Below are 144,179 nucleotides of genomic sequence, written 5' to 3'. Positions count from 1 at the left end.
TAGAGGCTGGCAAAAAATGTTTTGACTTTTTGTTTTCTTGGGTGGTAGGGGGTTCGTGACCACTGGGGGAGTACGGGGAGGTCATCCCCGATTCCATCCGGTGGTCATCTGGTCAGTTTGGGTATCTTTTTGAGGCTTGGTCCTGAAAATAAATGGACCAAGTAAAGTCGGCCAAATGCTCGTCAGGGCCGGCCTTTTTTCCATTATCGGCCAAGGGCGCCCATGTGTTAACCACTCCCCCATCCCGCCTTCGGTACACTGCCAACACGCTCCCTTAAACTTTGGCTGGCCTTGCGATGGACTGTGGTTGAAGGCGGCTAAAATCGGCTTTCGATTATGCCGATTTGGCCGCACCTGAGAGAAGGGCGCCCATCTCCCGATTTGTGTCGGAAGATGGGCGCCCTTCTCTTTCGAAAATAAGCAGGATAATAACATAGGGGTCCTTTTACTAAGCCGTGTAAGTGTCTGTGCGTGCCCAACACATGCCAAAATGGAGTTACCGCATGGCTACCGCGTGGCTCTTGTGGCAATTTCATTTTTGCCACACGTCCGATATGCACGGCCAAAAAATAATTTTTATTTTCTGCCACGCGTATCCAATGTGTGCCAAGTGGCATTTGGCACACGTAGGTCATTACCGCCCGGTTACAGCGTGAGACTTTACCACTAGGTCAATGGCTGGTGGTATGGTCTCAGACCCAAAATGGATGCATGGCAATTTTCATTTTGCCGCACGTCCATTTTCGGCAAAAAGTTTAAAAAGGCCTTTTTTATGGGTGCGCTGAAAAAGGATTCTGCGCGCCCCCAAAACCCGCGCCTACACTACTGCAGGCCAATTTTTCAGCGCACCTTAGTAAAAGGACCCCATAGTAAAAGATGGCAGATAAACACCTGAATGGTCCATCCAGTCTGTCCAACAGTCACACTCATTATCATTCATAATTAAACCAACAATGAATATGGTATAATAGCTATGACAGCTAGACATGAGAAGGAGGAAATTTATGACCTGTGGGGGCCCTTTCTGCAGTAAAACGATCTGAGTAATGCCCCAAGATGAGAGAATATAGATTTGGGGAGAGTTAATGAGAGTCAGAATGGGAGAGGGGATTGTGACATGGAAAAGGGATAATAAGGTGATATCTCTAATGATATTGGCCATGAAAACGTTAGGATCATGCGCTTAGCAGATTGGGGTGGGTGTGCATTCTTGTTTGGTTGTTGTTCGTGTTCAGTTAAGTGATTCACTATGCAAGTTCTGGATACAGCACTGAGTAAATTAAATCATGGGGCAGTATGCTTGATCACGTGAAGCATGAGCGGGAGATTTAGAAGAGATGTGGCATAAGGAGGGGTGCTTTAGACAGGGTGGACCTATGTATTGATGCCAATCGTGAAGAAGTCATTACTACTGGCATGCACAATGGAGATCAAACCAATGACATTTTTGCATGTAAAAAAATAAAAAGTAAAGTTTACAAAAAAAGAAATGAGCAGAACAGTGAAACGTCAGATACTAAAGCTGTAGTGGAGAGAGCTTGCTCAATGTAAAGAAATGCAGTAAACAGGCTTGGTCAAGCTTGTAATCCTATATTAAAATCATGGATTGACTTCAATTGAAGTCTCAACAGAACACTTCCAAGCCATTATAAATATATGGCCTTTTCGTGGTAAACTTGTAACCCACATTAACAGCACCATTCATTACTGGAATAAAGTGGTTACAAAAGCCTACCACAGAATAAGACCCTGTGAAGACGGGACTTAGACAATAGAAGAACAGTATCATTTTATGAAAGGAGATGTTGTATGGGGATAGGAATAGAAAAGTCATAAAATGAATCTTAGCTTCTAAGTGGATACTTGGGTAGCCAGAAGAGACCACGCCAAAAAAAAGTTTGTTATTCAAACCACTGGGTTTTTCTTACATGTCTGGTAATAAAGAGAAAAGTGCATGTGAAAATGATCTCAAAATATGTTTCTTTATGAACTCTGGGTACCTAGCATGTGCATTTTCACATCTACTTTAAAGCTCTGCAGTGGCGTGGCTCCAACTAATTATAATGTCCAGTGTCTACCATCTAATAGGGTTGTGCATTCATTTGAAACTATGTAGGAAATGTCAATGACATATCCCATGTAATTTCATGTCACTGGGAAGTATAAGCTCAAGAGCCCCGTCTCGCAGGGACAAGTTTAACTTTGGGATGAACTTCTCACTCTGATAGTCTTTGGGCCAGAAATGGGATGAGGGAAGGAAGGAGATGGAGGAAAGGGGGGTGGGGAAATAAAGAGGAAGGGGTCTCGGACCTCGGGGGATTGGTCAATTCATAGCTAAACATCCTTTCCCACCGAGACCCCCATCAGAGATTGCTGAGCATCTCAGAAAGGGGTAGGGTATTTTTTGTGCTTCTCAGAGGTGGCTTCCACATCCACCCTCCCTATGAATGGTTGGCTGCTGGTGGCCGGATTGTTGCATGGGGGTTTTCCCCTGGAGTCTGAGGTGTCTGGTATGTTGTAGCAGGCGGACACACAAACAACAGACTTCAGCTCATTGGGTGATGAGCTTACTTGTAGCTCTAAGAGCTGGTGGGACGGAGGGTCAGATGACCCAGTATAGGAAGGCATGGAGGCCCATGCCACTAATGTTGCCCTAGCTGTCATGGTGGGGCGGTAGAGATAAGATATGTTTTTTCCAATGTTTATGATGTGTTAAAAGTTGGGCTTAAGAACTTTTATGGTTAAATTGTTTACTTAATAAACAAGCTGCGGCCTATGTGTTTACTACCAATCAGTTGTGTGAGTCTACTGCATGGCAATGGGAATACAATGGAGGGGGGCATGGTGGGCTTCATGGGAATAGGGAAATAGTCCCAGCTCCAAAAGTTAATGAAAAGCAAACAGAAAAATATATGGGGTTGATATTCAGCTGGCGACGATCAACATTTTGCTGACTGCCGCTAGCAGTAAAACCAAAAATTTAATGCCAGGCTATGTCTGGGCATTGGCAATGAATTTCTGGGTCTGCGGAGCCAGCTAACACATAGCCAGTTAAATGTCTACTATGGGGCACCACATGAAAATAGGACTGACTTTCATGTCGTCCTATTTTTGTGGTTAACCTGGCTGTTTAAGTGTTGAATATTGGTACTTAACCACCCAAGTGCCGATTCCGCCCCCCAGAATGCCCACAAAATAGCCATTTTTCAGTTCACCTCTAGCCAGTCATTTTTAGCGTGATGGTTTGAGAAAGCATATGTATACTATTAGGAACGGTGCACGCTCTTCATGAGGTGCGCGCTTTTTCCAAAAGAGCATACGGACTTCACAACATTATTCCTGTAACGACAAAATGAAAAAAAAAATCCAAAGAAAACAAACATTCTCAGAAACGATATGGGAAACAACAAGATAATTTTCAGGCTTCACCCCTATCATTAAGTCTCCGCCACCCTAGTTGCAAAGGACTCAAATGCAAATCAGTTCATGGATCCAGCTTCTCATATATAAGTACACAACCCTGGAATGCACTCCCAAAAACCGTGAAAACTACGCAAGACCACCTCAAATTCCGGAAATCACTAAAGACTTACCTGTTCGAAAAGGCATATCCTAAGGACCCGACTTAATTACCTGAATCCAGCAACTCAAAGAAACCCAAATTTGTTTGAACTTAATGAACTTTATATAACTTCCCTCTCTCTGTTTCCCTAATGTGTCTGTACATATCTATTTCATTTAAAATAACATCACTCTATATTTGTTTCTTCACCGGAGGAGGCTTTCTCCCCCACAGCGCTATGTAAGCCACATTGAGCCTGCAAATAGGTGGGGAAATGCGGGATACAAATGTAACAAATAAATAAATAAATCTTCTAATAGGTTCATGTTCTACTAATTCCATTAAGGGAGGGAAGTTATCAAGGTAGTATAAAAGGCAAGCTTTTATGGCACCTTGATTTACCACTGGAGGCTCCAATCTGTGGTTTCTTTGTACCGCAGGTTGCTGACTCCCATGGTAAAGGACTAATTCTGCCTAGTGAATCACCTCTCATGCAGCATTATAGTACATCAGCCCAGGAACGTCAGGACACCAAGATGCAATCCGATGTTGCCAAGCTGCATCTATCAGGGCCTACAGTGCTTCACCCACTACCCTTTGATCACAATCTGCAGGACCACTGTACACCTGTCCCTCCTGCACATCAGTTCCCCCCCCCCACACACACACACACACATCTCCAGTCCCCCAGCATATAAGCGCCCCCCATGCAAACCATGTCCACACAACAGCCCCCCAATATCCAGCCCCTTCACAAGCAATCACCCCCCACAACATCCCCCCTAATTCCAGCACCTCCCATCTGACCCTGACTGGGCAGTACCTGAGGGTCTAGTGGTTCCCGTGGGCAGGAGCAATCCCCAGTCACTCCTGTTCTTGCCGGCATCTTCCTTCAAATCTTGCAGGACTACCACTAGAGATCATTTTTCCCATTGGCTGGGGATATTTTACTCCCTTTATAGAGCTGTAATATGACTTGCGATATGCACCTGATGTTCAACGCAAGTCATGTTATAGCATTTACATACTAATGAGCTGCTTTACATGCATTTGCTATATACCACAGGATAACATATAGTATAGTACATTCTTGATTATCCAACCTTTGCTAATCCGACCATCTAGCATATACACCCCCCCCCCCCCCCCGGTGACATCATCGTGTTGCCATTAAGAAATACGCAGGTTCTCTTCCTGTTTTCTGGCTCCACATGCTGCAAGGCAGTCATGTTTGATCTGAGTCCGTGCTTCTCTGCAATACTGTAGTTTAAATACAGATACCCTATGCCTCTTCTTTATGCATAAAGTATGTTTTTCGTGCATTTTTAAGGGGTTACCTTTGTTTTACATATTATCCAACTTTTCACTTATCTGACAGTTTACGTCGGATAATCGAGGCTGTACTGTACCATGTTAAGGCAAGATGCCCAGCATTACAGCCTTTTAAGTTATATTAAGGGCCTAATAACACAGTTTATTGCTCTAACTCATCTTTAACTTCCTCCCTAAATGGCATGACACATCAGAGGCATAGCTATTGTTGGTCTTGGGCCCCTCACCTTTTGTCTCAGGTCCACCCAGCTGCTGGCATACCATTCACATAGCTGTTGGCGATCCCCAAGCCTCGTTAACTGGAAAAATCTAGAGGCTGCCCCACATCAGTTATCCATTGCAGTGAAAAAGCACAGCAGTCAGCAATAGCATTGATGCCAGTACCATGAGCTAAGTCAAAAAAGGATTAACCCTTTGTTGGGTCCTACAGAACCAATTACATTGTGTTTTAACTTTAAATATTTTTATTGAAGAGATTCAGATAAACAATGTGCAATGTAACAAATATCAAACACCCGGTACCCAGTCAAAAGAAACCAGACAAAAAAGTTCCAAACCAAAAAAAGTTCCTGACATAAAGTCCCAGACAAAATAGACTCCTGACAAAAGGGCTTGATGAAATAGACTTATTTTTGAATGGTATGAATTTCAAGGGTAAATTACTGAGAAAGTTCACAGCTTGTCACTTGAAAGTCCTGGCACCTGCCTATGGCTTGACTTCACTATCCACACTTGGTATCTAGTGAGAATCATAAATCTGCTTGAAAACATAATCCAGCTTGATTAACAGTCTATTTTGTCTTGGGTTCCTTTTGTTATGGTTTTTTTGGGGGACATTTTTTTTTTTGTCATGGTTTGTTTTGTTTGTTTGTAGTCTGTTTTGTCTGGGTTTTTTTGTCGTGTTTCTTTTGGTACGGTCTATTATAATGGGGTGCCCAAACACCCATACCTCACAGAACTCTGAAACTAATATACACCTCCCTGTCCCCCCTGATCCCCCACCCTTGCCCCCCCCCCCCCCCGCAGCTTTCAATAGTATCACTCTATCAATGGGATATCGTGAATGTTCTACAAAGTCTATAATACAGGAGAAGCCAAACTCCTGTGTGCATTAAATCGAATCCACAAAATGCTGAAGAGGTTCACCCCAGTCTAAGAATCGCTGAATAGATTTTTTAGACCTCAAGGACTGATCAGGTTGATACATTTTTAAAGCATCACAGAAATACTTTGGCATGTTCGCATTGACTCTTTGATGGATCAGAACCAAAACAATAAATATGATTCTGAATGATACCGGCAACCAGTGAAGGTGTTTCAACACTGGAGTAATGTGTGCTGATCTAGGCATGCCAGCAATCACATGAGCCACTGCGTTCTTTACAATCTGCAGAGCCTGGAGCCTAGCTGATGATAAACCCAAATAAAGGAATTACAAAAGTCAAGAACAGATAAAACCAGGCTCTGCACGGTCGCACGGAAATCAGAGGCAGGCACCATATCCTTCAGCTTGCTCAGCGTAGGAATCATAGAAACAACTTCAACAAACCATGCCCAACTTCAACAAAAGTAATAACCCTTAGATAGAAATGGGGAAACCCACTGCTGTTCCAGGGATTGGTAGCATGGAATCTTGCTACTATTTTGGGATTCCAGAATCTTGCTACTCTGTGGGATTCTGTATAGAATGTTGCTACTCTTCGGGATTCCAGAATCTTGCTACTCTGTGGGATTCTGTATAGAATGTTGCTACTCTTTGGGATTCCAGAATCTTACTTCTCTTTGGGTTTCTGCCAGGTACTTGTGACCTGGATTGGCCACTGTTGGAAGCAGGGTACTAGGCTACATGGACCATCGGTCTGACCCAGTATGGCTATTCTTATGTTCTTAAATTCTCAACAAGGAGTAGGATGATGTGATTTAAGCCTAATGTTTAGGCCAGAAAGGATATGATATTATTGTGGCCTTTAGTTTACACCGAACACTCCCATAAACCGCTATATTAATTTTAATCATTTGTGCACATTTCTATATCAAGAGCTCTTAGAGTGGTTTGTGTTTTTTTTGAAGGTTAACTTTTTGTTTGTCACTCTGTAGTGAATCAGCATCATATGGCCTTATTCGTAACGGACTCGTTCCTATTTGAAGCCTGTCATAAATATACCTTTCTTGAAGTAAGCTCATAGATTTGAAGGGTAGTTAGGCTGTCTTATTAACACATCTGTCTGTAACACTGGCTAAACCTAAGGTTTGTAGATTGAGTCTTGGCATGGTTGGCTCAGTCATTCATCCTTCCAAAGCAGACAAAATGATTGCCCTTCATTGTTAGGTAATCATAGTTGTTCAGTATGTACTTTGCATAAAATTACTATATAAAAACACAATTAGCATTATTCACTAATCATTTAATGGCATAGATTTTCTCATTTTGTGCCAGGAGGCAAATGTAAAGCTAAATTTGTTTGCCTAATAGCACGATTAACTATCCCCTGGCTACAGGACCGGAAATTTTCATTCTCCAGTTGGAGACAGACCTCAACGACTTGGAGTCTCTCTCATTTATAGAAGAGTTGTAGCAGGCACAGAATATGATGCCATGTGCCATACTTACAAAAGGCATGCAGGCAGGCAGTGAACGTTTCTATATAGAATGTTCTGTTGGAATAGTCTAGAATATGCAAATTCTGGAATTAAGTGCAAGTGCTCATATGGACAAATACCAATTTGCAAAATGTTTTATCTGGGCTGAAAGTAAAAACAAACCATGCAAAGATTGTTTTATTGACATTCCAGAATAATGCTTCTAAAAAGCATCATTTCAATCTTTAGACACTGAGAGGTAGACATTTTTTTAGCCACTGAGGCATTATCCCCAGAATTCAATGCCGGGGCCATATCCAGGCACTGGCATTGAATATCCGAGTTTATTTGGCCATCTTATGCGGTAAAGTACTTTGTATCACTCTATACTATAATGCCTTTGTACTGCTCCATGGTGCGTCCGCCTCAGTTCTGGTCGCCGTATCTCAAAAAAGATTTAGCGGAATTAGAAAAGGTTCAAAGGAGAGTGACCAAAATGATAAAGGGGTGGAACTCCTCTTCTATGAGGAAAGGCTAAAGAGGTTAGGACTCTTCAGCTTGGAAAAGAGACGGATGAGGGGAGATATGATTAAGCTCTACAAAATCCTGAGTGGTGAGGAATGAGTAGAAGTAAATCGATTTTTTTACTTCTTCCAAAGGTACAAAGACTAGGGGACACTCGAGGAAGTTACATGGAAATACTTTTAAAACAAATAGGAGGCAATATTTTTTCACTCAGCAAATAGTTAAGCTCGAACTCTTTGCCGGAAGATGTGGTAACAGTGGTTATCGTATCTGGGTTTAAAAAGGTTTGGACACATTCTTGGAGGAAAAGTCCATAGTCTGCTATTGAGGCAACATGGGAAGCAATAAATTTCTTTGTCCCATCGGGGATATTCTTGACGTGTCACATGCATTTGTCAGATTGGGACAGTCTCCAGTCTTGCATTTACGCAGGAAGTCATTTTGCATTAGCTAATCTTCTTTCTTTGAAAGCACACAGATTAACTGCACTTCCCAATAAAGACTGGAAGTGGGAAGAAAAGCATTGTGTGAAATCTATGGTTTGTATATTTTTCTTCTTCGATGTTGTTTCTGTGAAATGTATCATTTACTTAGTGAAATCATAAAGTCTCATCCTGGTTTGACCAAAGTCTGTGCTTGTGGGACAGCAGAGTGTACAGCAGAGGTTTGCCATCCATGTTTTCAGTGTATTGCATCTGGGTTTCCATGCTGTAAACTGTTCTCCTTTTGGTTTTCCTTCTGTTAAAGGTGTGATGAGGTTGAGGATATGTGATATGCTTTTTGCGAAAATTTGGCAGTCATATGCTACTTGTTTTCTGGATAATTCAGATTGTGTGTACTTTAGAAAGTTGTTTAAAACTGCTCTTTTTAAGGGTTTTCTTATTATTTCTGGTTACATTTTTATTTCTTTATATTTTTATGATTAAGATGTTGTTTCTTTTTAATCTTATTGTAAACCGCTTTGAACACATTTGGTGTTAGTGGTACATAAATTGGAAACTCTAACTGCATTTAGCCAACAGAAAATGCAGCCATGTTTGTTTGCTGTATGCAGGACTTGCAAGTGTCACTGGAAACCAACAGTCAGCAGGTTTCCGGAGAGTCTGTTGTTTAGACTACTTTACTCCGTACTCTTTCAAACAAGGAACTTTTGTATCAACTTTCAAAATATGGTCGTTGGTCATCCTATTTAATACAGATTCTCTAATGAAGTAATTGCAAGCAGATTTCTGCAAGATGGGATTGGTTAAATACAGGCAATCGTTTGATTCCATTCCCTGTCCAACTTCGCTCCCTCTCACCCTCTTCCCCATCCCCCTAATGTACCTTCTTTTCTTTGTTACCTGATCTCTTAAAAGCCAGGTCTCCTAGAAAGCAGTTGAAGGATGCTTAGCTACAGTAAAGGAAGGGTTAGATGCCATTTGCACGAGGAAACAGGCATACATTCTAAGCTCCAGTTCTGGAAAAGCTGCTACTTACATGTGTATGCCCGTGGCATGCATTGATTTCAAGGTGGAAGGGGGGCATTCTGGAAGTTGTTTGAGTCGAACTTATCTCCCCAGCATTGAATATCCAGGCTTGATTCTGCTCAGCAGCTTCAAAACAGTTTTAAAATAACTGACTGCCACTGACTGATTATCGGACCCTGAGGGCTTCTTTTACAAAGCCGCACTAGCGAATCCCGCGTGGCAAATGAGATGAAGCCCACAGGAATTGAATGGGCTTCCTCTCATTTACAGCACAGGGATCACTAGCGCGGCTGTGTAATAGAAGCCTTCAAAATGTAAACCCTCCAGAGACAGGGAAGAGTACCTAGTATACCTGAATGTACCTCACCTTGAGGTACTACAGAAAAGGGTACGAGCTAAATAAAAATAATAATAATAATAATAAACATTATAAGACAAATTGTTTCAGCAGTCCCCAGGCTAGTTGTGACTACCTCAGCCTTCACAGATAACATTTTATTGGGCCTCTGGGGCACTTGAGCTTAAAGTATAACAAATCTAATTTTTGTATTATTAATTCCCTTCTGCATCACCCTCTTCATCCAGGAAACAATACAAAACGTTATCAGGCAAAAGAGGCTAACGATCATGATTTAATGCAATTCATTAGACCACAACGTGGAGCCATATCAAAACAACATATCGCAAGAAAGCATTGAAAGGGAAAAAGAGAAACTCTGTTCCATAATTTACATTCATACATGTCTTTTCCCCTCCAATCACTACAGGAAATAACATTTTGGGGGAAATGATACGGTGCCTGAAAATCGTGCAAGTGAGCACAGACACACACACCCTTCTCATTCTGTAACAGGCTGTCTAAGTTAGGCGCCAATATGCGATCTTAAGTTATAGGATACTAGTGGAGAAGTGGCCTAGTGGTTAGGGTGGTGGACTTTGGTCCTGAGGAACTGAGTTTGATTCCCACTTCAGGCACAGGCAGCTCCTTGTGACTCTGGGCAAGTCACTTAACCCTCCATTGCCTACCGCATTGAGCCTGCCATGAGTGGGAAAAGTGTGAAGTACAAATGTAACAAAACTTACGAGCATGACCTGTTACATCCGTGCCAACTGGGCAGTAACTTACCTATCTATATGTTAACCACCTCATGTGCACTTTTCTTTAAATTATTTATTTATTTATTATCTCATTTATACCCCACATTTTCCCAACTGTGTCAGGCCCAATGTGGCTTACATTGCACCGCAAAGGCAGCCGCCAATACAGTAAATTAAGCTAATACACCATTAAACCTGCATAAGAATAAAGGAGAGGGTGGGGAAGGAAAGAAAGGAACAGGAAACCAGGGGAGAGAAGGGAAGGGTGGATGAGTCCAAAATTGTCATTATATTGATGTGAATCAAGAGGTGGAGACACATGCTGAGTCCTTGGGGTAAGCTTTTCCAAATAACAAAGTCTTAAGAGATTTCCTGAAATGTAGATGATTGTGAATTGTTTTTTATAGCTTTTGGTAAGGAGTTCCATAATTGTGAGCTGATGAAGGAGAAGGATGAAGCATATGTGGATTTCTACTTTAGCCCGTTGCAGGTTGGATAATGAAGGTTAAGATATGAACGGGATAGTCTTAATGCATTCCTGGGTGGCAGGCTGATTAGGTTAATCACTTAATCAGGGACTTGATCATAGATAATTTTGTGTACTAGGGAGCAGATTTTAAATGCGATTCGATCCTTGACAGGAAGCCAATGCAATTTCTCTCGGAGCGGTTTTGCACTTTCAAATTTGGTTTTTCCATAAATTAATCTTGCCATTGTGTTTTAGTCACCTTGGGGCATCCCCAACTGCTTTCTGTCACGGGGATGACCAAAGTTCGCTGGGGCTTGTCGGAGGTGTAGCGAAGGCGGGACTTGGGTGTGCCTAACACATGGCCGTCCTCAACCCATAATGGAAAAAAAAAGGGCGTCCCTGATGAGCATTTGGATGACTTTACCTGGTCTAGTTTTTCTTACGACCAAGGCACAAAAAGGTGCCTGAACTGACCACATGACCACCGGAGGGAATCGGGGATGACCTCCACTTACTCTCCCAGTAGTCACAAACCCCCTCCCACCCTCAAAACAAAACTTTAAAAATATTTTGTGCCAGCCTGTATGCCAGCCTCAAATGCATACTCAGGTCCATCGCAGCAGTATGCAGGTCCCTGGAGCAGTTTTAGTGGGTGCAGTGCACTTCAGGCAGGCGGACCCAGGCCCATCCTCCCCTACCTGTTACACTTGTGGTGGTAAATGTGAGCCCTCCAAAACCCAACAGAAACCCACTGTACCCACATCTAGGTGCCCTCCTTTACCCGTAAGGGCTATGGTAGTGGTGTACAGTTGTGGGTAGTGGGTTTGGGGGGGGGGGTTGGGGGGCTCAGCACACAAGATAAGGGAGCTATGTACCTGGTAGCAATTTGTGGTCCACTGCAGTGCCCCCTAGGGTGCCTGGTTGGTGTCTTGGCATGTCAGGGGGACCAGTGCACTACGAATGCTGGCTCCTCCCAAGACCAAAGGGCTTGCATTTGGTCATTTCTGAGATGGGCGTCCTTAGTTTCCATTATCGCCGAAAATCAGAAACAACCAAGTCCAATGACGACCATCTCTAAGGACGACCTAAATGTCAAGATTTGGGTGTCCCTGACTGTATTATCAAAATGAAAGATGGATGCCCATCTTGTTTCGATAATACGGGTTTCCCCGACCCTTCGCCGGGACGTCCTGCGAGGACGTCCTCAGGAAAACTTGGGTGTCCCTTTCGATTATGGCCCTCCATGTGAATTTGTGAGTCAAGCCCAAGCTGGGCCCAATTGTGCTATGTATTGGAAGGCAGGACTTGAACTCTGGGGACTCCAGGACAGAGACAAGGTGATTGGGTTGTCTTTTGGAGAAGCAGACAAGTGCATGCTGTGGGCCTACAGGAGCAGGCCACTGGAGAGAACTTATTTTTATTTTTGTTACATTTGTACCCTGCGCTTTCCCACTCATGGCAGGCTCAATGCGGCTTACATGGGGCAATGGAAGGTTAAGTGACTTGCCCAGAGTCACAAGGAGCTGCCTGTGCCTGAAGTGGGAGTCAAACTCAGTTCCTTAGTTCCCCACCCTAACCACTGTTGCTACTATTTGAGATTCTACATGGAATGTTGCTATTCCACTAGCAACATTCCATGTAGAAGAAGTCGGCCCTTGCAGATCACCAATGTGGCCGTGCAGGCTTCTGCGAGTCTGACGTCCTGCACGTACATGCAGGACGTCAGACTACTACTACTACTACTATTTAGCATTTCTATAGTGCTACAAGGCATACGCAGAAACAGAAGCCTGCGCAGCCTTCTACATGGAATGTTGCTAGTGGAATCTCCAATAGTAGCAACATTCCATGTAGAATCTCCAATAGTATCTATTTTATTTTTGTTACATTTGTACCCTGCGCTTTCCCATTCATGGCAGGCTCAATGCGGCTTACATGGGGCAATGGAAGGTTAAGTGACTTGCCCAGAGTCACAAGGAGCTGCCTGTGCCTGAAGTGGGAGTCGAACTCAGTTCCTTAGTTCCCCACCCTAACCACTGTTGCTACTATTTGAGATTCTACATGGAATGTTGCTATTCCACTAGCAACATTCCATGTAGAAGAAGTCAGCCCTTGCAGATCACCAATGTGGCCACGCAGGCTTCTGCTTCTGTGAGTCTGACATGTGGGAATCACACAGTGACGTGCAGGACGTCAGACTCACAGAAACAGAAGTCTGCGTGGCCACATTGGTGATCTGCAACGGCCGACTTCTACATGGAATGTTGCTAGTGGAATAGCAGCATTCCATGTAGAATCTCAAATAGTAGCAACATTCCATGTAGAATCTTCAATAGTATCTATTTTATTTTTGTTACATTTGTACCCCGCGCTTTCCCACTCATGGCTGCCTCAATGCGGCTTACATGGGGCAATGGAGGGTTAAGTGACTTGCCCAGAGTCACAAGGAGCTGCCTGTGCCTGAAGTGGGAGTCGAACTCAGTTCCTTAGTTCCCCACCCTAACCACTGTTGCTACTATTTGAGATTCTACATGGAATGTTGCATTCATTATAACGCTTTTCCAAATTTCATATTTGGAATTCCCCTGATAGCATGTAAATACAAGGGGGTATTCACAGGGGAGACATATGGGTGGGATAAGGGAGTGTCCGATTATACACATAACGTAAAGAATATTGTTACAAACCAAACTGCAACATATAGATAAGAACATAAGAATAGTCAAACTGGGTCAGACCAGTGGTCCATCTAGCCCAGTATCCTGCTTTCAATAGTGGCCAATCCAGGTCACCTGGGAAACCCAATTAGTAGCAACATTCTATGCTACCAATTCTGGGGCAAGCAGTGGCTTTCCACTTGTCCATCTCAATAACAGACTATGGACTATTCCTCCAGGAACTTGTCCAAAGCTTTTAAAAATAAGCATTGTTACCACATCTTCCAGTAGCGAGTTCCAGAGCTTAACTATTCTTTGAGTGAAAAAAGACTTCCTCCTATTTGTTTTAAAAGTATTTCCATGTAATTTCATTGTGTCCCCTGATCTTTCTACTTGTTCTGTCCTTTGACAGCCTTGCACTAAAATGTGTTTAATGCTCTTACTGTTATTCTCACTTCTAAGGATTTTCATTGCCGCAGTTCTCACTGCAAAGATACGTGAGCAATGCATTGTGTGTAATGTAAGTTCACAGGCAATGCAGCCACACTTGCCTGTCTGTATATGAACTGTTACTATTGGTTTGTGCTGCTACCTAGACTTCTTCTCTTTCTCAGTCAAGCTTGGCTCCTTTGTCTACCTGCTATCATTTCCTGGTCATTCTTACTATCTCTGTCCTGAGAAGTCAGTCAGATAAGACCTTTGCCTCCAATCAAGAGCTGTCCTCTGGGACCACCCTTGCCACCTGATGGCAGGCTCTGTCCCCATTGGTCTATTTACCCCCTCCTCCCTGGGCCTGTGTGAGCCCTTCTTGGCCTCTCTCTCTCTCTCTCTCTCTCCATGAGGAATTCTCCATCTTGCTTCAGAGAGCACTTGTCCTGCTGAAACTCCCTGGAACAAACTCAGTTTTTTACCTTGAATATATCCTCCTAATGAGATATTGCACTCTCTAGTCACCCAGCTCTGAGCCACTTCTACCTGTTCAACTATTTTCTCACCTCTGCAATAAAGCTGCCTCTCTTCAGATTTCTACCTCCAACCATTGATACAGCTCTCAGAATTACGGAGTCTCTGTGCCCTGGGTCAACACTTCTGAACATCTGACTGTGAGTAAATTATCTGTGTTTATTCAATAAAGGAAACTTCAGAAAAATAAAGAGACTTCAGTTGTGTGCTGGTGTGCCAAGGTTATACTTCAAGATATTGAGGCTTTACAGCTAACAAGTCTTAAGAGGCTTGACACTACGTTTTGAAAGAGTGAAAACTTGATTCACTTTTACCTGTTCTATACCATTCAGAATTGTATAGCCATCTCTTTCCAAGTTGAAGAGCCCTAGCCTCTTTAGCCTTTCTTCATATGGGAGGAGTTCCATCCTCTTTAAAATTTTGGTCACTCTTTGAATATTTTCTAATTCCGCTATATCTTTTTTTGAGATACAGTGACCAGAATTGAACGCAATGCTTAAGGTGAGGTCGCACCATAGAGCAATACAGAGACATTATAATATTCTTGGTCTTATTTTGCATCCCTTTCCTAATAATTCCTAGCATCCTGTTTGCTTTTTTGGCTGCCGCCACATACTAGGCAGAAGATTTCAGTGTATTGTCTACAATGACACCTAGATCTTTTTCTTAAATGCTGATTCCTAAGGTGGTCCCTAGCTTCCGGTAACTGCGATTCAGATTATTCTTCCCAATGTGCATCACTTTGCATTTGTCCACATTAATTTCATGTGGCATTTGGATGCCCAGTTTTCCAGTTTCCTAAGGTCTTCCTGCAATTTTTCACAATCCGCATGTGTTTTGACAACTTTGAACAGTTTTGTGTCATCTGCAAATTTAATCACCTCACTTGTCGTTCCGATTTCCAGATCAGTTATAAATATGTTAAATAGCACCAGTCCCAGTACAGATCCCTGCGGCACTCCACTATTCACCCTCCTCCATTGAGAAAAATGCCTATTTAACCCTACCCTCTGTTTTCTGTCCAATAAACATGGCGTAAGTGGGTTCACCTAATTGTTGATGCATAATTTCTGACTGACACTAGTATTCTAAAACAGAAACTGGATGCCCAGATGCTATTATAGAATTCATGCTCAGGTGACTGCATCCTAGGCACCTAACTTTTTTTTTTTTTTTTTTTTGCCCTTTTCAGGCATTTACAGGGAATTGCTAAACATGTGGTTGCTCTCCTAAATGAATTTATAGTGAATCCTTTCAGGCTGTAACATTTCAGTGATTTGGGTACTATGGATAGGCTGTCATTTGCAATGACATGGAAAATGTCACATATCCTCTGTCGTTGCATGTCATTAAAAATTCATGTGCACCTTCTTTTGCAGATAACAGTGCACCCTCTTTTGAAACAGAGTGCACTCTTTGGGAAAGGTAACACCTATTCAGACAGCGTTCACATTCTTTTTCCAATACAGCTCCATTGCTCGTACATGAATCATCTCGCATGTGCGTGCTGCTTACTGTTTCAGAAAGAGTGTGCCCGCTTTCAATGGAGTGCGAATTCAGAGGTCCTTTTGCCAAGCTGCGGTGAAAAGGTCCCTGTGCTAGCGGCCATGGCCGTTTTGCCGTGCACTGTGGCCCTTTTTACCGCAGTGGGTAAAAAAGGCTAGAAATAACCATGACCATGCGGTAAGATTGCTCTTACCACATGCTTATTCAAGGGGGAGCACTTACCGCCAGGGCCACCGAGAGACTAGGCCGGGCCCGGGGCAAGGCCACCCCACCTCCCCCACCGCTGCCGCCCCCCGTCGCTCCCCCCGCCGCTGCAGTCCGCGGTCTCACCTGCCTGCTTCCATGGCTCCGGGCTCCCTTCATTCAAAGCGACAGTCGCAGATCGCCTCTCTTCTGGCCTTCCCTCCCTGTGTCTCGCCCTCGCGGAAACTGGAAGTTACATCAGACGAGGGCGGGATACAGGGAGGGAAGGCCAGAAGAAAGGCGATCTGCAACTGCCGCTTTGAATGAAGGGGGCCCGGAGCCGTGGAGGCAGGCAGGCGAGACTGGGGACTGCAGCGCCGGTGGCCTGACCCCGGCACTGGGCCCCCCTTGGAGGCCCGGGGCCAGGGAATTTTGCCCCCCCATGCCCCCTCTCGGCGGCCCTGCTTACCGCCATCCATTGAGGTGGTGGTAAGGGTTCCCTTGCTAACCCAGCGGTAACCAGGTCTCACGCAGCACTGCCTGATTACTGCCAGATTAGCGCTGCACTAAAACAAATACAGCCCTGTTTTCCCCAGCTCATGAAATGCCACACGCTGGGGCTGTAGCTACCGCCAGGGCCCACGTTGGGCTGCTGGTAGCTCCAAATTGGCACATGGTAAGTTCTCGTTGGGCTTACTGCCCCGAATGACTTTTCTCCTAAGATGAAAAAAATGGCAAACCTAAATGATTGAAACCAAACATTTGCGGAAATAATAAAGGAAACGACAACATGAAAATGGGTACAGACAGATTTGTACAGTATCATTTCAAAAATCTTAAACAAGTACACATACAAGTGTGTGTTTGTTTTAATGATTAAGTATGTAATTATTGTGATCCGAGGAGAGTTGTTAAGACCAAGCAGAATATAAGTAATAAATTAATGAAATACATTTTTGACTGGAAACACCTCTGCAGCTACCACAACCTATCACTGGTACACACCTATCTGTATCAGGGGCGCAGTCAGACTTCGGCGGGAGGGGGGGTCCAGAGGCCGAGGTGAGGGGCACATTTTAGCCCCCCCCCCCCGGCATCGCCGACCCCACCCCCTTTTTTGACCTCCCCGCCGCCACCACCACCTTTGACTCCCCCCCAGCTCCAACCCATTCGACCCCCTCTTCCCACCGCCGCCAACTCTACCCCGCTGCCGAGTACCTTTACTGGCGAGGGTCCCCAACCCCTGCCAGCCGAAGTCTTCTTCTCCAGCGCAGCCGCATTGCCGATCGGCAAGGGCAGGCTTCTGTTTCTGCGAGTCTGTCGTCCTGCTGTGTGGGATGTCAGACTCACAGAAACAGAAGCCTGCGCAGCCGCGCCGGAGAAGAGGACTTCAGCTGGCAGGGGTTGGGTAACCCCGCCAGCAAAGGTACTCGACGGCAGAGGGGGAGGGTTGGCGGCGGGAGGGGGGTTGAAGGGTTTGGTGGTGGTGGGGCCAGGGCCAAATCTACGGGGGCCCATGCCCCACGTGGCCCCACATAGCTATGCCCCTGATCTGTATCATGGCTTCTGAATCAGAATTGCAGCTAAATGTGTCTTCTGGCTTTGCTTTCTGGATATTAATGCTACATACAACTCAATTCTACCCTCAAACATCTAGACATGCAACAATCAGAGAGCAAGGACTAAATCTGACCATATTTTTGGCTCAGTCTGCATTCATAGAATAACAAAAAAAAAAAAAAAAAAAAAGGTCAATGTAACACTGGGTCAAGGTAGTACTCTTACATTTCTTTGTACCCCTATCATCCTTAAACAGCAGCAAGGTAGTAAGTTGCATTGCCTAAGGCAAACTGTCATAGTATTACTAGCAAGGGGAAGGACATTTAAGCTTAGGATCATGTACATTCACCAAGGCAGTTATGCCACAGGAAGTGTCTGAAAGTTGAGAATAATGAGAATCAAGTTAGGAATTCTAATCTACTATATAAAGGTGCCCCCCTCCCTTACAGAAGGTTTAATGATGCCACATGAAGGAAGGTAAGAAGTGTGTGGGGGGGGGGGGGTGTATCCCAGATCATAGAACCAAGGAAAGGATTCAGTACTTGGAAGAGATAATATATAATGATGTCATTTATGATGACACTAATCCATGCTTAGTATTCCTCCAGAGAATATATGCATTCTGACGAGATCCGGATGGCCTGGTGGATGAAAATAACTCACTGTATACTTTTTCTTAGACTTTCGCTAAAGTAATTAATGTTGTTGAAAGAATTGTACATTCTGTCATGGATTTGTTGATCATGTAAACCACTAGCTCGTATCCATTTAGGCCTTTGTTATGATATTTTATATAATATTTATTTTTATGTGTTGTTTTATTTTTATATTACAAAATTGCTAGAAATCTTTTATACTAAATTTTCTAAGCGACGTATTTTCAAAGCACTAGACTTACAAAGTTCCATAGGTGCTTTGAAAAGGAGCCCCTACGTACACTTTGGAATAAATTCTATATATGGTGCCTAAAAAATTGGTTCCAAAAAAATCCACTTAAGCATTATTCTATAGACTGTGCCTGAACTTAGGAACAGTTTATAGCAGTGACGTAGCCAGACTTTGACGGGAGGGGGATCCAGAGCCCAAGGTGAGGGGGCACATTTTAGCCCCCCCCCCGTGCTGCCGGACCCCCCCCCCCCCGACATTGCTAACCCCCCCCCACCAACTTTGACCCCCCCCCCCCGCCATTGCCGACACCCCTCCCCCGCCGACGACCCGATGACCCCCCTTCCCGCCGCCACCTACCTTTGCTGGCGGGGGACCCGAACCCCCGCCAGTCGAGCCGAGGTCCTCTTCTTGCAAGGCTTCGTTCTGTTTCTGTGAGTCTGACGTCCTGCACATACAACGTGCAGGACGTCAGACTAGAACGAAGCCTTGCGCGGGATTGGGAAGAAGAGGACTTCGGCTCGGCTGGCGGGGGTTGGGGTCCCCCGCCAGCAAAGGTAGGCAGCAGCGGGAGGGGGGTCGTCGGCAGGGGGGTCCAGGGGCAAATCTACGGGGGCCCAGGCCCCCGTGGCCCCATACTGGCTACGCCCCTGGTTTATAGAATAACATTTAAGTGCTATCATTCTGCGTATATTTAGCTGCCACCATTTGCACCAACAAAAGCACGGTGCAAACGCCTGCGCCTAAATTTACACGCGGAAGGTCTTTAGTCTGTAATTAGGTGCGTAACTGAAAACTCTGCCCCCATTCCACCCCAAAATGCCTATGACCATCCTCTTTCCATGCCCCCTTTTTTGGGCCATGTGCAAATGTTAGGTGCATATCACACGCCTAAAGATAGGCACGCAACAACCCAATTACATCTAATTAATAGGAATCATTGCGTATTTAAAAAAGTCATTTATTGGCACTAATTGGCCTGTTATTCAATTAAATTGTGCGCGTAAATTGGGATCGTGCCTAAATTTACATGCACAATTTTTGGCAACATTTATAGAATCGGAGGTATATTGCTTTGTTCTGATAATGTTTTCCTACATCAATTTGCTTTGTCTTACCTTTTTATTACTATCGTTTATTGTGATTTAAATGTATTTGCTATGCCAGTGAGTGCTGATGATGTGAAATTTTGCAAATTAAAAGTCTTCATAATAGTATTGTTTTTGGTGGGGGGGGAAACAGATGATATACAATTATGTCAGTAACCATTTGAGTTTAGCTCACATCTTTCTTCAATAGCAGCTGAGGCAATGGGGGTTTATGTGATTTGCCCAAGATCACAGGGAGCAGCAGTGGGATTTGAACAGAGCTTCCCTGGTTGTCATCCTGGTAGGGGTGGTTTGGGCATGGATAGGGCATGATTTGAGTGGGTTAAAAATAAAGATGTGCATTCCCTATTTACAAGGGGAACAGATGTGTAGGCCTAAAGATGTCCACATCAGATTTTAAACCTGTGCTGAGGCACCCAGGAGGCCAGTTTAAAGGTGCAGAATCAAAGGCCGACATCTTAGTTCTACTCTTTCACATCACCAGTACCACTTCTCATCATTATTAATACCATTCCCTGCACCCCCAGGCGGACTTCAGTGAAAAACATCTAAAAATAGATTTCAAAAATACTGATTTTGACGTTTTTGTGAGAAAAACGTCCAAATGCAGACATCTACCACTCTTTAGATGTTTTTCTCATTTGAAAATGAGCCCGATAGTGAATTTTGGTGCACATGGACACAGTTCTTTGATCGGATGAAATGTACAAACCGAACCAGGCTGGACCAATCCAACCCTGGTGGTCACTTGGCAAAATGGTTAGACCATGAGTACAGGTAATAATGGACAATGCCAAGACAAGAAAGGCTACAGAGGTTAGGGCTCTTCAGTTTGGAAAAGAGATGGCTGAGGGGGAATATAATTGAGATCTATAAAATCCTGAGTAGTGTAGAATGGGTAGAAGTGAATCAATTTTTCACTCTTTCAAAAATTACAAAGAGTAGGGGTCACTCAATGAAATTACATGGAAATACTTTTAAACAAATAAGAGAAAATATTTTTTCATGCAAAGAATAGTTAAGCTCTGAAACTCACTGCTGGAGGATGGGGTAACTTTGGTTAATGTATCTAGGTTTAAACAAGGTTTGGACAAGTTCCTGGAGGAAAAGTCCATAGTCCTCTATTGATATAGACATGGGGGAAGCCACTGCTTGCCCTGGGTTTGGTAGCATGGAATGTTGCTGCTATTTGGGTTTCTGCCAGGTACTTGTGACCTGGATTGGCTACTGTTGGAAGCAGGATACTGGGTTAGATGGACCATTGGTCTGACCCAGTATGGCTATTCTTTATGTTCAGGTAGCTGTGGTATTGTTTCCAGTCTGAACTGATATACATACAATGTTACAAACCAAGACCTTCCAAGTTGTGTTTAGCTTAAAAAATCTTTCCCTCTCCCCTCCCATGTTCACACAAGTGCAAACAAGATGTCCTCAGCTGCGAGCTCATGGCTCAAAACACTGGACAAAAAGGCATCTATCACAGTGAAGGTCATAGTGTGGTTCCTTGGCCTAAGTTTGGCCTCAGATATTCAAAAAGGTATGAGCAGGCAATACCTCTACAGCAACCATCCTCCTGTATATTTTTACTCAAAGGCTTCTTTTTCAGCCTTTCAAAGATTGCTAACTAGTCTTCCTCAAAGAGGGTGAATTCACGCTCATATTCTGAGGAATGACAGATCCTGGAATGGAATCATTGGTTTGTCCTTGCCTGGAAATGATGAACACTTTTTTCCTTAAAGAAGACAAGCCTTGTTCATGAAAAGAATGCTTCAGGGAAAGCAGTCATGGCTCCCAGCTCAAGAAGGCACATACCCAGGAGCAACATCAGATAACTGCTCCCAGGAGAAAATGGACAATCCATGAAAACCAGCTTATGGGTCTAGGGGGGTAAAACAAACTGAAAACAAGCTCTAGGACCTCTCAAGCGAGCACACAGGGTAACCAGAATCTGGAAATAAGACATAACAAGTCCCACTGTGCATCACCACACTTCACATCTTAGTGGTGGAGAGGAAACTGATGGTATCAAGAGAAGAGATCAAATGCTTTGTTTAGGGTCAGCAAGCAACAATTCATATGGAAGCTTAGGAGCCAAGTTTCAAAAATATTGAGGAAGGTGTGCTAAACTCAACACAAATTACAATCGGTTGGACACAGTGAAGTTTTCTCTATATTGGGGGGTGTTTATATACTACTACTACTACTTGACATTTCTAAAGCGCTACTAGGGTTACACAGCGCTGTACAATTTAACATAGAAGGACAGTCCCTGCTCAAAGGAGCTTACAATCTAAAGGACAAATGTACAGTCAGTCAAATAGAGGCAGTCTAGATTTCCTGAAAGGTATAAAGGTTAGGTGCCGAAAGCAACATTGAAGAGGTGGGCTTTGAGCAAGGATTTGAAGATGGGTAGGGAGGGGGCTTGGCGTAAGGGCTCAGGAAGTTTATTCCAAGAATAGGGTGAGGCGAGGCAGAATGAGCGGAGCCTGGAGTTGGCAGTGGTGGAGAAGGGTACTGAGAGGAGGGATTTGTCCTGTGAGCGGAGGTTACGGGCGGGAACGTAAGGGGAAATGAGGGTAGAGAGGTAATGAGGGCTGCAGACTGAGTGCATTTGTAGGTAAGAAGGAGAAGCTTGAACTGTATGCGGTATCTGATTGGAAGCCAGTGAAGTGACCTGAAAAGAGGGGTGATATGAGTATATTGGTTCAGACAGAATATAAGACGTGAAGCAGAGTTCTGAACATGTATACCCACTGAACCTACAGCATTGGGACATAATTGGACACGTCTTTGAGAAAATGAGCAACTAGGGTAAGCTCTTTGTTGAACAAAATCCCAGAGGTGGAGACCAACGTGCACTGGAAGACCAGACATGGCAGAGAACCCTGAAAATGTTCAATGCCCACATGCCACTAACAACAGAGGCTGAATCACACAAGGCTCACTGAGAGACCCAGCAAAGAGTAATGATGGACAGATGGAGAGCAAGACCCAACACTCACATAAAACAAAAAATATGAGAAAGCAATGAAGAAAGTGCAGCAACAGTAGGAAGAGGGAGGGTGCTGATTGAGCTCCCCAGGGTACACAGTTTCACCCCTCTCACAATCCTACCCACCCCTAAAAGCTTCAGCAAGTGATTATCCAACCAAAGCTGTAGACAAAGCAAGAGGAGGAAGCAGTGGCCTCCATGGCAACATCTATGCACTAGAAACATAAGCCCATGTAATAGCAGAATGATAATGTTTTTAGTTTCTCAGATTAATTCACCAATTATAGCTATCATTTCAGTAGGAGAATTCCTTGCACATACAAGCCACTAGTGAATGAATGCGTAGTTCTCCATTTTATGAATGGAACAAAATGTTATATGCAATCAGCGGGTTCCTTTGTGTGTGTTTTATGATCACTGTATCATCATGAACTCTGAACCAAAAATAATAGTGAGCACGACCACACATCCAACAACATTTGATTATGTGGTTGTAAGTGAAATTGGAAGAACTTGTTTTACCAAATATAGAACCCACTAGAACTTTGTGGGTTCAAGTTTTGGCACAAGTAACAACCTGTTTGGGAGTTTAAACTGTGTTGAGTTTTGTTTACTCCTGTAGTGAAGATTGTCCATTGTGGGGAAATATTTCCTGGCCAGCTGTCTGTACTCCCTTCCACAGACGATGTGTAGCTACAGGTCTCCATGCTAGTTCCAGGCAAAGCAGATAGGACAGTCACATATGAGGTAAGAAAGGCACGGAAGGGCAGATTGTTAATAAAGGGCCCGATATTCAGCCAGTGGCAATAAGCGTTTTGCTCACCGCTGATGGCGTTATTCTTGGCTATTCAAAAGCGGGACCTTTCCGCGCTTCGGCTTTGAGTATCTGGTTATTTTTGAGCCAGCTAACACGTAGCCACTTAGGTTGATATTTAGCGCTTCAGCGGCCATGGGGTAGCATTTAAAGATAGGACAGACTCCTATGGGGTCCCATTTATGCACTAAACCTGGCCGCTCGAAGGCTGAATATCAGTAATTAAGCAGCCAAGGGCTGACTCCACCCCCAGAATGCCCCCAACATAGCCGACTTTCAATTAGGCGCTAAGGGTCAGATTCTACATGAGGCATCTAAAAAAATTCACGTGGTAAACATTTCTGGCTATGCGTATTCTACAAGCGGCACCTAGATTTAGGCATGGTATATAGTATACAGTTGATATCCCAGCGCCTAAAACTATGCACCTCCATTTACACCAATGAAAATGTGGCATAAATCTCAGTGTGTAGATTTACGTGCACTGGACCATGAAATGCTCATTGCCCTGCCCATGACCACACCCCTTTTGAACTACATGCATTAGAATTTAGGCACAGTTGGGGGCGTTACCAAGATGGCAGCCATGGGAGCGCGTTCGGAGAGGCTGCTCTCTGCTGCATGAGTGAACTGAAATTCTTACCCGCAAGATGCCGCATACTAAGCGGAAAGGAGCTGTGAGGCTTCCCCCGCCACCCGCAGCTTCTTCCTCTCCACTTCAGGGCAGCATCGAGCCCTTCCTTTCGCGCACGTCCCAGAGTGCAGAGACGGGGTTGCCTGCTGTAGGGGCGTCCGGTGGAACGGAGCTCCTATTGGGCTTTGAAACATCATTATCCCCGCATCCGGAATCAAGCTGCCCTCCGTGTCTGGCTTCTGAATTGGTGAGGGGAGCAGGTATCCAGGAACCCATGGTGGTAACTAAGGAGCCAGCGGGTGGAGACCCCTTGCCACAGGGAAGAAGCCAGAAAAGAGAGGTCCTTATGTCTGAAGGACCCGGAACAACTCCGGAGGTAAATCTGGAAAGGATTTGGCTAATGCTGAGCAAAATAGATTCAACTCTTCAAAACACTTCAGAAAAGGTAAATACTTTATCTGTGAAATTTGAGGACATGGTGAAAAATCTAGATATGGTTAAAGAGAACTTGACGAAACAAGTTAAAGATTTAAAAAACGATGTTGTTCAATTGCAAGAATTTAAAATGACGGTGATGAAAAATGAGTTGGCTATGCATAGAAAAATTGAACAGATTGAGAACTTTAATAGAAGACTAAACCTCCGAGTACTGAATTTTCCTAAAATTCCTGGTAAGCCTCCTATTGATTTGTTTAAAAAATATTTGTTGGAAAATTTGAAAATACCTGAAGAACTCATTCCCCCTATAAATAAAATATATTATTTGCCAACAAATTCAGGTGGAAAAGCAGGAAACAAAGACGGCCCCGGAGCAAATGGCATAGACCTTAACAATCTATCAGCAATTCTGGAACAGTCCATCGAAATAATTCCAGAAAGGGCTACCCTTTTGGTCTCCTTGGTGTTCGAGCAAGACGTCAATACAATACTAAAGTTGTACTTTAAATTTTCAAAGGTCCCTTTTTGTGGAACTAAACTGTGGATATTTCCAGATGTTACTAAGGTAACCCAAGAACGCAGAAAATTATTTTTAGTAATGATACAGGATGTCCTTAAGTTAGGTGGCTCATTTCTGTTGGCATATCCTTGCAAATGCCTGGTCAGGTTCAGTGGAATAAAGTACGTATTTTATGACCCAGAACAGCTGAAATCCTTTCCTGGAAATGAAACAACTGCATGCAGATTTAGATAAAGGATAATGGGACGTTTTACACATAAGCCGCATTATGCATACCTTGTTAGTTTACCTTTAAATCTCCACTGATTTGTAATTCCCTCCCCACATTTGAGGTCTAAGAAAGCTGTTAATAATATTTCTTCTTAAATTGTTACCTTAAAAATTCATAATATGCTGATTTTCTGTAACAAGTGTTATGCTTGTAAGAAATTGAAAATTTCATAAATAAAAAAAAAAAAGAATTTAGGCACAGTTCATTGCAGAATATGCTTAGCGAGTTGTGCGTGTAAATTCTAATTATTGCCAATTAGTGCACATTATTGCTTGTTAAGTGCAGTTATTAACGTTATAAGTACATAAGTACATAAGTAATGCCATACTAGGAAAAGACCAAGGGTCCATCGAGCCCAGCATCTTGTCCACGACAGCGGCCAATCCAGGCCAAGGGCACCTGGCAAGCTTCCCAAACGTACAAACATTCTATACATGTTATTCCTGGGATTTTGGATTTTTCCAAGTCCGTTTAGTAGCGGTTTATGGACTTGTCCTTTAGGAAACCGTCCAACCCCTTTTTAAACTCTGCTAAGCTAACCGCCTTCACCACATTTTCCGGCAATGAATTCCAGAGTTTAATTACACGTTGGGTGAAGAAACATTTTCTCCGACTTGTTTTAAATTTACTACACTGTAGTTTAATCGCATGCCCCCTAGTCCTAGTATTTTTGGAAAGCATGAACAGACGCTTCACATCCACCTGTTCCACTCCACTCATTATTTTATATACCTCTATCATGTCTCCCCTCAGCCGTCTCTTCTCCAAGCTGAATAGCCCTAACCTCCTTAGTCTTTCTTCATAGGGAAGTCGTCCCATCCCCGCTATCATTTTAGTCGCCCTTCGCTGCACCTTTTCCAATTCTACTATATCTTTCTTGAGATGCGGCGACCAGAATTGAACACAATACTCAAGGTGCTGTCGCACCATGGAGCGATACAACGGCATTATAACATCCTCACACCTGTTTTCCATACCTTTCCTAATAATACCCAACATTCTATTCGCTTTCCTAGCCGCAGCAGCACACTGAGCAGAAGGTTTCAGTGTGTTATCGACGACGACACCCAGATCTCTTTCTTGGTCCGTAACTCCTAACGTGGAACCTTGCATGACGTAGCTATAATTCGGGTTCTTTTTTCCCACATGCATCACCTTGCACTTGCTCACATTAAACGTCATCTGCCATTTAGCCGCCCAGTCTCCCAGTCTCGTAAGGTCCTCTTGTAATTTTTCACAATCCTGTCGCGAGTTAACGACTTTGAATAACTTTGTGTCATCAGCAAATTTAATTACCTCGCTAGTTACTCCCATCTCTAAATCATTTATAAATATATTAAAAAGCAGCGGTCCTAGCACAGACCCTTGAGGAACCCCACTAACTACCCTTCTCCATTGTGAATACTGCCCATTTAACCCCACTCTCTGTTTCCTATCCTTCAACCAGTTTTTAATCCACAATAGGACATTTCCTCCTATCCCATGACCCTCCAATTTCCTCTGTAGCCTTTCATGAGGTACCTTGTCAAACGCCTTTTGAAAATCCAGATACACAATATCAACCGGCTCCCCTTTGTCCACATGTTTGTTTACTCCTTCAAAGAATTGAAGGAGTTAAGCCAATTATGTTATGAACATTGTTATGGAATATGCTTATATTTCAGCGCAGAAAGCTAGGCGCACTATATAGAATCTGGTAGTAACTGTGAATTTCAGCAGCACTTAACTGGTTAAGTGTCACTGAAAATTAGCAGCTAGACCCGACCAAGCCATTTAATTGGTCAGCAGCTAGCTAAGGGGCCCTTTTTAAAAAAATGCGGAGAAAAATGGCCTGCGGTAGCGTAGACACATGTTTTGGGCACGCGCAGAATCTTTTTTCAGCGCACCTGTAAAAAATGCCTTTTTTATTTTTGCCAAAAACGGACATGCGGCAAAATGAAAATTGCCGTGTGTCCATTTTGGGTCTGAGACCTTACCACCAGCTAGCGGTAAAGTCTAATGCGGTAACTGGGCAGCAATGACCTGCGTGTATCAAATGCCACTTGGCGTGCGTCCAATACGCGCGTCCAAAAATACAGATTATTTTTCGGACGCGCTTATCAGACGCACACCAAAAATGAAATTACCTCAAGAGCCACGTGTTAGCCGGGCGGTAACTCCATTTTGGCACGTGTTGGGCGCGCGTAGACAAGTGGCTTAGTAAAAGGGCCTCTAAATCACTTTGAATATTGGTGGAATATTTTCTTCCTGGTGCAAACTATTAGAAAACAGTTTTCTGCTGCTTTCTCTAGGACATCTCTTGAAAAATAAAGTTGTCATAAGTTTTCAAAGTTCTGAAACTCTAATTGGTCTACAGAGTAACATAAAATCTAAAACATTTTTCAATTCTTCTTTTCATCTATTCAGGAGACAATTTGATATTCCCTGTGCCACTGATTTCACAAATTGCAGCAGATTCTTCATTATTCAGTTCATAATTAATTACTAATTTTGATTCTAATAACTCTGAAATGAAGACTAAGGGGGAAAGTTATAAACATGGGGTATTTTACTGTTAACCCCAGTTATTAGAAACTAGGCCTCATTGTTTTTAAGGTTTTAATAAAAGAGGTGTCTGCAATTATTGCTATCAGATTGCATATTTACTAGCCTCTGTGAGCATTAAGATCTGCGAATAAGGCTTTGATGGAAGTTCCATCTATTCATGTAATCAGATTGGAAGAATACCGATCAGCTATATTTTATATTGCTGGCCCTTTACTTTGAAATTCTTTGCCGATTGGACTGAGAGAGGCTCAGAATTTGGTATCATTTAAGAAGGGACTTAAAACATTGCAAATTTCAAATACGCATATCAAGGAGTATCCTATATAATAATTTGCACCTCCAACTGGATGCCTGGGTTCATAGCACACTTCCCATTGGTCCGCCCTGGCGATGACGTCAAAGGGCGGATCAGTGAGAGGGAAGGGAACCCAGCACCACCCAGCAGAGGTGAGTAGAGAATTATCCCCCTCCCTCCGAGTTGCAGGCCCCCCTCTCCTCCTCCCCCTCTCCTCAGAGTTCCAGCCCCCTCCCCTCCGAGTTCCATGCCCCCCTACCTCCCTCCCTCCCTCTCCTCCCCTCCAAGTTACAGGCCCCCCTCCCCTTTGTTGTGCAGGACGCCCTCCTCCCCTTTGAGTTGCAGGGTGCCCCCCTCCCCTTTGAGTTGCAGGACGTCCCTCCCCCCTCCCCTTCGAGTTGCAGGGCATCCCTCCCCCCTCCCCTTCGAGTTGCAGGACATCCCTCCCCTTCAAGTTGCAGGATGTCCCTCCCTCCTTTCCATCCGAGTTCCACGCCTCCCCTCTCCTCCAAGTTCCACAGCCCCACGTCTCTCTCCCTCTCTCTCTCTCTCCCCTCCAAGTGTAAGCACGACCTATCCTCCGGCAGCCCCTCGCCTTCCTGCGTGCCGGCTGTAATTTAAAAATTCTTACCTCGGGGTCCGGCGTCTGCAGTGAAGGCGAGCGGCGCTTCAGACTGCCTTCCCATGTGTCTCAGCTCTGCTTCTGATCCCGCCCTCATCAGGGGGGTCCTGGAACTCGAAGCGGAGGGGAGGGAGGGGGGTCCTGGAATCCATCCCATTTATATCTTTCAGTAGGCGCAATATCTAGAATTGCACGCAGTACTCCAAATCAGGCCTCACCAGAGACTTATGATCCTGATATTCAGCTGACGGTGTGCAGCACTTTTGCTGTCCGCCACCAACGTTAAACCCAGATATTTAATGTCAGGCCATTTCCAGTGACCAGCATTGATTATCCTGGATTTTTTTAACTGCTAAAATGTTAACCAGTTATGCCAACATTCAGCATTAACCAGTTAACTTTTTAGTGGTCAAAGATAGGCCTGCTATTCTTGTGGCCTATTTTAACTGCTAAACATAGCCAGTTTGGCACTGAATATCCACAGCTAATTGGCTATGTTGTGCGATATAGCTGGTTAGTGACTAGCTGGTTAGTGGCTAGCCACTAACTGCAGATATTCAGCAGGAGATTAAAAAGGATAGTAGCAAGGCTCAAACTGTCCTAAAAAAAAGTTGTTTTCTGTTCTTTACTTGCTGGTGAGGTAGCACTGTTACTGACATGAATTAGGTATTAATTGAGGTGTGAGGAAGTAGAATATTTACGAAGGTTACTAAGGACAATCTGATTACTGGGCTAGCTTCAAAGGGATTGTTTGAAGCAGTCTCCTTAGAATCCAAATTATATAGAGAGGAAATGTCCCACTTAACTTTCTTTCTGAGAAGGTCTGAGAGAAGAGAACATTTCTCTGGGTAAGTGACATTATTTTGCTCTGTGCTTGGTAATTTAAAGATTGGATTTAAAAAAGGAACGTAGGACTGATTTTCTTTGCTTCATTCAGATCTTCACGCTAAGCAAGTGGATCTTGTCTAATAATGCTTATTTATTTGGATACGGACAGGTTGTTAATGTGGTGTTTTATATTTTGTGTGCTCTGTGTGTTTGTAGCTCACCACAGTGTTTAAGTGTTTACAATATGTTGTTTCTAATCTGGTCAAAATTTAGCGTGGCATACCATAAATTATTAGAAATATATAAATAAATGAATAGGTGCAAACAGATACATTTCATTGGGCCAGCAGTAGTTCCGGGATAGCGAATGGTAAGCCCGCATTGGGCTTACTGATGCTTTGTAAAAAGTCCCCTTAGTGCACACTAGTGATTAGCGGGCACTAAATGCCATGCAGCCCATTGTATACCTTTGAGCTGCATGGCACATTAGTGCACTAACAGGCAGATGATCAAAAGCCCCGCGCTGTTCCAAACAGCGCTCTAAAATAGCGCTGGAACAGCGCGGGGCGCTATTAGACCTATGATCAGAGATAATGCATGCAAATTTAAGCAGTGCAATTACCTTTGATCATGGGGTAGAAGTGCGGGAGAATTGCGCCTGAACATGCGCTCAGCACAATCCTCCCGCACTTGTTTGACAGGTCTGGGCTGGAGACCAATGAAAAGAGAAGGACGCCCATCTTTAAATCGGAAGATGGACGTCCTCAACTGCCCTGTTGCAGGGACGGCCAAATTTCAAGGGGGTGTCGGAGGTATAGCGACGGGGCAGTAGAGGACATCCAAATGCATGCTAAACAGGGCTCTTAGCGCAAGTAGCTTACAAATGCATGCTAATCAGTGCTTAACGCATTCATCCCCAATGATCAGCGACCAGCGCGCCAAAGATTGGGTTGCTGGCTGCGACAAACCCTACGCAGCTCCGAGCTGGCGTTAGGGTTTGCAGTTCATTGGGGAGGAATGGTGAGCCCTGTCCAGCATGCATTTGTATGCTGGCAGGCCCCCATTCCCCCCTACAGCAAACCTGCTAGTGAGGGCAGTTGAGGACATCCAAAATTTGGACGGTTCTGTGACGGGGCAGTTAAGGACATCCAAAATTGGATGTTTCAATGAGAAAGACGTCTTTCTCATAGAAACATCCAATTTTGGACGTCCTTAACTGCCCATTGCAGAATTTCAAGGATGACGTCAGAAGAAGGCAGGGCAGTGAGCAGCGAACAAGGGAAGGCTAGAGACGTCGGGACTGGGAGCGCCGCCTCCTTCAATGATGCTGCGCTGCCGGAGGAAGGTAAATTTAAAAGAAAAAAAAAGGAACGGGATCTTGGGGGGGAGAAGAGGGCGGGCAGTTCCTACATGGGAGCGGGAGGGCAGGGTAAGCACGCAGCGGCGGCGCCCCACAGAGGATAGCGCCCCCTGCGGCGCTTACCCCGCTTACCGCATCGGCACGGCCCTGCCTATAAGTAAGAAGGTGGAACCAAAAAAAAAAAAAACAACACAATAGGCAGAGGTGATACCTTTATAATCCCACAAATATTTATAGATTTTTAATATACTGAATTTAGTGCCGTCTATGTATGTCATTAAAAAGAACTGGAATTACTTTTTCTCCTCTTTCCTCTCAAAATACATTCAACAGAATCAATTTTATGTTTAAGATACCCAATTTCTAGAAGAATTATAGAAAACCAGATATCTAATTGTATTTTACATGTAATATATTATAATAAATTACAAAAAGGGCAAGGAAAAATGCTTTTTTATTCATAGAAATCATTTTTTTCTCTTTCGAAATCCTTCTGAAATTACATGACACCTAATGCTCATGTTTCCCAGAGAATGTTGCAACTTTTTGAAAGGAACAATTAGTCTAGTAACTATGTTCTAGTCTAAAACAAACAAAAAAAAACCTGCTAGCTATGATTATTTGCAAAATCTGAGTCTATGCTGCAAACATTTTTTTAAAGCCCTAAAATCACCAAATAAAAAGGGGCCAATATTGAAAGGGAGATAACCAGGTAATGTCATTGACTATCTGGGCAGATTGCCTCAGCGTTATCCGAGCAGTGCTGAGGAGGTCTGGGGACAGAGTCCGGGTAAAGCTAGGAGTTGCCTAGTTAAGAACAATATTCAGCCCACTAAGTGGGTAATTATCCAGGTACGTAGCTGTCCTAACTTTATCCAGGTGCAGGCTGAATATTGACAGTACCCAGATAAATGCCAGTGGCCTCATTGGGGTGAATTCTATAAATCATGCCTAAAAAATTGGAGCAAAAAACCCACTTAAGCGCTATTTCTACAATTAGGAGCAAAAAACCCACTTAAGCGCCGTGCCTACAATTAGGTCCGGTTTATAGAATAGTGCTTAAGCACAGGTGTCAGGCATAAATTGCACCAATGAACATGTGATGCAAATCCCCAGCTAAATTTACACGCAGAACCTCCTTATTCTATAACTGTGTGCGTAACTTGAATAATTGTCCTAAAAGCTGCCTTCACTCTGTCTAGAGAGATTCAATTAATTGTCTCATATTTCAAGACCCCTTTTGACCTCTTTCTGCACTCCATGAGGGTTCGGGTACTTTTAAAACAAATAGATGGAAATGTTTCTTCACTCAATGAACAGTTAAGGTCTGGAACTCATTGCCAGATGATGCAATAACGGCGGTCAGCGTATCTGAGTTTTAAAAGGGTTTCAACAAGTTCCTGGAGGAAAAGTCCATTGTCTGCTATTGAGCTAGACAAGAAGAAGTTGCTGCTTGCCCTGGGATTGGTAGCGTGGAATGTTGCTACTCTTTGGGATTCCGGAATGTTGCTACTCTTTGGGTTTCTGCCAGATACTTGTGACCAGGGCCGCCAAGAGACCGAGCCGAGCCCGGGACAGAGCTGCCACCACTGCCAGCAGGCCCGCCCCTCCCCCCCCCGGATCACCACCGGATCCGGCCCCCAGATCGCTGCTGCCCCCCCCCCCCAAGGATCACTACCGCCCAGCGCAACTGGAAATACCTTGGCTGGCGTGGATCCCAAGGCCCCGCCAACAGAAGAGTCTTCTCCTCCACTCCAGCACTGTTCTTCTTCACAGTTAAGTACATAAGAAGTATTGCCACACTGGGACAGACCAAAGGTCCATCAAGCCTAGCATCCTGTTTTCACCAGTGGCCAATCCAGCCGCGTGGCCTGCCCTGCGGCTGCTTTTTATCTCTGGTCGCGCATGCTTGGTTTCAAAACCGAGAATGCGCACCTGAGGGGAAAAGCACCTGCTTGGAAGGCAATGCGGCAGACGATTGTGAAGTAGATCTCTTCCGCCTGCTGTATCTACTGCTCCTCCGGTTCCTTCAAAGAGTTTTCTCTCTCCTGCTCTTGTCGGGACGTGATCACCCAGGTCCCATCAGGAGCAGCAGAGAGAGAGAGAGACCCCAGCGCCGGGCCCCTCTTGGAGGCCCAGGGAATTTTGCCTCCCCCCGCCCCCTTGGCAGCCCTGCTTGTGACCTGGATTGGCCACTGTTGTAAACAGGAGACTGGGCTGGACAGGCCATTGGTCTGAGCCGATATGGTTATTCCTATGTTCTTAATTAAGAAATCCTAGAGTAGAAGTACTTGTGATGAGAAAAATGTGGGTATTTTATGCCGCTCGGGTGTGGACGTGTTTAGGAGCAAGTTTTGGTCAGAGCAGTGGCGTTCCTGGGGGGGGGGGGGTGGTGGGTGCGTTCCGCCCCGGGTGCACGCCGCCGGGGGGGTGCCGCGCGCGCCTGTCCTCCGTTGTTCCATGCTTCTTCTCTGCCCCAGAACAGGTTACTTCCTGTTCCGGGGCAGAGAAGAAGCATAGAACAACGGAGGACAGGCGCGCGCGGCACCCCCCCCCCCCCCCGGCGGCGTGCACCTGGCGGGGGGGGTTCCTTTGCGGGGGTGTCCTTTCGCCTGGGGGTGTCCGTGCTGCATCGGGGGGCGCTGCACCCGGGGGGGGGGCGGGGCGCATCGGCGATCCGCCTCGGGTGCCAGCCCTCCGAGGAACGCCACTGGGTCAGAGCAATGGTGCAGTCACAATTTGCATGTTTATTTTAAAAAGTATAAAGTATTCACTTTACATGTGAGTACTTGCCCCCGCTCCAAAGCAGTCGTAAATGTCGGCAGCTTCGTTTAGTTGTGACTTCTACAGCTTTTCTGGGACAATTTTGTAGACAAATAGGTGCTAGGGATGGGTAACCAGAAAGTTATCATTTCATGTCATTTCCCATGGTTTTTTCTGGGAATGTTTACTCTGTTTTTTTTCTAGGCATTTGTTCATTACAGGAGCTGTATCGTCGAGAGTGTGCTCCCTTTGCAGAGAGGGTGTACATTATTTGCAAAGAGAGTAAACTCTTTTCAAAAGTGCACACATGGGCATGCATGTATAATGGTTTGCATATGTGTACTGCTTCACGTATGTGCACAGCAGGGGTTTTCAACCCAGTCCTAGGGGCACACCTGGCCAGGCAGGGTTTTCAGGATGGGGATATCTTGAAAACCCTGAGTGGCTCAGTGGGCCCCAAGAACTGGGTTGAAAACCCCTGGTGCACACTATTAGACTAAATTCAGTGAACAGTGCCCAAATTTGAACGCCAAAAAAAGAATTCTATAAATGGCGCTCTGAGTTGCGTACACGATTCAAAAGTGCCAAACCCCTACGAGGAAAATTGAACTGGCTCCCAATCAAAGAACGGACCATCTTCAAAATCTGCACCTTGGTACTCAAAATCATCTACGGCGTAGTACCAGGATACATGATAGACCTAATAGATCTACCAACAAGAAACAGAATCAGATCATCACGATCATACCTAAACCTACATTATCCAAACTGTAAAGGACTAAAATACAAAACATCTTACGCATCCAGCTTCTCCTACATAAGCGCACAACTATGGAATGGGCTCCCAATTGCTGTAAGAGCAATCCATGACCACTTAAACTTCAGGAAATCTCTCAAAACTCACCTCTTCAAAAAGGCCTATCCCACCTATCCAACATAAGATCCCAGCAACACAGCATAACTAATGATCGTACTGGACAATTTATAATCTTCACTTCTTTTGACCCCTTGATGCCTGATCCACACCTACCTCATCTGATCACAACAAAACTTTGTATCTGTTACCAACCGAATTGGCAACAGCCTCTTCGGTGTTATGTAAGCCACATTGAGCCTGCAAATCGGTGGGAAAATGTGGGGTACAAATGTAACAAATAACTAAATGAAAGTACCATTTCTAGAATAGCACCTAGATCCGATTTCTGCACCAAACTTTTGGGTATGAGGATTTACACCAACTAAAACCTGGCATAAATCCTGGCAAGTAAGTTAGGCTTGGATCCTCGCTATTCACTAATACTGCGTGCATCTCTAGTGAATGTCCTGACCTGCCCATACCCCTTCCATGGCCACGCCCCCTTTTGAATTGAATGCTATAAGATTTGCACGCGGATCTTTATAGAATAGCGTTTAACAAGATGTGCATGCAATTCCAAATTGTTGCCAATGAACACCAATAATTGATTGTTACCATTCAATTACATTGCGCACCCACCTCAGAATAGCATGCAATATTGTGCATGTAAATTTGTGCACCATTTATAGAATCTGGGTTATACAGAAAAGAGTCTGCGGAAGCCTATCAGGGCCAGGAAGGGAAGGGAAAGATGCCGGCCCATGCACGGAGGGCAGGAGGGAGAAGGGAGTGAAATGCAGTGTGGCAGCATTAATAGTAATTGACTGATGGGGTGTGTACACCAGTAGTGTACCAAGGGTGGGGCCGTGGGGGAGGTCTGCCCCGGGTGCAGGCAGCAAAGGGGTGCTCAGAGCAGACACATAGCTGTCGGCTCTGCCAGTCCCCTGTCTCCTCTGACGTTGCTTCCTGTTCTGCGGACTGGCAGAGCCGACAGCCGCGCCACTGCTCCATGCACCCCCATGCTAGGAGGAAGGGTGGTGGAGGTGATGCACTTCAGGGTGCTGTGATGCACCTCGGGGGGGGGGGGGGTGATGTGCCTCGGAGAGGTGTGACATGCCGGGGAGGGTGCAGTAGTGACGCGTCCCTGTGGCAACCAAGCTAGGTACGCCACTGGAGTACGCAATGCACACACCTTTAACAGCTATGCCACTGCTCCATCAGATCACTATGCTCCTTGCAGCAGGCCAGGGCCAGCCTAACCTTTAGACAAGATTAGGTAGTCACCCAAGGAAGTAGCTTCTGGAGTGCAGCAAAGAGAATGAAAGCAATAAGTACTAACAGCCACACAAACCTGAAAAGCGATTGGCGAGTACATTTACCTACAAAACAAAGATTAATATTTAAAAGTGTGAAGTCCAATTATGTGTCTTTTATAGGATTATAGGATGGTCATAATGTTAGAGTTTAATTATGAAAATCTTGGAGGGGAGAGCAGATGGGCTAGAGACATGGAAATGAATTTGGGGGGGGGGGTAGGTTTAGAGCTGAAGGTTCACCCAGGTTGTCCCATAGCCTTACACTGACCCTGCAGCAGTCTTTACACCAAATTTCACACCTTCTGTCTCGCTGCACCCTACGCCTAGAATAAACTTCCTGAGCCCCTACGTCTTGCCCCATCCTTGGCCACCTTTAAATCTAGACTTTAAGCCCACCTCTTTAACATTGCTTTTGACTCGTAACCACTGGCCTCCACCTACCCACCTCTCCTCCTTCCTCTACACATTAATTGATTTGCTTACTTTATTTTTGTCTACTAGATTGTAAACTCTTTGAGCAGGGACTGTCTTTTTTCTATGTTTGTGCAGCGCTGCGTACGCCTTGTAGCGCTATAGAAATGCTAAATAGTAGTAGTAGTAGTAGTAGTACTCTCTGAAAAACAATTAGAGTCAAACAGGATGAAGACATTGACCTTCGCTGCCTCAGTAGAGTAATAGTCAATTCCACGAAATTTGTGATAAAAACATAACTATTTATCTTTCAGCATTTTAATATACGTAAATGACACCTAACCTATCTATAGTCACTTCCAAAGTCTATGCCCAGCTAAAACTCCTGCTCTACAATGCACACCTGTTCCTTGAGGCTCTTGACGAGATTTCAACTAGCAGAGGCTGTTAAATAAACAGTCAACAGGAAAATTGATGTTAAAAAGAAACGGCTATGTCAGCAGTGTCCAGCATTAACTGGGAAAGAAATATTTCAGAACAAGAATGTACTTGTTTCTACCTCCTAGAGTAGCTGGTGGCTCTGGGAGCATCAACGTAAATGCTCTCAAACTGTACCTCACCCAAGCAGGATAAACGAGTTGACTGACCAGCTGGCACTGTTTTGTTACCTCAGGCCTCTTCCAAATACTCATTATATGTGAGAAGAAACTTTCCAGTGCATCATTTAAGAAAATCTTGTCTTTTATGCACCGGTAATGAATGCTTTTCTGAATACTTAACTGTTTTTGATGGGGCAAAGTAGGATGTGAAAAATTGATATTTTCCCTAAGGACGTAATGTCAAGATTTTATTACATAAGGAAGCCATCTTTATCATCTATAATCTCTTAGCAAAAAGGAAAAATAGCACTTTATGGAAAGATTAAAAACCAGAATTTGCATATTTTTGGTATGTCAATCCAACTCATTTCTTATTATTGCTGTTCCTATGTTTTTTTAATGGTCATTTTTGTCCATGTGAAAGCTCTCAAGGCAGGTAATCCTTGAAAAGCCTAGAAAAATATGTATTATTCCTCCTGGCTCTTCACTGAACATTTACCTTAATGAGGGATGGTGAGTTCCAAATTCAAAAGGGCTACTCATATCAAGGCAGAAACCTCTAGAAGATATGGTCAATACTTCTGTTCTTGGGAGAAAACAGCACACACATACATTTACAAAAAGCACATTGTAAGGAGTTGGCTAATAGTTCATAGTTTATTAAAACTTGATATACCACCAGGGGCGTAGCCAGACAGCAGATTTTGGGTGGGTCTAGACAAGAAGCGGGTGGGCACCAAATGTTCTCCCCCCTCACCAAAAAAATATCTCAGCTGATGGGAAAATGCTTCTCTCCACCTTGATAGTCTGCAGCAGGCATGCGCTAAAAACTGAGCATGCGCAGGTGCCAGTATCGTGGAGAGCAGCGTTTTCATTACCATCAGGGGGAAGCCTTCAGCTGGCAGAGCTTGGGATCCCCACAGCTACTGCTAAACATGTGCTACTGTTGGGTGGGCCTGAGCCCTAAGTGGGTGGGCCCCGGCCCACCCAGGCCCACCTGTGGCTACGCCACTGTATACCACTCAAACCAACAAAGCAAAGCAGTGTACAGACTAAGGGGTCCTTTTACTAAGCTGCGGTAAAAAGGGGCCCTGCGCTTGTGACAGTGTCCATTTTTGCCACATTCCAGGGCCCCTTTTACCGCAGTGGGTGAAAATAGGCAAAAATGAAATGGTCGAGTGGTAAATTCTCACTTGCAACGGGGCCGTTTTAGGGGGAATGCTAACCCAGTGGTAACTGGACAGCACATGACGCTACCCGATTGCCGCCGGGTAACCCCCTGCAGAAATATTTTTTCAACAATTCTGCTAGCGCTGGAAATAGTGCGCTCAAGAAGTGGAATTACCGCCAGCACCTGCGTTGGGCCGGCGGTAGTTCCGGGTTGCCGCAGGGCAATCCTTTAGTAAAATGGCCCCTAAAACTCAAAGGTAAAAAAGGATCTCCATAATTGACAGGACAGTAGGAGATACGAAGTATGTAGACGTAAAAATATAAGATACTAGTAAAAGAGGCCCGTTTCAAAGCAAATGAAATGGGCGTTAGCAAGGTTTCCGTTGCCAACACTCCCCTCCCTCCCTCCCTGGCCAACCCCTTCGTTGTTCTGCCATTGCTCCGCCCCCAACGTCATGACGTTTGATGCAAGGGCGGGGCCCGGAGCGATTTCACACACACACACACACACCCCCCCCCCCCCGCCTCCCTGCCTCCCTCCCTGCCAACCCCTTCGTTGTTCTGCTATTGCTCCGCCCTCGAGGGCGGGGCCCGGAGCGATTTTGGTGGCTTCACCACCACGAACCTTCGAACCTTTTTGAAGGAAGTCAGGGCTTGGCTTCATTGACGTCAGTGTCCTCAGAACGTTGAGGGTGAGTTTTATTATAGTAGATTAGGAGGAAGAAGTGTGAGATGGAGGAGGTGGTAGTATCAGACAAAGCAAAAATGATGGAATTTATATAAAATGCTCCTGGTTAGCTTGGATTACCTTGGGCCTGATTAAATAACCAACTAGCCAGGTTGATTCTCGGTGCTGGTTACAGTTTCCATTGGCCAGCTAATCCCCTTGGTGGGGGGAGGGAGGGGTTTCAGCCACCCTTAACATTCTCTATTATCATTAGAATGAACATAAGAATATGTGTTGCCATACTGAGACAGACCAAAGGTCCAACATGCCAATGGTGGCCAATCCAGGTCACAAGTACCTGGCAAGATCCCAAAAAAGTACAATACATTTTATGCTGCTTATCCTAGAAATATCAAAAAAGGTCCTTATGGCTCTCCGCTACTTCTTTTTAATTGTTGAACCAACTCAAAAAATCTGGCAAGTAGAGAGTATATCAGGAGTGACTGATATCACTTAATCTGAGGTAAAGTCTCATCTGTTTGGCACAGCTTCTAGTCACCTCACTCCTGTGGTGAATCTGCGCTCATGCAACTTGCTATAATCATCGACTCTTACCCTCCACCTTCCTATACTACATATAACCACAAACTTCACATCCCTTAATCTATGTGAACTTGGTTGTGCATAGGTTTACTTATCTTGTCAAGCTGGTATACTCAATTTAACAACCCGGTGTGCCCATGTACCCCGACAGGTGCCTGTTTCGCAGAGCTTCGTCAAGGGGGACTTCCACACCATCAGATTGCCTACGTATCTCTTCTCAGCCTCATACTCACTCTAGAAATAAGCAGTGGATTTTCCTAAGTCCATCTTAAGAATTGCTTATGGACGTTTCTTTTAGGAAGATATCCAAACCTTTTTTAAATCCCGCTAAGCTAACTGCTTTTACCACATTCTCTGGCAATGATTTCCAGAGTTTAATTACATGTTGAGTGAAGAAATATTTTCTCCGATTCATTTTAAATTTACTATTAGTAGCTTCATTGCTTGCACCCTAGTCCTAGTATTTTTGGAAAGAGTAAACAAGCGATTCATTATTTGTTATACCTCTATTATATATCCCCTCAGCTGTCTTTTCTCCAAGCTAAAAAGCCCTAGCCGCTTTAGCCTTTCCTCATAGGGAAGTCATCCCATCCCCTTTATCATTTTTGTCGTCCTTCTCTGTACCTTTTCTAATGCCACTCTATTTTGAGATGCAGTGACCAGAATTGCACACAGTATTTGAGGTGAGGTTGCACCATGGACCCGTACCAAGGCACTGCAACATCCTCATTTTTGTTTTCCATGCCTTTCCTAATAATACCTAACATTCTATTTGCTTTCCTCGCCGCCACTGTACACTGAGCAGAGGGTTTCAACGTGTCATCAACAATGACGCCTAGATCCTTTTCTTGGTAGGTGGCTCCTAAAGTGGAACCTTGCATCACGTAGCTATAGTCGCTGCAACGGCTGCACAGAGTTGGGAAGAGAGATATAGGAAAAAAAAAAAGACCCCAGGGTAGTTGGGAATGAAGCTCAGGGCAATAGAACCCAGCCCAGTTCCAACTGCATTGGAAGCCAAAGGGAACACTAGGACCAATGTAAATTAAGAGTGTTCATGCAAAATATTCTTTTGCAAGAATTTCAGTTTCCTCTATTGTGGATTTTCTTCCTTCTGTCTCTTTCTGTTATTTAAGTGTACTTTATATTAAGAATCTAATAATAATAATAATAATAATCCTATATAATAAAACTCACCCTCAACGTTCTGAGGACACTGACGTCACTGTCAGTTCCTGCGGGCACTTCCTTCCGGTTCGAAGGGTTCGTGGTGGTGAAGCCACCGAAATCGCTGTGTCTGGGCCCCGCCCTCGCGTCAAACGTGATGACGTCGAGGGCGGAGCAATGGCGTCAGTGGCTTTACAACCAACAAGGACTCGGGAGATGAAGGTGGCGTGCGTTCACGAGGTCCGGAACAATGGCGGTCAGTGGCTTCGCAACGCCGAAGGGGTGGGTACGGAGGGGGGGGTTCGGGAGGAAAACCTTGCTAGCGCCCGTTTCATTTGCTCCAGAAATGGGCACGTTTTACTAGTAATAATAATAATAATGTGCATTAAAGGAATAATGCGTGATATTTACCTCTTAATGGGGTCCTTTTATGAAGCTGTGGCAAACGAGGGGCCTGCACTGGTGTTGGTGTATGTTTTTGACATGCGCCAAGGCCCCCTTTTACCAAAGCAGATAAAGGGCAAGTCTTTGTTTGTTTTTTTGAGAAATGGCCATGTGGCAAGTGATATTCACAAAGTCAAATCCCACAGTCTTTGGTAAGTGGTGAAAATGTATTAAACTGGAACCAAGACTATTACTGGTACACTAAAATGGCTAACAGCAATATAACCGCAAAACCAAGTGGGGTTCACAATTTCCACAAAAGTTCAACAGCACGAAAGGAAGTGGAAAAGAGACCAACTTCAAGAGATCAAACAGAATACCAGGATAAGATGCTCCAAAACACAAACTTTATTCTGACCCTACACGGGGCCGTGTTTCGGCTTTTACAAAAGCCTTCCTCAGGGGTCGATCAGTGAGTGCACAATTTTATACTGATTGACAGCGGAGCACATGAATTGGTATCTCTAAATACAGGGAGGTATACTGTCTCGCACCAACAGCAATATAACCACACATATGTAGCCTTATATGGCTTTTTTTTTTCTAATTTATTTTTACTTTTTTCTTCTTTCTTACTTAAGAGTGCCCTCAGCATCTTTGGTCGACCGGCCCCCGGGCATCATTGTCGGCTGCAATAACTCAATCCCTCTTCTTCATGTATCACAGGGCCCTCTGGACACCTAGAAAGAGTAAACTGTCTGGGTCCTCTAGTTGTGATTTGTGTTGGTCCTGTAAAAACAAAACTGGAACTCTCACACACCTACTGTTGGAATGTCCACCTCTTGTAACATTTTGGTCAGATGTTCGGGAAAAATTGGAAAAGATTTTTGGTTTCCAAGAATCTTTTTTACCTAAATATGTGATATGGAAATCTGTTTGTATATCATTTCTCTACACGGACAATGATAAGTTATTGTATGACTTTTTGGTTTCAGTTGCGCTGAAACTGGTCATTTCACACTGGAAGGATAATTCCCATGTGAATGTGGTGGTGTGGAGGAATTGGATTCTGCTTTATAAAAAAATATGAGCAATCTGCAGTACTCTCCCTGTCTGCACATAAATCAGCTATCCGCAAATGGAAGTCTTTAGACCTTTTTCTATCTAATAAGGACTAATTTTAGGGTTAGAACTCAGCACTCTGTACCATATTGTGTGTTTTGTTCTGTTCTGTTGCATTTTCTGTGGTGTATTGTTATGATTTAATAAACTTATTATAAAAAAAAAATCAAAGAGTGCCCTCAGCAAAAACCACTCATTTCAGGCAATTACATTTCTTTTGCCAGGTGGCATAGCACGTCTTTCATCGGGCATTTCTTTTTTTTAATTTTGTGTGTGTGCTATTGCCTATCTAAATAGTGCTACAACTTAAAAATAATAAATCAATAAACATGAACTTATCTCTGAACGTTTTTTTTCGGCATACACACTAAGTCCTCGCTTCACTCTCCACACGTGGCTAGTGAAGCACTTGCTGTGAGGCCATTGCAGAGGGGAGAACTTACTGCCATCCACTGAGGTGGCGGTAAGGGCTCCCGTGCTAACCCAGCGGTAACTGGGCAGTAGTTACTGCTGGGTACACACTGGCGCTACCGGAAATGGCACACACTGGGGGAGGGAACTCACTGCTGGGCTGCTGCAATAGCCTGGCAGTACTTCCCTTACAGCCGCTTTGTAAAAAGGTCCCGCTGTGCGTTGAATGGCAAAACTGTGTCTTATTTTACTGTAAATCCAATTAATTAAGTAGAAGGACAATTTATCAGTGGGGGTAGCTTCGATAATAAGATAATCATCCAAACTCAACTACAAAGGAACCATCAGCAGTGACTTGTTTCACACGAGCCTTAAATTTGTGTCTCACTTCTGCTCGTCATTGGTTCCAGTAAGTTATAAGTACATAAGTAATGCCACATTGGGAAACGACCAAGGGTCCATCGAGCCCAGCATCCTGTCCACGACAGCGGCCAATCCAGGCCAAGGGCACCTGGCAAGCTTCCCAAACATTGTATACATGTTATTCCTGGAATTGTGGATTTTTCCCAAGTCCATTTAGTAGTGGTTTTTAAACTCTGCTAAGCTAACCGCCTTCGCCAGTTCTCTGGCAACGAATTCCAGAGTTTAATTACGCGTTGGGTGAAGAAACATTTTCTCCTATTTGTTTTAAATTTACTACACTGTAGTTTCATCGCATGCCCCCCAGTCCTAGTGTTTTTGGAAAGCGTGAACAGACGCTTCACATCCACCTGTTCCACTCCACTCATTATTTTATATACCTCTATCATGTCTCCCCTCAGCTGTCCCTTCTCCAAGCTGAAAAGTCAAAATAACTGTTATTGTATTTTTAAACTTTTTATTTTACAAAACTATTTTAAAAAATGTTTTTTCAATAGTTAATTAATGCACTTATCTTATTCAGGGCCTCTTTTACAAAGGCGTGCTAGAATTTTAGTGCATCCTAAATATTAGCGCATGCTAAAAACGCTAACGCGCCTTAGTAAAAGACACCCTTATTTTGGACCGTCTGCTGACATGGGTCGTGATTCGCATACTGCTTCAGGGTATGGTCCTATATATCGGTAACTTGTTTTTACTCACCGCTCAAGTCTTTTCAGCTTCAGGTCACCGTCTGCTTTGACCTTATATCACAACAATTCTGAGCGGCGACTAAGAACAAGTTGCCAATATACTCTGGACAAGTTACTTAACCCTCCATTGCCCCATGTAAGTCGCATTGAGCCTGCCATGAGTGGGAAAGCGCAGGGTACAAATGTAACAAAAATAAAATAGATACTATTGGAGATTCTACATGGAATGTTGCTACTATTGGAGATTCTACATGGAATGTTGGTACTGTTGGAGATTCTACATGGAATGTTGCTATTCCACTAGCAACATTCCATGTAGAAGGCTGCACAGGCTTCTGTTTCTGTGAGTCTGACGTCCTGCACGTACGTGCAGGACGTCAGACTCACAGAAGCAGAAGCCTGCGCGGCCACATTGGTGATCTGCAAGGGCCGACTTCTACATGGAATGTTGCTAGTGGAATAGCAACATTCCATGTAGAATCTCAAATAGTAGCAACAGTGGAGGAGTGGCCCAGGGGTTAGGGTGGTGGACTTTGGTCCTGAGGAACTGAGTACAATTCCCACTTCAGACACAGGCAGCTCCTTGTGACTCTGGGCAAGTCACTTAACCCTCCATTGCCCCATGTAAGCCGCATTGAGCCTGCCATGAGTGGGAAAGCGCAGGGTACAAATGTAACAAAAATAAAAATAGGACCATACCCTGAAGCAGGATTCAAAACACGACCGATGTCAGCAGATGGTCCACAATAAATAAGTGCATTAATTAACTATTGAAGAAAAAATGTTTTATAGTTTTGCAAAATTAAAAGTTTAAAAATACAATAATTTAAGTCATTTTGACTGCAACTTATTGGAACCGATGACGAGCAGGAGTGAGCCATGAGAATACAGCTCATGTGAAATGAGTCATTGCTGATGGCCCCTTTGCAGATGAGTTTGGAACATAGGCGCAGGGATCATTAGCTTATTATTTTACTGTAATGCACATTAGTTTAAGGTATCAAGGGCCACATAATAACCAGTTCAAAGCATGCAAAACACCTCATTATTATGTAAATCAAATAATGCTGCTTGCATTAGAATTTACAATCTGCATTATTCCAGGGAAAATAATGCCAACTCAAAGTGTTACTGCTTTAAGCTGAACTTCAATTGTGAAAGGGGAAGAGTCTTTCTTGTAAGAAAAAAGAAATGATATATAATCCAGGACTACACTGCTTTAGAATTTTTGCAATAGGTGCAAAGCAAGAGAAAGATAAGATCTCAGGGTTCCTTTTCCTAAACTGCAGGAAAAAGGGCCCAGCGGTAGCGGCAGGGGCCGTTTTTGCCGTGCACCAGGACCCTTTTTACCGCAGTGGGTTAAAAGCCCCCCCCCCCCTAAATGGCCATGCGGTAAGATAACTTTTAATGCGTGGCCAAGCGACTGAGAGCACTTACCACCACCCACTGAGGTGGCAGTAAGGGCTCCCGCGGTAACCTGGTGGTAACCGGTCAGCACGCGGCGATGCCCAATTACTGCCGAGTTACCGCCACGCTAGAAAAACTAAAACATTTCTGGAGTGCTGGAAATGGCATGCGCTCGACCTGGAACGTTGGGCCGCAGTAGTTCAGATTTAGTGTGCGTTAAGCCCGCGTTGGGCTTACTGTCGCTTTGTAAAAGCCCCCTCAGTTATTTCAATATGTGGCAAATGCATCAAGGAGTTAAATAATCCTACAAGACCTGACATTGGAGACATGATTCCTTTTAGTAGTCTTCTATTTAAAATTTTGAAGTAATAATATGGTTTTATAAGAGTTACTTGTATATGTAATGGTGAGAATGTATGTATTTTTATAGTGTTGTGCTGCTTTTATGTTGATGAAGGGAGCTTCTTCCCCACCGTCTCCTATTGGAAAGGCATCAGGTATCAATTAAGAAGGACTGCAGACGAAGCTTTGTAGCCAGTGTTGCCAGGTGGGCGGTTTTCCGCGACCCGCCGCGGGAAATTTTTGCCCGCGGCGGGTTGCGGTTTTTTGGGCGGTTTTTTAAGCTTCCGGGCGGCTTTTTGGGCGGCTTTTTGATTTTTTTCGGCCGCGGGGTGCGGGGTTAGTGACGTTTTTGGGCGGGGTTAGTGACGTTTTGGGCGGGGCCGATGACGTGGGAGGCGGGGCCGATGACGTGGGAGGCGGGGCCGATGACGAGGAGGCGGGGCTGATGACGGGGAGGCGGGCCCGATGACGTGGGAGGCGGGGCTGATGACGGGGAGGCGGGCCCGATGACGTGGGAGGCGGGGCCGGTGATGGCGGGGGCGGGGCCGGTGACGCGGGGGTGGGGGTGTCAGGGGCGGGGTTTGTGTTTGGGCGGGTTTTGGGCTGGTTTCTGGCCCGGATTGGGCTGGAAAAAAAAATTCTACCTGGCAACCCTGTTTGTAGCTCTCAAACATAGGGCATCTCTTTTCAGCTTCAGGTCACGTCTGCAGTGACCTTGTACCATAAACAAACTCTGTGACTTCTCTCCGCCCCTTTCTACAAATCAGCAGGGCCGGTCTTAGCCATTGCGGGGCCTTGTGCAAGCTACTTCAGAGGGCCCCCCCACCCACGCCCGCCCCCCACCACCCACACCCACATGTACCCACCACCATAAGCCATAATTTATCAGTTTTAAAAGGAGGTTTAGAGTTCTTGGAACCCCACCTCACCCCATACCTTGATATGCACCCACCACGTTTCAGTGGAAAGCAGCAAGCAGCGTCAGCAATTTTCATACCCTGTCAGCTGCATCCCGCCCTTGTGGAAGCAGGAAGTGACATCAAAAGGGGGCGAGGCGCAGCAGCGAGGAGGCTCTGGGCTCGGCAGCTGATGGGGTATGAAAATCACTGCCGCTGCCTGATGCTCTTGTAAACCCCCTGGTGGCAGAGCAAGGTATAACAATGATGGTACCAAATATGTCACAGTGTTTCCCCAAAATGACTCAACACCAACCAGGGAGTTTAACAATAAAAAGAAAATATTTTTTTTATTATTTGAATTATAATTAAATGTTAATGAAATTTTACCAACTTGCAAATTTAACATATGTATTTCAATTACAGGTTTGCAAAACAAATCAGTTTAGAAACATTGGGAGCATTTTCAGATAAGTAAAAATATTAGGTACATAAATCATTTAAGCACATTCAATTTTACAAAACACTAGATTCTTTAGTTTCATTTCTCCTGTCTTTCAGATTTCCAGAGACCTTCAAGGATCTCGACATGTAAGTTTTCCTCTACTCTTTTTTTCCTTCTTTTAGTTATCTCTCACTTATTGTTCAGGTTTCCTTTACTATTTTCTGTTATGTGCACTTTTTTAAATAGTTTTAGTCACTTAGCTGCTCTCTTTGTTTTCTCTCTGGCTCTCTTGAACGGTGGGCGCCTTTTCTTTCAGGTGATGATCTCCAGCATCAACTTTCTTCCAGTCTTTCCCTAGTAACATGTTCTCACCAATCCAGCTCCCTCCCAACTGCCAGCCTGAGCTGTTTGTCACTCTCCTGAGAGTTCCATCAGCATGCGGCACACTCAGCGCATGCACACAGACCACTCAGTTTCACTGCACTGCTCACTGTCTCCACACCAGATCCAGAAGGAGCCAGGTAATCTTTTAAAATGTAACTCATAGGGTTACACTCTCTACTGAAATGTGGATGCACATTAAGGTACAGAGCAGGGAGCTGTTCCATGACGGGAGGACAGACGTACCAGAGACACCGGGACCCTAGGATCGCGAGGCCCTGTTCAACAGCCCCTGTCGCCCCTGCCTAAGACCGGCCCTGTAAATCAGTATCTCCCTAAAGAACAAACCCTCCCCCCTGTTTATAATGTCCACAGAGTCCGTTCCAACTGCCGCTAGCATGGCTTTGTAAACAGGTGGGGGGGGGGGGGGGGTCAAGACAGGGATATGTATTTGTTAGTGTGCTTTTGCTTTGTTGGTGCTCCCTTAAAAATCTGGTGCGTGCTAAAACAATTTAACCTGCATTAACCTAGGAAAGTAGTACGTATTAAGGGGTCCTTTTGCCAAGCCACACTAAAACGTTGCCTGCGTTGTTTCCATATTTTTCAGTAACGGACTTACGCTAATTTCCCCGTTAGCGCACGGCCATTACCATGGGAGCCCTTACTACCAGCTATTTAGGACATGGTAAGGGCTCCCGCACTACTCTAACACTAATTGGATAAGTACGCAGTAATGTGCCTACGCTAGCAGATTAGATGAGACGCCTACTCTCCACCCATGGGCACACCTCCTATGCTGAAAAATAAAAAATATTTCCAGTGTAGGATTAGCACGTGTTAAGCGGAGCACCGGGTCAATATACAAAATGGTTTATTTATTTATTATTACATTTGTACCCCGCGCTTTCCCACTCAAGGCAGGTTCAATGCGGCTTACATAATAATATGGATTACAGAGAATTGATAAAGAGAAAATAGGTTAACTAGAGCAGAATAATAAAAGAGATATGTAGGTAGAGATGGGCAAGGGTGAAGGGAGTAGGAGAGGAATGAGCAAGGGGTAGGTGAGCATTGGAGGAGAGGTAGAGGAGGCGGGAGGGGGGATGGGATACGGGCAAAGCATTGGGAAGTTTGGTAGGAGATGTAGTCTGGGTCATTGTCGTAGTCTCCTGAATATGTGTTATGTAGATGGGTTCATCGGATTAGATTGGGTCAATTGGGTAAGCTTGCTTGAACAGATGGGTTTTTAGTGACCTCCAGAAGGGTAGATAGTCGCTAATTGATCGGATGGATCTGGGGAGGGCATTCCAGAGTTGGCTGCCTAAAAAGGAGAAGTTGGATCCATAGTAGGTTTTGTACTTGAGTCCTTTACAATTGGGGTAATGTAGGTTGAGGTAAGTATGCGAAGTTTCAGACATGTTTCTGGTGGGAAGGTCAATCAGATTGAGCATATAGCCCGGAGATTCACCGTGGGTAATCTTGTGGATTAATGTGTGGGCCTTGAAGATGATTCTTTCTCTGATGGGGAGCCAGTGAAGTTTTACATGAAGAGGTGTTGCGCATTCAAATCGTGGTTTGCCAAAAATGAGTCTTGCTGCTGTATTTTGGGCAACCTGAAGTTTTCTCAGGATCTGGGTCTTGCATCCTAAGAAAACACTATTACAGTAGTCGGCATGGGTAAGTTGGTTAAATAACCTGTTCGGGGCTAAACATTAATTTTTAGCTGCACTCGACCGGTTAGTGCTACTGAAAATAACCGGCGAAAATTCTAGAAACACTCCCGATCTGCCCATGATCCTCCCATTTCCATACCCCCTTTTTGAACTCACATGTAAAATTTAGATGTGGATCCTGTGCCTAAATTTACACTCATACATTTCAACTAAATCTAATTAGTGCCAATAATTGCACATTAACAAGCTAATTATCGGTGCTAATTAGCTCATTATTCAATTAAATTTTGTGCACAAATTGGACATATGCCCAAATTTGACTGTGCAATTTTTAGCGCTTTATATAGAATTCAGGGTTTGAGGTATTATCTAGACATAACACATTTGCAAGGACATCTCTCAATTGAAACTTTGCACCTGAAGCAAGAACTTATGGCTGTAGTAGAGGAAAGTTCTTCTCCTATTTTGTGTCCAACAAGAAACATCGGGAAAGATACATATCTTTCCTCCCCAAAATACATATTCAGATTTATGAAAAAACCTAGGAAGCAGAGCATCCTTGTCTTGAAAAAATACAAATGAAAAATCTTGGATTCTCTCGTTGTGGACAAATGATAAAAGATTACTGTCAATAATATGAATTCTTCTAGTTATGTTCTAAATCTTTACATTTCAAAGTAAGTACATCGACATGTAACTATGTTTAAAATATAAATAAATAAATAAAATACAAATGAAAATACTTTTCTTTATAAAACTGTCTCCCCTAGGCACCTTCTAGGCACCTAAATATAGATATCCCTTTATAGAATTACCCCTCACAAGGGCAATTCTATAACTAGGTGCCTGAGGTTAGCTGTCCTTTTAATTATGGAAGCACCCCAAGTGTTATTCTATAAAAGGTGTGCGTTAGTGCTTTTATACACATGGGCGGAGCATGCATATAGCTTAAGGAACATTATAAATGAATCGTGTCGGGTCTGGTGGGGAGAGGCCAAGATGGCGGCAGCAACAAAATGGTGGTTCTGCTGTGTGTTCGTTATGGTGAAGATAAAGTACAAAGTGAGGGTTTTTCCCTCCGAACCTTCTACTAACCCTTTGAACCCAGTCCTCGTACCAATTCATTCCTTTCTTCATCACGGGGGACCGCAGCCACCAACCTTCAGGGAGTCGCTGGCTGCCCAAACACCTTTGCCAGGTGGATCAGCATTGAGCCTCAGCTTGGAGATCTTGCTGACCCCTGATATGAAAATGCCCCTTCCACAACTCCTCCTGGATATCCTAGGTGACCTATCAGTCGATGTCCAGGATATCCTGGAAGGTTGGGGGAAGGCATATGGAGCAAGTATAGAGACCTTGACAAGGCCTCAAGTTCAACATTCAGGGGGAACAAGTTTGGCAGGAGCAGCAGCTGAGCTGGGGTGGAGTCTTGGTCTTGATGGGACGGATCCAAGAGAGTGAACATCGGCTATGCCTGTTTTTCAACTTCAGAGGCTTTCAGCTTTCACTTTAGAAGCTATTTGGATTGCAGTTTCGGATTTGGGTAAGGCACTATCAGTGCAAATAGGTACTATGAATGCTAATGGAGTGGAGGAGTAGCCTAGTGGTTAGTGCAGTGGACTTGGGGAACTGAGTTTGATTCCCACAGCGCTGCGTACGCTTTGTAGCACTATAAAAATGCTAAATAGTAGTAGTAGCAGCTCCTTGTGACTCTGGGCAAGTGACTTAACCCTCCATTGCCCCTGGTACAAAATAAGTACGTGAATATATGCAAACCGCTTTGAATGTAGTTGCAAAATACCACAGAAAGGCAATATATCAAGTCCCATTTCCCTTTCCCTATTTGAGATTCTACATGGACTGTTGCTGTTGCTACTATTTGAGATTCTACGTGGACTGTTGCTAGTGGAGGAGTAGCCTAGTGGTTAGTGCAGTGGACTTTGATCCTGGGGAACTGAGTGCAATTCCCACTGCAGCTCCTTGTGACTCTGGGCAAGTCACTTAACCCTCCATTGCCCCTGGTACAAAATAAGTACCTGAATATATGTAAACCGCTTTGAATGTAGTTGCAAAAAATCTCAGAAAGGCATTATATCAAGTCCCATTTCCCTTTCCCTAATGTTCAAACTAATACTAGAAATATTGAGGCTATGAAAAATCATCTCAATAATGTGACTCAAATAGTGAATAAATATCAAGTTAAAAATACTCAGATATTGTCTTCAATATTGATTAAGAAGAGTACTTTGTTAAAATGCAAGATAGAGAAAGTAGCTAGATTTTCTAACCTGCGGGTGCTCAATTTTCCTAAAGTCCCACTTATTTCACCAAAGGAGATGTTTCTCAAATATCTTAAAGGGATATTACAAGTAAGTTCCTCAAGAGAAAGAACCTCTGCAAGTCCAGCTGGCTTCAGATCCTCTTCCATTAGGGGAGGTTGATATTCTTAATGTTTCCGAAATTCTGGAGACCTCTGATTCAGAAACTGTAACTAAAGCTGCTTTGGTGGTCTCTTCGGCATCAGCATCGGATCGGGAATGGCTTCTGTGAATTTTCTTTCAGAAAAGAGATGTGCCCTCTTTAGGCCTCCAGGTCAGAATGTTTCCTGACTGGGCTCAAGAAACTCAGAAGAGGAGGAAGGCTTTCCTTATGATGAGACTTGCAGTCCTTCAGAAGGTAGCACTTTTCCTTCTCAAGTATCCATGCAAATGTGTGATTAAGTGGAAATCTGTGAAATATATCTTTTTTTTAACCTTCTCAAAATTCTGGGTTCCTGAGCGACAAGAGAATGGACACTAGTTCTCCAGTTATGGAAGATGCGATAGACTCATAATTAGTATTGTTTTTCTTGGTGTGCTTCTATGCTGTTTGCAACTTAGTTTCGCTTTTGATGGGTAATTTACCATTTTTTCTTTACAAATGTCTATTGACTCCCCACCACATCATGGACTTTGTTTACAGTTTGGGGTATTATTCCCTTTTGTTTATAATTTTCTGCATTCGTTATTTCTTATTTTCTATATACAGTGGTGGAAATAAGTATTTGATCCCTTGCTGATTTTGTAAGTTTGCCCACTGACAAAGACATGAGCAGCCCATAATTGAAGGGTAGGTTATTGGTAACAGTGAGAGATAGCACATCACAAATTAAATCCGGAAAATCACATTGTGGAAAGTATATGAATTTATTTGCATTCTGCAGAGGGAAATAAGTATTTGATCCCTCTGGCAAACAAGACCTAATACTTGGTGGCAAAACCCTTGTTGGCAAGCACAGCGGTCAGACGTCTTCTGTAATTGATGATGAGGTTTGCACACATGTCAGGAGGAATTTTGGTCCACTCCTCTTTGCAGATCATCTCTAAATCATTAAGAGTTCTGGGCTGTCGCTTGGCAACTCGCAGCTTCAGCTCCCTCCATAAGTTTTCAATGGATTAAGGTCTGGTGACTGGCTAGGCCACTCCATGACCCTAATGTGCTTCTTCCTGAGCCACTCCTTTGTTGCCTTGGCTGTATGTTTTGGGTCATTGTCGTGCTGGAAGACCCAGCCACGACCCATTTTTAAGGCCCTGGCGGAGGGAAGGAGGTTGTCACTCAGAATTGTACGGTACATGGCCCCATCCATTCTCCCATTGATGCGGTGAAGTAGTCCTGTGCCCTTAGCAGAGAAACACCCCCAAAACATAACATTTCCACCTCCATGCTTGACAGTGGGGACGGTGTTCTTTGGGTCATAGGCAGCATTTCTCTTCCTCCAAACACGGCGAGTTGAGTTCATGCCAAAGAGCTCAATTTTTGTCTCATCTGACCACAGCACCTTCTCCCAATCACTCTCGGCATCATCCAGGTGTTCACTGGCAAACTTCAGACGGGCCGTCACATGTGCCTTCCGGAGCAGGGGGACCTTGCGGGCACTGCAGGATTGCAATCCGTTATGTCGTAATGTGTTACCAATGGTTTTCGTGGTGACAGTGGTCCCAGCTGCCTTGAGATCATTGACAAGTTCCCCCCTTGTAGTTGTAGGCTGATTTCTAACCTTCCTCATGATCAAGGATACCCCACGAGGTGAGATTTTGCGTGGAGCCCCAGATCTTTGTCGATTGACAGTCATTTTGTACTTCTTCCATTTTCTTACTATGGCACCAACAGTTGTCTCCTTCTCGCCCAGCGTCTTACTGATGGTTTTGTAGCCCATTCCAGCCTTGTGCAGGTGTATGATCTTGTCCCTGACATCCTTAGACAGCTCCTTGCTCTTGGCCATTTTGTAGAGGTTAGAGTCTGACTGATTCACTGAGTCTGTGGACAGGTGTCTTTCATACAGGTGACCATTGCCGACAGCTGTCTGTCATGCAGGTAACGAGTTGATTTGGAGCATCTACCTGGTCTGTAGGGGCCAGCAAGGGATCAATACGGTCCTTAATGGGAAGCCAGTGAAGTCTCACACGAAGAGGCTGCACACTGTCGAAGCGTGATTTACCAAAGAACAGTCTGGCTGCGGTGTTTTGAACCGTCTGGAGCTTCTTTAGAATATAGTGTGTACAACCAGCGAAAATGCCACTGCAGTAGTCGATGTGGCTTAAGACCAGCGAATGAATCAGGGTTCGAAAAATATCTTTTGGCAGGAGCTGTTTGATGCGTTTAAGCTTCCACAAAGACAAGAGCATTTTCTTCGTTATTAGCTTAACGTGACTATCAAGCGACAGATGGCTGTCCAGCATGACCCTAACATTTTTCAAGCTGTTTTACAAACTATCCCCTCGATTTTACAGTGGTGGAAATAAGTATTTGATCCCTTGCTGATTTTGTAAGTTTGCCCACTGACAAAGACATGAGCAGCCCATAATTGAAGGGTAGGTTATTGGTAACAGTGAGAGATAGCACATCACAAATTAAATCCGGAAAATCACATTGTGGAAAGTATATGAATTTATTTGCATTCTGCAGAGGGAAATAAGTATTTGATCCCCCACCAACCAGTAAGAGATCTGGCCCCTACAGACCAGGTAGATGCTCCAAATCAACTCGTTACCTGCATGACAGACAGCTGTCGGCAATGGTCACCTGTATGAAAGACACCTGTCCACAGACTCAGTGAATCAGTCAGACTCTAACCTCTACAAAATGGCCAAGAGCAAGGAGCTGTCTAAGGATGTCAGGGACAAGATCATACACCTGCACAAGGCTGGAATGGGCTACAAAACCATCAGTAAGACGCTGGGCGAGAAGGAGACAACTGTTGGTGCCATAGTAAGAAAATGGAAGAAGTACAAAATGACTGTCAATCGACAAAGATCTGGGGCTCCATGCAAAATCTCACCTCGTGGGGTATCCTTGATCATGAGGAAGGTTAGAAATCAGCCTACAACTACAAGGGGGGAACTTGTCAATGATCTCAAGGCAGCTGGGACCACTGTCACCACGAAAACCATTGGTAACACATTACGACATAACGGATTGCAATCCTGCAGTGCCCGCAAGGTCCCCCTGCTCCGGAAGGCACATGTGACGGCCCGTCTGAAGTTTGCCAGTGAACACCTGGATGATGCCGAGAGTGATTGGGAGAAGGTGCTGTGGTCAGATGAGACAAAAATTGAGCTCTTTGGCATGAACTCAACTCGCCGTGTTTGGAGGAAGAGAAATGCTGCCTATGACCCAAAGAACACCGTCCCCACTGTCAAGCATGGAGGTGGAAATGTTATGTTTTGGGGGTGTTTCTCTGCTAAGGGCACAGGACTACTTCACCGCATCAATGGGAGAATGGATGGGGCCATGTACCGTACAATTCTGAGTGACAACCTCCTTCCCTCCGCCAGGGCCTTAAAAATGGGTCGTGGCTGGGTCTTCCAGCACGACAATGACCCAAAACATACAGCCAAGGCAACAAAGGAGTGGCTCAGGAAGAAGCACATTAGGGTCATGGAGTGGCCTAGCCAGTCACCAGACCTTAATCCCATTGAAAACTTATGGAGGGAGCTGAAGCTGCGAGTTGCCAAGCGACAGCCCAGAACTCTTAATGATTTAGAGATGATCTGCAAAGAGGAGTGGACCAAAATTCCTCCTGACATGTGTGCAAACCTCATCATCAACTACAGAAGACGTCTGACCGCTGTGCTTGCCAACAAGGGTTTTGCCACCAAGTATTAGGTCTTGTTTGCCAGAGGGATCAAATACTTATTTCCCTCTGCAGAATGCAAATAAATTCATATACTTTCCACAATGTGATTTTCCGGATTTAATTTGTGATGTGCTATCTCTCACTGTTACCAATAACCTACCCTTCAATTATGGGCTGCTCATGTCTTTGTCAGTGGGCAAACTTACAAAATCAGCAAGGGATCAAATACTTATTTCCACCACTGTATATATGGCACCAAGATTTTGTTACCAAAATTTGCATATGGATCAAAGATCTGCAAGCAAATGAATTGGCTTACAGTCCAATTGCAGTTAATTAGCAATTATTGAAATTTGCACGCGCATCTCCCCATTCGCTTCCTATTCTATAACCCAATGCGCCTAAATCCCCTAGGGGTCCTTTTATCAAGCTGCAGGAAAAAGGGCCCTGTGGTAACGGCGGGGGCTGTTTATGCTGCACGCAAGATTAAAAAGCCCCCCCAAAAAAAGACATGGTCATGCAGTAAGGTTATTCTTACCACATGGCCATGGGGGTGGGGGAGCACTTACCGCCACCCATTGAGATGGTGGTAAAGGCACCCACGGTAACCCGGCAGTAACCGGGCAGCACACGGGTTGGCACCATGATATAAATTACAAAAGTATTTTCCATGGCGTAGGAAATGGCGCACGCTGGAGGTGGAGCTATCACCAGCAGCCGCGTTGGGCCGGCGGTAGTTCCAGCTGCCACACAGCAACCCTTAGGTAAAAGAGCTCCTTGCTGCGAAACTCAAAAGGGGGCATAGCCAGTGGAGTAGCAGGGGCGTTCCTAAAAGTTGCACATAGGGTTATAGAGTAAGTAGCCCCATTTCTGAGCCAAAATGTCCAGAGTTGGGCGCCATCATTTATACCAGGTTTCAGCTGCCATAAATAGTGATGCCCAATGTTTGGCGCAGAAATGGGCTCTAAGCGCTATACTATAAATGGCGCTCAACCCGAAGTGCTGTTTATAGAATACCATTCCATGCCAATTTTTTTCTGGCGTCAAAATCTCAGAGCCATCCTATATAATAATTCTCACCTCCAACATTCTGAGGCTGCCTGGAACCGTGGATCATGTTGGAGTAGATAATAGTGATGTCACACAACCCACACCAGATTGGCCAGTAGAAGGGAGAGGGGCGGAGCCACGATACAGGGAGCAGCGAATCAGCACAACACGGGGAAGGCACAGCCGCAGGAACAGAAGCCTCTCTCACACAGTCACTCTCTCAAACATACACACTCAGAGGAAAACCTTGCTTAGCGCCCGTTTCCTTTCAAACAGAAACGGGCCTTTTTTACTAGTTTGTAATAATGCCCTCCTAAATGTGTTGTTTGGACAGCAAAATTACCCACAGGAGAAGCAGGTACACAGCTCTCTCTCTCTCTATGCTTCCTTTTGGAAACTGGGGCAAAGCCCATGGGATTTGCACCTGCCCACACATTTTTGAAAATCGCTCCACTTATAGCTCAGAGAGGAGGAATGGATAAAATCCCTCATTATAAGCTCGTTATCAGCATTGTTGCAGCTATTGGGGTCCCAATTAATGATTATTGTAAATCAGGCTAGCAATTAAGATATTCATACCCATCCGGACTGCTATTTGGCTTACCTTATGCAGGGCTGTTAACAGGAGAATCAAGCTCTTAGTCAATACTGTCCAATCCCATCGATATACTTCAGCGAAGCAAATGTTCCGTTAATTAAATGCCTCACACATGCATTTAATCCTTGCACATACTTTGAACCTTACATTAAAAAAAAAATACAGCTAAACCACTCTCATTTCCTTAAAATAGCCTGCATCAGTTACAACATATTTTTTTTTTAATTGTCTATTGCTAGGACTTGTAGGAATATTATTTTATTGATGTCATGAAGCAGATGTTTATGAGATGAGGTTATTAAAATCTATAGCATTAAAGGAATATTCTTTGTTCAGGTCAGTATAAAGCATTGCTTTGTCTGATTCTACAAGAATAAAAACCTAGTGGAGATTAGCCACTAACCCTAATTTAAGTGGAAAGAGTTTACCCAATTAAACGTGAGGCATTGTTTTATAGTTTCCTCAGATTTAACATTATCTGTGCATAGAATTTTTTTTTTTTTTGTTACATTTGTACCCTGCACTTTCCCACTCATGGCAGGCTCAATGTGGCTTACATGGGGCAATGGAGGGTTAAGTGACTTGGCCAGAGTCACAAGGAGCTGCCTGTGCCTGAAGTGGAACTGAACTCAGTTCCCCAGGACCAAAGTCCACCACCCTAACCACTAGGCCACTCCTCCACTGTTGCTATTATTTGAGATTCTACATGGAATGTTGCTATTCCAGTAGCAACATTCCATGTAGAAGTCGGCCCTTGCAGATCACCAATGTGGCCGCGCAGGCTTCTGCTTCTGTGAGTCTGACGTCCTGCACGTACGTGCAGGACGTCAGACTCACAGAAACAGAAGCCTGCGCAGCCTTCTACATGGAATGTTGCTAGTGGAATAGTAACATTCCATGTAGAATCTCCAACAGTAGCAACATTCCATGTAGAATCTCCAATAGTATCTATTTTATTTTTGTTACATTTGTACCCTGCGCTTTGCCACTCATGGCAGGCTCAATGCGGCTTACATGGGGCAATGGAGGGTTAAGTGACTTGCCCAGAGTCACAAGGAGCTGCCTGTGCCTGACGTGGGAACTGAACTCAGTTCCCCAGGACCAAAGTCCACCACCCTAACCACTAGGCCACTCCTCCACTCCTCGGCCCTTGCAGATCACCAATGTGGCCGCGCAGGCTTCTACATGGAATGTTGCTAGTGGAATAGTAACATTCCATGTAGAATCTCCAATAGTACCAACATTCCATGTGGGAATATAAATGTAAAAAAAATATCTCAATATGTAAGCATAGGAAGAAGAAAAGGCGGAGACAGCCAAAGGAGATAAGGACACCACAGGACACCCATTAAGGGCTCCACAAAGCTTAATAGATAATTTCCAGTTGTGATACTTTATTCCATGCAAAGTCTATTATTCCATCATGATAGATGCGAAAGACGTGATAGCTATTCTCGGGACCATACCTCATTTTGAACATTCATTTATGTGCCAATAGATTACACAGATCACACAGTTCTATGCACACTGCTTGAAGGACCCCTGATGCAGGCGCATGCCGAAACACGGCCATGTTAGGTCACATCAATAAACTGATTCTGATAGTGTGGATCCTTATGTCCTTTGATGTGAACACAGAACAGCACAATCTCCACAAGTTGAAAGCAGCCAGGGACACAGCGAAGATGACACAAAAATAGTCTTAGACGATGTATAAGGGTCCTCTTTATTAAATGAGTTCAAACCAATGTAGTTGAAATCAGCCAATCAGCCTGCCTCAGGAGTCATAGGCATATTTTCAAAGCACTTTGGGAGGCTAAGTTCCATAGGTTTTTATGGAACTTTGGGAGGCTAAGTGCTTTGAAAATATGCCTCTAAATTTTAATATTCTAGATTAAAACACATATAAGAATTGCATATACAATTAAAATAAAAAAAATTAATTAAAAAGACACAACCAAATACCATAATAGAAATTTGGTTGTGTCTTTTTAATTATTTTTTTTCAATAAATTTTAATCTAGAATATTAAGAATTTTAAGAACCAGCACCAACATCTGTCCAATTTAGATTGTAAGCTCTGTTGAGCAGGGACTGTCTTTTCATGTTCATTTGTACAGCGCTGCTTAGTCTAGTAGCGCTATAGAAATGTTTAATAGTAGTAGTAGTAGTAAATAGCACCAACAAATGGAGTGGCCTAGAGGTTAACACACTAATCTTTGCCATCCAGAGGTGGCCAGTTCAAATCCCAGTGCTGCTCCTTGTGATCTTATATCTCATATGCTTTGTCCCAAACAACTATATATTCTCCTCATCAATTTATTTCAATATGCTTATAGTAATCACTTTGATGTACTATCTTCATTCTTTTGGGGATCCTCAGATATTAATGCTGCTCTCTCCATACGAACATAATGCTCAATGTTCATCCAACGGAATGGCTGAGGTGCAAATCCTCATTGATCAACCCAGTTATTTTCTAAAAGTTTTTGATTTTTTTAAACATTTTTAACATTTTCATATACTTATTTGTGATGCAAAAAGATATATCTTAACTGTACTTTTACTGCTTGGAATAAGATTGAAAGCAGCACTTATCTTTAATACCGGCAGCATTTAAACCACAGGAGAACCTCCGCCAACATGGCCAAGTTTCGATATCTTCCTCAGGGAAGAGGTTCTAGCTACGAATTCATACCGCTCCTGCAAATGCATGTAAAAATGGCCTTGTGATCTTAGGCAACCCACTTAACCCTCCATTGCCTCAGGTACAAAATTAGATTGTGAGCCCTCCAGGGACAGGGAAATACCCAGTGTACTTGAATGAAAGTCACCTTGAGCTACTACTGAAAAAGGAGTGAGCAAAATCCCCCAAAAATAATAATAATTTATGTAGCAGCCAACAGAACCACTTTTTTCAGGTATGCTTGGTATCATGCCAGTAACTTATCTGTGTACGGGGTAATTTCAGGCTGGTTATGTGCAAAATTCAACAGCGCATCTATTTTGAGCCTATTTTAAAAAGACATTTTTAAACAATCCAGGAATGTAAGGCCATTGAAGTTAAAATGATGAAATATTTTGACACCCACCAGACAGGACTTAACAAAGATCTGGGTTTTCTATCATAATATAAACCATAGGGCCAATATTCAGACCACGGGAGGTAGCAGGACTGCCGCCCGTGGTCAGTGCTGAGCCTGGGTATTCAATGTCAGGCCGTTTCTGGTGACCAGCATGGAGTGGAGGAGTGACCTAATGGTTACAGCACTGGCTTTGAAATCCAGAGGTGGATGGTTCAAATCCCACTGTTGCTCCTTGTGATCTTGGGCAAGTCACTTAACCCCCATTGCCTCAGGTACAAACTTAGATTGTGAGCCCTCCTGGGACAGAGAAATATCCAGTGTACCTGAATGTAACTCACCTTGAGCTACTACTGAAAAAGGTGTGAGCAAAATCCAAATAAATAATATCCAGGTTATGTTTGACTGGCTGAGACAATATTGGAGCCCTTTTCCTATGCCATGTAAGTGCCTACTTATACCCAACGTGCATCAATTCTAAGTTACCGCCCAGCTAGCACGTGGTCCGGGCGATAATTTTTATTTTCTGGCGCGTGGGCAGTAATCGGCATTTGAATGCGCGCTGACCGTTACAGCCCGGTTAACGCATGAGACCTTACCGCCAAGTCAATGGCTGGCGGAAAAGTCTCAGATCCAAAATGGATGCCCACCAATTTTCATTTTGCCGCACATACATTTTCGTCCCCCCCCCCCTCCCCCATAAAACAGGCCTTTTTTACAGGTGAACTGAAAAATGATTCTGCGAGCAGCCAAAACATGCGCCTACACCACCGCAGGCCATTTTTCAGCACACCTTAGTAAAAGGACCCCATTCAGAGCTGGCCAGTTAAGTTGAAACTGGCCAAAAATAGGCCTGCTATTTCGGTGGCCTCATTTGGCTGCCAAACGTAGCCAGCAATGAACTAAATATTAGCGAATGGCCAGTTACATTGCACAATATAACCAGTTATCCGTTAAGCGCTAACCAGCAATATTCAGAGGGAGATAGACGGTGATCTCCCGCTAAATACTGCTGGATAGCCAGTTAAGTACCATTTAACTGACCAGGAGATGTTACTGGCCAGTTATATGGTTTTAAATATCGGTAGCATAAAATTATACTGCTTTGCCACCCTCTGAGCACTTCAGCCATCTCTGTTTCTCACCCCCACCCCACCCTTACCTTTCCCTATGCTTGACTTACATATTCTGATATTTACTAACGTTTTGTTTCATTTGAGATCTGAAGAAGATGGTATTATCTTTGAAAGCTAATCAAAAAATGTATTAAGTTAGTCCAATAAAAAGGAATCATCTTCTTTTCTTTTCTTTGTTTTGTTTTATTTCTATTTAGAGCCTGTTTTACCAAGAACCAAGGAGTCAATATTCAAAAAGGTTTAACTGGGCAGGAGCCAGTTAAACCCTGCTGAACTAACCAGCCGACGCTATTCAGCAACACGACCTGATAGTGCCCATCCCCCTCCTGGGGCCACAGCCCCTCGCACTTACCCATGTTGGATTTTGCATGCACAGTTTATAGAATACTGTCTCAGGGCAGTTGCTAATTACTGCCAATTAGCAACTATTAACACCAATTATAACCATTAATTGTTTTTAATGCCAATTAGCAGCTCATTGTGGTAGTTTAGGCACGTGTTTTGGACATGCACGGATCCATTTTTCAGCTCGCCTGTAAAAAATGCCTTTTTGGGGGGGGGGGGGGGGGCCAAAAATGGATGTGCAGCAAAATAAAAATTGGCGTGCCTCCATTTTGGGTCTGAGGCCTTCCCACCATCCATTGACTTAGCAGTAAAGTCTCATGCATTAACTTGGCAGTAATCATCAGTGTGCATACACTGCCGATTACCACCCGGTTAGCGTTGTGCATTGGAAAATAAAAAATATTTTCCAATGTGCGTATCGGTCGCACGTAAAAAATGGAATTACCACCCAAGGCCGCACGGTAGCCAGGTGGTAGTTCCAAATTGGCGTGCGTTGTACACACACAGGTGCCTACGTGCCTTAGTAAAAGGGCCCCTGTGTAACTAACAGAATTCAGGGCTCTTTCACAGAGCGGTGATAAGCCCAAAGGGGGCTTACTGCTTGCTATTCTGGGACTACCGCCAGCCCAACGTGGCCCCCAGCGGTAGTTCCAGTTTGAGCGTGCACCATTTCCAGGGGAAAAAAAACAGAAATGGTTAGTGTGGTGGTAACTCGGCAGTAGTCGGGCATCGCCATGTGCTGACCGGTTTACTGCCACCACATGGCTATGAAATAAGAGTTTTCTTACCCAGGGCCGCCGAGAGGTGGGGGGCAGGGGGGACAAAATTCCCCAGGCCCGGCGCTGCAGTTTCCGGTCTCACCTGCCTGCCTCCTCGGCTCCGGGCCCCCTGCATTTGAAGCGCCTGTCACAGATCGCCTCCCTTCGGGCCTTCCCTCCCTGTGTCCCGCCCTCACGGAAACCATAAGTTACATCAGATGAGGGCGGGACACAGGAGGGAAGGACAGAAGAGAGATGATCTGTGACTGCCGCCTTGAATGCAGGGGGCCCGGAGCCGTGGAGGCAGGCAAGTGAGACCGCGGACTGCAATGGCGGGGGGAGCGATGGGGACAGCAGCGGCGGGGGGAGCAACAGGGGGCAGCAGCGACACGGGCGGCCTTGCCCCTGGCCAGCCTAGTCTCTCGGTGGCCCTGTTCTTACCGCATGGCCATTTTTTCTTTAGCTTTTTGCCCGCTGCGGTAAAAAGAACCCTTGCGTGTGGGAAAATGGCCGTGCCGCTACCTTTTTCCCGCAGCTTGGTAAAAGGACCCCTCGATAACTTGTGCATGCTAAGCTCAAATTCTTGCCTATAAGTTTATAGAATTAGGAGGGTAGTGACTGAATTTTACCACATCAAACCCCTCCTCCCCCACATGCACATAACATTTGCATTTATAATCCATGATGGTGTGGTTTATATATATAAAAGGTGTCCGCATAAAACCCAACATTGACCATAGAGGCATCTTTGAATATCAAGCCTCTTGAATATAATACATTTTAGAAAGAGAGGTATGAGGTTTTTCTTCCATTTCTATCCTTGAACTATCTCTATAATTTCAGCAGGAAAAAAAAACGTGCAAAACAAGACAATTTTGTTTGTCAAGGAGCAAAATTTGATTCTTCTTTTCCTTAAGACTCTTCAAACTTCTTCTACTAACCTATAAATGTACTCACTCTGCTGCTCCCCAGTATCTCTCCACACTCGTCCTTCCCTACACCCCTTCCTGTGCACTCCGCTCCATGGATAAATCCTTCTTATCTGTTCCCTTCTCCACTACTGCCAACTCCAGACTTCGCGCCTTCTGTCTCGCTGCACCCTACGCCTGGAATAAACCTCCTGAGCCCCTACGTCTTGCCCCATCCTTGGCCACCTTTAAATCTAGACTGAAAGCCCACCTCTTTAACATTGCTTTTGACTCGTAACCACTTGTAACCACTCGCCTCCACCCACCCTCCTCTCTTCCTTCCCATTCACATTAATTGATTTGATTTGCTTACTTTATTTATTTTTTGTCTGTTAGATTGTAAGCTCTTTGAGCAGGGACTGTCTTTCTTCTATGTTTGTGCAGCGCTGCGTATGCCTTGTAGCGCTATAGAAATGCTAAATAGTAGTAGTAGTAGTAGTCTCTTGTAACCAGAGCTAATATTGTGATGTCATGCCTCAGTCCACCAATAAGTGCCAACCTCATCAGTGATGTCACAATGGCTTGATTGTCCTATACTTGGCTCACTTTTATTACATAGCTCTTTGAGCAGGGACTGTCTTTCTTCTATGTTTGTGCAGCGCTGTGTATGCCTTGTAGCGCTATAGAAATGCTAAATAGTAGTAGTAGTAGTAGTTATTGAAGAATCATCTTCTTGTAAGGTCATTGTGCAAAATGTACAGCAGATCCTCCTTCCCTTCCTTTGTGATTCTTCTTACAACGTTACAGAATTTCCCCAAACTTTCTGATCTTATAACTGTTTCTAACACTTATTATTACTACAGTGCTATCAGATATATGTAGCGCTGTACAGACAGACATGACACACTGCCTTCTCTAAAGAGCTTATAAGCAGATGAGACAAATGAATCGGTTTCTTAGAAATTGCCTAGAGTCTTACAAATATGCTGATGGAAGAATCTTTATTAGTGAGCCATGGCCAAACCACAATCCAAAGATCAAGACCAGCATCTCCAGTAGTTGGCAAGTAGGACCATTACCGGGCAGACTTCTACAGTCTGTGCCCCAAAATTGGCAAGGAGGGATAGGGATTAAGTATGCGCATATCATGTCACATTCAAAGCATATGCTATGATTGTAGGTGATTTCGTGTCTCTAGGAGGGAAGGGATAGAATCATAAATTTGCAAATGAATGCTGGTACTCAGCAGTGGAAGAGGGGAAGACACTCTTGGGATTGAAAGCAACAGATTGCGGTATTATTTATTGGCGAGTTACATATCGTGTATGTTTGATATTGGAATCCGCTTAGGCTCTAGGCGGGGATATAATTAAAATAAATAAATGTTCCAAGCTGCATCATACAACTGACTATCGGGGCCCTTTTACCAAGCTGCAGGAAAAAGGGACCTGAGCCGGTGGCAGGAGCTCTTTTTCCCGCGCACCAGGGCCCCCTTTACGGCAGTGGGTAAAAAAAAGCCCCCAGCACACATTGCCATGCAGTAAGAGAGCTTTTACCACATGGCCATGCGATGGGGAGCTCTTATCGCCACCCACTGAGCTGGCGATAACGGCTCCTGCACTAACCCGGCGGTAACCGGGTTACCACCGCGCAAGCCGTTTCTGGGGGGGGGGGGTTTCCCCCGGAAATGTCGCGTGCTCGGGGTGGGACTACCACCGTCAGTCAGGTTGGGCCGGCGGTAGTCCCAAAAGAGCGAGCGGTAAGTCCGCCTTGGGCTTACCGCTGCTCTGTAAAAGGGCCCCTATATGAGGTTGGTAAGGTGACAAGTTGCCGACTACCCTGTTTACGATGCCAGTATTTAAACATGAAGAAGTGAAACTTGTGCAGCGTGCCAGATTCAACTCTAGCCACCTTGTTGGGCAGCAGGTCGTTACATGCCAACATTTACTGTGTTACTATAAAGACATTCGGTACATCTCCATCTGCGAATGTGTAACCACCCTATTGTCACAGAGGGTCTCACTGGAACACAAATGAGTAGAAACTTAAATTATCTCTTTTATTTTTTTTTGTTACATTTGTACCCCGTGCTTTCCCACTCATGCTTTCCCACTCATGGCAGGCTCAATGTGGCTTACATGGGGCAATGGAGGGTTAAGTGACTTGCCCAGAGTCACAAGGAGCTGCCTGTGCCTGAAGTGGGAATCCAACTCAGTTCCTCAGTTCCCCAGGACCAAAGTCCACCACCCTAACCACTAGGCCACTCCTCCACTGTTGCTACTATTGGAGATTCTACATGGAATGTTGCTATTCCAGTAGCAACATTCCATGTAGAAGTCGGCCCTTGCAGATCACCAATGTGGCCGCGCAGGCTTCTGCGAGTCTGACATCCTGCACATACGTGCAGGACGTCAGACTCACAGAAACAGAAGCCTGCGCAGCCTTCTACATGGTAGTGGAATAGCAACATTCCATGTAGAATCTCCAATAGTATCTATTTTATTTTAGTTACATTTGTACCCCGCGCTTTCTCACTCATGGCAGGCTCAATGCGGCTTACATGGGGCAATGGAGGGTTAAGTGACTTGCCCAGAGTCACAAGGAGCTGCCTGTGCCTGAAGTGGGAATCGAACTCAGTTCCTCAGGACCAAAGTCCACCACCCTAACCACTAGGTCATTCATGTCCTCCACTCTTTTAACTGAGGCGCAAATCCTTTACATTGAGACAGAATCAGAAACCTACAAATAACCATGTTTAATTCCCAAGGACAGTGAATGCTTCAGAGAAGCTGACCATAGCCTGTGGAGAAAGGGGGTCAGTCATCACACAGCAGCAGCAATCTACTGACTGAAGACGAACACACTCTCTCATGCCAAGTGTCAGAGGGAACCATCATGGATCATGCCTCTTAGAGGGTTCTACTGTGATGATTGGACTGTGTAATTGTAAGGTTTTACACGGGGAGGTTTATTACTGTTACTATTTTTCACTATTCATTTTGTAAACTACCTCAATGTGTTTATTTGCTTGAGGGGTAGTGCGGCAAACTTTCAAAAAATAAATATATTCATTATTTTAAAATGGGATGGAGAGAGGAGAGCTCAGTGTAGCTCCTGTGAATGGGATCGAGGGTGTGGCCTGGATCAGGCACAAACTCAGTCATACAGACAGGGTTTCAAGCAAAAAGGAAAAGACTATTGATTGACATATGTGCCCCCTGTTAATTCACAGGTTTATGTCCAGGGCCGCCGAGAGGGGGGGGGGGGGGGGGGCAAAATTCCCTAGGCCTGGGCCTCCAAAGGGGGGGGCCCGGTGTCGGGGTCTCTTTCCGTCTCCTGCTCCCAAGCCACCGGCGCTGCAGTCCCCAGTCTCCACCTGCCTACCCTCAGCTCCCTTGACAGCCCCCTTCTGTCTGCCACCGGGCCCCCTGCATTTTTAAAAAAAAAATCTCTAAATCGGCAGCGCAGCGCCAGCAAGTAGCGCCTTGCATCTGTGTAAATGCGGCAGATCACCTCGGGCCTTCCCTCACTGTATCCCGCCCTCATCTGATGTAACTTCCTATTTCCGCGAGGAGGCAACAGCAGTAGCGATTGGGGGGGGGGGGCGGCAGTGTTGACAAAGGAGCAGCCCTGCCCCAGGCTCGGCTCAGTCTCTCGGCATCCCTGCTTTTGTCCAGCACAAGTACAGCTTCTATTTTTCTCTCTGGTTCCTCACATCAAAAGCAAGTACTTTCTGAATGTAATTCCAGGTGTCTCCTACCTTGCCAGTCTTCCCACACAAATTCAGATACCAATAAAGCTTGAGCCACATCGCTTCCCTAGTCCTACAGCTTAGCTTAGAATGGAGTCCTCTTGCCTCGGGGACTCCCTCCTGGAAGCCTCTACACTCGGGGCAGGGGTGTAGCCAGACTTCGGGCAGGAGGGAATCCAGAGCCTCGATCCCATTCACAGGAGCTACACTGAGCTCTCCTCTCTCCATCCCGTTTTAAAATAATTAATATATTTATTTTTTGAAAGTTTGCCTCGCTGCCCCTCAAGCAAATAAACACATTGAGGTAGTTTACAAAATGAATAGTGAAAAATAGTAACAGTAACAAACCTCCCCATGTAAAACCTTACAATTACACAGTCCAATCATCACAGTAGAACCCTCTAAGAGGCATGATCCATGATGGTTCCCTCTGAAACTTGGCATGAGAGAGTGTGTTCGTCTTCAGTCAGTAGATGACTGCTGCTGTGTGATGACTGATCCCCTTTCTCCACAGGCTATGGTCAGCTTCTCTGAAGCATTCACCGTCCTAGAAATACAGTATTATTCTCTCGTCCATTCAATAACATTCTATGACCTTTTCCTCCAGGAAGCCGTCCAACCCTTTTTTGAAGTCCGCTAAGTTAACCGCCTTAACCGCCTTTTCCGGCAGTGAATTCCAGAGTTTAACTACGCGTTGAGTGAAGAAAAATTTCCTCCGATTTGTTTTAAATTTACCACACTGCAGCTTCGTCACATGCCTCCTTGTCCTAGTATTTTTGGAAAGCGTAAACAGACGCTCCACATCGACCCGTTCCATTCCACTCAGAATCTTATAGACCTCTATCATATCTCCCCTCAGCCGCCTTTTCTCCAGGCTGAAGAGCCCCAGCCTCTTCAGCCTATCCTGATAGGGAAGCCGTCCCATCCCCTGTATCATCTTTGTCGCCCTTCTCTGCACCTTTTCCAATTCCACTATGTCTTTTTTGAGGTGCGGCGACCAGAATTGAACACAATACTCCAGGTGCGGTCGCATAGGTGTCAGCTCGCCCTCTTAAACCAGGTGACTTGCTATAAATTTACCCTCCAAATACGCAATCCACCAGGAACATGCTTTACCACTAGAACTAATATTAATAAACTGCTTTCTTTATCATCTCTTTAATAAAAGTAGGATCATAGAGTGTATTTTTTTCCTTCAAAGTGCAAATGACAATGATAAGGTTTAGAACAGGCAACTTACAATAATTCACAAATAAACCCGTGAGCAACTGCACCAAAGCTATACGGAAAACAAAATGGTTCTAGATTTGTTTAAACTGAACACATTAAATGAGATCTGTAATTATGTGGTATACATCTAATTAAAATGTACTATAATTGTTGAAATATTTTATTGAAGTTATTTTTTTTTTCAAAGCGACAGGTTTACCAGATGATAAAACTTGTCTTGTGGTTTCTATGTGCCTGCCAAAAAGCTCTGAGCTAAGTACAGTGGGTGGGGTCAATCCTGGACATCAAACTCCCTGTGAATGTCGACAATCCTTTGCACAGCGCTCATTCTGAAGGTTGAAGTTGGGCCCCTTGCCAGACGCTCGGGTCCAAGACAAATAGCCTATGTGGGTGTTTATACGCAGAGATGATTGAGGCTTGGTCTAATGAGATGGATAAATCTTTTGAAATCTTACCTGTTAGAACCCAGCGTGCAGCTCAGATGTAGTTTGTTTATGAGAAAGCTCTGTGAATGGATGGAATGCTAGTCATCGTATATCAGAATGGCCTAGGAGAAAACCACTAATATTTTTGGATATGTAGAAAGTATGTCTTTTCATCTTTTAGAAGGCCATACTACAGAGATGAAGGTAAACGTGTGTGTACATATACACACAAGAGAGAGACTGTCCCTGCTCAACAGAGCTTGCAGTCTATTTAAGAGAGAAACAGGCCAAAGGTTTAGAGACTTTCATTTCTTATGGGAATGATTTAAACGACATGGATTATGAACATAGGAACAAGGTGGTTACGAGTTAAAAGAAGTCTCAAAATCTGCATTTTTTTAACCCGGATTTGAAAAGGGCCAGAGGCAGAGCATGACATACTGACTCTGGAAATCTACTCCAGGCGTGTGGTGCAGCAAGATGAAAGGCATGGAGTGTATAGTTGGCAGTACAGGATAAGCTTATAGAAAAGAGTGACTTACCTAAAGAACAGAGCAGGAGCATAGCCAGACCTGTCATTTCAGGTAGGCCCTGAGTTAACCCCAGCCCCGTACATACATACAGTTTTTCTTTTAAAGTTTCCCCTCTGCCCCTCCTATCATCATCATTCTCCCCCTCCCCCCCCCAAACACAACACACTTTGCATCTGTTCCTTTCTCTCTCCCCCCCTTACCGGCATTTGCTCCTCTCTCTCTGTTCCCCCCCCCCCCCCCCCACACACACACACACACACATCTGCTTCTTTCTATCTCTCCCCCCTCCCAGTTGTGTGCTGGAGCCGGCTCGCACTGGCTTGCAAGAACCGGTTGTTAATTTTTGTGACATTTTGCTTTTGCCTCTCCTCCCCCTCCCCCCCCCCCCCCCCCCCCCGAGCCGCACATACCTGAAGGCAACCACCCTGGTTATCTAGTGGATTCTTCGGGGCAAGAAAGATCCCTAGTCTTTCCTGCCCAGTGCCGGTGCTGACCCTCCCACTGCCGCATTGCACTTTAAAAATGGCTGCCGAGACTTCCAGTGGCGGCCTCGCGAAACTTCCGCTGGAGTCTTGCGAGGCCGCCTTTTAAGTCTCGGCAGCCATTTTAAAGAGATTGGTGCAGAATTTTTTTTTTCTCCTGGTAAAGGGCTTCTAAAACAGACATCATGTTTTGAGAATCAGGTGCTCGACATTCAGAGTTTCTATTTATTTACTTATTTATGGCATTAGATGAATTAGATTGGAACCTTGGAGCATTTAAAATCGGTTTTTTTTCCTGGAGAGAGTAATGCATTGCCCCCCCCCCCCCCAGGCTCTCTCCCCAGGTATAGCCAGCTCTGCAATTTAGGAGGGGGGTACAAAGGTGGACCCCCCCCCCCCAAAAAAAAAAAAAAAATTGCAGGGCTGGCTATACCTGGGGAGAGAGCCTGTTGTTAAAAATGTACCAGCACACCACTGCCCCCTCCTACCCAGCATCTGCTCCTCTCAATCTCCTCCCCCCCAACACACACACACATGGCATCTGCTCCTCTCTCCCTCTCCAGTCTACCTCCAAGCTGTCATCAGCAAGGATTCCAATAAGCAACCTGAACAAGCCCTGCAGGCTTCCCTCTACTGGGTCCCCTGCAGTGAAGAAAAAGGCCCACCCATGGCTACACCACCAGTGGCGTGGGCTGGGGTGGGCCCAGGCCCACCCACTTTAGGTTCAGGCCCACCAAGTAGCAGCACACATATAATGTGGCTGGCAGGGACCTCAAGCCCCACCAGCCAAAAACTCCCAACAACTGTTTGCTGCTGGTGAAAATCTGCTATTTAAAAGGTATATGGGGGAGAGGGGATGTTTGAAAGACCATATGGCATGCAGGCAAGAGAGGGAGAAACCAAATCACTTGTAGGACAAGGCGGAGTTCTGCCCACCCACCTTGGGTCCAGGCCCACCCAAACTTGAGTGTCTGGCTACGCCCCTGTACACCACTGGAACAGAGTTACAAGGGAGGGGAGTAGGAAGAGATAAGAAAGGAGAGACACTGAGGCGCTGTAGAATGAATGCGCTTGCAAGTCAGTAAGAGGAGTTTGAACTGTAAATGGAAATGGTTAGGGAGTCAATGGAATGGCTTGAAGAGAGAGATGTTTGAACAGATTGAAGGGAAGAGAGATGGTTTTAGTGGGAGACCTGTGGGAAGCAAATTGCAGTAATCTAAACAGGAGGTAATGAATATGTATATAGATGTGTTTATGTAAGGCAATACCTTTCCACAGCACAGGAGAGAATAAACGAGTATGCAATGTCACAATGAACTACTTGGAGACACATGGCCATTCCAATCCATGGGACACAACAAGTGGAGTAATGCTGGTCTGTTCTGGTTTCTCTAAACAATAAATAAATAAAAAGCAACAACGCTATTTTCTCCCACTCATGTAACGATCAAAAGTTCTGTTTCAATATTCAGTTTTTTAAAAATAAAGTTATAAAGTTTGGGTAGAAAACAGGGATAAGCTTTAGTTGGAAATAAGGTCCCAAATTCTATAAATGGTGCTTATAATTGCACATGCAAATTTGGGTGTGTGCGCAATTTAATTGGCATTAATAAAGATGTATGTGCGCATTTTTACTCGTGGGGATATGCGCGCAAATTTTACACCTGGTTCCAAAAAGGGGGTATTGCCATGGGAGGGTCATGGGTGGATCATGAGCATTCCTACAATTTGTGCGCATTGTTATGGAATTAGGAGGATCCGTGTCTAATTTAGGCACGAGAATTTTCGCCAGGGTTTACTAGTGTGCAAATCCTCACATCTAAAGTTAGGTGTTTATCCCAGCACTAAGTAGTGGTGTACCAAGGGCGGGGCAGTGGGGGGGGGCATCCGCCCCGGGTGCACGGTTCCCTGCTGCCTCTCATGTTACTTCCTGTTCCGGGGCAGGGAACCAGTGTAGCCAACAGCTGTATGACTGCTCCCAGCACCCCCAGGAGGTAAGAGCAATGCACTGGAGGGGGGAGGCAATGCGCTGGTGGGGTGTTGATGTGCCGGGGGGGGGGGTGCGCAGCGGCGATACGCCTTGGGTGGCAGTCGACCTAGGAATGCCACTGACACTAAGCATATTCTATAAATGGCACATAACTTTCAGCACTTCTTATAGAATAGTGCTTAGCATGGGGGGGGGAGGGTTCAGCGCTATTTATAGAATTTGATCCAAAATCTCTTGTGTTTGTTTACAAAAAGGATGTTTACTAAAAGCAATAAGCAATTACCATGTAACAAACTGCTACTGCACGGCCCAGTGGCATAGCTACGGGGGGCCAAGGGGGCCTGGGCCCCCAAAATTGGTTCTGGGGCACCTGGATTGGCTTTTGGGGATCCCCAAACCCCGCCAGCTGAAGCGTTTGTCCCGCACTGGTCTCACCGCATTGCCTGCTCTGCTCTTCTCAGTCGCGCCATGCACCAGTGTGGGACAAACGCTTCAGCTGGCGGGGGTTGGGGACCTCTGCCAGCCAAGGTATGATGATGCAGCGGTGGCAGCAGCAGGGGTACAGCGGGGAAGCAGGCCAAAATGTGCCCCCTCACTTTGGGCTCTGCCCCCCCCCTGTCGCGGTCTGGCTTGCAAGACTGGTGTTCTAACCATTAGGCCAGTCCTCCACTCCATTAGTAGCCTAAGTTCAAAATAGCAGCTCTGACCACTAGTAGTTTTGAAGTGCTACTGATAAGGGCAAGCTCCATATAAGGGCAGCTAGGCTCAATAGGATTCTCTGTGCAGGCTTTGTCCAATTTTCATAACAGAAGTACACATTCAATTCTGCTTTGAAAATTACTCAGGGAAATTATGTGCTCGCATTTGCAACAAGAAAAGGAGCAGCGGAAACCCATCAAACCAACAGTTAAAAGATCGATTCTCTGTTGCAACAATAACACAAACGTTTCCTGCAATAATCAATAAGTTAAATTAATCACTTTAAATGTGCTTTTTTAAGTTCTAAAACTCACTGAGAGAGCAAGTGGTAAAAGTAGTTAACGTAGCTGGTTTAAAAAAGGTTTGAACAAATTCCTGGAGGAAAAGTCCATCTCATCCATGAGTTTAAGTAACTGGAATCTTGCTACTTTTAGGGACTCAGTCGGGTACTTGTGACTTGGACTGGCCAGTGTTGGAAAAGGATATTGGGCTAGATGGACACTTGGTCTGACCCAACTGGACTACTCTTCTTATGTCTCTGCAATTGCAAAGTGATGCATGGGGGAAAGAGGAACCCAAACCATAGTTACATGATGCAAGGTTCCACATTAGGAGTCACCGCCCAGGAAAAGGATCTGCATATCATAGTTGATGATACGTTGAAACCCTCTGCTCAGCGGCGGCTATGAAAGCAAATACAATGTTAGGAATTGGAAAGGAATGGAAAACAAAACTGAGAATGTTATAATGTTTTTGTATCGCTCCATGGTACAAGCGCACCTCGAATACTGTGTGCAATTCTGGTCACCGCATCTCAAAAAAGGTATAGTGGAAATAGAAAATACAGAGAAGGGCGATTAAAGTGATAAAGGGGATGGGACAACTTTCCTATCAAGAAAGGCTAAAGTGGCTAAGACTCTTCAGCTTGGAGAAGAGACAGAGGTATATAAAATATTGAGTATAGTGGAACAGGTAGATGTGAATCACTTGTTTACTCTTTCCAAAAATACTAGGACTAAGGGATATGCAAAGAAGCTACTATACAATATTTCTTCACTCAATGAGGTTATCAATAGAAATCAAACAAAATAAAACATGGAAAAGAAAATAAGATGATACCTTTTTTATTGGACATAACTTAATACATTTCTTGATTAGCTTTCGAAGGTTGCCCTTCTTCCTCATAAGGAAAAGTAGGTGTACTTTTCTTTATAGAATACAAGAGTAACAGGTCAAGAACATGCCTAGGCATCAGTGGCGTAGCTACGTGGGGCCAGGGGGCCTGGGCCCCCATAGATTTGGCCCTGGACCCCCCTGCCAATGACCCGCCTGACCCCCCCTCCCGCCGCCAACCCACCGTCGCCTGCCTTTGCTGGTGGGGGACCCCAACCTCCGCCAGCCGAGGTCCTCTTCTTCTCGCAAAAGGCTTCCTTCTGTTTCTGACGTCCAGAAACAGAAGGAAGCCTTTTGCGAGAAGAAGAGGACCTCGGCTGGTGGGGGTCCCCCACCAGCAAAGGTAGGCAATGGCGGGTCGGCGGCGGGGGGGGGGGGCAAAGTTGGTGGTGGCAACGGCGGAGTCGGCAATGGTGGGGGGGGTCAGAAATGGCGGGGGTTGGCGGCGCTGGGGGGGGGGGCTAAAATGTGCCCCCTCACCTCGGGCTCTGGACCCCCCTCCTACCGAAGTCTGGCTAAGCCCCTGCTAGGCATAATCACACCAGCCATAGAGCACATGTCTAGATTGATAGGGAATGCACGTACATTACAGCACTCTATACACAGCCATAAATGTGTGTCCCGTCCATGCTCCACCCAAATTCTACTGATATGAATGCCCACCTGCTGTCCTGTCACGGTTATTGGTGAGCCCTTAGGTTCCTGGAGGCCCGGTAAGACCTCCAAGGACCGCCGCACACCCCGAATCTTCACCCGCGGCGACCGCCGTTCACCGAGGGTTGAGCCCTCAGCTGCAGGGAGCCAGCAGGACTGCTGGAACCACAGGGTGACGGCCGGCCTGGCTGGTAGTCAGCAACTCAGTCTCTAAAGGGCAGCTAGCAAGGGCGGCTAGCTGAGAGAGGCACTCAAGGTTTAAGGGTGGCTAGCAAGGACGGCTAGCTTGAAGAAGCACACAGTCTCTGAAGGTGGCTAGCAAGGACGGCTAGCTGGAAGAGGAACACAGTCTCTGAAGGTGGCTAGCAAGGACGGCTAGCTGGAAGAGGAACACAGTCTCTGAAGGTGGCTAGCAAGGACGGCTAGCTTGAAGAGGAACACAGTCTCTGAAGGTGGCTAGCAAGGACGGCTAGCTGGAAGAGGCACACAGTCTCTGAAGGTGGCTAGCAAGGATGGCTAGCTGGAAGAGGAACACAGTCTCTGAAGGTGGCTAGCAAGGACGGCTAGCTGGAAGAGGAACACAGTCTCTGAAGGTGGCTAGCAAGGACGGCTAGCTTAAAGAGGAACACAGTCTCTGAAGGTGGCTAGCAAGGACGGCTAGCTGAAGAGGAACACAGTCTCTGAAGGTGGCTAGCAAGGACGGCTAGCTTAAAGAGGAACACAGTCTCTGAAGGTGGCTAGCAAGGACGGCTAGCTGAAGAGGAACATAGTCTCTGAAGGTGGCTAGCAAGGACGGCTAGCTTAAAGAGGAACACAGTCTCTGAAGGTGGCTAGCAAGGACGGCTAGCTTAAAGAGGAACACAGTCTCTGAAGGTGGCTAGCAAGGACGGCTAGCTTAAAGAGGAACACAGTCTCTGAAGAACACGCTCCGCACTCCACTGTGTCGGCTCCTGGCAAAAGAAACAGAAGCGCTGAACCCTTCTTGTTCCGGGGTTTAAATCCCCCGCCAGTCCATCCCCTCCCTAGAGAGGAGCCAATCCTTTCAGCCCAGACAGGCCAGGAGGGCCTGGATTGGTGGACCCGCCTCGCAGGCGGAGTTCCTTCTTCCATGCGCCAATCCGGCGTCAGTGGGCGGGACTTGCTTGCTGCCTAGCTCTGGCCGGGGAGACAACGACGCCGGCGCCGCCATCTTGGCCGGCGTCCTCCCTTCCCTGAGGCCGGCGTTCGCTCCCGCGAGTCGCCAGCCTCGGGCCGACCCGCGGAAGCGCTGGCCCCGTCGGCGGCTTGTCTCTGCCACACTGGAGCCCGCGGCCCCCGTCGATCATCGCTCCCCGCCGCGGGAGCGCAGGTAAAGACCCGGAACGGGACACCTGCAATGTACATACCTCAGATATTGGCTTGTACTTAAACAATGGTCATTTCCATATATTTATTTATTTGTAACATTTGCATCCCACATTTTCCCACATATTAGCAGGCTCAATGTGGCTTACAAAATACCATAATGGTGAACGCCAAGTACAGTAGGTATTAAACAAATACAATTAGAAAAAGGGTCAGGTAAGGTAGGGGTAAATGGGTACAATAAGGGACAAGGAAATAAGAAATAAAAATGTCCATTGCCATGTATGTATAGATGCATTGTAGAGTTGAGGCATTTAAGTAGAATCAGTAGGGTAGGCCTTGCAAAACAGATAGGTCTTTAAAGATCGCCTGAAATTTTGATGGTCGTGCATCATTTTCACACTCTTTGGTAATGTATTCCACATTTGCGTACTTAAGTAAGAAAAATTGGATGCATAGGTTGATTTGTATCTGAGTCCAGTGCAGCTTGGATAGTGAAGGTTCAGATAAGTACGTGATGACACCGGTCACCTCTAACAACACAGACACCCCATCCGCTGCCAACTTAGCGAAATATTTTAACGAAAAAATTATAAAACTCCAACGCATGATACCTACTAATACCACCAATTATACAAGCATCCTTGAATGCCTAAATCCAAAACCAGGGGAATACCCAGCAGATCGTTCATGGACCAACTTCGACAAAATCTCAGTAGATGAACTCTCACAATGGCTTAAAAAATATGTCAAGTCTCAATGCAAACTAGACATTTGCCCTGTTAGCCTAATAAGAGCCGTCCCCAAACAATTCAAGATAGACCTTACGAACCAAGTAAACCACAGACTCCAAAATGGTTTATTCCCCACGAATAAAGGAAACATCCTACTCACTCCTCTGCCAAAAGACGCCAAGAAAAGCACAATGGACCTAACTAATTATCGACCAGTTGCATCTATTCCGCTCATAACCAAAATAATGGAGGGCATAGTTATGAAACAACTCACTGAATATCTAACTAAACACTTAATTCTACATGAGGATTTCGATCAAATCACAGCACCAAAACTTTTCTAGTGGCGGCAATGAACTCATTCAAAAAAACAATTGCAACTGGTAAGAGCATACTTGTACTACAATTTGACATGTCAAGCGCCTTCGACATGGTTGATCATGGAATATTACTTCATATACTAGAATACTTCGGAGTTGGAAGCCCAGTCCTCAAATGGTTTGAGGGATTCCTCACCACCAGATCCTACCAATAAAGGACGCCGAAAGATCACCTCCATGGACACCAGAATGCGGAGTTCCTCAAGGATCCCCCCTCTCACCAACTATCTTCAACCTAATGATGATACCACTAGCCAAACTATTAGCCAATCAAAACCTTAACCCTTACATATATGCAGACGATGTCACGATCTACATCCCGTTCAAACATAATCTAAACAAAATCACCAACGAGATCAACCAAAGCTTCAGAACCATGCACACCTGGGCAGATTCATTCCAGCTAAAACTCAACGCAGAAAAACTCAATGCCTAGTACTCACTTCTCAATACAACACAAACAACTACTCCACTATAACCACACCATACTGCACTCTTCCTGTTTCAGAAAACCTGAAGATTCTTGGAGTTACCATCGACCAAAACCTCACTCTCGGTGAAGAACACGACAAAAAAGATGTTCTACTCGATGTGGAAACTCAAAAGAGTTAAGCCTTTCTTCCCGAGATACATTTAGCGTACCTTGGTACAATCTATGGTAATAAGTCACCTGGACTACTGTAACACTCTGTATGCTGGCTGCAAATAACAGACTATTAAGAAACTCCAAACAGCCCAAAATACCGCAGCCAGACTCATATTTGGAAAGACCAAATACGAAAGTGCAGAACCCTTAAGAGAAAAACTTCACTGGCTACCACTCAAGGAACGCATCGAATTCAAGATATGCACAACCGTACACAAGATCATTCGCGCAGATGCCCCACTTTATATGTTAAAACTAGTGGACCTACCGCCCAGAAATGCCAAGAGATCAGCCCGCAAATTCCTCAATCTGAACTTCCCCAGTTGTAAAGGACTTAAATATAAGCAGGCATACGCCACTACCTTCTCTTACAGAAGTACACAGCTATGGAATGCGCTACCCCCAGCCCTAAAAACTATGGACAATCTAAGCAACTTTAGCATATCTTTGAAGACACATCTCTTCAATAGAGCCTACAAATAGAACCCTTAAAGACACAAATCACCACACAACCCACCCAATTATATAAATACACCTCCTACACCACCCTATCTAACACCCCCTACTCTGTCTTCTAATATCTTTGGCTTACCACCGAATGTATCTAAGATCCTCTCATGACTATGTCATAACAACACTCTGTAAGCCACATTGAGCCTGCAAGAAGGTGGGAAAATGTGGGGTACAAATGCAATAAATAATAAAAAAATAAATAATAATATATGTTAACATACATGCATATATGACTTAAATACCAGCATTTATGTTTGTTCTTATCATCTAAATGTTTATCTTTTTTAGATTCTTCATATGCCACCTTTTATATAGTCAGTTCCTTAAGGAATTACCCTCTAGCAGTCCAATAACTAACAGATTTTAATTTCCAGGTCAGGATCTGGGGACTATGCGGGCCAGTCTGCATGGCTGGGAATTCCCAGGTGCTTACAGATAGCGAAAAGCATAGCTAAGGCACTGTGTGTGTGTGGTTGGGAGCTGGTTGCTGACCTTGGCGTCATCCCACTGTGTTAAAGCCATTCTCAAATTTGTTATGTGTGAGAAGCAAAGTTGACAACATGACAGACCTGCTGCATGTTGAGGGAATGAAAGGCTTCACTGTTGCTGCAGTTTGCCCGTCTTTCTCTCTCTCTCTCTCAAGGTGGTCTATTTGCTAAATGTATGCAATCATCTTCCCCCAATATTAATGGGAAATGAGCTGTCCCCATCTCATAAAACCAGATCACAGTTTGCTGTTTCTGCACCACATTCAGCAGGATTCCAACACACATCAACAGTGTAGGTAAGAAAGGCCCTCAGGTGGATGCAGAGGGGACTAACATGCGGATGGCATTCATAACCACCAGGGTGAATTGGAAGATGCCTGTGGCTAAAAAGGCAAGGGTTATGGTGATCTACAGGTGCACTGGCATTGCCTGATCCTCACTGTGTGGTCAACTAGAAGTGCAGAAGAGTCTACTTGTCAAAACAGAACCTCATGATGTAGAGGTTGTCAATTAAGTCAAGGAAATAAGGCCTGTAAACCCTCTGATAAGGCTACCTCCCCTCTGAGGGTTCTGCTTCCCTGGTTGCAAACTCGAAACAAAACAAAAAAAGAACAATTGTTCAGGTCATTCATGGTGAACCCTGTACGTGCCGCAGAACACTGCCTATAACCCAGGCACAAACAGAGAGTCAGGCAGCCAAATGTACAGACTAATAGACCAACACAGAGCAGGAAGTAGCAGATAAAGTGCGAGGAAGTAGGGGACAAGAGAGAGAGAAATAGGAAAGAAGAGGTTAAGAGGGTCCATAAAGGGCTGAGACGGATAAAGGAGGAGAAAATAACACCAACCACGGCACTTAAACATATACCCAGCATTGGCAATATCAGATCTTCAGATCCATTTATATGGTCACCACCAACATTATCCACATAGGTATCTGGGTAACTTAGCACAGCTGTTTTACTATCCGGGTAGCAGCACTGAATATCGTCATTATTCAGATAATGGGCCTCTCCACCCATGCTCCTCTTCTGAAACTCCCCAGTGCTATCTGGATAATACTAGAGGGGTCTGTACTACCATAATTGTAAACCACCAAAATACTTATCTGCTACCCGATAATGCTGCTGAAAATTTATGACTTGTCCCAGTCAGCGCTACTTATTCAGTAGCAGGTTTAGTAGTCTTGAAAAGTGGGCCCAAGGGTAATAGGATTTGACAATTTGGAAACACAAGCAACTCTCCATCAAACATCATGTCTATAAAGGCAATTGACGTGAGAGCAGGTGCAAGTGCCACCAATCAAAATTGGTGCCTTCAGTGTGCACAGGTCTTATAAAACATGTTCTGTGTATAAATTCTGCAGGAACACCCTGAACATGCCTCCAGCATGTTCTCTTAGGCTTTTACTGCTGGCATCATGGTTAATGAGACCATCTAGATCTTGCTGCATCTGTGTAAGTAGAGCCGATGTTTCAGCCATCAAGCTGTGGCCTTTTTCAGGGTGTGAAGAAGGAATAAGCTGTATGGAGGCAATAGAAGAAAGCCAGATCACAATGGCTGAAACCTTGGTTCCACTTTCTCAGACACGGCAAGACCTAGACAGCTACAACAATCATGCCTCCATGCCTCATGCATGAATATCTAAATTTCTGCGTCATTGGTGCTTCCATGTGTAAAATTGGCTCTTATACATGTAGCAAGACCCAAAAAAAGGCAAGTCCAGAACTCCACAATCATGCAACAGAGGCAGTAAAGGGGGTGTAGTACAAACACACCAAGCGATGTGCAATCCAGAAACAGCCTTTATTAGAAATGACCCGATACTGTCACCATGTTTCATCTAGTGTCGGTTTGTCTGCTTTAATTAAATATTTTATTATGGATTATTTATTATCATTATGTATTGTTTTATGTCCATCTGCGATTATTTAATGGTTTAATTATTCAACTAGGCATACGGCCATTGCGAAATTTTAAGTTATTCATTTTATTCATTTGACCATTTATGTACCTATCAATGTATTCATATTTTTTGGACCAAAGATGGTGGGAGATTGCTTCCACAGCAGCAGAACAAACAATTCAAAGGGTGAAAGAAAATGTTCCAAGACCAAACAGAAGTCCAATATCTTCAACATAAAAGTTTATTCTCTAAACAATGTGACATATATCATCCAGACCCAACATGGGCCGTGTTTCAGCAAGATGCCTTCTTCAGGGGTCACAACTGATGGAATATAAAAGACAATGTGGAGAATAACCGCAATATAAGCAAAAAGTTGCAATAGACAGCGCGATTGGAGAACAAACTTTTATGTTGAAGATGTTGAACTTCTGTTTGTTCTTGGAACATTTTCTTCCACCTTTTGGATTGTTTACATTTTTTGGTTCATCTGTTGATTTTATGTATTTTGTATACTCCTGATGCAGGTTATCTATTTGGGAAAACGCGTTTTGACAGCGCCAAACCCCTCCGAGAAAAACTGCACTAGCTCCCAATCAAAGAACGTATTGCTTTCAAAATCTGCACCATGGTTCATAAAATTATATACAGTGAAGCCCCGGGATACATGATAGACCTCATAGACCTACCAACCAGAAACACAACAGTCTCATCATGAACATACCTAAATCTCCACTACCCAAGCTGCAAAGGACTCAAATACAAATTAACGTACGCATCCAGCTTCTCTTACATAAGCGCACAACTATGGACCACACTGCCAAAAGTCGTAAAAACAACGTATGACCACCTAAACTTCCGGAAATTACTAAAAACAAACCTGTTCAAAAAGGCATATCCCACTGACCCAACATAAAGACTGAACATCTGCATCACAACGAAGTCAAAGTACGTAACGAACATACTTAACTCTTCCCCTCTAAGATCACCAATGTGTATATCATATACGATCCTTATTCGACCATAATATCAGTTTGTATTTGTTCATACCGGAATTGGCGAATGCCGACACGGTACCATGTAAGCCACATTGAGCCTGCAAATAGGTGGGAAAATGTGGGATACAAATGCAACAAATAAATAAATAAATCTAGCCGAAACACAGTGACTGTGTCGGGTCATCTATATATATAAAACTCACCCTCAACGTTCTGAAGACAGTGACATCAGTGAAGCCAAGCCCTGACTTCCTTCAAAAAGGTTCGAAGGTTCGTGGTGGTGAAGCCACCAAAATCGCTACAGGCCCCGCCCTTGAGGGCGGAGCAATGGCAGAACAACCAAGGGGTTGGCAGGGAGGGAGGGAGGCAGGGAGGCGGGGGGTAGGAAATCGCTACGGGCCCCGCCCTCTCGTCAAACGTCATGACATTGAGGGTGGAGCAATGCCACAACAACGAAGGGGTTGGCGGGGGGGGGGGGGGTGTTGCCGACGAAAACCTTGCTAGCGCCCGTTTCATTTGCTCAGAAATGGGCCTCTTTTACTAGTTTCCACATTGCACATTTCTTGATGTGTTTGTTCTCCACCCCTTTTCTGCTGCTCTAATACACTTAGGACATTTATATATGTGAGCATTGTTATTTACATACGCAAATGCCCCACAAGCCTTTCTAAAATGATCTCCTAAATGTGCTCCATTAGATCAACCAGTACTAAGCATGTCAGGCTTTAACACACCTCCTTGAGTTGACTAATAACTCTTAATCCCCACACTTACTTGAAATTAGTATGGAAGTGTGCTAATTTTAGTTCACATATTTACTTGCACTTTAGGGCATTTTTCTTGTGCACTTTATTAAATCGCCAGTAAAACAGCTACGCTAAAGTGGGACTGAAAGAGGCCTCTCTATTATTTCCCCGGAGGATAAAGAGCACTGCCTTCCTCAGGGCCTTCCCTATCCAGCAACTTGTATCTGTAAATAGTTTTTCTTGTAAAAACGTTTCTTGCAATTTTGCGTAATTAAATAAAGTAATATTTGTCCTCAAACCCAATCTATTATCCCACTTGTTTTCTTGGCTCTAAGACATTGTTTAGAATTGTGGAGAACTATATTAAGCTAATTTTACATATTAAGCAGTCCAAAGTGTCAATTTCAGTTCCAGGAGGAGGGAGGCTTTTAGGCCAGACCTGGATTTGAACTTGCAGCCTGATATTTGTGATCACTGATCCTACCTATTGAAATCAGTGCTGCAGATCCCTTAATGCATCATGATGAGTTGTCAGAAATCCAGACTGGACTGAAATCTCTCTCCAGGCATGTGGTAATGTGGCAGCTCTTCTGTATTACTCAAACTTGTTGTTCAGTACACAGAATCACACCCATCCACCCTACTGGCAACGTGACCCAATTCTTGCAACTTTTGATTAAAGCTGCCCCTCCCTCACTTATTCCCACCTCTTGTTTCCTCAGTTTAGATTTTTCCCAGCCATGGTCCACTGTTAATTCAAAATGTCTTATTTGCTTTTTGTCTGCATCAGGGGCATAGCCAGACTTCGGTGGGAGGGGGGTCCAGAGCCCGAGGTGAGGGGGCACATTTTAGCCCCCCCCTGGTGCCGCCAACCCCCCCCCCCCACGCCGCCGCCCCTACCCCATCCATTTTGATCCCCCTCCTGCCACTGCCAAGTTTCAACCCTCCCCCGCCACCGCCAGGTACCTTTGCTGGCGGGGGTCCCCAACCCATGCCAGCCGAAGTCCTCTTTGCTGATCTGAATATTGTTTCTGTGACTTCGGCTGGCGGGGGTTCGGGACCCCCACCAGCAAAGGTACCTGACGGCGGCAGCAGGGGAGGGTGGTTGACGGCGGGAAGGGGGGGTCGAATGTGGCGGGGGAGGGTCGGCCGGAAGGGGTGAAAGCAGGGTGGCCAGGGCTAAATCTGTGGGGGCCCATGCCCCCGTGGCCCCACCTAGCTACGCCCCTGGTCTGCATATCTTGTTTATCTTAACAAGACTGTAAGCCCCCTAGAGCAGGATGTCTTGTATGGTTTTCTGTACAGCGCTGTATATATCTAACCAGAATCATTGTGTCAGGGTGATCAAAGCCCCCAAGTAAGAACAAGTCCTCAGGTAACTGAAGCACCCAGCCCTCAGGTAAGTGAAGCATTAAATACCTCTACACAAATGGGGAAAGGGGGCAACGTCTGGAGAGCAGTATATACTAACTAGTGAAAAAGGACCGTTTCGTTATGAAATGAAACGGGCGCTAGCAAGACAATCCCCCACCCTCCCTCGCCGTCTCATTCTGTCCCCTCCAAGTTCCAGACCCCCCTCCCACCCAGTTCAAGGCCACCCACCCTCCGTCCCAGTTCAAGGCCTCCCACCCACCCAGTTCAATGCCCCCTCACGCCCCTCCCACCGAGTTCCAGACTCCGCCCTCCCTCTGATTTCAACACCCCCCCTCCGCGTAACAGACCCCTGGACCCCCCTCCGCAACCCTGTCGACCACCCTTCCCGCCAAAAACCATCCCCCGCCGCCGTCGTGTACCTGTGCTGACGGGGGACCCCAACCCCCAACAGCCGAAGTTCTGTTCTCGTCTGCACCGGCATTGCTTGTTGAATGATCATCTGTTCAAGTTTCTGTGCGTGCGTCTGACGTCAAATGCATGCACAGAAACTTGAACAGATGATCATTCATCAAGCAATGCCGCGCAGCCGGGAATAGGACTTCGGCTGTCGGGGGTTGGGGTCAGCACAGGTACACGACGGCAGCGGGGGAGTGTTTTCGTCGGGAAGGGGGGGTCGACAGGGTCGCGGCAGGGGGGTCCAGGGGTTCGTAACGCAGAGGGGGGGTGTTGAAATCGGAGGGAGGGCAGAGTCTGGAACTCGGTGGGAGGGGCGTGAGGGGGATCACGTCACTGATGGTGCCTAGCAGACCACAGGAGCCACGGTCCCAGGCAGGATACAACGTTGGAGGTGAGAATTATTATATAGGATATCTGAAGTATGGGAAATAAGGTTTTAGATCTTGAGACTGTGACGGAAGAGGCTGATTTGGATTTAGTGGCGATCACAGAGACATGGAGGCATATTTTCAAAGCACTTTGGGAGGCTAAGTTCCATAGGTTTCTATGGAACTTTGGGAGGCTAAGTGCTTTGAAAATGAGCCTCATGGTTCACAAAGAACCATGACTGGAATATTGTTATACCAGGCTATAATGTGTTCAAGAAAGACAGGGTAGGATGAAAAGGAGAAGTGGCATTATATGTTAAAGATAATATTAAAGTCATACAATTGCAGAACCTACAGGGTAAGGACGAGGCACTGTGGGTCAATCTGGAAAGAGGGAATGGCAAATGTATTTAGATTTAATTGAAGACATTCAAAATGTGACTGTGAAAGAGGAAGTACTATTAATAGGTCATTTTAATACACCATATGTTGATTGGGGTATTGTAGGGTCTTTTAGAAGCAGGGAGATCCTGGATTCTTTACAGTGAGAACTATTTCAGCAGTTGGTAATGGAACCCACATGGGATGGGGCCATACTGGATTTAGTGCTTATGAACGGGGAGAGTGTTTCTGATATTATAGTAGGCGATCATCTGGCATCTGGTGATCAGCAGAGGGTGTGGTTTAATATTAAGATAGGTGTAGAGAGGGTTCGTTCAAAAATGAAGATTCTAGACTTCAAAAAAACTTTTGTTCAGATGGGGGATTACCTCAAGGAATTGCTGTCTGGATGGGAACACCTAGAAGAAGTCAGAAAGCAGTGGGCAAATCTGAAAGGAGTTATTGTAAGGGCAGCAAACCTTTTTGTAAGGAAAGCAAATAAAAGTAAGAGGAAAAGGAGGCAGCTTTGGTTCACAAAAGCAGCAGCTGAAAAGGTAAGGAAAAAGAGGTTAGCCTTTAAAAACTACAAGAGATCGCAAAAAGAGGTAGACAGGTGAAAATATCTGGAAAAGCTAAGAGAAGCTGGTAGAGTAGTCAGGAAAGCAACGATGCAAATGGAAGAAAAAATAGCCAATACAGTAAAATGGGGGGAGGGGGGGACAAGACATTTTTTAGATATGCTAGTGATAGGAGGAAGTGCAAAAGTGGTATTATTAGACTCAGAGGTGAAGGTGTAGAATATGTAGAAGCTGATAAAGATATGGCGAAGATAAACACAAATAAGAATGGAGAAGTGGTAGTCCCTGAACAATTTTCAGAGGATTGCATTTATGAGGAGCTGGCTAAACTAAAGGTGGACAATAGGTGGACAAAGCAATGGGACTGGATGGCATACATCCAAGGGTACTGAAGGAACATAGGGAAGTTCTAGCGGCTCCACTGGCTGACCTTTCAGTGGTTCTCAAGAGTCAGAAGTGCTCTTAGAGGACCGGAGAAGAGCAGATTTGGTTCCTCTCCATAAAAAAGCAGAAGTGAAGAAGAGATTTGGAACTACAGATCAGTATGTCTGACTTATGTGATGAGTAAATTAATGGAAATGTTTTTAAAACAGAGAATAGTAAAGGTTTTGTAATCCAATGGATTATAGGACCCAAGGCAACATGTTTTACTAGAGGCAAGTCTTGTCAGACAAATCTGATTAATTTCTTTGAATGGGTGACCAGAGAGTTGGATTGAGGGAGAGCGCTAGATGTGGTGTATTTAGATTTTAGCAAAGCCTTTGACACATTTCCGCATAAACTTTATAAATAAACTGAGCATCCTTGGTATGGGTCCCATGGTGACTGACTGGTTTAGGAACTGGTTTGAGTGGAAGGCAACGGAGGGTAGTGGTAAATGGAGCTCATTCTCAGGAAAGGGTGTTACTAGTGGTGTGCCACGTGGTACAGTTCTTGGGCAGGTTCTTTTTAACATTTTTGCAAGTGGTATTGCTGAAGAGCTGCCTGGTAAGATTTGCATCTTTGTGGATGATACCATTATCTGCAATAGGTTGGACACCCTTGATGGGGTGGATTACACTTGAAAGGGCGTCTAGTGGAGCTAGAGGAATGGTTTGGAATTTGGCAGCTTAGATTTACTGCTAAAAAATGCAGGGTCATGCATTTGGGCTGCAAAAACCCAAGGGAATGGTACAGTTTAGGGGGGGTGAGGAGCTTTGTGCATGAAAGAAGAGCGGGATTTGGGTGTGATTGTATGTGATGATCTTAAGGTGGCCAAATCGGTAGAAAAGGTGGTGGCGAAAGCTAGAAAGATGCTTGAGTGCCTAGGGAGAGGAACGGCCCAGAAAGAAGGAAGTGATGATGCCCCCGTATAAGACTCTGGTGAGACCTCATTTAGAATCTTGTGTACATTTCTGGAGACCGCACCTTCAAAAAAAATATAAACAGGATGGAGTCTGTCCAGAGGGCGGCTACTAAAATGGTTAGTGGTCTTCGTCATAAAGTGTATGGGGACAGGCTTAAAGACCTCAATATGTATACTTTGGGAGAGGAGAGATATGATAGAGACATCTAAATACCTATGTGGCACAAATGCACAGGAGTCGACTTTCTTTCAATTGAAAGGAAGCTCTGGAATGAGGAGGCATAGGATGAAGGTGAAAGGGAATAGACTCAGAAGTAACCTGAGAAAATACGTCTTCATGGAAAGGTTGGTGAATTCGTGGAATGGCCTCCTGGTGAAAGTAGTAAAGATGAAAACAATACAGTGATACCTCAGTTTTTGTCGATAATCCGTCTGAAAACAATTGGCGAAATCCGAAACCGACGAAAACCAAGGCAATTATTTCCATATGAATCAATGTAAATCCAATTAATTTGTTCTAGACACTCCAAAACAAATGCCAAAAACACATTTTATAGAGAATAAATATACTGTTTAATACTAAAAACAATAAGAAATTAATATAAAAGATTAATGTAAAGAATAAATGAACATTAAACATGGCACTCACCTCCAAACCCAAGGACTTCCCCAAATCAACCATTGACTGCACCACATGTGTAGGGTCATCAAGAGAAGGCTCAAACCCTTCAAAATCTCTCTCATGAATGGCACATCAATAAGGGCTTCAATTTACAATCACCATTAGCATTAACACAGAATAAAAGAGTTAGCCTATCTTCCATAGGCTTATGTCCTGGCAGTGCCTTTTCCTCCTGTGTAATGAACGTCCTCTTTGGCATTTTCTTCCAAAAGAGGCCAGTTTCATCACAGTTGAAGACTTGTTGGGGGATGAATCCTTCAGCCTCTACGTAATCTTTGAATTCAGACACAAGTTTTTCGGTCCCAGACTTGTCCGAACTCGCACCTTCGCCGTGCCTAGTAACACTGTGTATTAGCACTCGCGCAGGGTGATGCTCACACAATGAGAAACAACGCCACACTGAGCAGGAGAATGCATGGGTCGCCCTTTGTTTTCGCAAAATTAGCAGCGAGGTCACATGGGCACACCAATGAAATCTGAGGCAACCGACGAAATCTGAGACAAATGTTTCACGGAAAAAATCGACGAAAGCCGAAACCGACAATAACCAAAGTCAACGAAAACCGAGGTGTTACTGTATCTGAATTCAAGAGAGCTTGGGACAAGTACATAAGATCTCTAAGGGAGTGATAGGGAGGGTAGATGATATGGATGGGCAGACTGGATAGGCCACGTGGTCTTTATCTGCCTACATTTTTCTCTGTTTCCATGGTATGTATACTGAAACAGATGATTGAGAACAACATGCTGCTTTTCTGCTGCCCAGTTTAATGCTTGGTAGGAGAGCCTGATACACCCCCCCCCCCCCCCCCCCCCATCTACTTGCAGAATTTATTAAATGCAGTTCTGTGTCATCAATTTAGGATTTATGCTGAGGTTGTCAAGGTACCAGACATGGACGTCAAAGAGATATCCAATGTATTTCAATAACTTAGCAAATAATTCCATTTAGCTGCAGAACTATAATTGAGTGTTTAACATATTTGATGGACAATCCACAAGATTTGTGTGGAAACCGGCAAGCACATTCACAAGTATCATGACCAGGATTTATGTGGTAACTGGCTAAAAGGATATTATGAATTAAGCCATAAATGGAAGTGGACTTTTTTTTTTTTTTGCAAGTTTTAATTAGATTAATAAAATGCCGAAAGATCTCAGGCTCTTATAAAAACTCAATCAGGAGGTCAGGTTAAAAGGCAAAAACCTATATAGAAACACAGAAAATGAAAGCAGATAAAGACTATACGGCCTATCCAGTCTGCCTGCCCATACCATACTATAAGTACATAAGTACATAAGTGGAGAAGTGGCCTAGTGGTTAGGGTGGTGGACTTTGGTCCTGAAGAACTGAGTTAAATTCCCACTTCAGGCACAGGCAACTCCTTGTGACTCTGGGCAAGTCACTTAACCCTCCATTGCCCCATGTAAGCCACATTGAGCCTGCCATGAGTGGGAAAGCGCAGGGTACAAATGTAACAAAAATAAAATAGATACTATTGGAGATCCTACATGGAATGTTGCCACTACTGGAGCTTCTACATGGAATGTTGCTATTCCACTAGCAACATTCCATGTAGAAGGCTGCGCAGGCTTCTGTTTCTGTGAGTCGACGTCCTGCACATACGTGCAGGACGTCAGACTCACAGAAGCAGAAGCCTGCGCGGCCACATTGGTGATCTGCAAGGCCCGACTTCTAGTGGAATAGTGACATTCCATGTAGAATCTCAAATAGTAGCAACAGTGGAGGAGTGGCCTAGTGGTTAGGGTGGTGGACTTTGGTCCTGGGGAACTGAGGTACTGAGTTCCATTCCCAGCACAGGCAGCTCCTTGTGGCTCTTGGCAAGTCACTTAACCCTCCATTGCCCCATATAAGCCGCATTGAGCCTGCCATGAGTGGGAAAGCGTGGGGTACAAATGTAACAAAAAAAAAAAAAAAGTAATGCCACACTGGGAAAGACCAAGGGTCCATCGAGCCCAGCATCCTATCCACGTCAGTGGCCAATCCAGGCCAAGGGCAAATTCCAACTTAGGCGTCTTATTGAAAATACCCTTCACGTAAATTAAAAGATCTTGTGGCCTGAAACACTGTCCACTATGGAAGAGGTGTGGTTATATAGCAAGTAAACTGGAAATGTGGATTGCTTCTATTGGTCATATTGAAAGAACAGAAGGTGCAGAAAGCGTATACAAGATTTATATATATGACAACCCTATTACTCAGTGACAGCTTTATTAATAGGTGGTAATGCCTCCTCCTAGATTCACTGAAAGTTTTTTAACAGAAAATCTATGCAGCTCTTTCAGCTTGACTTCATCTGAAAAGAATGTCCATCAAATACCCAGAAAACGAAATTGAAGAGGGTTTGGGGTAAATGAATTGGAGTGAATTTGATATTTCAATATGTTGCCCTCAGTGCTTCAGGTCTTAGCCCTGGTGTGTTATTTGGATTTTCCATTTCTTTGCACTTACCGTATATTGATTTTATTCTAACTACTGTGATTACTGGTTATCAATAGAAATCAAACAAAATAAAACATGGTAAAGAAAATAAGATGATACCTTTTTTAGTGGACACTAGTAAAAAAAGGCCCGTTTCCGAAACCAATGAAACGGGCGCTAGCATGTGGCTTTTTTGTGTGTGTGTGTATGTGTCACCGAGTTATTTTGTGTGAGTGTGTGAGGGTGCGGTGTGTGTGCAGGTTGTTGATGTGTGTCTTTTTTTGTTTTATTTTGTTTTTTGCTTGGGTGTTGGGGGATGTGCTGTGCTGTCCTTGGTCGCTGTTTGCTGCTGGCTGGGTAATCCTTCCAGCTGTGGCGCAGCTTGTCCTGTTCGCCCACGTCTCAGATGGTGACGGGCACGTTGTTTTCCAGCTCCTCTGACTCCATGTCAAGCGATCTCAAATATAGTCTGTGCTATAGGCCCTCTGGCACTCTTCAGTACTGGCATTAGGCATTTAAAAATTTCTCCCCCCCCCCCCCCCCCAGTCTATTTTTGCACATACCCACAGCAGGAATATTCTTCTCTCATTCCAGCGGTGGTTCTGTGCTCTCCGTGCTGCTCAGATAATGAGCCATTCTGCTGGGGAATGCTCCTCCCTTATTGTCACATAGTTTCCTCTGATTGGTCCGTCTTATGTTGCCTAGTGTTGCCTGGGAACGGTGTTGTGATGGTCCTTTGTGTTTCAGAATGTTGAGGGTGTTTTTTCTGATTGGTCCGTCATGCGAGGGCGGGGCAGAGAGACATGGCCAGTGTTGTGGCTTCACCACCATGAATCCATGAACCCTTCAGGGAGTGACTGAGTGACTTCAGAACGTTGTCTTCAGAACGTTGAGGGTGAGTTTTATTATAGTAGATAACTTAATACATTTCTTGATTAGTTTTCGAAGGTTGCCCTTCTTCGTCAGATCGGAAATAAGCAAATGTGCTAGCTGACAGTGTATATAAGTGAAAACATTCAAGCATTACTATGACAGCCTGACAGGGTGGGAGGATGGGGGTGGGTAGGAGGTATGCATGGGGACATCAAAGCATGTCATTGATATTCTAACAGGATGGGTGTGGATAGGTGAGGGGTGGGGTTTGATTACTGGGAAATGCAGACTATCAAAGTTACAGTATGCTTTTATTCAATCAAAATACAAGTACCAATTCAAAATTTGATTTGCCTGTTAGCCACATGGTCACTTGCAAATACTACTACTACTACTTAACATTTCTAGAGCGCTACCAGGGTTACGCAGCGCTGTACAATTTAACAAAGAGAGACAGTCCCTGCTCAAAGAGCTTACAATCTAAGAGACAAGTGAACGGTCAGTCCGATAGGGGTGGTCAAATTGGGGCAGTCTGGATTCACTGAACGGTAAGGGTTAGGTGCCGAACGCAGCATTGAGGAGGTGGGTTTTAAGCAAAGACTTGAAGATGGGCAGGGAGGGGGCTTGGCGTAAGGGCTCAGGAAGGTTGTTCCAAGCATAGGGTGAGGCAAGGCAGAATGAGCGGAGCCTGGAGTCGGCGGTGGTGGAGAAGGGTACTGAGAGGAGGGATTTGTCCTGTGAACGGAGGTTTCGGGCGGGAACGTAAGGGGAGATGAGGGTAGAAAGGTAGTGGCTTTTAATCCTCGTAAAGTCTTTCTAGCCACTATCACTGCTTGCAGGAAGAAAAAGGTTTTGATCTATTAAAGTTATTTATCACACTCTCCCAAGTCTCCAAGTCACTTGCCAGGATTCATTAGATCACAGCCAATGAATACGCTCAGATCTTTACGAAATGTGATGAATACCTGCCAATTTTTTTCCCAGTAAACTCTCCAGACAAGTTTACACATATTCACAGAGCCGGCCCGATCATTAAGCATGATTAGGCAACAGCCTTGAGCAGCAGCTTTGGGGAGGGGGGGGGGGGGGGCATCAAAGAACATCTGCAGTCAAAGCAAAATAATATGCCCTGACAAACTCAAAGAAACAATGGAGGTAGTTTTACCCATAGGGAGGGTGGACAAAGTGGGCAGTGGTCAAATGGAGTCCTTAACCTTATTATTCTGAAAGAGGTGGTGTTGGAGGGCTGAGGGACTTACTTTTAATGGGGGGGGGCACAATACTGTAGGTTTACTTAGGGTGCCTAATATCCATGTACTCCCCCTGCATATTCCCGCACAGCAGTGACATGTTAACTGTTTCCTACTAGAAGAGTGCAGCAACCATAGACAGATAAACCAAATATATTTATTTTCCCTTTAGATGTGATATGTGGCAATGGCATTTTTCTAGAAAAGGCAAAGTACCCTAAAGTTTCAACTGTGCAGTGGAGGAGTGGCCTAGTGGTCCTGGGGAACCGAGGAACTGAGTTCAATTCCCACTTCAGGCACAGGCAGCTCCTTGTGACTCTGGGCAAGTCACTTAACCCTCCATTGCCCCATGTAAGCCGCATTGAGCCTGCCATGAGTGGGAAAGCGCGGGGTACAAATGTAACAAAAATAAAGTAGATACTATTGGAGATTCTACATGGAATGTTGCTATTCCACTAGCAACATTCCATTTAGAAGGCTGCGCAGGCTTCTGTTTCTGTGAGTCTGACGTCCTGCACGTACATGCAGGACATCAGACTCACAGAAGCAGAAGCTTGCGCAAGTGATCTGCAAGGGCCGACTTCTACATGGAATGTTGCTAGTGGAATAGCAACATTCCATGTAGAATCTCAAATAGTAGCAACAGTGGAGGAGTGGCCTAGTGGTTAGGGTAGTGGACTTTGGTCCAGAGAAACTGAGTTTGATTCCCACTTCAGGCACAGGCAGTTCCTTGTGACTCTGGGCAAGTCATTTAATCCTCCATTGCCGCATTGAGCCTGCCATGAGTGGGAAAGCGCAGGGTACAAATGTAACAAAAAAAAACCCTGAATTTCAATACACATGGATTGTAGCTTATAAACCTTGCAGACTCCCTCAAAATTTTGTGTTAATGGTGCCAGAGCCCAGGACTCGGGTATCCAAGGTGAGCCATTTCTGAATGAGGAAAAAAGGCAAATGCATGCAGGTGAGCCAGAAAGCAGACTGTAACCTCTAAGAAATGATCACTGCAGGCGATTGTCTTCAAAAGCAATGAAAATGTGCCAAATCTGTTCTTACTGCAATACAATCCATCCTCAATCACGTAACACTGTTCACATGAAATATTTTACCATTTTTATGCTCTCGGGGACACTTTCATATCAGTGAGGGATTGCAGGCAAAAAAAAAAAAAATACATCATTGGACCCTGAAACAGAGAAATTAAAGGGAGCTTAGATACTACCACGCAGCCGTGTACTCACCTTGAGAGAACAACAGCACATTAGAGATTGCTCTGCCTGGACCAATGTCCCTTAGAAACTTCACAGTAAACTCGATAGGGATGGTTGGACTGTGATAGACTGCCAATGTCAGAATCAGGAAAAATGAATTGCCGGCTTAAAAGAGGTTGATCCTTTTGGGACCCTCGCTAGCCTATTATGTCTGCATTCAGGACTAAATCGAGTTACAGTAGCAGAGATGCTAAGAGTGGCCCAGCTCAAGACTGGAGATTTACCATCGCTATGCTAGAGATTGAAGGCCAGTGAGTGAGGCCACAGCCACAACCATGTCTAACACCAATTCTGGTAGATGAACATTCCAAAAACTGACATAATTAATTTTTCTACCTTTGTTGATCCGAGTCTCTACTTTCTATTTTCCTCTGTCCTCACTTAACTCTCTTGGGAGGGTCTCCTTGGAAGGGTCTCTCTTGGAAGGGTTTCCTTCTCTTTCCATCCATCTTCCTTCTGTTACCCTATGCATCCTGTCCAGCATCACCCTTCTGTGTCTCTGCCCCATCCTCCTGCCATGCTAAGAATATCTCCTCTGGGTCCATATCCCTCTCCCTCTCTCTAGCATCACCCTTGTGTGTCCTTCTCCTCCCTCACATGTCCAGCATTACCCATCTGTGCCTCTATCTCCTCATGTCTAGCATCGCTCCGTATCCCCATCCTTCCCTCTCCCCTCATTCTTCCCTTCCTCCTGCACCCTCTCATCCCCCAGGTTAGCACATCTCCATTTCTCTTCCTTCACTCCATTTCTCTTCCTTCACTCCATTCTCCCCTCTTCACCCTGAGCCAGCATCAGTTTTATCTCTCTTCCTTCCTTGCTGCCCCTTCTCCAAAGCTAAAAGCGTCTCTCTATTTCTTTTTTTTCCCCCTCCCTCCCCCTAAAGCCAGCATCTCTCCATCTCTATTCTTTCCCTCCTGCCCCCACTTCCTGGAGGACCTTCCTTTAAACTTGCCATAATTCACTGACAGCAGCAATATTGAAAACAGGCTGCTGCCGGCTGTTCTGGGCCTTCCCTCTATGTGCATTCCACTGACCAGAAACAGGAAGTTGCATCAGAGGAGGCAGGAAACAGCAGAGGGAAGGCCCAGAGCACCTGGTGGCAACCCGTTTTCAACACTGCCACTGCTGGTGAATTATGACAAGTTTAAAGGATGGTCACCGAGGGTGGGAGAGTGAAAGATGCCATAAAGTGGGAGGTGGGCCAAGAAAAGAGAGAAAGAGAGATGCAAGACTGGGGGGGGGGGGGGGGGGTGGGGGGGCAGGAAACATGGAGTGCCAGTGCATAAGAGGAAGGCACTTGGGCATATGACCTGAAGGAACCCAAATGCATGTGCCCTTTCTAAGCAAATTCAATTGATCTCAATGTGACATTTGTACTACTCAATTTGTTGGAATTGTCCAATTATATTGAATGAGCACAAGAATTTATCTTTGTTAAACTATTAACACTGACGACCCCTGATGCAGGCATTCTGCCGAAACACGGCCCATGTCTGGTTTTCTATTAAAGTTTCCTTGTCACATCCAGCGGCATACCAAGGACGGGGCGGTGGGGGCGGTCCGCCCCGGGTGCACGCCACTGGAGGGGTGCAGAGAGCAGCCGCGCGCCTGTGGGCTCCGCTGGTTCCTTGCTCCCTTTGCACCGGAACAGGTTACTTCCTGTTCCGGGGCAGAGGGAGCAGGGAGCCAGTGGAGCCGACAGCCGCGCGGCTGCTCCCAGCAGCTAAGAATGCACCTGGGGGGGAGGGTTTGATGCGCCGGAGGGTTTGTCATTGCACCGGGGGGGGGGGGGTCATTGTGCCAGGGGGGGGTGTCGTACTGCACCCGGGGGGGAGGGGTGCACATTGGCGATCCACCCCGGGTGGCAGCCGACCTAGGATCGTCACTGGTCACATCCATTCTTTGGGCCCGCTGCTGGGTTTTCATGGTTGTTCATTATTTATTGTGCTTTTTATTCCCTCTGTCCTTTTCCGTAACATTATCTGCCACACAGATAAATGCCAGCACTTTTACATGAAAACTGCCGAGTGATGCTGCTCTTTTTGTCTACGAATATATTTGTAAAATCAATGTTTCCTCTGAAAATACCAGCAAATATAAGCCCTTCTATACATTTTATAAAAGGTTTTGTGTTTGACAGAGTCTTTTGTAAAATATCAGGGGAATTGGCAACATCCTGACCTGGACACTCCAATTCCTCCCTGAAATATGCTATGCAAACTGGTGCTTCACATATTCCTGTAATACTAACCTGCTTATAATCGAACGAGAAAAACGCCCAAGTTCCGACCTAAATCGGGAGATGGACGTTTATCTCACAAAAACGAATAAAGCGGTATAATCGAAAGCTGATTTTTGGACGTTTTCAACTGCACTCCGTCGCGGATGCGGACAAAGTTGATGGGGGCGTGTCAGAGGTGTGGCGAAGGCGGAACTGGGGTGTGGTTATCTGCCGAACAAAGATGGGCGCATTTCACCGATAATGGGAAAAAAGTATGCGTTTTTAGCTAGAATTTAGGACACTTTTCCTGGACCCTGTTTTTTCACAAATAAGGCCCCAAAAAGTGCCCTAAATGACCAGATGACCACTGGAGGGAATCGGGGATGACCTCCCCTGACTCCCCCAGTGGTCACTAACCCCCTCCCACCACAAAAAAATGATGTTTCACAACTTTTTATTTTCACCCTCAAATGTCATACCCAGCTCCCTGGCAGCAGTATGCAGGTCACTGGAGGAGTTGTTAGGGGGTGCAGTGGACTTCAGGCAGGTGGACCCAGGCCCATCCCCCCTACCTGTTACAATTGTGCTGCTTAATGCTTATTAGTCGTCCAACCCCCCCAAACCCACTGTACCCACATGTAGGTGCCCCCCTTCACCCCTTAGGGCTGTAGTAATGGTGTAGACTTGTGGGCAGTGGGTTTTGAGGGGGATTTGGGGGGCTCAACACACAAGGGAAGGGTGCTATGCACCTGGGAGCTCTTTTACCTGTTTTTTTGTTTTTGTAAAAGTGCCCCCTAGGGTGCCCGGTTGATGTCCTGGCATGTGAGGGGGACCAGTGCACTACGAATCCTGGCCCCTCCCACGGACAAATGCCTTGGATTTATTCGTTTTTGAGCTGGGCGCTTTCATTTTCCATTATCGCTGAAAAACAAAAACGCCCAGCTCACACATTGTTGAATAAAACATGGGCGTCTATTTTTTCCCAAAATACGGTTCGGTCCACCCCTTCACGGACCCGTTCTCGGAGATAAACGCCCATGGAGATAGGCGTTTTCGTTCAATTATGCCCCTCTAAGTCATTCAGTTGACCCTCCTTGTACTATGGTTTGCATCATTGAGTTATTCCTTCTCCAGATTCAAGTGTGGTAGTTTTCCCCTCTTTACGGTTCTTGTCCATGTTGCAGAACCAAATACTGTGGCTAAGGCAGAAAGCAGCTCTTCACAGATGGCCTCAGTGCCTCTGTTGAGTTGATTGTTCTCATCACCAAAAGAACAATACCTGGAACTGCAGCTCAGAAAATGGGTTTCCACAGGCCTCTGCACTTTTGCAAGCAAGGATTGAAACATAGACCTGGACTGTCAAATACCTGTGTGTAACACCGCTCTGCTTTCCAGAACTGCACTATGTGTTTCAGAGGGACTAGGACCGCAATCCTCGATTTCTGTTGGAATTCTAAAACTTATCGAGCCCGTTATTCAAAGGATTTATGCGCCTAACTTTGAGAGTTATGCTCATAAATTGGCCTCTTTGAACGTTTGCTAGGGCTGAGTCCATACATTTTTACTCATAATTTCACTAAACTCTTAAATTTAGAAAATAAAAGGGGGGGGGGCAACCGGGGTGGATTTAGGGTGGGGAAAAGAAACTAGGAGCTTAGCCCTGATTTTCAGCACTAGACCCAGGATTCTATAAATGGCGACTAAAGTTACATGTGCAAATCAGCTCACATAGCCAATTTGCCCCTTTTACTAAGCTGCGTAAGCATCTACGTGTGCCAAAGTGGAGTTACCGCCCGACTACCGCGTGGCCTTTGCGGTAATTTCATTTTTGACGCGCATCCAAAACATGCATCTGAAAAATATTTTTTCATTTTGGATGCGCGCCAAGTGGCATTTGACACGCGTAGGTCATTGCCGCCTGGATTCTTTACCACTAGGTCAATGGCTGGCAGAAAGGTTGCAGACCCAAAAGAGATGCGCGGCAATTTTGATTTTTCCACACGTCCATTTTTGGCAAAAAAAATAAAGCCTTTTTCACAGGCACGATAAAAAATGGATTGGTGCGTGCCCAAAACCCGAGCCTACACTACTGCAAGCCATTTTTCAGCGCAACCTTAGTAAAAGGACCCCTTAGGGCCCTGTTTACTAAGCCGCACTAGAGGCGCATTAGCGATTTTAGCGCACGCTAACCATTAGTGCACGCTGTCTAAGCACCCACAATATTCCTATGGGCGCCTACACAGTTAGCACGCACTAGTTTTATGCATTCGCTAAAAACGCTAGCGCATCTTAGTGAACAGGGCCCTAAATAAACTAATCTGTGCCGATAATTAGGCACTAACAAACAATTATCAGCACTAATTACCCTAATTAGAATTTCTAAGCATATTCTGTAAAGTGGTGCTCATAAATTCTAATGTGTGGATCACAAAAAGAGGCGTGGCTGTGGGAGGGGCATGGGTGGGTCATGGGCATTCCTAAAAATTAGATGCACTGTTATAGAATACGCCCAATCCATGTCTAAATTAGGTGTAGGCATTTATATCAGTTGGTGTAAATGTTCATGCCTAAAATTTAGTCGCAGGTACAGGTGCTGCGCATATTCTATAAACCATACCTAACTTTAGGGCAAGGTTTATTGAATAGTGATAAGCGTGGTTTTTCTCAGTGTCAACTTTTTAGGCATCATTTATAGAATTTAATCCTAGGCTCATAAACTAGGCTCATAAATCTAGGCAAAAACAGCAGGCCTAAAGATATAGGCATAACTATTAAGCTCTTCATTTAAGATGAATGTTCAGCTGAAACGTTATGCTCCTAAATTTGGCTGAAAATACAGAACAAATTTAGGAGCTCAGAGCTCAGCATTTTCTCAATATTGTGCCCATCATTGTTAGAATGATAACCTTATTGTGACAGGCTGCATTTCTTGTCATGGGGTGGTGAGGAACCCCAGCCCATGATAAGGCAGTAAAACTAGACCTTATAGTTTAACCATTTGGATTTGAGGTTAGTACCGTGTCCCACCGGTTTAGTTATTGACTTATAAGGCATTAACTGTGCAGCTCCTCGGTACCTCTCCACTCTCATCGCTCCGTACACTCCTCCCCAGGAACTCCGTTCATTGGGTAAATCTCTTATCTGCACCCTTCTCCTCCACCGCTAACTCCAGACTCAGTTCCTTTTATCTTGCTGCACCATATGCCTGGAATAGACTTCCTGAGTCAGTATGTCAAGCTCCGGCCGTCTTCAAATCTAGGCTAAAAGCCCACCTTTTTGATGCTGCTTTTAACTCCTAACCCTTACTCACTTGTTCAGTACCCTTATTTTATCATCCCCATCTTAGTAATTCCCTTATCCCTTATTTGTCCTGTTTGTTTGTCCTAATTAGATTGTAAGCTCTGTCAAGCAGGGACTGTCTCTTACATGTTCAAGTGTACAGCGCTGCATATGTGTAGTAGCGCTATAGAAATGATTAGTAGTAGTAGTAGTGTTCTTTGGGATTCCGGAATCTTGCTACTCTTTGGGATTCTATGGGGAATCTTGCTACTCTTTGTCCTTATCCCTTATTTGTCCTGTTTGTCTGTCCTAATTAGATTGTAAGCTCTGTCAAGCAGGGACTGTCTCTTACATATTCAAGTGTACAGCGCTGCATATGTGTAGTAGCGCTATAGAAATGATAAGTAGTAGTAGTAGTGTTCTTTGGGATTCCGGAATCTTGCTACTCTTTGAGATTCCGGAATCTTGCTACTCTTTGTCCTTATCCCTTATTTGTCCTGTTTGTCTGTCCTAATTAGATTGTAAGCTCTGTCAAGCAGGGACTGTCTCTTACATATTCAAGTGTACAGCGCTGCATATGTGTAGTAGCGCTATAGAAATGATAAGTAGTAGTAGTAGTGTTCTTTGGGATTCTGGAATCTTGCTACTCTTTGAGATTCCGGAATCTTGCTACTCTTTGTCCTTATCCCTTATTTGTCCTGTTTGTCTGTCCTAATTAGATTGTAAGCTCTGTCAAGCAGGGACTGTCTCTTACATGTTCAAGTGTACAGAGCTGTGTAAGTCTTGTAGCGCTATAGAAATGATAAGTAGTAGTAGTAGTTAGGGCAAGGACTTTGGGTCTTTGCTCGGGAGGTACTAGCTGATCGTAGACCTCAATATGTGTACTTTAGAAGAAAGACAAAAGAGAGGCGATATGATTGAGACATTTAAATATCTCCATGACATAAAGGCACAGGAGGCAGGTCTCTTTCAACTGAAAGGAAGCTCTGGAACGAGAGGGCATAAGATGAAGTTAAAAGGGGTTAGACTCAGAAGTAATATAAGGAAATACTTCTTTACAGAAAGGGTAGTGGATGTTTGGAACCACCTCCCAGTGGAGATGGTGGAGACGAGGACTGTACCTGAATTCAAGAAAGCATGGGAGAGTCGTGTGGGATCTCTATTAGGGGGAGGAAGAGAGAGCAGATGATAGCCTTTATCTGCTGTCACTTTCTATATTTTTATGTTAAAGAAACACAGCAGGTCCCTGCCTAGACTGGTTTAATTAAACAGATATCAACTTAATTTGAGTAGGCTTGCATTTTATAGTTTCAAACATAAAATTGTCTTATTAAAGTCACCTTCTAGTACCGAGTGTTCTCCTCAGCCCTGCCGAATGCTGATCCTTCCTGTTTAAATTTACAGAAGTTCAACAGTTAAAAGAAAAAAAATGTCTTGCAGATGATATCTGATTTGCTTGGAGCTGAAACCAACTTTTGTGCAGCCTTTAATCCAATCAGTGTGACTATCATGCTGCACACAACTGTGGTTTTGTGCAGCTCTTGATCCTCTGTTATTTCAAATTGTTAAAGTGCCCAGTTTGCTATTATAAATGATAATTCACAGTGCATTGTCAATCTAATGGGAAGCTGATTTAATTAAGAATGCCAAGGGGCATCATTTGGGGCCAGGTATCTGAAGCTGAAAGTTATTTTGATCTCAACCTTTCCCTGTAGTAACGTCCACATTGGCACCAAAGGCTGGAGGGCAAGAGAACAAAGGGAATTTTATATGTCTGAATTCAAATTCTTTCCCTTTGAAATGAAGCGTCCAGAATAGGCAATAAAACTGTGAAAATGGATTTCTGGCCGTATTTGATGTTAAGCCTTTAGTGTCAAGAGCCAGGTCTGTCTCTCTCTCTTTCCCTTTCTCTCTTTAGTCTTGAGGGCAATTTATCAAATGAAATGTTTCTTACATTCTCTGTGCATACAATACAGTCCTGTCTTTGTTAATTTTTTTTATACACTTCCATTTATTCAAGCAATATTCAAAGGCCATCTCTAAACGTATAGGGGTCGATATTCAAAGTAGTTTAACCAGACAGGAGAGGCTCCGGCCCAGTTAAACCAACTGTACGGGGCTATCTGGGGATATGTTGGGGGTGGTCCAGGGGCTGAGTCGGGGCAGAATGGGCACTTAGGCAGTTAAGTTCCGATATTCATCACTTTAGGGGCCCTTTTCCTAAGCTGCTTAGGCACCTACGTGCGCCCGATGCTCACCAATTCAGATCTACTGCCCGGCTACCGCATGGCCTGGGCGGTAAGTTCATTTTTTATGCGCAACCAGTACGTGGGCCAGAAACTTTCCGGCGCACGGTGCTAACCGGGTGAGTGATCGGCAGTGTACACGTGCTGAGAAATACCACTTGGTTAACGCGCAAGACCTTACCGCTATGTCAATTGGTGGCGGTAAGGTCTCAGGCCCAAAATGAACGTGCGCCAATTTTTATTTTGCTGCATGTCCATTTTCGGCCAAAAAAAGGCCTTTTTCATAGGTGTGCTGAAAAATGGACCTGCACGCATCCAATACACGCATCTACACCAACGCACCTTGGTAAAAGGACCCCTTAACCGCATATGGTAACTGGAGGGTTTAACTTAGCCAGTTAAGGGCTGAATATTAGTCTTAACCAAGTTAGTGCCTTCCATCTGCACACACCCAGATATTCAATGCCGGTACCTGGACATGACCTGGCGCAAAGCCAGTAGGCGCTAAAAAATCAGTCATCGCCGTAGGCTGAATATTTACCCCATAAAAACCAATAATGCCAGTGAAAATTAATCTAACCACCATGTCACTATCCGGATAAAGCCAGGGAAGAATTAGAGCAGAGCAAGCACAAAATAACTAGGTATACAATGTGGAGGGCAGTTCTAAATGGGGTAAAGACTGGACACCTAACTGGTGCCCGTTCTATAAAGGATACCAATCTCAGGGCAAGCAGTGGCTTCCCCATGTCTATCTTAGGAAGCACACTTAATAATCGTATCGAAATTTCGCCCAGTAGTCAGCATATGTACGAAATGGACATTCCACAACTCTCCCGTTGAACGATTCCCTAATGTGGCTGTACCACATGAAATCTTTCTTACCACAACATCACTTTGTATTTGTTCACACCGGAATATGCAAACGCCTCTCCGGTACACTGAGCCTGCAAATAGGTGGGAAAATGTGGGATACGAATGTAACAAATAAACAAAAACCTGAGAAAGGCGGTATATCAAGTCCCATTTCCCTTCCCTTCCCATTTCAGGTGGGAGTACTAACCAGGGGCATAGCCAGACCTCGTGGTGGGAGGGGGCCAGAGACTGAGGTGGGGGGGCACATTTTAGTCTGCTGCCCCACCGCCGCTCCCCCTGCTGCCTCACCGCTCCCCCCACCACTCTGCTGCACCCCCTAGCAGCAAATACCTTGCTCAATTTCACTGAAAGGAAGAGAGAGAGCAGGGCAGGGAACATGGCGGTGCTGGAGACTGGTGCTGGACAAGGCTTCAGCTGGCGGGGACCCAGATAAAATTTGGGGGGGGGGCCCAGGCTCCTGTGGCCCCGCCTAGCTACGCCACTGGTACTAACTGCCACCCCATTAAGGTGGCAGTAAGGGCTCCTGCGCTACCCAAGCGGTAACCGGGCAGCATGCAGCACTGCAACTTAGAATTTCCACATAGTTGAAAAGTGGGTGTGGCCATGGCTATGGAATGGGCGGGTAATGGGTGGTTCTAAAATCTATGCAGGTTATTATAGAATACACCCGATCCGTGCCTAATGTAGGCATCAGCATTTAAAGCATAACTGCCCGCAACCTAATTTAGTCACATGGACAGGCGCTCGGTGTATTCTATAAACTATGCAGAAATTTCCGGGACAGTGCACATACCTGGATATTCTATGCCAGGGGCCACATATGCTCCTGCACTGAATTTCTGGTGTTACTTTAGCTTGCGGCTATGAGCGGCTTATAAGCCGCTTCCTTCCAAAGGTTATTACCCCCATAGGAGGAGGAGATTCTATATATGGCACCTAAACAATTGGCGCTGAAATCAGTGCTGACTAAGCGTATTCCATAATCAGTGCCTAGACTTAGGTGCCAATTATAGAATACACTTAGTTCATATTTCAGCATCTAAATCTATATGCATCCATTTATACCAACGAAAATTTGCTGTATATCCCAGCGCGTAAATTTAGGCGCTCTAGGCTATATGCTATAACTAGGCGCATAAATTTTGGTATGCCCACCAAATGCCCATTTTCCCATCCATAACCACACTACCTTTTTGCCTGCCCACATTAGAAGTTTAACGCACATCATTACAAAATATGCTTAGCGACCTGTGCGCCTAAATTCTAATCAGTGCCAATTAATGCTTGTTATTGCTTTTTAAGTGCTGTTATCAGCACTCATTAGCTTGTTAAGCTTGTTAAATTATGCGCATTGTTATAGAATCCATAACGATTTGGGCGCCAATCTTTAGGTGCACTATATAGAATCCGGGGGATAGTGGCTTATACAGTCAATATTTATACTTTTTCAAAACTGTGAAATTGAGACAAACGCTGTTATTCGGTTGATACCTGCTGCTGATCACCTAGTTTGGAATCCCGGCTGGCCAACCGAATTTTGTCAGAGCAAGTCCCGCCTGCGTACAGTTTAGTCAGTGGTCACTTATGGAGATAATTCTATAAGGAGCTGTCTAATTATTTATTTATTTTTGGTACATTTATACCCCACATTTTCCCACTAGAGCGAGCACAAAGCAGGGGCAGATCTCAACAGATAACTAGGACAGAAATCAAGACCACAGTGCTTTTTGGAAAACTTTGTTAACTATATTTGCTACATTATCTACTGTTAAGGTGGTAAAGTTTGTCCAGGACCGGTCAGCCGGGCATTGGTCAGGTGTTGAGTCTAGAACTTTAAGGAAGTCATCGATGGCAGTGTTGTGATGTGGTAATGAATTTCGCAGCATTTGGATTTTCTCTTAGAAATATTTTGCCAGATTGTCAGCAGAAGGAAGGCCAGCTTGAGAAGATGCAGTCTTGTTGGTATCAAGTAAAGTATTCAAGAGTTGTTGGAAACCGCCCATCTTCTCTCCTCCTCGAAATGCACCACCTGTTCCTCAGACCCCATCCCCACCAACTTACTTACCACCATCTCTCCCACTATCACCCCTCCCATCTGTCATATCCTCAACCTGTCTCTCTCCACCGCAACTGTCCCTGACACCTTCAAGCATGCTGTTGTCACACCACTCCTCAAAAAACCTTCACTTGACCCTACTTGTCCCTCCAACTACCGCCCCATCTCCCTCCTACCCTTCCTCTCCAAAATACTTGAACGCGCCGTTCACAGCCGTTGCATTGATTTTCTCGCCTCTCATACCATCCTCGATCCGCTTCAATCTGGCTTTCGCCCACTTCACTCGACAGAAACGGCATTATCCAAAGTCTGTAATGACCTGTTCCTCACCAAATCCAAAGGTCATTACTCCATCCTCATTCTCCTCGACCTATCCGCCGCCTTTGACACTGTCAATCACAACTTACTTCTTGACACACTGTCCTCTTTTGGGTTCCAGGGATCTGTCCTCTCCTGGTTCTCCTCTTATCTCTCCCATCGTACCTTCAGAGTACACTCTCATGGTTCCTCCTCCACCCCTATCCCGCTGTCTGTTGGAGTCCCTCAGGGTTCTGTTCTTGGACCCCTTCTTTTCTCTATCTACACCTCTTCCCTGGGCTCCCTGATCTCGTCTCATGGCTTCCAGTATCATCTCTATGCTGACGACACCCAGCTTTATCTCTCCACACCTGACATCACTGCAGAAACCCAGGCCAAAGTATCGGCCTGCTTATCCGACATTGCTGCCTGGATGTCCAACCGCCACCTGAAACTGAACATGGCCAAGACCGAACTTCTTGTCTTCCCACCCAAACCCACTTCCCCTCTACCTCCACTCTCTATTTCGGTTGATAACACCCTCATCGTCCCCGTCTCATCTGCCCGCAACCTCGGTGTCATCTTCAACTCCTCCCTCTCCTTCTCTGCGCATATCCAGCAAATAGCCAAGACCTGTCGCTCCTTCCTCTATAACATTAGCAAAATCCGCCCTTTCCTCTCTGAGCACACCACCCGAACTCTCATCCACTCTCTCATTACCTCTCGCCTTGACTACTGCAACCTACTCCTCACTGGTCTCCCACTTTGCCACCTATCCCCCCTTCAATCCGTTCAGAACTCTGCTGCACGCCTCATCTTCCGCCTGAACCGATACACTCATATCACCCCTCTCCTCAAGTCACTTCATTGGCTTCCGATCAGGTACCGCATTCAATTCAAGCTTCTGCTACTAACCTACAAATGTACTCGATCTGCAGCCCCTCCTTACCTCTCAACCCTCATTTCCCCTTACGTTCCTACCCGTAACCTCCGCTCTCAAGACAAATCCCTCCTTTCTGTACCCTTCTCCACCACCGCCAACTCCAGGCTCCGCCCTTTCTGCCTTGCCTCACCCCATGCGTGGAACAAACTCCCCGAGCCCATACGCCAGGCCCCCTCCCTGCCCATCTTCAAATCTCTGCTTAAAGCCCACCTCTTCAACGTCGCCTTCGGCACCTACACCTCTACCCAGGAAATCTAGACTGCCCAACTTGACATTTCGTTCTTTAGATTGTAAGCTCCTTTGAGCAGGGACCATCCTTCTCTGTTTATTTTGTACAGCGCTGCGTAACCCTAGTAGCGCTCTAGAAATGTTAAGTAGTAGTAGTAGTAGTAGTTTTTTTGCGTCCCTGCCTGCAGTCTCAAGTTTTGTTGAGAAGTATGATCGCTTGGCTTGTTTAATAGCATATTTGTATTTGCGATGACTTATTTTCCACGCGTTTAGTGCGCTCTCATTGCGTAGTTTGCGCCAAGCGTGTTCAAGTTTTCTTGTCTGTGTTTTTAGCTCAGGAGTAAACCAAGGGGTAGAGTTGCGCTTATATGTAGTTTTAGGACAAGATTATAGGAGACAAGAAGGCACATGAATGGTTGTATTTTTTTTTTGTATCATATTTTATTAAGGTTTTCAAAATACAACAGAAAAGTATACACAAAAGCAAACAACACATAACAAAAAGAATGAAAAAACAAAAACAAAACACCATGGCTTCCAAGTGCAAATACATATACAGTACGTTCCAGGACAATACCTAGAGGCCAAGATCAAGTAGTGCTACGAGATGCCTGACAAAATAAGTCTAGGCGAGCCCAGGTCTTCAAGACAGACTGCACTCTGTGATGCTTATGGGCAAGAAGTGCTTCATATTTTCAGATCACACATACGTAACTCCACCATTCGTTATAATTCAGATGCGCATTATTTTTCCAATGTGTAACAATTAAATGCGAAGCGACAGCTAACAGAATATTAAACAGTTTCTTATCTGACTCAAGAAGGGTAATAGTAGGGGAAGAGGCACGCAGTATCACAACCTCATAGGAGATTGCTGCAGTCTCAGGCAGATGAAAAATAATACACAATTTCGCCCAAATAAGTCCTCAGTATGCTCTAACGTTTTTGCAGAAAAAAACCATATGCGCCAAGGATCCATCTGTCGCCTGACAAGACCAACATTTGAAGGTAGTAGTCTTAGTAATGGTTGTATTTTAGTATTTTCAATTTGCATGTGGTCACTTCTGCACATAAACAATCTCTTACAGAATACAGACTAGCGGAAAAGTATGCACCATGGGCGTGTGCGCGAATGGAGTGTGGATAAGATATTCAACTACATGCATAAATTGTACCCGGTGTCTGGAAAACACGGGACTCCTTACATAGTTTCAAAATACTTTGCAGTTGTTTAAACATTAAGTATGACCTTAGAAAATACATTAGTATAAAGGTTTCCTTTCTTAGTTAATTCATAATTTGTGTTCAAACCATCCTCCTTCAACCTTGACACATTCACGAAGTCTTCAACTCCACTGAGCTGTTGACTCAATGAATTGAGGTTTCACTAATTAAGAGCTCAACTGTTTCAGGAGCTCAATGTGCTGAATCTCCATCCTGTTGAAAAATAAAGTACTCAAAGTTGTCTCGAATTTCAGGCAGAATTTTCTGCTGCAGTAGGATGTTTTGGGGTTATTTGGAAAAATGTTGGGGGTCCCGTTTTTTCCCAATGCCGTGTAGAATCCCGTAATTTAAATGTGTTCTACTTCAGAGAATTCACATCACCTATAAGAATGGTGTAAGTGCCTCTGCCTTAAACATAAGCGTTGTTTGACCACTAGCAGTAGTATCAAACATATAAACGGCAAGTGACCGTACTCATTTGCAAATGCGCAGTACAGACTTCCCTCTGTCCCGCCCTCGCGTCAGAGGGCGGAACAGAGAGGGAAATGGAGTCGAATTGTCGGACACCGCCGCTGCTGCCTGGAAAGGAACGTCGCGCGAAACAACCTCCACCCTCCCCCCCCATCCCCGCCGCCGCACCCGCCCCCTCCTTATCGGGACCCCTGCACTGACTTGACAGCGCCTCTCACCTCCGTGTGGAAGCGCTGCAGGCAGCAGCAGAGCGATCTGCTGCTGCCTGTAGCGCTTTCACATGGAGGTGAGAGGCGCTGTCAGGTCAGTGCAGGGGGCCCGGCACGGAGGGGGGAGGGAGCGGCAGCGATGAGGGTAGCTGGACATGGGGGGAGGGCAGGGGGGAGAGGCCATGGTTTCTGGACTTGGGGTGAGAGCAGGGCACAGAGGAGGGTTGCTGGACATGGGGGGAGGGGGGAGGCCAAGGGAAAGAGGAGGGTCGCTGGATATGGGGGGGAGGATCGATGGATGGGGTGAGGCCAGGGGAGAGAGGAGGCCTGCAATACTCGCCCGTTTTTACGGGCTTAACGGCTAGTTCTATAAAGAAAATAGACACCTTAAAATCGTAACCAGTACCTTAAGTGGACACCAAGTTATAGAATTACCTTCCATATTCTCATATTCAGCCAATCACAGTTATCTAGGTAACACGCTGGCCAAATTACAAGTTAAAAGTTAACTGCAGGATTGGAACTTTTATTATAATGATGCTTTATTCATCGAAGCCAATCAATACAGTGATGTTGAATATGTACTTCGTCTGTCCAGGCTCTTTTATTTTCCAGCACCCTAAAAATACAACCTTATAATTTCATGAAGGTCACTCAGAATAGGCCAACGTTACCAGACCGACGTTTGTGACCAACGTTACCAGATGTCAGTCATCATCTTAATCTACAGGAATAAATATTGGCATTTTTGATCTTACTGTAATATGTCAAAAATATTTTTTTAAAAAGATAACTGCTATGTTTAAATAGTTTCCCCCAAATTCTATAAATGGTGTCTTAAGTTGTGCGTGCACAAATGAATTGATTAGCAAGCCAATCAGTGCCAATAATTGAAATTTAAAAAATAATTAACGGTACTAATTGATTTTAATTAGAATTTATGCGGACAACTTTCTAGGCGTATTCTATAACGTGGTGTGCGTAAATTCTAATGCATGCATCTGAAAAGTGGGCATGGCCGTGGGCGTGGAATGGGCGGGTTGTAGGTGGGTTGTGGCAATTTCAGGACGTCAGAAACAGAATGAAGGAAGAAGAGGACCTCGGCTGGCAGGGGTTGGGGTCCCCCGCCAGCAAAGGTAGGCGATGGCGATGGCGGGTTGGCGGAGGGAGGGGGGGTCGAGAGGGTCATCGGCAGGGGGGTCCAGGGCCAAATCTATGGGGGCCCAGGCCCCCTGTGGCCCCACGTAGATACGCCACTGCCATATATGGCAAGACAGATCAGAATGGGCTGGAGTGGACTTCAAAAACAATTCCAGTAATTGAGAAGTAGGGCTAGTCTGGACAGACTTCTGTGTCCCATATACAAGACAGATCAAGAATGAGCATTTTGTACCGCATTCATATCACATGCAATGAGTGTAGGTGCTATATATCTCAGTGAGGGAGGGGAAGACATCATAAAGTGGAACTTAGCGAATAAAATATTTTAATAACTCTATTGGACTGTTGGTTCAATAATGAATTGATAATGAATGTGACTGTTGGACAGACTGGATGGACCTTGCAGGTCTTTATCTGCCATCATTTACTACGTTACTATATACACAAAGTTAATGCAAAATCGGTGCCAGCATATAAATAGCACAAAATAACTCTGTCTGAAAACAAGAATGGGAATCCCACATCCTGAGCACTGTCATCATTCTCTGGAAAGGCTATATTGGGATGAGATCGCTTCCTTGGTTCTCCTGTGAAACACAGCTAGTCTGATGTTTTTCTTTTCAACAGACAATAAGGGCTTTTATGAAATTTCCCAGACCATGCACAGATAAGGGTACGTGTTAACACCCTCTTAACACCTACTTGTCTCCAGAATGACTTTAGGAAATCCCAGAGCACAGTTGAGGTGGGGTTGTGACTTATATATCTTGTAAAATACATGTCCTCAGACACACCCACTGTATGCAAATCTATCTCATGCATATTCATTGTGGTATCCTGAAAATTAGACTAGCTTGGTGTGTCCTGAGAACTGGGTTGAGATCCCCTGGTTTAAATTAGCACAAGTTTCAAAACTCTTCAAAGCTTTTCTTTTAGCCTATGAAGGCTACTCTGAGGACTAGATAGGTTTGTAGCCCTTGGGGTAGGGTTCCCATATGTCCTGGTTTACCTCTTTTTGAGGGCAGCGCAGGACATCTGGGCAGGTTTTTCCAGCCTGCTCATTTGTCTGGGTTTGTGGGCAGGCTGGCTGGTAGGCAGGCAGGCGAGCCTCAGCGTGCCCTCCCCTCACGTACCGTTATTGTGCCGTGGTGGTCTAGTGGCCTCCTTGGGGCAGGAAAGAACCCCACTCTTTCCTGCCTGCCACTGCTGCTGATGGCTCACTGACGGCGCCACTTCAAAATGGCTGCTGAGACTTCAAGCAGTGGCCTCGTGAGACTTCCGCAGAAGTCTTGCGAGGTCACCGCTTGAAGTCTCGGCAGCCATTTTGAAGTGGCAGCTGGCAGCAAGCGGTCAGTGGCAGTGCCGGGCAGGAAAGAGTGGGGTTCTTTCCTGCCCCGAAGAGGCCATTAGACCACCAAGCTACAGAAATGGTATGTGAGGGGAGAGGATGTGGACTGAGTCAGGTGGAGGAAAGGGAGCTGTAAACAAAAGTGGGTGGAGGGAGGCTGGAAAAAATATTGGGCAGGGGGACAAAGAGGGAAATAGAAGGAGATGGAGAGAAAAGGAGAGGGGGAGATGCTGCTCATGGATGGGAGGGAAAAGAAAGGGGGACATGCTCATGAAAAGAAAATCTTTTCATTTTTGTATTTAGCAGAGGATGGAAGAAAATGCATTTCTGTTACTTTACCAGTATTTTTACTGCTAATAGAATCTGGCTTTCTTAGGGGTGTCAAGGTAACTGTGTGGCGCAGGGGCATGGCGGGGGGTTTGCATGGCGAGGGGCTGGTGGAGCTGAATTTTATTTTGTGTCCTCTTCTTTTGTCACGGCAAATGTGGTAACCCTACTTGGGTGAGCAGATTTCTACACTCCTATTTTGTCATAACAGGTTTTAATTGTTTTCTCAAAAGTATGGCACATTTTCAATTCATAACGCTGAGAAGAGCAAGAAAAACAAAAGATTTTGCTGGGCGTTCCCATGAGTGGTGTCTCTGAACTGATATGCAAATGTACCAGAAGAAACCATTGCACTCCAGGGCTATTTACAGAATATGAGTGGCAGAGCTAAAGTCAAGTTTTTTTGTCCATAGCCTTTGACGTTGTAATCTTCAACAAATTAGTTTTTTTCGTGGCAGAATGCATTTTAAAAATTAAAGCTTGCCTATCTCTCCCTTGTGAAACCACAAACTCTGTACTCTAATAGGAGATAAGGGGAGAGGGTGTTCAGAGCAATTCCATTTAAGCCTTGAGAACCAACCAAGAAACATCTGTGGGAGACAGAGAGGCCAATGCAGAAATACTCAGGTGGATGTCTGAGCTCGTGGCTTCTACTACTAAATAAAGCTCGTTAGCATACATTTTAACCTGTGGATGTGTCTTCCCGCGTGACCTAATGCCCTCGCACCAGGCCTCTCTGCATCAGTCGGTGCACACAACCTGTGTTCAACCTACAGTAACCCTGTGCTTTCTGCATCGGCCTCACAGTTAGATGAAAATGACACATAATATCAGGCCCAAATTTGCCCTGCTGAAGATAGCTAGCAGAACCGTCCTGAACCCGTAACAGTAGGTGGAAAACCTTTAGATAAAAGCCGCAGGTTTCAGGTGAACGTAACTGGCAAGAACTGCCAGCGAGAGAGGAAAACATCCCTGAGGCTCAGGTTCAGAGAAGTTACACCAGAGAGCAAATCTCAAGGGCTGAAGCATTTGTAAAGCAGATATGAAAACAGAGACCTGTAGAAAAAACACCTCTCTTTATAAGAGCTGACCACATCCTGACTAAGACAAGTACTGCCTGAAAACAGATGTCTTGCTAGGTACAGTAAGCATGGTAAACGGCAACAAAGCGTTCAGTATATCCAGTGAGTCTGGCCTTGATCCTGTTTTGAGGGGAAAGTGTCTCACTCATAACTGTACTGTACCTCTAAATTTCTGTCCTAGTAAACAGAGTTAAAATATTTCTTCATAACCAGTCTACTTATTGTCAGACAGTACTTTTGTCTATGCCAACATTTGGGGTGGGGGTAGGGTTACCATGAGGGGCATAATCGAACGAAAACGTCTATCTCCATGGGTGTTTATCTCCGAGAACGGGTCCGTGAAGGGGCGGACCAAACCGTATTTTCGAAAAAAATAGACGTCCATGTTTTATTCGACAGTTTGTGAGCTGGGCGTTTTTGCTTTTCAGCGATAATGGAAAATGAAAGCGCCCAGCTCAAAAACGAATAAATCCAAGGCATTTGTTCGTGGGAGGGGCCAGGATTCGTAGTGCACTGGTCCCCCTCACATGCCAGGACACCAACCGGGCACCCTAGGGGGCACTTTTACAAAAACACAAAAAAAGGTAAAAGAGCTCCCAGGTGCATAGCACCCTTCCCTTGTGTGTTGAGCCCCCCAAATCCCCCTCAAAACCCACTGCCCACAAGTCTACACCATTACTATAGCCCTAAGGGGTGAAGGGGGGCACCTACATGTGGGTACAGTGGGTTTGGGGGGGGTTGGACGACTAAGCATTAAGCAGCACAATTGTAACAGGTAGGGGGGATGGGCCTGGGTCCACCTGCCTGAAGTCCACTGCACCCCCTAACAACTGCTCCAGGGACCTGCATACTGCTGCCAGGGAGGTGGGTATGACATTTGAGGGTGAAAATAAAAAGTTGTGAAACATCATTTTTTGTGGTGGGAGGGGGTTAGTGACCACTGGGGGAGTCAGGGGAGGTCATCCCCGATTCCCTCTGGGAGGTAATCTGGTCATTTAGGGCACTTTTTGGGGCCTTATTCGTGAAAAAACAGGGTCCAGGAAAATTGCATACTTTTTTTCCATTATCGGCGAAAGACGCCCATCTCTGTTCGGGTGATAACCATGCCCCAGTCCCGCCTTCACCACGCCTCCGACACGCCCCCGTCAACTTTGTATGCTTCCGCGATGAAGTGCAGTTGAAAACGTCCAAGTTCGGCTTTCGATTATACCGTGTTATTCGTTTTTGTGAGATAAACGTCCATCTCCCGATTTAGGTCGGAACTTGGGCGTTTTTCTCGTTCGATTATAAGCAGGCATATGTCCTCTTTTTGGCCATCTTCAGATATGTCCTTCAGGATTTTAAATTTTTAGGGAAATGGCCTCTTTTTCCTTTATGTGCCTATGACCAACACACCTTCCCGCATAATGAGAGAAACCATCTCTAGCTTATTAGTCAGTCAAGACACATGGGGGTGCTAAAGAGAGAGAAACGCAGTGCTGATCCCCTTCTCTGTTCCCCTTCTAGTTGAATTTGTCAAAGGAATTTTGTTTGTGCTGCACAACTTTAAGCATATTTTTCACACGTATTTCAAAAGCCAGCCAAAGTTGTTGAGGGATATGTGCTCTTCTGCTAAGTATGCTTGGGCTCAGACTCACAGTCATTGCTTGATGTGTGTTCATGAACTACGATTAAATATTTCCTTAGCAAAGGTAGCAACCATTTTTATTTTTTTCTGTCTTCTTTTTTGTCTCTGCAAATATGGTAACCCTAGTTGGGGGAGGGAGCCTCAAAGTAGCTTTCATTCTAACTAATGATACAGCTGGCCTCAGTACTCTGTACTAGAGAATGACATGGGGACAAAGTTTGTCCCCGTCCCCGTGGGTTCTGTCTCCATCCCCACCCCATCCCCCCAGGTTCTTTCTCCGTCCCCACAAGCCCTGTCTCCATCCCCGCCCCATCCTCGCAGGTTCTGTCCCCGTCCCCGTGGGCTCTGTCCTCATCTGCAAAAGCCTTGAACACTTATGATTTTATATTTAGATCTTTTTATTAAAATATAAAAAGGAACAATATGCTGTGCAACTGTTGTGTATAAATTACAAATAGAGAACAATAATAACAACGAGCAGCTATAATAAACCCTCCCACCACCACCACCACCACCCTCTACCCTTCCAACCCCAACAATAGGTGATTTCTACTACACCGAGGAATCCTTAAAATGTCCAGGGGTATAAAATACAACCCGTTCTATATGCCCTAGAGGGGAAAAATATGCCCTATAAAGCACTGTTATGTTTTTTTAATCTGTGGATAAATAAGAAATCATCAACAATCTCAGGATTCAATCTAGCTCTCTTGTCTTCCACAGCCCTTCCTGGAATAGAAGATGTCTTCTTAGAAGATGTGCTGGTAACAGGATGTACAGGATCTCCCATGCAAATTTTGCTAGTTGTGGCCAGCGTGTTTGCTTGTTTTTCCAAAAAATCAAAATATCTTTGTAGGCATCAGTTAAACATAAATAACAGTCCAGTTCATTAACAGTCTTCAAAGTAGAAAATGACACAGGGACAAAGTTTGTCCCCTGTCCCCGTCCCTGTGGGCTCTGTACCCATCCCCGCCCCATCCCCGTGAGATCTCTCCCCATCCCCATCCCTGCGGTTACTTCAGTTCCCCGTCCCCGTGTCATTCTCTACTCTGTACTACAGTCATAGGAGTCAGCTCTGTGTGCGCTTGAGCACCTTCGATATTGAGCAAACTTCTTGACTGTGTCCAAGGGAGGAGTAAGTTCCATTGGGTTTAGCACCCCCCCCCCCCCCCGCCCTCCCAATCATTTTGAACAGTTTACAGTTGTAGAGTAACAAAGCAGTGCTGTACAAATAACGCTGCTCACAGAAATAAAGTTTGTTTTGTTTAAAGTTTCTTCTCATCTGCTTCAGGTTATTGGGGTTCTTTTTTCAATGAAAGCTGGTTGACCAAGTCTGAGCAAACCTTAACTCTGTTGGCTCTTTAAAATTGCTGACCTGATGCATGCAGCACACCCACCTTCTCTTAGACCCTTACTGGGGCCTGTCAGGAAACATGAGCATCAGAAACGGAGCAGGACACCACAAGATAAAGGTCAGTAGTGAACTCCAAACCAAACCTAAAGAGCATACAGCTTACATAACACTTGCACTCTTCCTACAGGTCCATTTGAGCCAACATAAAGAACATGTCAAAATATAGCCAAAAGGGACTGCAGCTTTATTGAACCCATTTGAATAACAACAAAAAAAAACATAATTATTCAACCTATAAGAAAATAACACACCGACTTTGCAATCAACCAGTCCTCAAGGTAGCTCATACAATAAAAGAAAGGATCACTGCGAAACGACCACCCAACAGTAATATTCTTTCTCATTTTATTTATTTATTTCTCGCATTTGTATCCCACATTTTCCCACCTATTTGCAGGCTCAATGTGGCTTACAGAGTCCTGTTATGGCTTTGTCATTCCAGGATGTCAGATACAATTAGTGATGTGAAAATCTATTATAATAAAACTCACCCTCAACGTTCTGAAGACAACATTCTGAAGTCACTCAGTCAGTCACTGAAGCGTTCATGGATTCTTGGTGGTGAAGCCTCAACACTGACCATGTCTCACTGCCCCGCCCTCGCATGACGGACCAATCAGAAAAAACACCCTCAACATTCTGAAACACAAAGGACCATCACAACACCGTTCCCAGGCAACACTAGGCAACGTAAGACGGACCAATCAGAGGAAACTACGTGACAATAAGGGAGGAGCATTCCCCAGCAGAATGGCTCATTATCTGTGCAGCACGGAGAGCACAGAACAACCGCTGGAACGAGAGAAGAATATTCCTGCTGTGGGTATGTGCAAAAATTTACATTTACATTTCACCAACAGAAAGACCCCCCTCCACAAACCTCCTTGACAGACAAAACCACACACACACAATACAACAGAAATACACCCTCAAAGCCACACACCAATCCAACCCACTTTGCCAGCACAGCACAGCACTTCCCCCAACCCCCAAGCAAAAAGCAAAACAAAACAAAAAAAGAAACACATCAACAACCTGCACACACACCGCACCCTCACACACTCACACACACACACACAAAATAACTCTGTGACACATACACACACACAAAAAAAAACCACATGCTAGCGCCCGTTTCATTGGTTTTGGAAACGGGCCTTTTTTACTAGTATTAAATAAGAGAAAGAAGAGAAGATTTAGGTGGATAGGTATAGAAAGTAGACGTTCATAGCTGGGTAGGTTGGCGAGGTGAAAAATTCCTAGCATTCTCCTTGCTTTTTTGGCCATCACCACACACTGGGCAGAAGATTTCAGTGTATTGTCCAAGGATGTCTTGGGTGCTAACTCCTGGTATGAAATAACTATGATTTGGATTATTTTTCCCAAAGTGCATCAGTTTGCACTTGTCCACATTAAAACTCGCCTGCTATTTGGATGCCCAGTCTTCCTGCAATTTTTCACAATCTGCATGCATTTTAACAACTTTGAATAGTTTTGTGTTGTCTGCACATCACCTCGCTCGTCATTCCCACTCCCAGATCATTAATAAATATGTTAAATAGCACTGGTCCCAATACTGATCCCTGGGGCACTGAGAGAATTGGTCATTTAATTTCACCCTCTGTTCTCTATCTAGTTATAATTTTCTCTGTTTCTACCTCTAAAAGTTCTTCTTAGATCACAAGTTCTTGGAGGTAATGAACTGTCTGTTATTCACTATGGAGGAATTTCTGTAAAGGGCTCCCAAAGGGGCACCACAAAATATACACCAAAAATAATGGTGCCAACCAGTATTCTATAAGGGCACGTACATGACCTTTGGTATGACCCTGTATGGTTATTCTTATGTTCTTATGAGAGCAAAGGATGCACATTATCCCCATTATGTATGTATGTATTTATTTATTTATTTATTGAGATTTATTAACCGCCTTTATGAATAGGTTCACCCAAGGTGGTGTACAGCGGGTACAGTTTAACATAAAACTTACAATTTTGTTAACAGCACAGCAATAGTAAAATAACCAAGAATAAACATAAATACAATAAGGGATCCTTTTACAAAGCGGCGGTAAGCCCAACGTGGGTTTACTGCTTGCTAAAATGGAAGTACCACCGAGCTACCACAGCAGCCTGGCAGTAGTTCCCACCCCCAGCGCATGCCATTTCTAGTGTTACAAAAATATTTATATTTTTGTAGCACCAGTGTGTACCCGGTGGTAATCGAGAACTGCCGCGCACCGCTTGTTACCGCCACCTCGATGGGTGGCGGTAAGTGCTACCCCCAAAAAAAGTGGCCACACGGCAAGTGCTTCACTTGCCACATGGCCGTTTCTTGATGGTTAAATAAATTATGGTCCATATGTGAGATGGAGAGACTTCGGGCTGTGCAAGGTCATACAGAGGCAAAATGGGAGGCCATATGGGAGCCCTTCTTGAATTACTGTAAATGTTAGGGGGGGAGGGGGAGAGAGGTGGGTGGGGAGGGAGGGAATTCGATATAGTAGGGGTGGGGTGGGGTAGGTAGATTCATACAATCTTCAAAAATGTTATAAATTGGAGGTCATTGTGAAGAAATGGCTTTGGTAACTCTTTTGTGGAATATTATAACTTGTTTATATTGTGCTAGAAACCATTGTACAGGGATTCTTTAAATTACAATAAAGACTTCTTACAAATTAAAAAAAAAAAAAAAACATCAAGACCTACCTTTTACCCGCTGCGGTAAAAGGGGACCTCGGCATGCGTCAAAAACACAGGCTGATGCCAGTGCAGGCACCCTTTTGCAGCAGCTTCATAAAAGGACCCCCAAATGAGGTAAACTTCTAAACAGCTGTATACAAATGCTAGAAGCCTAAAATATGAGATAGGAGAATTATATAGCATTAAGGGTCCTGTTTACTAAGCAGCATTATAGGCATGTTAATATTTTTAACGTGCGTTAACCATGTACATGCCTACAATATCCCTATAGGCGCCTACATGGTTAGCATGCACGCTAAGTGTAGGTGCACTAAAAACACTAACGCACCTTAGTAAACAGGACCCTAAATGTCACTGCGCAGCAGGGGCGTATCTGCGTGGGGCCACGGGGGCCTGGGCCCCCGTAGATATGGCCCTGGACCCCCCGCCGTCGACCCTCTCCACCCCCCTCCTGCCACCAACCCGCCGTCGCCTATCTTTGCTGGCGGGGGACCCCAACTCCCGCCAGCTGAGGTGCTCTCTTCCGTTGCAGCAAAGCTTCCAACGTGCAGGACGTCAGACTCAGAATTTGAAACTGAAGGAAGCTTTGCTGCAACACAAGAGAGGACCTCGGCTGGCGGGGGTTGGGGTCCCCCGCCAGCAAAGGTAGACGACGGCGGTGGGGGAGGGTTGGCAGCGGAAGGGGGGGTGGAGAGGGTCGGCGGCGGGGGGAGGCAAAGTTGGCGGGGGGTCCGGCAATGGCTGGGGGGGTGTCAGCAGACCGGGGGGGGGGGCTAAAATGTGCCCCCTCACTCTGGCTCTGGCCCCCCCCCTCCCGCCGAAGTCCAGATACGCCTCTGCTGCGCAGGGAACCCTCCCTGAAAACATTAAAATCTTTGTTGAAGACCCGGCTGTTTCTGCAGGTCTATACGATGACTAACAACTGGGTGTTTGGGTGACATGGTTTAGCATCAATTGCTAGAAAGTTATGCTTTGTGCTTTTGGAATGTTTGTTCGAATGATGTCTCTCTTTCCTATCTTTTATTGTAGTTCCTTTTCTATTTCCTCTATTTTACTTAGATTGTAAATTGCTTTGCCCAGCTTGCCAGTTAAAGCGGTATAAAACGTCTGGAATAAATAAAGAGGTAGATAAAAAAAAAAAAGGCATCTCAGAGACCTGGCGGAAGGAGGACAATATCAATGGGGCACTGTGTTAACAGGGTACAGATTATATTGCTATGATAAAATAGATCGAATTTGCACTTTATGTTAAAGAGGGAATTGAGTCAAACAAAATAAATACTCTACATGAGACAGATAGCAGCGTGGAATCCTAATGGATAGAAACTTCATGTATGAAAGGAAGGAGTATTCTGGTAGGGCTGTACTACTGTCCGCCAGGACAGATGAAGAAATGTTTACAGAAATTAGGAAAGCTGGCAAATTGAGCAACACTATAATACTGGGTGATTTCAATTACCCACTGGATGACCAAACAGTTGGACGTGGGAGGGGCGCTTGATGTGGTATACTTGGATTTCAGCAAAGCCTTTGACACGGTTCCGCACAGGCGACTGATAAATAAATTGAGTGCCCTTGGTATGGGACCTAGATTAACTGATTGGGTTAAAAATTGGTTGAATGGAAGGAGACAGAGGGTAATGGTAAATGGAGCTTGCTCTGAAGAAAAGGATGTCATCAGTGGAGTACCTAGGGCCGGCTCTCTTTAACATCTTTGTGAGCGATATTGCAGAAGGGCTGTGTGGTAAGGTTTGTCTCTTTGCGGATGATACCAAACTCTGCAACAGGGTGGACACCCTTGAGGGCGTGAATAACATGAAGAAGGTCCTGGCGAAGCTGGAGGAATGGACCGATATTTGGCAACTAAAGTTTAATCCCAAAAAATGCAGGGTCATGCACTTGGGTGGCAAGAAGCCGAGGGAACGGTATAGTATAGGGGGTGAAGTGCTTCAGTGTACGAAGGATGAGCGTGACTTGGGGGTGATTGTGTCTGATAACCGTAAAGCTTCCAAACAGGTAGAAAAAGAGATGGTCAAAGCCAGAAGGATGCTTGGGTGCATAAAGAGAGGCATGACCAGCAGGAAAAAGGAGGTGATAGTGCCATTGTATAAGTCTCTAGTGAGGCCCCATTTGGAGTACTGTGTGCAGTTCTGGAGACAGCACTTACGGAAAGATATAAACAGGATGGAGTCAGTCCAGAGGGTGGCTACAAAATTAGTAGGCAGTCTTGAACGCAAAAATTATAGGGACAGGCTTATGAACCTCAACATATATACGTTGGAAGAGAGGAGGGAGAGAGGAGACATGATAGAGAAGTTTAAATATCTCAAGGGCATTTATGTACAGAAAGAGTGCCTTTTTCAACTGAAGGAGAGCTTTGGAATGAGGGGGCATATGACAGAGTTAAAAGAGAATAGGCTTAGGCGTAATCTAAGGAAGTTCTATTTCACAGAAAGGGTGGTGGAGGCGTGGAATGGCCTCCTGGTGGAGGTTGTGGAGTCGAGGACTGTTCCAGAATGTATAAAGGCATGGGATAAGCATGTGGGATCGCTTAGGAACAGAAAGAATTAGGGGTTACAGAGGATGGGCAGACTGGATGGATCATATGGTCTTTATCTGCCGTTATGGTTCTATGTTTCTACCTCAGGGAGCTCTAGGGAGAAAAAATTCCTAGATATAAGACTGCTTCTTGGAACAACTGGTCCAGGAACCGACAAGAGGGAGAGCTTTTAGACCTAGTCCTTAGTGGAATGCAGGGCACAGTATGAGAGGTAACAATGTTGGGTCTGTTGGGAAACAGTGGTCATAACATGATCAAATTTGGGTAATATCTGGAGTGAAGTCACAAGGAAATCTACTGTAGCAGCATTCAAGTTTTGAAAGGGCGACATTACAAACTCGTAAACTCGTATGCCTGGCATCAATGCTGGGCAAAATAGTGGAAACTATTATAAAGAATAAGATTAAGGAACACATAGATAAACATGGTTAAATGGGACAGAGTCAGCATGGATTCAACCAAGGGAAGTGTTGCCTTACCAATTGGCTTCATTTCTTTAAAGACATGAATAAACATGTCGATAAATGTGAGCCAGTTGATGTAGTGTATCTAGATTTTTAGAAAACTTTTGACAAAGTACCTCATGAGAAACTCCTGAGAAAATTAAAAGTGATGGGATAGGAGGCAATGTCTTTTTGTGGATTAGGAATTGGTTATTGAACAGAAAACAGAGGGTAGGATTATATGGCCATTTTTCTCAATGGAGGAGAGTGAACAATGGATCTGCAGGGATCTGTATTGGGACTGGTGCTATTTAACATAAACAATCTGGAAATCGGAATGACAAGTGAGGTGATTAAACTTGAAGATGACACAAAACTATTCAAGGTTGACTATTCAAGGTTGTTAAAACACATGTGGACTGTGAAAAATCACAGGAAGACCTCAGGAAATTGGAAGACTGAGCACCCAAATGGGTGGTGTGGAGAGAGGATAGACTCGAATATAAACTGAGACCCCCACTTGTGGCCCTTTTTTTGGACCAAAAATCTCGGTTTATATTCAACTATATATTATCTGCGTATGTGCCAGTGTTCAGTAACATACACGGGTAACTGGTGCCTAATAGTAGGCGATAATTTATATAATTGCCTTTCACACCTATGATGTAGCAACCACTTAGAGTACCGCTAAAATAGATCTGTTTACAGATCAATGACACTGTATAGCCAGATCCTGACTTATTAAAATAAAGCAATGTACAATTCTGAGCCGTTCAGTCAACATGACAAGAAAAAGCGTTAGGGAGTCATTCTATATTCATCTGTAATCTGAGTTACAGTTTAGACTACAAAAAGATGATTCTTATTTAACCTTCTCTGCCAATATCCTCCAGCGGTATAACAAAATCTTATTAAATTTCTCTGAAAGCCTCAAATGTTCCCACCCCCCCTGCTCGTCTGCTTCTCAGATGACTGAAATTTATTGCCAGCAAGTTAGGACATTGAGTTCGGAATCTCCCTGGAAGATATCCTGGTCTCATCTGAACTGTCCTGTTCTCCTGAAGGGAATGGGGGAGGCTTCTTGAAACGGACAGTTGTCAGGAGGTATCCCCTAGGCTTTAAATTCTCTCCTGAGGATGGCATGGATGTGTACGAGTTTTACTTTGTCATACGTTACACTTTTGGTTAACGTTTTTACACTGGCAGCTCAACTGTGAGAACAATTTCACATGACATGGAAAGGAGAAGAAATCTGCCAGGTTTACCTTTTTGGGAAGTGGAATAGTGCTAAGGTGAGTGCTGGAGGGGCCTGCATTCCATTCCGATACCTTGTCAGCTTTTCACGAACACCACGTGCTGCACCAAGGTTGAAAGTTTTTTTTTTTTCCCAAAAAGCTCAGAGATTGCTCCTTGATCTGAATAATTAGAATCATTCCTTTTCTCTTTATGGGAAAAGCCTTTGGTGAATGTGACTATGCAAAGGAATGGAGGATAAACATTGCAGAACAAGAGACAGATAAGGAAGACATTTCTTGTCTTTATCAGAGTGCATCAGAGGCTGAAATAAAGCCATAGCAAGAGAGGGGTTCACACCTTCCTCAAATCAGGAGAAGGAACACACACAGTCTATAAATATAATAGAAATGAACACACACAGTTTATTTCATTGCTTTTTATTTTTAGACTGCGTGTGTTTGTTTCTATTATGTTTTTAGTATGGTTTGATTATTTATGTTTATGTACTTTTAATACTTGGTGTTTATGTTTTTAGACCCCTGAGGAAGGCTTGTTGCCGAAACACGGACCGTGTAGGGTCCTTTGTGCCAATAAACATTTTCAACGCTCTTACTTCTTGTCTGGGCTGGTCATTTGGACTTGATTTTGCTTCCACCCCTTGCTGTTGAAATAAAGCCATAACATTCTTGTACTGGTGTGTTCTCTGGCGTTCCTCTCCAGATATTTTCTCTACTAACACAGGGTCAAACCTGTCCCCCAAATCCTGCTTCCAAATTGTTGCAGGCAGATTCCTTCCTCTGCTTCCACCAAGCTCGAACGGTAATAAATTGTGTAAGTGCAAACCTTGCTCTTTCCCCAATTCCCTCTCCTTCTTCTCCTTGCTTCTCTTTCACATCGCACATTTTACTTTTATTTAATGTAACGCTAATAATAAAATGATATCTTAATGGCAGGGCCAGCTCAAGGAATTATGGAACCCTAAGCCAACTTGCTTCGGTGCCCCCCCCCCCCCCCAATCTTGCTTCCATCCCTGGCATCTTCCAGAATTTTTTTCCCATTTTGCTCAGCACAGCGTCACTCCCTAACCTCTAATCCAGTATCTCTCTCTCTCTCTCTCTCTCTTTTCCACCGTGGTCCAGTACACTTTACCTTGGTTGCTGGCAGCAGCGATCATGAACAACAGGTGGCTTTCAGCCCACCCCTGCATCTTCCCTCTGCCCCATTCTGCCTCCTCTGATGCAATTTCCTGTGGGCGGGATGCGGCAAAGGGAAGACGTGGGGCAGGCTGAAATCTGCCTGCTGTTCGTACTGCTGCTGATGCTGCCGGCAACTAAGGTAAAGTGTTACAGAACCATAGTGGAAAAGGGAGAGAGAGAATGCTTAACCTTTAGACCAGGTTAGGCACTGGCAGTGAAGTCAGAGGCTGGGGATTTTGGCATCCTTTATCACTGAATACGAATAATGGGCTCTGAGATTTAACATAACAAATAATAAAAGGAGCAATGTGAAATCAGAGATTGCATATTTATTTCAGTAGGATTTAGCACAGTAGAGCCCCGGATTTTTCACACTCGAATTTAAATCACTATTCGGCCAAATATGAATAATGTATTCCGTGCACTATTCGGGACCGAACTGAATCTAATACGAATATTTGATACAGCCCTATTAGAAACATAAACATTTAAAATATCAACAAGAGAAAAACTGTCACATAGAGGTTTACGTGGTGCCACATAAAACATTTATGTTGTGCAATAACAATATATTTGTTTGATTGACTGACCATAAACATTTCTGTTAGCCATTTTAGAAATACATTACTCAATGTTCAGCACAGACTGCCGCTGACTAAATTAGAATGTGGGTGTAGTCAGACCTCGACGGAAGAGGGGGCCAGAGCCCAAGGTGGGGGGGCACATTTTGTCCTGCCTCCCCCGCTTCCGCTCCCCCTGCCACTGCTGCTGCTTCTGCCCCCCCCCCCCCCGCCACCGCTTCCGACCCCCCCCAACCCACCACTGCTGAGAAAGTACCTTGGCTGGCGCCACTGAAAACAGGAGAGGCAAAGCGAGACAGCACAAGACAGACAAATGCTTCAGCTGGTGGGGGTTGGGGACCCCGCCAGTCAAACCGGGGGCCCCAGAGCCAATTTGGGGGGCCTAGGCCCCTGTGGCCCCCCATAGCTATGCCACTGAAATATACGAACAACTCAGACTACTGATTTTAAATTTATTAATAGAGGGAATTAAATTTAAAATCAGTAGGGATTGTCAGGTCTCAAAGCAGCAACTAGGTTTGTGAGCCCTTGGGCCGCTGCCAAGGAGCGGCAGTGGCAGGCAAAACCACCCCAACCAGCACTGGGCTAACACACACACAAAGCAGGGACTGCAGACAGGGATAAGCAAAGCAGGAACACACTGGACAAGAACACTTGGACTGGAACACAGGACTGGAGCAAGGCTTCACCTGCACTTGACCACCCTTCCCCAGGAGTTCAGCCCCTGGGCGCAGGCGGCCGGCAGGACTTACCAGACTGGGCAGGTACTGGATACCATCAGAAAACACACAACAGAGTCAAGACTACAAGCTGCCAGGCAGCCACTAAGACAGAAACACAGACAGGAGGGAGTCAGGACTAAAAGCTGCCAAGCAGCCACTAATAAAGAACACAGACACAAGACAAGGAAATGCAGACCAGAAACAAGACTAGGAACTAAACAATAAAACCAAAGCTAACTACACACAAACAAACAAGAACCAGGCAAGAATTCAGAATAAAACTGGACTAGGCAGAAGTGCACAGAGCACACCCACATACCAGGGACCTTAGACGATGCAAAGGCCAACACAGAAGTTTCTAGGTGATTAATAAAGCCCATCAGCTGCTAAAGCTCAGCTGCAGCAATCACAAGGCAACTACGGGTGCTGTTCAGATACAAACAAGGAAAGCAATTCTGGCAGCCCGGAAGATCTGGACTGAACTGGGCTGAAGTCTGGAACGGGTGACAGTAAACAGACAGTCCATTGCAGCCACCAGGTCTGGCCACCAGAGGGTGAGATGAGCACAGACAAGGAAACGGTCACAAACGTGACAGGGATTTTCAATGATCGAGAAGCTTGTCCATGCTATAGTGGAATTAGAAAAGGTACAAAGAAGGGCAATGAAAATGATAAGGGGATGGGACGACTTCTCTATGAAGAAAGGCTAAAGCAGCTAGGGCTCTTCAGCTTGGAGACAAGATGGCTGAGGGGAGATATGATAGAGGTCTATAAAATAATGAGTGGAGTGGAATGGGTGTACGTGAATCGCTTGTTTACTCTTTCCAAAAAATGCTAGGACTAGGGAGCACGCAATGAAGTTACAAAGTAGTAAATTTAAAACGAATCTGAGAAGAAGTTTCTACACTCAACAAGTAATTAAACTCTGGAATTCGTTGCTAGAGAATGTAGTAAAAGCAGTTAGTTTAACAGCGTTTAAAAAAAGTTTGGTTGGCTTCCTAAAAGTGAGAACAGTAGCCAAACTGGGCATACGTTTGAACCAGCTGCTACACGTTTGGAGAAAACTCAAGAGTGATTTAGTTTATTATATGCACAGCAAGTGACATCAATATTCTCATCCATACAACACAGGAAGACTCCTAAGGCAGGCCGATGGGCCGAAACACAGCCGTGTCAAGTCGTGTTGACCATAGAATTGTTGCTGTTGACCAGAAAATCTTCTAGACCATATACAGCATCATCGTTTCATTGAGTCACCTTCGCTGTCTCCTTTGTAACAATACTGTATGTCTATGGCAAAGCAAGCTAAAGGTGTCCCCCTCATTCATAACCCTTCTCACATTTGGCACTAGTTGGCACTCTCAGCCAAAGGGCTAATGATTAAATGGGTATGAGGACCCATAATGCTGGTTCCACAAGAAGAGGGTTGATGAAACACTAAAGTTTATGCTTCCTCTGCTCTATCTATTGGGGTAGATTCTACAAAGGATGACAAAAATATGGGTTCTACATCAGCATGTGCGCGTCTAACTTTAGACATGGGCACTTTGGCCATATGAAAGGCTGGTGTAAATGTTGGTGCCTAGAGTTGGCAGTTGTGGGTGTAAGTGATGGCATTCTCTAACTTAAGTGTGCAACTACAAGACACACCTCTGATCCGCCCATGAATATGTCTCCTTTGTAGTTGTACGAAACTAAAAATCAGTGTCAATTAGTACCAATTAATGCCACTTTGTCACAGCTGCAGTCGTGCTCTGACTCTCCCAGTATCTCCCGCTTTATCTTCAGGGCCTCAATGGCTGTCCTTTGTGCCTTGAGGCGTTCTTTGGCCCAGCACCTGGCCTGTTGTACTATGCCAGCAGGAGCCGGCTTCCTTAGGCGCACATGCATGCCAAAGAAGGACCTTAAAGGAGCAGGAACTGGAAGTGAAGACCGGCGCCTCATGATGACATCAGCTGTCTGGGGCTATTTAAGGCAAACAGACCTCTTTGCCTTGCCTTTGCAAAAGATTGCCTTGGACACCTGTTCCTAATCCTGCCTTGGCCTGCAGTTCCTGTTCCTGCCTCACCTTCAGCTCCTAACCTTACCCTGTCTCCAACCCTTCTCAGCGTTCCTGTCTCCAGTCCTGTTTACCATTCCTGCCTCTAACCCTCAAGAGCTCTTTTCAGAGCCACCCAGGTTCTGGTTTCTCACACTTACCCCCAAGGGCTCTTTTCAGAGCCACCCAGGTTCTGGTTTCTCACACTTACCCCTAAGGGCTCTTTTCAGAGCCATCCAGGTCCTGGTTCATCAGACTTATCCCTCTTTTCAGAGCCATCCAGGTCCTGGATCATCAGACTTACCCCCAAGGGCTCTTTTCAGAGCCACCCGGGTCCTGGTTTCTCACACTTACCCCTAAGAGCTCTTTTCAGAGCCATCTAGGTCCTGGTTCACCAGGCCAGTCCCAAGGGCTCTTTTCAGAGCTACTCAGCACCCCCACATTTTTGGGCAACTCACCTGCTGTCAGCCGGGACTCTCCCACCTACCACTCACCTGCCGTGGCCGTGACACTATTATTGGTACTTAAAGCCAATTGGCACCTAATTTAACATTTAACTTAGGCGTACAACTGGCACTATTCTATAACTGGCACATGCAAATTTGTGCACTAGTCAGAAATTTAGGCACTCAACTTTCTACAATCCGGGGTATTATGTGGATAAATGTAGGACTATGGTTTTCAGTATTTTTAAATTCTCACAAACACTTAAATCATTATAAACAATCGATAGGTCTAAACAGGACCTAGGGCCTGGCACCATTAGACAGTACATGCATGTACAGCATTGGCACGGAACAAAATTGCTGAGCTGATGCAACTCAATAAAAATGTAGAAATTTAGGGTGACTACAGAATATTGCAACACAATGGACCATGAATGAAGCACAGTATCAGCCATGGTAGCTTGCATATTTCAGAAGCAGGGCCAGGTAGCAGTCAGATTTAATGAAAACCAATGTACATTTAATAAAACAATTTAAATGAAATTAGGGAATTTAATTAGCCTCACTGTAAATGAATCACCTTCAAACATAGATGTATTAAAGTATTACAGAGATATTTTTAACTCAATACATTTTTTAATTTGCTACTGTTTCTAGAGTAGCTAAAACCTAGATTTTTTTTCTTGTAGTCGTATGGAAAAGATAAACTATGTGCAAAACTAAAGAAAAGTGACATAATCAGGGCCTGGGGTATGTAACAGAGTTACCCTTCCAAGCTAAACAATTCAATGCAGTGAGGATGGAAAATTACAACACATACACACACACACAAAAACCTTTATCTATGGTGCTAAATTCACATTTTTAGGTGACCACGTCTAGTCATGCTTGTTATTAAACAAAATATCATTTGTATAGTTTCTTTTTTCAAATACAAATTATGGAGTGGAGGATTAGCCTAGAGGGCTGACAACCAGAGAAGCTTGATCCAATTCCTGCTGCATGGCGAAGTCACTAAGGGGTCCTTTTATTAAGCTGTGGTTAAAAGGGCCCTGAGCCAGCGGTGGGGGCCATTTTTGCCACGCGATGAGGCCCTTCTTACCGCAGCGGGTAAAAAGGCTGAAAAAAAGACATGGCCATGCATTAAGATTGCTCTTACCATGTGGCCATGCCGGGGGAGGGGGGAAGCACTTACCACCACCCATCGAGGTGGTGGTAAGGGCTCCCGTGCTAGCCCGGCGGTAACCGAGAAGTGCACAGCGCTGTCCAATTACCACCAGGTAACACCTTGCAGAAATATTTTGGAAATATTTCCACTAGCGACAGAAATGCTGCATGCTGGGGGGGGTGGATCTACAGCCGGTGCCCGCGTTCGGCCGGCAGTAGTTCCGGAATGGCAAGCCATAAGCCCACATTGGGCTTCCCACTGCTTTGTAAAAGGGCCCTTACCCCTCCATTGCCTCAGGAACAAACTAATGGGCCCTTTCAGCAGTGGCGTTCCTAGGGGGGCTGACACCCGGGGCGGATCGCCGATGCGCCCCGCCCCCCGGGTGCAGCGACCCCCCCCCCCCCTGGTGCAGCACGACCCCCCCCCCCGGCAAAAGAACCCCCCCTGGGTCCACGCCGCTGGGGGGGTGCCGCGCGCCGGTCAGCTTCGTTCGTTTCCATGCTCCCTCTGCCCCGGAACAGGTTACTTCCTGTTCCAGGGCAGAGGGAGCATGGAAACGAACGAAGCTGATCGGCACGCGACAACCCCCCAGCGGCGTGCACCCGGGGCAGACCGCCCCCACCGCCCCCCCCCCCCCCCTTGGTACGCCACTGCCTTTCAGTAAAGGGTGCTTATCAGTTCATGTACACATTATCTGCTGGGCCCTTTTACTAAGAAGTGGTAAGCACTAATGTGCAGAGATGGGTAGTAACAAAGTACTTTGTTACAGCACTTAAGTACAATTGGCAGTACTTTTACTTCTTTGTAATGAGTTACTTTTTTTTTTTTTTTTGCAATACCTTTTACTTGTAATGAGTTACATTTAAGCTGTACTTTTGTACTTAGTAATGGAGAATGACACGGGGACAAATTTTGTCATTGTCCCTGCCCCATCCCCGTGGGCTCTGTCCTCACCTGCAGAAGCCTCAAACACTTATGATTTTATATTTAAATCTTTCTATTAAAGTATAAAAAGGAACAATATGCTGTGTAACTATTGTGTATAAATTACAAATAGAAAATAATAATAACAACAACGAGCAGCAATAATAACCCTCCTTCCCACCACCACCCTCTAACCTTCCAACCCCAACATAGTAACATAGTAACATAGTAGATGACGGCAGAAAAAGACCTGCACGGTCCATCCAGTCTGCCCAAGAAGATAAATTCATATGTGCTACTTTTTTATTTGTACTGTCCTCTTCAGTGCACAGACCTTATAAGTCTGGCCAGCCCTATCCCCGCCTCCCAACCACCAACCCCGCCTCCCAACCACCAGCTCTGGCACAGACCGTATAAGTCTGCCCAGCACTATCCCCGCCGCACAACCACCAGCCCCGGCACAGACCGTATAAGTCTGCCCAGCACTAGTCCCGCCTCCCAACCACCAGCCCCAGCACAGACCGTATATGTCTGCCCACACTAGCCCCGCCTCCCAACCACCAGCTAAGGAATCCTAATTCACACTGTTAAAATGTCCAGGGTTATAAAATACAACCCGTTCTGTATGCCCTAGAGGGGAAAAATATGCCCTATGAAGCACTGTTATGGTTTGGAAAGCCTATAGAGGAGGAGAAGCAGAGGGATGGAAAATCCTTTTTTTTTTAAACTACTTTCCAAATTTGTACTTTGTTACTCAATAGAGAATGACACGTGGATGGGGACCCGCACTAACCACGAGGTTGGGGATGGAGACATATCCCGTGGGGACGGGGCAGGGACAGGGACAGATCCCATGAGGACAGGGCGGGGATGGGGAGAGAGCCCACGGAGATGGTCGACCTAAATGTTGAGATCTTCAACCTTAGAGATGGGCGGCCTCAGTTTTTGGCGATAATGGAAACTGAGGACGCCCATCTCAAAAACGACCAAATCCAAGGCATTTGGTTGTGGGCGGAGCCAGCATTCGTAGTGCACTGGTCCCCCTCACATGCCAGGACACCAACCGGACACCCAAGGGCGCACTGCAGTGGACTTCAGAAATTGCTCCCAGGTGCATAGCTTCCTTACTTTGTGTGCAGAGCCCCCCAACCCCCCCCCCCAAAACCCACTCCCCACAACTGTACACCACTACCATAGCCCTTAGGGATGAAGGGGGCACCTAGATGTGGGTTTCTGGTGGGTTTTGGAGGGCTCACATTTACCACCACAAGTGTAACAGGTAGAGGGGATGGGCCTGGGTCCGCCTGCCTGAAGTGCACTGCATCCACTAAAAACTGCTCCAGGGTCCTGCATACTGCTGTCAGGGAGCTGGGTACAACATTTGAGGCTGGCATAGAGGCTGGAAAAAATGTTTTTTTAATTTTTTGGGGGGTGGGAGGGGGTTGGTGACCACTGGGGGAGTAAGGGGAGGTCATCCCCGATTCCCTCCTGTGGTCATCTGGTCAGTTCAGGCACCTTTTCGAGGCTTGGTCGTGAAAAAAATGGACTAATTAAAGTCAGTCAAATGCTCGTCAGGGACGCCCTTCTTTTTTCCATTATCGGCCAAGGATGCCCATCTCTTAAGCACGCCCCCATCCCGCCTTCAGTACGCTGTCGACACGCTCCTGAGAACTTTGGTCGTCCCCGCGACGGAAAGCAGTTGAGGGCGCCCAAAATCGGCTTTCGATTATGCCGATTTGGGCGACCCTAAGAGAAGGACACCCATCTCCCGATTTGTGTCGGAAGATGGGCGCCCTTCTCTTTCGAAAATTCCCCTGTTAGTGTGCACTAAACGCTAAGATGCCCATTATATTCCTATGGGCATCTTAGCATTTAGCGCATGATAATGTCTTATATTCCACAATATTTCCTAAAAAGGATTCAGAGGTCCTTTTACTAAGGTGTGCTGAAAAATGGCCTGCGCTGGTGTAGACACGTGTATTGGACGCTCGCAGGTCCATTTTTCAGTGCACCTGCAAAAAAGACCTTTTTGGGGGGCCGGAAATGGACATGCGGCAAAATAAAAATTTGGGGCCTGACTTAGCGGTAAGGTCTCATGCATTAACCGGGTGGTAATTGTCAGCATGCGTACAGCACCGGAAAATTTCTGGCGCGCCTACTGGACTCATGTACAAAATGAAATTACTGCCCGGGCCACGCGGTAGCCAGGCGGTAGTTCCAAATTGGCGTGCGTTGGGCGTGCATAGGCGCCTACACGGCTTAGTAAAGGCCCTTCAATGTGGATCACAATAAAAAGCAATTACCCAGAAAAGGGAGCTTGCAATCTAATTTCAAAAATATCCCACAAATTAATCCAATTCTTTTATCACCAAACAAGTAATCTTTCAAATATTTACGAAATAGGAGACATGCGCAAGATCTTCTAACTGGAATTGGTAGGTTATTTCAGACTTTAACGCCGAAATAGCTCAAGGAATACTCCAAGTATCTTTGCAATTTAACCCGCTTAAAACTTAAATTTTGGGCCAATCACGAATCTTTAAAACTGTTTAAAAGTATGCAATAAGTCATCAAACTGACAGAATTTAACCCCATCTTACAAGCTATCTCAAAATCACTTCACTTTGAATATCAGGCCCCGTTCTCTCTTCTGTCCGTTAGTTTTTGATATACTTTGGGTATTTCTGGATCAGACCTATTAAAAGATAAACATCACATGACCTGTTGGACAAAGGCAGTCAAAATTTGGCACACAAAAAAAAATCTCCAGAGAAAAGTAGGGCAGTGCTTTATTATATATTGCTGGATACAAAGAATGTTTTATTCTAATGTATGAAACTTGGAAGTTCCATTTGAAGCAGTCTGATAACATTTTAAATCAAACTGATGTAAAACTGTACTATGTATGGGGCTGCAGAGAGTGTTATATTAAACAGAGGAACTGTGAGAGATCTCATTTAAAACATAGCTGTATAAATTCATATATAAATATATACACACACACACGCTACAATTGCTCCAAAATTAAAACCCTCCTGGGTATGTATTTTTCAGCACAATAAACCTTAATCCGATGAAGAGAGGCTGTTTTAGATTCATCAGTATTGCCCCACCACTTTTTCCTTACTTGAAAACTTTCGAACTGTTTTTTTCACCTCCGTCTCGTGGTTTTTCCAGAAGTAATTGATGTGATTTATCAGATATGCCGTTTTAAAAAAAAAAAAATGAGAATAAAAAGTACAATGAAGAAGGAAAGTAGTTACAAAAAAAAATAGAAAATACAGTTCTTCATAACTAACGCAAAATTAGATTTCTCAGAACTCCTGACATTAAACACTTTGCATTTTAAAAAGGACCTGTCACCGCAGCCTTTCTGATTTTACTAATGGGACTTGAAAGTTGAATTGTTGAAACAGAGAAGTGCAAGAATTTCACATGCAGATTTCAAAGACAGAACCTATTTTTTTATAATTTAAGATCATTTAAAAACAATACTGTGTAATGGACAACCCAGGTGGTGCTGTTGAATATTGCCTGTGACTGCTGTAGCACTAGCTGATTCACACCAGAGCAATCCAGGGACAGAGTAAGATTGTCAAAGAGCCTTGGAGGGGCATAATTGAACGAAAACGCCTATCTCCATGGGCGTTTATCTCCAAGAACGGGTCCGTGAAGGGGCGGACCGAACCGTATTTTGGGAAAAAATAGACGCCCATGTTTTATTCAACAATGTGTGAGCTGGGCGTTTTTGTTTTTCAGCGATAATGGAAAATGAAAGCGCCCAGCTCAAAACCAAATAAATCCAAGGCATTTGTTCGTGGGAGGGGCCAGGATTCGTAGTGCACTGGTCCCCCTCACATGCCAGGACACCAACCGGGCACCCTAGGGGGCACTTTTACAAAAACAAAAAAAAAGGTAAAAGAGCTCCCAGGTGCATAGCACCCTTCCCTTGTGTGTTGAGCCCTCCAAATCCCCCTCAAAACCCCCTGCCCACAAGTCTACACCATTACTATAGCCCTAAGGGGTGAAGGGGGGCACCTACATGTGGGTACAGTGGGTTTGGGGGGGTTGGACGACTAATAAGCATTAAGCAGCACAATTGTAACAGGTAGGGGGGATGGGCCTGGGTCCACCTGCCTGAAGTCCACTGCACCCCCTAACAACTCCTCCAGTGACCTGCATACTGCTGTCAGGGAGCTGGGTATGACATTTGAGGGTGAAAATAAAAAGTTGAGAAACTTGATTTTTTGTGGTGGGAGGGGGTTAGTGACCACTGGGGGAGTCAGGGGAGGTCATCCCCGATTCCCTCCAGTGGTCATCTGGTCATTTAGGGCACTTTTTGGGGCCTTATTCGTGAAAAAACAGGGTCCAGGAAAAGTGTCCTAAATTCTAGCTAAAAACGCATACTTTTTTCCCATTATCGGTGAAATGCGCCCATCTCTGTTCGGCAGATAACCACGCCCCAGTTCCGCCTTCGCCACACCTCTGACACGCCCCCATCAACTTTGTCCGCATCCGCGACGGATTGCAGTTGAAAACGTCCAAAAATCAGCTTTCGATTATACCGCTTTATTCGTTTTTGTGAGATAAACGTCCATCTCCCGATTTAGGTCGGAACTTGGGCGTTTTTCTCATTCGATTATAAGCAGGTTGGTGTACCAAACCCCCCCCCCCCCCCCCCCCCGCACTCCCAAAAAACACTGATGTTCTGTAAAGGCCCTGTTTACTAAGCCATGCTATAGGTGTGCTAGCGTTTTCAATGAGCGTCAAAAAGTAGCACGCACTAATGCTAGAGATGCCCATAGGACTATATGTGTGTCTCTAGCATTTCGCGCATGCTAAGAACACTAGTGCACCTTAGTGAACAGGGCCCTAAGAGTTCTGTTTACTAGGCTGTGCTACAGGTACGCTAGCATTTTTAGTGCGCGCTAAAAAATTAGCATGCGCTAACCCTAGAGACACCCTAGCTTTTAGCACATGCTAATTTTAGCGTGCGCTAAAATCACTAGCGCACCTTAGTGATCAGGGCCCTAAGTGTTCTGTTTATTAGGCTGTGCTACAGGTACGCTAGCGTTTTTAGTGCGCGCTAAAAAATTAGCATGCGCTAGCCCTAGAGACACCCTAGCTTTTAGCACATGCTAATTTTAGCGTGCGCTAAAATCACTAGCGCACCTTAGTGAACAGGACCATAAGTGATTTATTAAGGGAGAGGGGGAGAGTTTTCAACTGCTATGTCACAAGCCTAGAGCAGAATGTAACTGTGATTGCGGAGGGTTACAGCGCTACCAGCAGTGCTTCCCGCCTTTTTTACAAGCAATGGTTTAATTTAACAAGTGCTCCAAAGTGTCTTTCACACAAATTACATAGTAACATAGTAACATAGTAGATGACGGCAAAAAAAGACCTGTATGGTCCATCCAGTCTGCCCAACAAGATAAACTCATATGTGCTACTTTTTATTTGTACCTGTCCTCTTCAGGGCACAGACCGTATAAGTCTGCCCATCACTACCCCCTCCTCCCAACCACCAGTCCCGCCTTCCACCACCGGCTCTGCCACCCACTCTCGGCTAAGCTCCTGAGGATCTATTAAGTCCAAAATATTATAATTTAAATGTACTTATCTGCTCCAACTTGCTGTGTCAAGATGATGGTCAGTATCATCTTAAGCTGCAACTCCAACTTTAATAATTTGCCCGATGAAAGATAAAATAATCCACAGGAGTAAGCAGTTACAAAAAGACATACTGATGTATGGGTGAGGAATACCTCTGAGGGCTTCTCCTTTCACACACATTTTTTGACATATGCTTGGTGACTATTTGATCCCTGGTTTGCTGTAATTTTATTTATTTTTATTTTATTTTTAACACATTTATACCCCATATTTCCCCACTAGTAGTAGGCTCAATGTGGCTTACATGAGGCCGTAGGGCAAACTACAGTTCAGTAAAATACAATTAAACAGTGTAATAGTAAAACAGTAAACGTATAGGTAACGTGTAGAAAAACAGAGATAATAAGAGTGAATAAAAAATGATAAGGTCCGTGGATTTTGCTAGAAGAGGTAAATTAAGTTGATTCAGGAAGGTAGGCCTTCTTGAACAGGGTGGTCTTCAGTAATTTCCTGAAATTTAGATGGTTGATTTTAATATTTTGGGTAGTGCATTCCATAGCTGTGTTCCTATGAAGGAGAAGCTGGATGCGTAGGTAGACTTGTATTTGAGGCCTTTGCAGTCTGGATAATGACAGTACAAATAGAGAGGGTAAAATAACATACGACCAAAGTATACAGACAAAAAAAAGAGCAACACTGGGCCTTCACGACTAGGACAACAGGAGTACCGGTGCACAGGAGAAGGCTCTTTGCTAGAGCCCGTTTTTTCGCGTTGCAGCGCACACTTTGATGTGTTGAGGCATTTGACCTACATTATCTATACACTACAGTATCAATACTCTGACCCCTGAGGCAGGCGTCATTTGGCACCGAAACACGGCCCGTGTCGGGTCATCTGTTAATAAAGTACTCCTGTTGTCCTAGTCTTGAAGGCCCAGTGTTGCTCATTTTCTGTCAGTCTGGATAATGTACATTCAGGAAGGATCGGAAAAAACTGGAACTGTTTCTGGGTAGTAAGTTAATTAGATTTAGCATGTATCCAGGAACTTCTCCATAAATAATCCTGTGAATCAAAGTGCAGACCTTGAAGGCAATACGTTCCTTAATGGGGAGCCAATGTAGTTTTTCAGGAAGGGGTATGGCAGATTCGAATTTTGATTTACCAATTTGATTTTGGGGAGTCAGCACTAAGGGGCCCTTTTCCTAAACCACGGTAAAAAGTGGCCTGCAATAGTTTAGATGCGTGAAATTGGTGCGCTGGGCCATTTTTTTACCGCAGCTGGGGAATAAGGCTTTTTCTTTTAATGGCGCAGTAAATGACTGTGCGCTAAAATTAAAAGTAGTGTGTGGCTATTTTCTGCCTGAACGCTTACCGTCACCCATTGAACTAGCAGTAAGAACTCACGTGCGGTAATAGTTTAGATGCGTGAAATTGGTGCGCTGGGCCATTTTTTTACCGCAGCTGGGGAATAAGGCTTTTTTTTTTTAATGGCGCAGTAAATGACCGTGCGCTAAAATTAAAAGTAGTGTGTGGCTATTTTCTGCCTGAACGCTTACCGTCACCCATTGAACTAGCAGTAAGAACTCACGTGCGGTAAATCAGGCAGTGCACGTCAACGTGGCAGCACTGACGATGACCACGCCTCCCGCAGTAGAAAATAGAAAAATATTTTCTTACGCTGGAAACAGCGCGTGTCAGCTTTGAAACTACTGCAGGGTGTAAGTGCAATGGAGACTATACTTACGAATTAAATACTTGTTAAACAGATACCAATGAGAAATAAATGATAACTAGGCATCAATGAGAAGTAAGTGAACAGTCAGCCTCGTGAACAGTACGAGTCCTAAAAAGCCCACCAAGCCAACCCATGACACTCATGGAATAAGTAATTTTGATTGGTATAAAAGTGGGAGTGGGTGAGTTAAAAATTGCTGACGCCATGTTTGATAAGCAGTGAAGAGTACTGCCGAATAGTGAAAAAAAACTTTGGCGAGTCCTATGCTTAGAATAACTTTGCCACAGACCTACTTTAATTGTCAAACTGAATGTGAATTTTAACTAGTTTGGTGCTGATATTCAGTACTTAACTGGTTAGGATACCTGCATAAATAGTAGTGCATAGAACACAGTCCTATCTTAATGCAATTCAACATAGCTGGTTAAGTGCTGAATATTGCACTTAACCAGCTCTGTTTTTGCTGCCTGCGTATACCTAGAAATTCAATGCCAGAGCTTAGACATGACCCGGAATTGAAATTCCAGGATAACGTCGGCAGCGGTCAGCAAAATGCCGAGCGTTGCCAACTGAATATCTACTCCTTTGTGGGTTTTTGTTTGCACTAGTGTTCACTAGTGTGCACCTGTGGCGTAGCCACGAGTGGGCCCAGGCCCACCCACTTTGGGCTCAGGCCCACCCAGTACACCACATCTATGATGTGGCTGGCAGGGATCCCCAAGCCCCACCAGCCAAAAACTCCCACCAGCTGTCCCTCCTGCATACATTGTAAATAGCAGATCTTCGCCTGCAGCCAGCAGCAACTGATACATATCACTTGCACCAGCCCCACAGCCTTCCCTCTGATGTATTCCCGCCTATGCGGAAACAGGAAGTTGCGATAGAGGGAAGGCTGTGGGGCCAACATGAGCAGTGTGCATTAGTTGCTGCTCGTTGCTGAGAAAATCTGCTATTTAAAAGGTATGCGGGGGGGGGAGGGGAGGATGTTTGAGAAACCATATGGCATGCAGGCAAGAGAGGGAGAGACCAAATCACTTGTGGGATGGGGCGGGGTTCTTCTGCCCACTCATCTTGGGCCCAGGCCCACCCAAAATTGGGTGTCTGGCTACGCCCCTTTCAGAAAGGTGCACACTCTTAACTGCAGGCCTCTTTGCAAATAGTGTGAGCAATGGCATTGCCCACCAAACCAGAAATGAAGACTAACAAAACAAAAGGAATCGAACAACGCTGCAGATGAAATGGGAAACAAAAAAGAAAACCAAACTTTTGGGGTTGCCCATCCCTAGTAAAGATCCAAATCCGCCTAGTACTCAGTTACAGATAGATAAGATCTGTTGATACCCAATTGGAAAAGGTCAAGGTGGTTGAACAGTTCTGTGCATCCAAGTCAAAGAATGGCTTTCTCTTTCTATTTGCCCATTTTTCAGCTTTCACACTTCAACGTCATAGCTTAAGAGTTAAGAGGATTGTTTAATTTCAACCCTCTCCTCATCTCGTTCCTCCATCCTAGGCAACAACTTTGCTGGTAGGTATGATTCTGTCTGATGCTTGAAGCTTGCACTGCATTCAATCAAACAGAACAAAATATGAATCTTGCATTCAATCGGTTTTACAATCAAAGCCTTTGGCTCCTCTGATATCTCCTTTCAACTGCTTTCTAATAGGGCTCTTGCAAACCTCTGTGGACATCCTGGCCTCTGCTATGTCCTTCTTGTAGTGCTTTGAGCAGGGCTGTCACAAAAAAAGGCTTTTTATTTACCTGGTCTTACCTAACTGAAGGCCTCTACAAGCCAGTTGTTAAACCTGAAGGCCAGGAGTCAGGTACCTCTCTAAAATATTTGAGCGTGTTCCATATCATTTAAATCCAAGAAGCAGGCAAAATGGCCCTTTTGCTGTGCGTTATTTCAATTACAGCTCAAACTCTATAACCACCACAAACTTCAATAAACTAGGTCTTAGAAATGAGAAGTTTCTTTCAATCTCTAGTCTGTTCCAGTAGGAAGCTATGACTATGTGTGTGGGCTGCTCACTCATACCTGGCTTGCCATTGTATTCTCTGACCATTAACCTAAATCTAATCATTTCCCAGCAAACAAAGCATAAACAAAAGGTACTGTTCACAACTCAGAGACAAAACAGACTGAAACTGTTTTCTCCTACTGGAAGGATTCTTGGAGGCACTTAAAAGCACCAACCCAAAGACTAAGCCATTCTTAGCTCATAATCTAAATCACACAGTAATAATTACAATACTTGAGAAGCAATAATTAATATGGTAGTGATGATTTTTTTCTTTCACTCAACATATAAGATTCTTCTGTATAATTAAATTGAACTCGAATGTATGCTACTTTCCCTTAGTGTTTGCATAGGATTGTGTAGGCATGTGAAATGCCAGTAAAGCAATCCCAATTACAGTACAGGAACAAAAGGTAACAATTTCTTTTTTTTTTTTACTTTAAGAAAGGAATTCTATTTCTTATTAAATGTTTTGACTATACACAGCATTCCTGGCTGTGTGGTAGTGAGGGGAAAGCCAAAAATCTATTAGGTATGAAGGTTCTGCAGCACTGAAAGACAAATTAGATGGACCTTGACGGAATCGCGTTCTATAACATTAACACCATTCAAACTATTCAGAAATCTATATGGCTTAACCCCTGATTATATGCAACCTTTAATTGATCTCCCCCTTGGCAACGCTCTCCATGGTTCAAAGGATTATCTAGCCTTCCACTATCCCAGTTGCAAAAAATGTGATCTTCAAGTCAAGATTCCCTTACCTCTGTATTTATTTATGTAGGTTTTTGTTCACACCTTTTTTCAATTGTAGCTCAAGGTGAGTTACATTCAGGTACACTGGGTATTTCCCCGTCCCTGGAGGGCTCACAATTGAAGTTTGTACCTGACACAATGGAAGGTTAAAGGGCCTTTTTACTAAGCCGCGATAGGCTCTACGCGCATGCAGCGCGCACCCAAATGAGACTACTGCAAAGGCCAGCATGCCCTCCTGGCAGTCATTTCAGATTTGGCACACGCCTATAATGCCTGGATGAATTATTTCTTTATTTATTTCCTCCTACGCACACCGGTTCCAGTGGTGATTGGCACTTGGTGCGCACCAACCGGTCACCACGCGTGTCGCACGTGAGCCTTTACCGCTAGATCAGTAGGTGGCATTAAGGACTCAGGCCGGTTTGGGGCACGTACTGGTTTCATTTTTACCGCAGGCCTTTTTCTCGTCCCATTATAAAAAAAGTCATTTTTTGTAGATGCGGTAAAAACTGGCCCGGCGCGTGTCCAATACACACATCCACACTACCGCAGGCCACTTTTTATCGTGGCTTAGGAAAAGGACCCTTACGTGACTTACCCAAGATCACAAGGAGCAGCAGTGGGATTTCAACCAGGCATTTCTGGACATCGAGACCACGACTCCATTCGAATGGTAGAATTCCCTCCTGGAATTCATCAGATGGGAACCTAATTATTTGATATTGTGGAAATACCTTAAAGCCTCTCTGTTTAAGCAATTTCTCTCGGATGTTCATAGTTAATGTAAACGCAGTTTCCAATTTCTCAGTTCCATTCTAATTGTTATTATACATGGATGACTACAAATTTTTAACTTTTTTCGACTAGCATTTGTTTCCATATTACATATTGTAATACTCAATCCTCATTTACTTTATTATTATAAATAAATACGTAAAAATACTTATACTATTCTGCATCACATTTTGTACTGTTAATTACAGCAAGATGTTAGCCACATTGAACCTGATCTATTGAGATAATATGGGATAAATAAATATTGAATATTTATGAATATTGTTGGTGAAATTGAAAGGGCCCAATATTCAGATGGCAATGATCAGTGTTTTGCTGATACCTGCCAGCGTTAAACCCAGAAATTCAACGCTGGACCATATCCAGGATTCAACATTGAATGTCTGGGTTTCTGGAGCCAAATAATGCGATATTCAGCCCTTAACCAGATATGGGTTACTGCATAAAGATGGGCCTGACTTTTATGTGGTCCTGTTTATGTGGTTACCTTGGCCAATTAAGTACTGAATATTGGCACTTAACCAGCCAAGTGCTGACTCTGCCCTCGGAACACCCCCAACATAGCCGGTTTCATGTTTATTTAATAATTTATTTATTTATTTGCTGCATTTGTATCCCAGATTTTCCCACCTCTTTGCAGGCTCAATGTGGCTTACATTATGCCGTAATGGCAGTCACCAATTACAGAATGAGAGAACAGAATAATATACAATTAAGGTACATAAGATATCAAAAAATTAGAAGTAAAGAAATAATCAATACATATTAGGTATGTAAAATGTAGGATCAAGAGTAACATTAGATGATAATAGTGAAATTAAAGTAGATTAAGGAGTTCAATGTTGATTAGTACTAATACAGTTCTGATGATGAATCTTTATGAAGGATTTTTTTTATATGTCTTGTTGAATAAGTTAGTTTTCAGCGATTTCCGGAAGGCTGTCAAATCATATGTTGATTTTAAGACAGTCGGTAGTGCATTCCAACGTTGTGTGCAGATGTATGAAAAGCTGGATGCATATAGTGATTTGTATCTTACACCCTTACAGTTGAGGTAATGGAGGTTTAAGAAAGTGCGTGATGAGCTTATTGTGTTGAGGATTTCGTTGATGTCTTGTTTGAAAGGGATGTATATTGTCACATCATCAGCGTATATATATCGGTTGAGGTTATGGTTTGATAGGAGTTTTGCCAAAGGGATCATCATTAGGTTGAAAATGGTTGGTGAGAGGGGTGATCCTAGTGGTACTCCACATTCAGGTGTCCATGCCTTAGATATGGTTGAATTTGATGTGACTTGATACGAACATTGGGTTAGGAACCCCTTGAACCAGTTCAGGACATTTCCTCCAATGCCAAAGTATTCAAGTATGTGTAATAGGATTCCGTGGTCAACCATATCGAAGGCACTTGACATGTCAAATTGTAGTAGGAGTATATTGTTGCCAGTCGCAATTATTTGTTTAAATTTAGTCATAAGGGTGACTAATACTGTTTCTGTGCTGTGATTCGACCGGAATCCTGATTGGGCATCATGCAGTATTGAGTGTTTGTTTAGATAGTTTGTGAGTTGTTTAGTTACCATTCCTTTGGTTATTTTGGTTATTAGTGGTATGGATGCTACTGGCCTGTAATTGGTTAATTCACTCGTGCTTTTCTTTGTATCTTTAGGAATTGGGGTGAGTAAGATTTTTCCTTTTTCTTTTGGGAAGAGTCCGTTTTGTAGCATGAAGTTTACATGATTCGTTAGGTCTATTATGAATTGTTGAGGAGCAGATTTCATGATGTTATTTGGGCATATGTCTAGTTTGCAGTGGGATTTGGCATATCTTTTGAGAGTTTCAGAGATGAGGTCTTCTGATAGTATTTCAAATTCGGTCCAGGTTCTGTCTGCTGGGTGTGTTCCAGTTAAGTGGCTAAAAGTAGGACAGCTACAGGTAGCAGCAGCCATGTTGGGCAGGAGCAAGTGGTCATTGCTCCTGCTCTTTGGACCCCATTGGACCACCAAGCAACTACAAGGGGGGCTTATGAGGTGGGAGGGGATGGGCAGCAGTGACTTGGTTGGCTCTTTTGTAGTTCAGAGGTGGGACAGAGGGGGGATCAGGATCATGGAGGAGGGAGGGGGAATCAGAGGAGTGGAGAGCACTTACCTGCATCCCTTATGCGAGTCCTACCTGATATTCAGCTGGGACCTGTATAAAATTCAGTGGCCAGCACAAATTTAATTAGCCCCAGATATTCAGTGTCTGTGCCCAGACATAGCCTGGCATTGAATATCTGGGGCTAATTCTGCCTGCAAAAACTTCACTGGCTACCAGTACAATATAGGACTAAATTTAAAACTCTATATCTGATCTTCGAGGCCCTTAAAGGAAATGGCCCAGAATACTTGAAGAACAGAATTACCATCTAAGGGAAGGGAAAGGGGTTGGGACTTGATATACCACCTTTCTGTGGTTACAATCAAAGCGGTTTACATATTATCTACAGGTACTTATTTTGTACCTGGGGCAATGGAGGATTAAGTGACTTGCCCAGAGTCACAAGGAGCTGCAGTGGGAATTGTCTGCTGTACTAGCCACTGGGCTACTCCTCCACTCTACACACCTCCAAGGTCACTAAGGTTCTCCCAAGGAGTATCCCTAACCACACCCTCTCCAAAGGACGTCACATGACATCACCCGCCAACGAGTCTTCTCCAGAATAGCTCCTACATTCTGGAATGCACTCCCTGAAAGGCTTCGCTTAACACAAGACTATCTGTACTTCAGGAAGCAGGTGAAAGCTTGGCTGTTCAACCGTGCTTTTAATAGGAGAAGTAACTAACTTACTTGTCACACACACACACACACACACGGAATCACACCAACTACTCATACTATAGCAGGACATGTTTATCCAATCCTACCCTAGCTAAGATAATGTTCAAGCATCTTTCTGACCTCATTTGCAACTTTCTTTAAAATAGTCCCTTATTTTCTTACTCCTGTTACTCTATCTTATCTATATATGTTCCATCTTTCCTTACACCCTATGCTGTCTATAAAAATGTTTGTGTATTGTTTTCGCATTGTAATGTAGCATACTATCAGGGGAATTTTCGAAAGAGAAGGGCGCCCATCTTCCGACACAAATTGGGAGATGGGCGTCCTTCTCTCAGGGTCGCCCAAATTGGCATAATCGAAAGCCGATTTTGGGCGCCCTCAACTGCTTTCCGTCGCGGGGATGACCAAAGTTCACGGGGGGGGGGGGGGTGTCGGCACCATACCGAAGGCGGGACTGGGGTGTGATTAAGAGATGGGCGTCCTCGGCCGATAATGGAAAAAAGAAGGACGTCCCTGACGAGCATTTGGCCAACTTTACTTGGTCCATTTTTTTTCACGACCAAGCCTCGAAAAGGTGCCCGAACTGACCAGATGACCACCGGAGGGAATGGGAGATGACCTCCCCTTACTCCCCCAGTGGTCACCAACCCTCTCCCACCCCCCAAACTTTTTTAAACATTTTTTTGCAGCCTCTATGCCAGCCTCAAATGTCATACCTAGCTCCATCACAGCACTATGCAGGTCCCTGGAGCAGTTTTTAGTGGGTGTAGTGCACTTCAGGCAGGCGGACACAGGCCCATCCCCCCTACCTGTTACACTTGTGCTGGTAAATGTGAGCCCTTCAAAACCCACCCGAAACCCACTGTACCCACATGTAGGTGCCCCCCTTCACCCGTAAGGGCTATGGTAGTGGTGTACAGTTGTGGGGAGTGGGTTTTGTGGAATTGGGGGGCTCAGCACACAAGGTAAGGGAGCTCTGCACCTGGGAGCAATTTCTGAAGTCCACTGCAGTGCCCCCTAGGGTGCCCGGTTGGTGTCCTGGCATGTGAGGGGGACCATTGCACTACGAATGCTGGCTCCTCCCATGACCAAAGGGCTTGCATTTGGTCGTTTTTGAGATGGGTGTCCTCGGTTTCCATTATGGCCGAAAACTGGGGACGACCATCTCTAAGGTCGACCATCTCTAAGGTTGACCTAAATGTTGAGATTTGGGCGCCCCCACCGTATTATTGAAACGAAAGATGGACACCCATCTTATTTCGATAATACGAGTTTCCACGCCCCTTCGCCGGGACGTCCTTAGAGATGGGCGTCCCCGTTCAAAAATGCCCCTCCACGCCATATTTTGTATTGTTGTTTGAATATTTTTACTGCTGTAATTGTCTGTTGCTTATGTCTGCCTTATTCTTGCTGTACACCGCCTTGAGTGAAATTCCTTCAAAAAGGTGGTAAATAAATCCTAATAAATAAATAAACAAACACATAGGACCTCCTAAATAGAAGGCGGTAAGTATTAGAACTGGGCTTAGCATACAGGAAAGTTCTGTGATAAAATATGCTAAGCCTATGTTCTAACAAGGTTTAGTAAAAGAGCCCCTGAGATGGAAACACAGCTGTAGTAGGGTGTGCTTGGGTTCCATGTCGCAGGAAGGTGTAACGGAGATTTACTCTGTGCCCTGAAAAAAAAAATTGTATTAAAAAATATCTTTTCTTCTGTGACAGATATAAAAGCAATGGGTAGAATTACAAACTATTTTAACTCATCCCTTCTCCATATCATGCATAGTCTTAGATCAAACATCCAGAGAGACTTCCATTTCCTGCTTTGCAATCTCACCACAGCCTTAAATCACTGCAACTTCATAAGAAAGTCTTGTCATCACCCCATTTCATTGCTATAATCTGCTTTTCCTGGAAGCACTATCCAGCTTCTAATCTAGCTATCGACTTCTTCAAAGCTTCCTGAAAGCAGCGGGCCACCAGAATGGCTAGATTCCTTTAATCCAGAGATCCCGCCTGTATTTTTGTTTATTTATTTATAACATTTTGTAACCCGCATGTTCTACAGTTCTGAGCAAATAACAAAATACAAACATTATTGTCAACATAAATTACAAACACAGACAAACTCTTATTAAAACAAAAGTAAAAATAACAGTACAGACAGCAATTATAGTCTTTAGATCCAGTGGCGATCCTAGGTCAGCTGCCACCTGGGGCGGATCACCGCTGTGTACCCCCCCCCCCCCCAGGTGCAGTGGCGTCCATCCCCCCTGGGTGCAGCACGACACCCCCTCCTCCCCCCCCCGACGCAATGACACCCCCTCCCCCACACATCAAGCCCCCCCCCCCCGGGTGCATTATTGACTGCTGGAGGGTGCAGAGAGCAGCCGTGCGCCTGTCGGCTCCACTGGCTCCCTGCTCCCTCTGCCCCGGAACAGGAAGTAACTTGTTCCGGGGCAGAGGGAGCAGGGAACCAGCAGAGCCGACAGGCGCACGGCTTCTCTCTGCACCCTCCAGCAGCGTGCACCCGGGGCGAACCGCCCCCACCGCCCCGCCCTTCCTACACTGCTGTTTAGATCTCATCCTAAATAGGAGGCTCTTTTACTAAGCTGCATAGGGGCCTACACGCGCCCAATGCACGCCAGTTCAGAACTACCGCCCGACTACCGCAAGGCTCGAGTGGTAATTTCATTTTTTAAGCATGAGAGAAGATTTCCAGCATGCGGAGCTAACTGGGCAGTAACCGGCATTGTAC

This window comes from Microcaecilia unicolor, chromosome 9, assembly GCF_901765095.1.
Source record: "Microcaecilia unicolor chromosome 9, aMicUni1.1, whole genome shotgun sequence".
In the NCBI taxonomy this organism is placed as follows: Eukaryota; Metazoa; Chordata; class Amphibia; order Gymnophiona; family Siphonopidae; genus Microcaecilia; species Microcaecilia unicolor.
The sequence above is the reverse complement of the archived record's forward strand: the minus strand, read 5'-3'. Positions refer to the sequence as shown.